General features: G+C 36.4%; 5 protein-coding genes across 7 annotated transcripts; 2 read left to right on the top strand and 3 right to left on the bottom strand.

Moving 5' to 3' along the window:
* Window positions 1-30,621: 30,621 nt before the first annotated feature.
* On the top strand, window positions 30,622-53,537 carry LOC149954568 (uncharacterized). Its single transcript, XM_090169962.1, has 8 exons — window positions 30,622-30,692; window positions 33,571-33,648; window positions 34,556-34,635; window positions 35,774-35,840; window positions 45,354-45,524; window positions 45,660-45,807; window positions 46,553-46,773; window positions 53,217-53,537. Exons 2-8 carry the CDS (start codon window positions 33,607-33,609, stop codon window positions 53,535-53,537), a joined length of 1,050 nt encoding a protein of 349 aa, XP_090026088.1. The 5' UTR covers window positions 30,622-30,692; window positions 33,571-33,606.
* Window positions 39,508-44,382, bottom strand: LOC149954569 (macrophage mannose receptor 1-like). Its single transcript, XM_090169120.1, has 12 exons — window positions 44,346-44,382; window positions 43,661-43,729; window positions 43,472-43,600; window positions 43,227-43,390; window positions 43,045-43,153; window positions 41,124-41,377; window positions 40,885-41,059; window positions 40,679-40,819; window positions 40,489-40,605; window positions 40,262-40,435; window positions 40,012-40,197; window positions 39,508-39,707 (listed from the first exon to the last, which is right to left on the bottom strand). Exons 1-12 carry the CDS (start codon window positions 44,380-44,382, stop codon window positions 39,508-39,510), a joined length of 1,755 nt encoding a protein of 584 aa, XP_090025246.1.
* A 32,778-nt stretch (window positions 53,538-86,315) lies between the features above and the next one.
* Window positions 86,316-87,717, bottom strand: LOC149954567 (uncharacterized). Of its 3 annotated transcripts, none has more exons than XR_016479794.1 (7): window positions 87,531-87,717; window positions 87,356-87,460; window positions 87,050-87,252; window positions 86,847-86,990; window positions 86,667-86,767; window positions 86,447-86,602; window positions 86,316-86,384 (listed from the first exon to the last, which is right to left on the bottom strand). XR_016479794.1 is itself a non-coding variant. In XM_090167639.1 (7 exons), exons 3-6 carry the CDS (start codon window positions 87,225-87,227, stop codon window positions 86,522-86,524), a joined length of 504 nt encoding a protein of 167 aa, XP_090023765.1. In that variant the 5' UTR covers window positions 87,228-87,252; window positions 87,356-87,460; window positions 87,531-87,717; the 3' UTR covers window positions 86,338-86,384; window positions 86,479-86,521. The 3 variants fall into 3 exon arrangements, 2 of the variants coding, with proteins under 2 accessions (XP_090023765.1, XP_090023764.1); XM_090167639.1 differs by having other exon boundaries at window positions 86,338-86,384; window positions 86,479-86,602; XM_090167638.1 differs by lacking the exon at window positions 86,316-86,384 and having other exon boundaries at window positions 86,436-86,602.
* Window positions 87,718-88,969: 1,252 nt separating this feature from the next.
* On the bottom strand, window positions 88,970-115,708 carry SMC5 (structural maintenance of chromosomes 5). Its single transcript, XM_090169140.1, has 21 exons — window positions 115,454-115,708; window positions 113,961-114,155; window positions 113,715-113,814; window positions 113,266-113,391; window positions 108,850-109,062; window positions 107,775-108,149; window positions 105,516-105,633; window positions 103,011-103,165; window positions 101,914-102,122; window positions 100,528-100,708; window positions 100,015-100,076; window positions 99,878-99,944; window positions 99,458-99,559; window positions 97,815-98,006; window positions 97,180-97,302; window positions 96,689-96,814; window positions 94,973-95,068; window positions 94,119-94,346; window positions 91,277-91,456; window positions 91,117-91,209; window positions 88,970-89,147 (listed from the first exon to the last, which is right to left on the bottom strand). Exons 1-21 carry the CDS (start codon window positions 115,549-115,551, stop codon window positions 89,016-89,018), a joined length of 3,171 nt encoding a protein of 1,056 aa, XP_090025266.1. The 5' UTR covers window positions 115,552-115,708; the 3' UTR covers window positions 88,970-89,015.
* An 8,153-nt stretch (window positions 115,709-123,861) lies between these two features.
* LOC149954565 (uncharacterized) lies at window positions 123,862-124,968 on the top strand. The gene is made up of 2 exons (XM_090169961.1): window positions 123,862-124,502; window positions 124,562-124,968. Exons 1-2 carry the CDS (start codon window positions 124,061-124,063, stop codon window positions 124,966-124,968), a joined length of 849 nt encoding a protein of 282 aa, XP_090026087.1. The 5' UTR covers window positions 123,862-124,060.
* Window positions 124,969-144,179: the final 19,211 nt, after the last annotated feature.

Raw genomic sequence — 144,179 nt, 5'->3', positions numbered from 1 at the left:
TATTAGAATGGCCTCCGATAAGTGTCACACTTATTTGTTACATCAGGTCATATTAGAATGGCCTCCGATAAGTGTCACACTTATTTGTTACATCAGGTCATATTAGAATGGCATCCGATAAGTGTCACACTTAATTGTTACACAGGTCATACTAGGACGGCCTTGGAAAATGTCAGAGAGAAATTCACGACCTCCGATAAGTGTCACACTTAATTGTTACTTCAGCTCATTCGTTGTAAGCATCGCTTATTACTCCGATAAGTGTCACACTTATTTGTTACTTTCGGTCATACATTGTAAGCATCGCCTATTACTTCGATAAGTGTCACACTTATTTATCACTTTCGGTCATATTAGAACGGCCTCCGATAAGTGTCACACTTATTTACTTATTGGTTACTTCAGCTCATACGTTGTAAGCATCTCCTATTACTCCGATAAGTGTCACACTTATTTGTTACTTTTGGTCATGTTAGAATTGCCTCCGGTAAGTTTCACACCTATTTGTTACTTTTGGTCATATTAGAATGGCCTCCGATAAGTGTCACAGTTATTTGTTACATTAGGTCATATTAGAATGGCCTCCGATAAGTGTCACACTTATTTTTTACATCAGGTCATATTAGAATGGCCTCCGATAAGTGTCACACTTATTTGTTACTTTTGGTCATATTGGAATGGCCTCCGATAAGTGTCACACTTATTTGTTACATCAGGTCATATTAGAATGGCCTCCGATAAGTGTCACACTTATTTCTTACTTTTGGTCATATTAGAATTGCGTCCGATAAGTGTCACACTTATTTGTTACTTTTGGTCATATTAGAATGGCCTCCGATAAGTGTCACAGTTATTTGTTACATCAGGTCATATTAGAATGGCATCCGATAAGTGTCACACTTATTTGTTACACAGGTCATACTAGGACGGCCTTGGAAAATGTCAGAGAGAAATTCACGACCTCCGATAAGTGTCACACTTAATTGTTACTTCAGCTCATTCGTTGTAAGCATCGCTTATTACTCCGATAAGTGTCACACTTATTTGTTACTTTCGGTCATACATTTTAAGCATCGCCTATTACTCCGATAAGTGTCACACTTATTAGTTACTTTCAATCATATTAAAGCGGACTCCGATAAGTGTCACACTTATTTGTTACTTTTGGTCATATTGGAATGGCCTCCGATAAGTGTCACACTTATTTGTTACTTTCAATCATATTAGAACGGCCTCCGATAAGTGTCACACTTATTAGTTACTTTCAATAATATTAGAACGGCCTCCGATAAGTGTCACACTTATTTGTTACTTTTGGTCATATTGGAATGGCTTCCGATAAGTGTCACACTTATTTGTTACATCAGGTCATATTAGAATGGCCTCCGATAAGTGTCACACTTATTTGTTACATCAGGTCATATTAGAATGGCCTCCGATAAGTGTCACAATTATTTGTTACATCAGGTCATATTAGAATGGCATCCGATAAGTGTCACACTTATTTGTTACACAGGTCATACTAGGACGGCCTTGGAAAATTACAGAGAGAAATTCACGACCTCCGATAAGTGTCACACTTAATTGTTACTTCAGCTCATTCGTTGTAAGCATCGCCTATTACTTCGATAGGTGTCACACTTATTTATCACTTTCGGTCATATTAGAACGGCCTCCGATAAGTGTCACACTTATTTACTTATTGGTTACTTCAGCTCATACCTTGTAAGCATCGCCTATTACTCCGATAAGTGTCACACTTATTTGTTACTTTCGGTCATATTAGAACGGCCTCCGATAAGTGTCATACTTATTTAATTTTTTGTTACTTCAGCTCATACGTTGTAAGCATCGCCTATTACTCCGATAAGTGTCACACTTATTAGTTACTTTCAATCATATTAAAGCGGACTCCGATAAGTGCACACTTATTTGTAACTTTAGGTCATACGTTGTAAACATCGCCTCTACTCCGATAAGTGTCACACTTATTTGTTACTTTCAATCATATTAGAACGGCCTCCGATAAGTGCACACTTATTTGTTACTTCAGGTCATTCGTTGTAAGCATCGCCTATTACTCCGACAAGTGTTACACTTATTTGTTACTTTTGGTCATATTGGAATGGCCTCCGATAAGTGTCACACTTATTTGTTACATCGGGTCATATTAGAATGGCCTCCGATAAGTGTCACACTTATTTGTTACTTTTGGTCATATTAGAATGGCCTCCGATAAGTGTCACACTTATTTGTTACTTTTGGTCATATTAGAATGGCCTCCGATAAGTGTCACACTTATTTGTTACTTTTGGTCATATTGGAATGGCCTCCGATAAGTGTCACACTTATTTGTTACATCAGGTCATATTAGAATGGCCTCCGATAAGTGTCACACTTATCTGTTACTTTTGGTCATAATAGAATTGCCTCCGATAAGTGTCACACTTATTTGTTACTTTTGGTCATATTAGAATGGCCTCCGATAAGTGTCACAGTTATTTGTTACATTAGGTCATATTAGAATGGCCTCCGATAAGTGTCACACTTATTTGTTACATCAGGTCATATTAGAATGGCCTCCGATAAGTGTCACACTTATTTGTTACATCAGGTCATATTAGAATGGCCTCCGATAAGTGTCACACTTATTTGTTACATCAGGTCATATTAGAATGGCATCCGATAAGTGTCACACTTATTTGTTACATCAGGTCATATTAGAATGGCATCCGATAAGTGTCACACTTATTTGTTACACAGGTCATACTAGGACGGCCTTGGAAAATGTCAGAGAGAAATTCACGACCTCCGATAAGTGTCACACTTAATTGTTACTTCAGCTCATTCGTTGTAAGCATCGCTTATTACTCCGATAAGTGTCACACTTATTTGTTACTTTTGGTCATATTAGAATTGCCTCCGATAAGTGTCATACTTATTTGTTACTTTTGGTCATATTAGAATGGCCTCCGATAAGTGTCACGGTTATTTGTTACATTAGGTCATATTAGAATGGCCTCCGATAAGTGTCACACTTATTTGTTACATCAGGTCATATTAGAATGGCCTCCGATAAGTGTCACACTTATTTGTTACATCAGGTCATATTAGAATGGCCTCCGATAAGTGTCACACTTATTTGTTACTTTTGGTTATATTAGAATGGCCTCCGATACGTGTCACAGTTATTTGTTACATCAGGTCATATTATAATGGCATCCGATAAGTGTCACACTTATTTGTTACACAGGTCATACTAGGACGGCCTAGGAAAATGTCAGAGAGAAATTCACGACCTCCGATTAGTGTCACACTTAATTGTTACTTCAGCTCATTCGTTGTAAGCATCGCTTATTACTCCCATAAGTGTCACACTTATTTGTTACTTTCGGTCATACATTGTAAGCATCGCCTATTACTCCGATAAGTGTCACACTTATTAGTTACTTTCAATCATATTAAAGCGGACTCCGATAAGTGTCACACTTATTTGTTACTTTCAATCATATTAGAACGGCCTCCGATAAGTGTCACACTTATTTGTTACTTTTGGTCATATTGGAATGGCCTCCGATAAGTGTCACACTTATTTGTTACTTCAGCTCATTCGTTGTAAGCATCGCCTATTACTCCGATAAGTGTCACACTTATTTGTTACTTTTGGTCATATTGGAATGGCCTCCGATAAGTGTCACACTTATTTGTTACATCGGGTCATATTAGAATGGCCTCCGATAAAAGTCACACTTATTTGTTACATCAGGTCATATTAGAATGGCCTCCGATAAGTGTCACACTTATTTGTTACTTTTGGTCATATTAGAATGGCCTCCGATAAGTGTCACACTTATTTGTTACTTTTTGTCATATTGGAATGGCCTCCGATAAGTGTCACAGTTATTTGTTACATTAGGTCATATTAGAATGGCCTCCGATAAGTGTCACACTTATTTGTTACATCAGGTCATATTAGAATGGCCTCCGATAAGTGTCACACTTATTTGTTACATCAGGTCATATTAGAATGGCCTCCGATAAGTGTCACACTTATTTGTTACATCAGGTCATATTAGAATGGCATCCGATAAGTGTCACACTTAATTGTTACACAGGTCATACTAGGACGGCCTTGGAAAATGTCAGAGAGAAATTCACGACCTCCGATAAGTGTCACACTTAATTGTTACTTCAGCTCATTCGTTGTAAGCATCGCTTATTACTCCGATAAGTGTCACACTTATTTGTTACTTTCGGTCATACATTGTAAGCATCGCCTATTACTTCGATGAGTGTCACACTTATTTATCACTTTCGGTCATATTAGAACGGCCTCCGATAAGTGTCACACTTATTTACTTATTGGTTACTTCAGCTCATACGTTGTAAGCATCTCCTATTACTCCGATAAGTGTCACACTTATTTGTTACTTTTGGTCATGTTAGAATTGCCTCCGGTAAGTTTCACACCTATTTGTTACTTTTGGTCATATTAGAATGGCCTCCGATAAGTGTCACAGTTATTTGTTACATTAGGTCATATTAGAATGGCCTCCGATAAGTGTCACACTTATTTTTTACATCAGGTCATATTAGAATGGCCTCCGATAAGTGTCACACTTATTTGTTACTTTTGGTCATATTGGAATGGCCTCCGATAAGTGTCACAGTTATTTGTTACATCAGGTCATATTAGAATGGCATCCGATAAGTGTCACACTTATTTGTTACACAGGTCATACTAGGACGGCCTTGGAAAATGTCAGAGAGAAATTCACGACCTCCGATAAGTGTCACACTTAATTGTTACTTCAGCTCATTCGTTGTAAGCATCGCTTATTACTCCGATAAGTGTCACACTTATTTGTTACTTTCGGTCATACATTTTAAGCATCGCCTATTACTCCGATAAGTGTCACACTTATTAGTTACTTTCAATCATATTAAAGCGGACTCCGATAAGTGTCACACTTATTTGTTACTTTTGGTCATATTGGAATGGCCTCCGATAAGTGTCACACTTATTTGTTACTTTCAATCATATTAGAACGGCCTCCGATAAGTGTCACACTTATTTGTTACTTTCAATCATATTAGAACGGCCTCCGATAAGTGTCACACTTATTAGTTACTTTCAATAATATTAGAACGGCCTCCGATAAGTGTCACACTTATTAGTTACTTTCAATAATATTAGAACGGCCTCCGATAAGTGTCACACTTATTTGTTACTTTTGGTCATATTGGAATGGCTTCCGATAAGTGTCACACTTATTTGTTACATCAGGTCATATTAGAATGGCCTCCGATAAGTGTCACACTTATTTGTTACATCAGGTCATATTAGAATGGCCTCCGATAAGTGTCACAATTATTTGTTACAACAGGTCATATTAGAATGGCATCCGATAAGTGTCACACTTATTTGTTACACAGGTCATACTAGGACGGCCTTGGAAAATTACAGAGAGAAATTCACGACCTCCGATAAGTGTCACACTTAATTGTTACTTCAGCTCATTCGTTGTAAGCATCGCTTATTACTCCGATAAGTGTCACTTATTTGTTACTTTCGGTCATACATTGTAAGCATCGCCTATTACTTCGATAGGTGTCACACTTATTTATCACTTTCGGTCATATTAGAACGGCCTCCGATAAGTGTCACACTTATTTACTTATTGGTTACTTCAGCTCATACCTTGTAAGCATCGCCTATTACTCCGATAAGTGTCACACTTATTTGTTACTTTCGGTCATATTAGAACGGTCTCCGATAAGTGTCATACTTATTTAATTTTTTGTTACTTCAGCTCATACGTTGTAAGCATCGCCTATTACTCCGATAAGTGTCACACTTATTAGTTACTTTCAATCATATTAAAGCGGACTCCGATAAGTGCACACTTATTTGTTACTTTAGGTCATACGTTGTAAGCATCGCCTCTACTCCGATAAGTGTCACACTTATTTGTTACTTTCAATCATATTAGAACGGCCTCCGATAAGTGCACACTTATTTGTTACTTCAGGTCATTCGTTGTAAGCATCGCCTATTACTCCGACAAGTGTTACACTTATTTGTTACTTTTGGTCATATTGGAATGGCCTCCGATAAGTGTCACACTTATTTGTTACATTGGGTCATATTAGAATGGCCTCCGATAAGTGTCACACTTATTTGTTACTTTTGGTCATATTAGAATGGCCTCCGATAAGTGTCACACTTATTTGTTACTTTTGGTCATATTAGAATGGCCTCCGATAAGTGTCACACTTATTTGTTACTTTTGGTCATATTGGAATGGCCTCCGATAAGTGTCACACTTATTTGTTACATCAGGTCATATTAGAATGGCCTCCGATAAGTGTCACACTTATTTTTTACTTTTGGTCATATTAGAATTGCCTCCGATAAGTGTCACACTTATTTGTTACTTTTGGTCATATTAGAATGGCCTCCGATAAGTGTCACAGTTATTTGTTACATTAGGTCATATTAGAATGGCCTCCGATAAGTGTCACACTTATTTGTTACATCAGGTCATATTAGAATGGCCTCCGATAAGTGTCACACTTATTTGTTACATCAGGTCATATTAGAATGGCCTCCGATAAGTGTCACACTTATTTGTTACATCAGGTCATATTAGAATGGCATCCGATAAGTGTCACACTTATTTGTTACATCAGGTCATATTAGAATGGCATCCGATAAGTGTCACACTTATTTGTTACACAGGTCATACTAGGACGGCCTTGGAAAATGTCAGAGAGAAATTCACGACCTCCGATAAGTGTCACACTTAATTGTTACTTCAGCTCATTCGTTGTAAGCATCGCTTATTACTCCGATAAGTGTCACACTTATTTGTTACTTTTGGTCATATTAGAATTGCCTCCGATAAGTGTCATACTTATTTGTTACTTTTGGTCATATTAGAATGGCCTCCGATAAGTGTCACAGTTATTTGTTACATTAGGTCATATTAGAATGGCCTCCGATAAGTGTCACACTTATTTGTTACATCAGGTCATATTAGAATGGCCTCCGATAAGTGTCACACTTATTTGTTACATCAGGTCATATTAGAATGGCCTCCGATAAGTGTCACACTTATTTGTTACATCAGGTCATATTAGAATGGCATCCGATAAGTGTCACACTTATTTGTTACATCAGGTCATATTAGAATGGCATCCGATAAGTGTCACACTTATTTGTTACATCAGGTCATATTAGAATGGCATCCGATAAGTGTCACACTTATTTGTTACACAGGTCATACTAGGACGGCCTTGGAAAATGTCAGAGAGAAATTCACGACCTCCGATAAGTGTCACACTTAATTGTTACTTCAGCTCATTCGTTGTAAGCATCGCTTATTACTCCGATAAGTGTCACACTTATTTGTTACTTTTGGTCATATTAGAATTGCCTCCGATAAGTGTCATACTTATTTGTTACTTTTGGTCATATTAGAATGGCCTCCGATAAGTGTCACAGTTATTTGTTACATTAGGTCATATTAGAATGGCCTCCGATAAGTGTCACACTTATTTGTTACATCAGGTCATATTAGAATGGCCTCCGATAAGTGTCACACTTATTTGTTACATCAGGTCATATTAGAATGGCCTCCGATAAGTGTCACACTTATTTGTTACATCAGGTCATACTAGGACGGCCTCCGATAAGTGTCACACTTATGTGTTACTTTTGGTCATATTAGAATTGCCTCCGATACGTGTCACAGTTATTTGTTACATTAGGTCATATTAGAATGGCCTCCGATAAGTGTTACACTTATTTGTTACATCAGGTCATATTAGAATGGTCTCCGATAAGTGTCACACTTATTTGTTACATCAGGTCATATTAGAATGGCCTCCGATAAGTGTCACACTTATTTGTTACTTTTGGTTATATTAGAATGGCCTCCGATACGTGTCACAGTTATTTGTTACATCAGGTCATATTATAATGGCATCCGATAAGTGTCACACTTATTTATTACACAGGTCATACTAGGACGGCCTTGGAAAATGTCAGAGAGAAATTCACGACCTCCGATAAGTGTCACACTTAATTGTTACTTCAGCTCATTCGTTGTAAGCATCGCTTATTACTCCCATAAGTGTCACACTTATTTGTTACTTTCGGTCATACATTGTAAGCATCGCCTATTACTCCGATAAGTGTCACACTTATTAGTTACTTTCAATCATATTAAAGCGGACTCCGATAAGTGTCACACTTATTTGTTACTTTCAATCATATTAGAACGGCCTCCGATAAGTGTCACACTTATTTGTTACTTTTGGACATATTGGAATGGCCTCCGATAAGTGTCACACTTATTTGTTACACAGGTCATACTAGGACAGCCTTGGAAAATTACAGAGAGAAATTCACGACCTCCGATAAGTGTCACACTTAATTGTTACTTCAGCTCATTCGTTGTAAGCATCGCTTATTACTCCGATAAGTGTCACTTATTTGTTACTTTCGGTCATACATTGTAAGCATCGCCTATTACTTTGATAGGTGTCACACTTATTTATCACTTTCGGTCATATTAGAACAGCCTCCGATAAGTGTCACACTTATTTACTTATTGGTTACTTCAGCTCATACCTTGTAAGCATCGCCTATTACTCCGATAAGTGTCACACTTATTTGTTACTTTCGGTCATATTAGAACGGCCTCCGATAAGTGTCATACTTATTTACTTTTTTGTTACTTCAGCTCATACGTTGTAAGCATCGCCTATTACTCCGATAAGTGTCACACTTATTAGTTACTTTCAACCATATTAAAGCGGACTCCGATAACTGCACACTTATTTGTTACTTCAGGTCATACGTTGTAAGCATCGCCTCTACTCCGATAAGTGTCACACTTATTTGTTACTTTCAATCATATTAGAACGGCCTCTGATAAGTGCACACTTATTTGTTACTTCAGGTCATTCGTTGTAAGCATCGCCTATTACTCCGATAAGTGTCACACTTATTTGTTACTTTTGGTCATATTGGAATGGCCTCCGATAAGTGTCACACTTATTTGTTACATCGGGTCATATTAGAATGGCCTGCGATAAGTGTCACACTTATTTGTTACATCAGGTCATATTAGAATGGCCTCCGATAAGTGTCACACTTATTTGTTACTTTTGGTCATATTAGAATGGCCTCCGATAAGTGTCACACTTATTTGTTACTTTTTGTCATATTGGAATGGCCTCCGATAAGTGTCACAGTTATTTGTTACATTAGGTCATATAAGAATGGCCTCCGATAAGTGTCACACTTATTTGTTACATCAGGTCATATTAGAATGGCCTCCGATAAGTGTCACACTTATTTGTTACATCAGGTCATATTAGAATGGCCTCCGATAAGTGTCACACTTATTTGTTACATCAGGTCATATTAGAATGGCATCCGATAAGTGTCACACTTAATTGTTACACAGGTCATACTAGGACGGCCTTGGAAAATGTCAGAGAGAAATTCACGACCTCCGATAAGTGTCACACTTAATTGTTACTTCAGCTCATTCGTTGTAAGCATCGCTTATTACTCCGATAAGTGTCACACTTATTTGTTACTTTCGGTCATACATTGTAAGCATCGCCTATTACTTCGATAAGTGTCACACTTATTTATCACTTTCGGTCATATTAGAACGGCCTCCGATAAGTGTCACACTTATTTACTTATTGGTTACTTCAGCTCATACGTTGTAAGCATCTCCTATTACTCCGATAAGTGTCACACTTATTTGTTACTTTTGGTCATGTTAGAATTGCCTCCGGTAAGTTTCACACCTATTTGTTACTTTTGGTCATATTAGAATGGCCTCCGATAAGTGTCACAGTTATTTGTTACATTAGGTCATATTAGAATGGCCTCCGATAAGTGTCACAGTTATTTGTTACATTAGGTCATATTAGAATGGCCTCCGATAAGTGTCACACTTATTTTTTACATCAGGTCATATTAGAATGGCCTCCGATAAGTGTCACACTTATTTGTTACTTTTGGTCATATTGGAATGGCCTCCGATAAGTGTCACACTTATTTGTTACATCAGGTCATATTAGAATGGCCTCCGATAAGTGTCACACTTATTTCTTACTTTTGGTCATATTAGAATTGCGTCCGATAAGTGTCACACTTATTTGTTACTTTTGGTCATATTAGAATGGCCTCCGATAAGTGTCACAGTTATTTGTTACATCAGGTCATATTAGAATGGCATCCGATAAGTGTCACACTTATTTGTTACACAGGTCATACTAGGACGGCCTTGGAAAATGTCAGAGAGAAATTCACGACCTCCGATAAGTGTCACACTTAATTGTTACTTCAGCTCATTCGTTGTAAGCATCGCTTATTACTCCGATAAGTGTCACACTTATTTGTTACTTTCGGTCATACATTTTAAGCATCGCCTATTACTCCGATAAGTGTCACACTTATTAGTTACTTTCAATCATATTAAAGCGGACTCCGATAAGTGTCACACTTATTTGTTACTTTTGGTCATATTGGAATGGCCTCCGATAAGTGTCACACTTATTTGTTACTTTCAATCATATTAGAACGGCCTCCGATAAGTGTCACACTTATTAGTTACTTTCAATAATATTAGAACGGCCTCCGATAAGTGTCACACTTATTTGTTACTTTTGGTCATATTGGAATGGCTTCCGATAAGTGTCACACTTATTTGTTACATCAGGTCATATTAGAATGGCCTCCGATAAGTGTCACACTTATTTGTTACATCAGGTCATATTAGAATGGCCTCCGATAAGTGTCACAATTATTTGTTACATCAGGTCATATTAGAATGGCATCCGATAAGTGTCACACTTATTTGTTACACAGGTCATACTAGGACGGCCTTGGAAAATTACAGAGAGAAATTCACGACCTCCGATAAGTGTCACACTTAATTGTTACTTCAGCTCATTCGTTGTAAGCATCGCTTATTACTCCGATAAGTGTCACTTATTTGTTACTTTCGGTCATACATTGTAAGCATCGCCTATTACTTCGATAGGTGTCACACTTATTTATCACTTTCGGTCATATTAGAACGGCCTCCGATAAGTGTCACACTTATTTACTTATTGGTTACTTCAGCTCATACCTTGTAAGCATCGCCTATTACTCCGATAAGTGTCACACTTATTTGTTACTTTCGGTCATATTAGAACGGCCTCCGATAAGTGTCATACTTATTTAATTTTTTGTTACTTCAGCTCATACGTTGTAAGCATCGCCTATTACTCCGATAAGTGTCACACTTATTAGTTACTTTCAATCATATTAAAGCGGACTTCGATAAGTGCACACTTATTTGTTACTTTAGGTCATACGTTGTAAACATCGCCTCTACTCCGATAAGTGTCACACTTATTTGTTACTTTCAATCATATTAGAACGGCCTCCGATAAGTGCACACTTATTTGTTACTTCAGGTCATTCGTTGTAAGCATCGCCTATTACTCCGACAAGTGTTACACTTATTTGTTACTTTTGGTCATATTGGAATGGCCTCCGATAAGTGTCACACTTATTTGTTACATCGGGTCATATTAGAATGGCCTCCGATAAGTGTCACACTTATTTGTTACTTTTGGTCATATTAGAATGGCCTCCGATAAGTGTCACACTTATTTGTTACTTTTGGTCATATTAGAATGGCCTCCGATAAGTGTCACACTTATTTGTTACTTTTGGTCATATTGGAATGGCCTCCGATAAGTGTCACACTTATTTGTTACATCAGGTCATATTAGAATGGCCTCCGATAAGTGTCACACTTATCTGTTACTTTTGGTCATATTAGAATTGCCTCCGATAAGTGTCACACTTATTTGTTACTTTTGGTCATATTAGAATGGCCTCCGATAAGTGTCACAGTTATTTGTTACATTAGGTCATATTAGAATGGCCTCCGATAAGTGTCACACTTATTTGTTACATCAGGTCATATTAGAATGGCCTCCGATAAGTGTCACACTTATTTGTTACATCAGGTCATATTAGAATGGCCTCCGATAAGTGTCACACTTATTTGTTACATCAGGTCATATTAGAATGGCATCCGATAAGTGTCACACTTATTTGTTACATCAGGTCATATTAGAATGGCATCCGATAAGTGTCACACTTATTTGTTACACAGGTCATACTAGGACGGCCTTGGAAAATGTCAGAGAGAAATTCACGACCTCCGATAAGTGTCACACTTAATTGTTACTTCAGCTCATTCGTTGTAAGCATCGCTTATTACTCCGATAAGTGTCACACTTATTTGTTACTTTTGGTCATATTAGAATTGCCTCCGATAAGTGTCATTCTTATTTGTTACTTTTGGTCATATTAGAATGGCCTCCGATAAGTGTCACGGTTATTTGTTACATTAGGTCATATTAGAATGGCCTCCGATAAGTGTCACACTTATTTGTTACATCAGGTCATATTAGAATGGCCTCCGATAAGTGTCACACTTATTTGTTACATCAGGTCATATTAGAATGGCCTCCGATAAGTGTCACACTTATTTGTTACTTTTGGTTATATTAGAATGGCCTCCGATACGTGTCACAGTTATTTGTTACATCAGGTCATATTATAATGGCATCCGATAAGTGTCACACTTATTTGTTACACAGGTCATACTAGGACGGCCTTGGAAAATGTCAGAGAGAAATTCACGACCTCCGATTAGTGTCACACTTAATTGTTACTTCAGCTCATTCGTTGTAAGCATCGCTTATTACTCCCATAAGTGTCACACTTATTTGTTACTTTCGGTCATACATTGTAAGCATCGCCTATTACTCCGATAAGTGTCAAACTTATTAGTTACTTTCAATCATATTAAAGCGGACTCCGATAAGTGTCACACTTATTTGTTACTTTCAATCATATTAGAACGGCCTCCGATAAGTGTCACACTTATTTGTTACTTTTGGTCATATTGGAATGGCCTCCGATAAGTGTCACACTTATTTGTTACACAGGTCATACTAGGACGGCCTTGGAAAATGTCAGAGAGAAATTCACGACCTCCGATAAGTGTCACACTTAATTGTTACTTCAGCTCATTCGTTGTAAGCATCGCTTATTACTCCGATAAGTGTCACACTTATTTGTTACTTTCGGTCATACATTGTAAGCATCGCCTATTACTTCGATGAGTGTCACACTTATTTATCACTTTCGGTCATATTAGAACGGCCTCCGATAAGTGTCACACTTATTTACTTATTGGTTACTTCAGCTCATACGTTGTAAAAATCTCCTATTACTCCGATAAGTGTCACACTTATTTGTTACTTTTGGTCATGTTAGAATTGCCTCCGGTAAGTTTCACACCTATTTGTTACTTTTGGTCATATTAGAATGGCCTCCGATAAGTGTCACAGTTATTTGTTACATTAGGTCATATTAGAATGGCCTCCGATAAGTGTCACACTTATTTTTTACATCAGGTCATATTAGAATGGCCTCCGATAAGTGTCACACTTATTTGTTACTTTTGGTCATATTGGAATGGCCTCCGATAAGTGTCACACTTATTTGTTACATCAGGTCATATTAGAATGGCCTCCGATAAGTGTCACACTTATTTCTTACTTTTGGTCATATTAGAATTGCGTCCGATAAGTGTCACACTTATTTGTTACTTTTGGTCATATTAGAATGGCCTCCGTTAAGTGTCACAGTTATTTGTTACATCAGGTCATATTAGAATGGCATCCGATAAGTGTCACACTTATTTGTTACACAGGTCATACTAGGACGGCCTTGGAAAATGTCAGAGAGAAATTCACGACCTCCGATAAGTGTCACACTTAATTGTTACTTCAGCTCATTCGTTGTAAGCATCGCTTATTACTCCGATAAGTGTCACACTTACTTGTTACTTTCGGTCATACATTTTAAGCATCGCCTATTACTCCGATAAGTGTCACACTTATTAGTTACTTTCAATCATATTAAAGCGGACTCCGATAAGTGTCACACGTATTTGTTACTTTTGGTCATATTGGAATGGCCTCCGATAAGTGTCACACTAATTTGTTACTTTCAATCATATTAGAACGGCCTCCGATAAGTGTCACACTTATTAGTTACTTTCAATAATATTAGAACGGCCTCCGATAAGTGTCACACTTATTTGTTACTTTTGGTCATATTGGAATGGCTTCCGATAAGTGTCACACTTATTTGTTACATCAGGTCATATTAGAATGGCCTCCGATAAGTGTCACAATTATTTGTTACAACAGGTCATATGAGAATGGCATCCGATAAGTGTCACACTTATTTGTTACACAGGTCATACTAGGACGGCCTTGGAAAATTACAGAGAGAAATTCACGACCTCCGATAAGTGTCACACTTAATTGTTACTTCAGCTCATTCGTTGTAAGCATCGCTTATTACTCCGATAAGTGTCACTTATTTGTTACTTTCGGTCATACATTGTAAGCATCGCCTATTACTTCGATAGGTGTCACACTTATTTATCACTTTCGGTCATATTAGAACGGCCTCCGATAAGTGTCACACTTATTTACTTATTGGTTACTTCAGCTCATACCTTGTAAGCATCGCCTATTACTCCGATAAGTGTCACACTTATTTGTTACTTTCGGTCATATTAGAACGGTCTCCGATAAGTGTCATACTTATTTAATTTTTTGTTACTTCAGCTCATACGTTGTAAGCATCGCCTATTACTCCGATAAGTGTCACACTTATTAGTTACTTTCAATCATATTAAAGCGGACTCCGATAAGTGCACACTTATTTGTTACTTTAGGTCATACGTTGTAAGCATCGCCTCTACTCCGATAAGTGTCACACTTATTTGTTACTTTCAATCATATTAGAACGGCCTCCGATAAGTGCACACTTATTTGTTACTTCAGGTCATTCGTTGTAAGCATCGCCTATTACTCCGACAAGTGTTACACTTATTTGTTACTTTTGGTCATATTGGAATGGCCTCCGATAAGTGTCACACTTATTTGTTACATTGGGTCATATTAGAATGGCCTCCGATAAGTGTCACACTTATTTGTTACTTTTGGTCATATTAGAATGGCCTCCGATAAGTGTCACACTTATTTGTTACTTTTGGTCATATTAGAATGGCCTCCGATAAGTGTCACACTTATTTGTTACTTTTGGTCATATTGGAATGGCCTCCGATAAGTGTCACACTTATTTGTTACATCAGGTCATATTAGAATGGCCTCCGATAAGTGTCACACTTATTTTTTACTTTTGGTCATATTAGAATTGCCTCCGATAAGTGTCACACTTATTTGTTACTTTTGGTCATATTAGAATGGCCTCCGATAAGTGTCACAGTTATTTGTTACATTAGGTCATATTAGAATGGCCTCCGATAAGTGTCACACTTATTTGTTACATCAGGTCATATTAGAATGGCCTCCGATAAGTGTCACACTTATTTGTTACATCAGGTCATATTAGAATGGCCTCCGATAAGTGTCACACTTATTTGTTACATCAGGTCATATTAGAATGGCATCCGATAAGTGTCACACTTATTTGTTACATCAGGTCATATTAGAATGGCATCCGATAAGTGTCACACTTATTTGTTACACAGGTCATACTAGGACGGCCTTGGAAAATGTCAGAGAGAAATTCACGACCTCCGATAAGTGTCACACTTAATTGTTACTTCAGCTCATTCGTTGTAAGCATCGCTTATTACTCCGATAAGTGTCACACTTATTTGTTACTTTTGGTCATATTAGAATTGCCTCCGATAATTGTCATACTTATTTGTTACTTTTGGTCATATTAGAATGGCCTCCGATAAGTGTCACAGTTATTTGTTACATTAGGTCATATTAGAATGGCCTCCGATAAGTGTCACACTTATTTGTTACATCAGGTCATATTAGAATGGCCTCCGATAAGTGTCACACTTATTTGTTACATCAGGTCATATTAGAATGGCATCCGATAAGTGTCACACTTATTTGTTACATCAGGTCATATTAGAATGGCATCCGATAAGTGTCACACTTATTTGTTACATCAGGTCATATTAGAATGGCATCCGATAAGTGTCACACTTATTTGTTACACAGGTCATACTAGGACGGCCTTGGAAAATGTCAGAGAGAAATTCACGACCTCCGATAAGTGTCACACTTAATTGTTACTTCAGCTCATTCGTTGTAAGCATCGCTTATTACTCCGATAAGTGTCACACTTATTTGTTACTTTTGGTCATATTAGAATTGCCTCCGATAAGTGTCATACTTATTTGTTACTTTTGGTCATATTAGAATGGCCTCCGATAAGTGTCACAGTTATTTGTTACATTAGGTCATATTAGAATGGCCTCCGATAAGTGTCACACTTATTTGTTACATCAGGTCATATTAGAATGGCCTCCGATAAGTGTCACACTTATTTGTTACATCAGGTCATATTAGAATGGCCTCCGATAAGTGTCACACTTATTTGTTACTTTTTGTCATATTGGAATGGCCTCCGATAAGTGTCACAGTTATTTGTTACATTAGGTCATATTAGAATGGCCTCCGATAAGTGTCACACTTATTTGTTACATCAGGTCATATTAGAATGGCCTCCGATAAGTGTCACACTTATTTGTTACATCAGGTCATATTAGAATGGCCTCCGATAAGTGTCACACTTATTTGTTACATCAGGTCATATTAGAATGGCATCCGATAAGTGTCACACTTAATTGTTACACAGGTCATACTAGGACGGCCTTGGAAAATGTCAGAGAGAAATTCACGACCTCCGATAAGTGTCACACTTAATTGTTACTTCAGCTCATTCGTTGTAAGCATCGCTTATTACTCCGATAAGTGTCACACTTATTTGTTACTTTCGGTCATACATTGTAAGCATCGCCTATTACTTCGATGAGTGTCACACTTATTTATCACTATCGGTCATATTAGAACGGCCTCCGATAAGTGTCACACTTATTTACTTATTGGTTACTTCAGCTCATACGTTGTAAGCATCTCCTATTACTCCGATAAGTGTCACACTTATTTGTTACTTTTGGTCATGTTAGAATTGCCTCCGGTAAGTTTCACACCTATTTGTTACTTTTGGTCATATTAGAATGGCCTCCGATAAGTGTCACAGTTATTTGTTACATTAGGTCATATTAGAATGGCCTCCGATAAGTGTCACACTTATTTTTTACATCAAGTCATATTAGAATGGCCTCCGATAAGTGTCACACTTATTTGTTACTTTTGGTCATATTGGAATGGCCTCCGATAAGTGTCACACTTATTTGTTACATCAGGTCATATTAGAATGGCCTCCGATAAGTGTCACACTTATTTCTTACTTTTGGTCATATTAGAATTGCGTCCGATAAGTGTCACACTTATTTGTTACTTTTGGTCATATTAGAATGGCCTCCGTTAAGTGTCACAGTTATTTGTTACATCAGGTCATATTAGAATGGCATCCGATAAGTGTCACACTTATTTGTTACACAGGTCATACTAGGACGGCCTTGGAAAATGTCAGAGAGAAATTCACGACCTCCGATAAGTGTCACACTTAATTGTTACTTCAGCTCATTCGTTGTAAGCATCGCTTATTACTCCGATAAGTGTCACACTTATTTGTTACTTTCGGTCATACATTTTAAGCATCGCCTATTACTCCGATAAGTGTCACACTTATTAGTTACTTTCAATCATATTAAAGCGGACTCCGATAAGTGTCACACGTATTTGTTACTTTTGGTCATATTGGAATGGCCTCCGATAAGTGTCACACTAATTTGTTACTTTCAATCATATTAGAACGGCCTCCGATAAGTGTCACACTTATTAGTTACTTTCAATAATATTAGAACGGCCTCCGATAAGTGTCACACTTATTTGTTACTTTTGGTCATATTGGAATGGCTTCCGATAAGTGTCACACTTATTTGTTACATCAGGTCATATTAGAATGGCCTCCGATAAGTGTCACACTTATTTGTTACATCAGGTCATATTAGAATGGCCTCCGATAAGTGTCACAATTATTTGTTACAACAGGTCATATTAGAATGGCATCCGATAAGTGTCACACTTATTTGTTACACAGGTCATACTATGACGGCCTTGGAAAATTACAGAGAGAAATTCACGACCTCCGATAAGTGTCACACTTAATTGTTACTTCAGCTCATTCGTTGTAAGCATCGCTTATTACTCCGATAAGTGTCACTTATTTGTTACTTTCGGTCATACATTGTAAGCATCGCCTATTACTTCGATAGGTGTCACACTTATTTATCACTTTCGGTCATATTAGAACGGCCTCCGATAAGTGTCACACTTATTTACTTATTGGTTACTTCAGCTCATACCTTGTAAGCATCGCCTATTACTCCGATAAGTGTCACACTTATTTGTTACTTTCGGTCATATTAGAACGGTCTCCGATAAGTGTCATACTTATTTAATTTTTTGTTACTTCAGCTCATACGTTGTAAGCATCGCCTATTACTCCGATAAGTGTCACACTTATTAGTTACTTTCAATCATATTAAAGCGGACTCCGATAAGTGCACACTTATTTGTTACTTTAGGTCATACGTTGTAAGCATCGCCTCTACTCCGATAAGTGTCACACTTATTTGTTACTTTCAATCATATTAGAACGGCCTCCGATAAGTGCACACTTATTTGTTACTTCAGGTCATTCGTTGTAAGCATCGCCTATTACTCCGACAAGTGTTACACTTATTTGTTACTTTTGGTCATATTGGAATGGCCTCCGATAAGTGTCACACTTATTTGTTACATTGGGTCATATTAGAATGGCCTCCGATAAGTGTCACACTTATTTGTTACTTTTGGTCATATTAGAATGGCCTCCGATAAGTGTCACACTTATTTGTTACTTTTGGTCATATTAGAATGGCCTCCGATAAGTGTCACACTTATTTGTTACTTTTGGTCATATTGGAATGGCCTCCGATAAGTGTCACACTTATTTGTTACATCAGGTCATATTAGAATGGCCTCCGATAAGTGTCACACTTATTTTTTACTTTTGGTCATATTAGAATTGCCTCCGATAAGTGTCACACTTATTTGTTACTTTTGGTCATATTAGAATGGCCTCCGATAAGTGTCACAGTTATTTGTTACATTAGGTCATATTAGAATGGCCTCCGATAAGTGTCACACTTATTTGTTACATCAGGTCATATTAGAATGGCCTCCGATAAGTGTCACACTTATTTGTTACATCAGGTCATATTAGAATGGCATCCGATAAGTGTCACACTTATTTGTTACATCAGGTCATATTAGAATGGCATCCGATAAGTGTCACACTTATTTGTTACACAGGTCATACTAGGACGGCCTTGGAAAATGTCAGAGAGAAATTCACGACCTCCGATAAGTGTCACACTTAATTGTTACTTCAGCTCATTCGTTGTAAGCATCGCTTATTACTCCGATAAGTGTCACACTTATTTGTTACTTTTGGTCATATTAGAATTGCCTCCGATAAGTGTCATACTTATTTGTTACTTTTGGTCATATTAGAATGGCCTCCGATAAGTGTCACAGTTATTTGTTACATTAGGTCATATTAGAATGGCCTCCGATAAGTGTCACACTTATTTGTTACACAGGTCATACTAGGACAGCCTTGGAAAATTACAGAGAGAAATTCACGACCTCCGATAAGTGTCACACTTAATTGTTACTTCAGCTCATTCGTTGTAAGCATCGCCTATTACTCCGATAAGTGTCACACTTATTTGTTACTTTTGGTCATATTGGAATGGCCTCCGATAAGTGTCACACTTATTTGTTACATCGGGTCATATTAGAATGGCCTCCGATAAAAGTCACACTTATTTGTTACATCAGGTCATATTAGAATGGCCTCCGATAAGTGTCACACTTATTTGTTACTTTTGGTCATATTAGAATGGCCTCCGATAAGTGTCACACTTATTTGTTACTTTTTGTCATATTGGAATGGCATCCGATAAGTGTCACAGTTATTTGTTACATTAGGTCATATTAGAATGGCCTCCGATAAGTGTCACACTTATTTGTTACATCAGGTCATATTAGAATGGCCTCCGATAAGTGTCACACTTATTTGTTACATCAGGTCATATTAGAATGGCCTCCGATAAGTGTCACACTTATTTGTTACATCAGGTCATATTAGAATGGCATCCGATAAGTGTCACACTTAATTGTTACACAGGTCATACTAGGACGGCCTTGGAAAATGTCAGAGAGAAATTCACGACCTCCGATAAGTGTCACACTTAATTGTTACTTCAGCTCATTCGTTGTAAGCATCGCTTATTACTCCGATAAGTGTCACACTTATTTGTTACTTTCGGTCATACATTGTAAGCATCGCCTATTACTTCGATGAGTGTCACACTTATTTATCACTTTCGGTCATATTAGAACGGCCTCCGATAAGTGTCACACTTATTTACTTATTGGTTACTTCAGCTCATACGTTGTAAGCATCTCCTATTACTCCGATAAGTGTCACACTTATTTGTTACTTTTGGTCATGTTAGAATTGCCTCCGGTAAGTTTCACACCTATTTGTTACTTTTGGTCATATTAGAATGGCCTCCGATAAGTGTCACAGTTATTTGTTACATTAGGTCATATTAGAATGGCCTCCGATAAGTGTCACACTTATTTTTTACATCAGGTCATATTAGAATGGCCTCCGATAAGTGTCACACTTATTTGTTACTTTTGGTCATATTGGAATGGCCTCCGATAAGTGTCACACTTATTTGTTACATCAGGTCATATTAGAATGGCCTCCGATAAGTGTCACACTTATTTCTTACTTTTGGTCATATTAGAATTGCGTCCGATAAGTGTCACACTTATTTGTTACTTTTGGTCATATTAGAATGGCCTCCGTTAAGTGTCACAGTTATTTGTTACATCAGGTCATATTAGAATGGCATCCGATAAGTGTCACACTTATTTGTTACACAGGTCATACTAGGACGGCCTTGGAAAATGTCAGAGAGAAATTCACGACCTCCGATAAGTGTCACACTTAATTGTTACTTCAGCTCATTCGTTGTAAGCATCGCTTATTACTCCGATAAGTGTCACACTTATTTGTTACTTTCGGTCATACATTTTAAGCATCGCCTATTACTCCGATAAGTGTCACACTTATTAGTTACTTTCAATCATATTAAAGCGGACTCCGATAAGTGTCACACTTATTTGTTACTTTTGGTCATATTGGAATGGCCTCCGATAAGTGTCACACTTATTTGTTACTTTCAATCATATTAGAACGGCCTCCGATAAGTGTCACACTTATTAGTTACTTTCAATAATATTAGAACGGCCTCCGATAAGTGTCACACTTATTTGTTACTTTTGGTCATATTGGAATGGCTTCCGATAAGTGTCACACTTATTTGTTACATCAGGTCATATTAGAATGGCCTCCGATAAGTGTCACACTTATTTGTTACATCAGGTCATATTAGAATGGCCTCCGATAAGTGTCACAATTATTTGTTACAACAGGTCATATTAGAATGGCATCCGATAAGTGTCACACTTATTTGTTACACAGGTCATACTAGGACGGCCTTGGAAAATTACAGAGAGAAATTCACGACCTCCGATAAGTGTCACACTTAATTGTTACTTCAGCTCATTCGTTGTAAGCATCGCTTATTACTCCGATAAGTGTCACTTATTTGTTACTTTCGGTCATACATTGTAAGCATCGCCTATTACTTCGATAGGTGTCACACTTATTTATCACTTTCGGTCATATTAGAACGGCCTCCGATAAGTGTCACACTTATTTACTTATTGGTTACTTCAGCTCATACCTTGTAAGCATCGCCTATTACTCCGATAAGTGTCACACTTATTTGTTACTTTCGGTCATATTAGAACGGTCTCCGATAAGTGTCATACTTATTTAATTTTTTGTTACTTCAGCTCATACGTTGTAAGCATCGCCTATTACTCCGATAAGTGTCACACTTATTAGTTACTTTCAATCATATTAAAGCGGACTCCGATAAGTGCACACTTATTTGTTACTTTAGGTCATACGTTGTAAGCATCGCCTCTACTCCGATAAGTGTCACACTTATTTGTTACTTTCAATCATATTAGAACGGCCTCCGATAAGTGCACACTTATTTGTTACTTCAGGTCATTCGTTGTAAGCATCGCCTATTACTCCGACAAGTGTTACACTTATTTGTTACTTTTGGTCATATTGGAATGGCCTCCGATAAGTGTCACACTTATTTGTTACATTGGGTCATATTAGAATGGCCTCCGATAAGTGCCACACTTATTTGTTACTTTTGGTCATATTAGAATGGCCTCCGATAAGTGTCACACTTATTTGTTACTTTTGGTCATATTAGAATGGCCTCCGATAAGTGTCACACTTATTTGTTACTTTTGGTCATATTGGAATGGCCTCCGATAAGTGTCACACTTATTTGTTACATCAGGTCATATTAGAATGGCCTCCGATAAGTGTCACACTTATTTTTTACTTTTGGTCATATTAGAATTGCCTCCGATAAGTGTCACACTTATTTGTTACTTTTGGTCATATTAGAATGGCCTCCGATAAGTGTCACAGTTATTTGTTACATTAGGTCATATTAGAATGGCCTCCGATAAGTGTCACACTTATTTGTTACATCAGGTCATATTAGAATGGCCTCCGATAAGTGTCACACTTATTTGTTACATCAGGTCATATTAGAATGGCCTCCGATAAGTGTCACACTTATTTGTTACATCAGGTCATATTAGAATGGCCTCCGATAAGTGTCACACTTATTTGTTACATCAGGTCATATTAGAATGGCCTCCGATAAGTGTCACACTTATTTGTTACATCAGGTCATATTAGAATGGCATCCGATAAGTGTCACACTTATTTGTTACATCAGGTCATATTAGAATGGCATCCGATAAGTGTCACACTTATTTGTTACACAGGTCATACTAGGACGGCCTTGGAAAATGTCAGAGAGAAATTCACGACCTCCGATAAGTGTCACACTTAATTGTTACTTCAGCTCATTCGTTGTAAGCATCGCTTATTACTCCGATAAGTGTCACACTTATTTGTTACTTTTGGTCATATTAGAATTGCCTCCGATAAGTGTCATACTTATTTGTTACTTTTGGTCATATTAGAATGGCCTCCGATAAGTGTCACAGTTATTTGTTACATTAGGTCATATTAGAATGGCCTCCGATAAGTGTCACACTTATTTGTTACATCAGGTCATATTAGAATGGCCTCCGATAAGTGTCACACTTATTTGTTACATCAGGTCATATTAGAATGGCCTCCGATAAGTGTCACACTTATTTGTTACATCAGGTCATATTAGAATGGCATCCGATAAGTGTCACACTTATTTGTTACATCAGGTCATATTAGAATGGCATCCGATAAGTGTCACACTTATTTGTTACACAGGTCATACTAGGACGGCCTTGGAAAATGTCAGAGAGAAATTCACGACCTCCGATAAGTGTCACACTTAATTGTTACTTCAGCTCATTCGTTGTAAGCATCGCTTATTACTCCGATAAGTGTCACTCTTATTTGTTACTTTTGGTCATATTAGAATTGCCTCCGATAAGTGACATACTTATTTGTTACTTTTGGTCATATTAGAATGGCCTCCGATAAGTGTCACAGTTATTTGTTACATTAGGTCATATTAGAATGGCCTCCGATAAGTGTCACACTTATTTGTTACATCAGGTCATATTAGAATGGCCTCCGATAAGTGTCACACTTATTTGTTACATCAGGTCATATTAGAATGGCCTCCGATAAGTGTCACACTTATTTGTTACATCAGGTCATATTAGAATGGCATCCGATAAGTGTCACACTTATTTGTTACATCAGGTCATATTAGAATGGCATCCGATAAGTGTCACACTTATTTGTTACACAGGTCATACTAGGACAGCCTTGGAAAATGTCAGAGAGAAATTCACGACCTCCGATAAGTGTCACACTTAATTGTTACTTCAGCTCATTCGTTGTAAGCATCGCTTATTACTCCGATAAGTGTCACACTTATTTGTTACTTTTGGTCATATTAGAATTGCCTCCGATAAGTGTCATACTTATTTGTTACTTTTGGTCATATTAGAATGGCCTCCGATAAGTGTCACAGTTATTTGTTACATTAGGTCATATTAGAATGGCCTCCGATAAGTGTCACACTTATTTGTTACATCAGGTCATATTAGAATGGCCTCCGATAAGTGTCACACTTATTTGTTACATCAGGTCATATTAGAATGGCCTCCGATAAGTGTCACACTTATTTGTTACATCAGGTCATATTAGAATGGCATCCGATAAGTGTCACACTTATTTGTTACATCAGGTCATATTAGAATGGCATCCGATAAGTGTCACACTTATTTGTTACACAGGTCATACTAGGACGGCCTTGGAAAATGTCAGAGAGAAATTCACGACCTCCGATAAGTGTCACACTTAATTGTTACTTCAGCTCATTCGTTGTAAGCATCGCTTATTACTCCGATAAGTGTCACACTTATTTGTTACTTTTGGTCATATTAGAATTGCCTCCGATAAGTGTCATAGTTATTTGTTACTTTTGGTCATATTAGAATGGCCTCCGATAAGTGTCACAGTTATTTGTTACATTAGGTCATATTAGAATGGCCTCCGATAAGTGTCACACTTATTTGTTACATCAGGTCATATTAGAATGGCCTCCGATAAGTGTCACACTTATTTGTTACATCAGGTCATATTAGAATGGCCTCCGATAAGTGTCACACTTATTTGTTACATCAGGTCATATTAGAATGGCATCCGATAAGTGTCACACTTATTTGTTACATCAGGTCATATTAGAATGGCATCCGATAAGTGTCACACTTATTTGTTACGTAGGTCATACTACGACGGCCTTGGAAAATGTCAGAGAGAAATTCACGACCTCCGATAAGTGTCACACTTAATTGTTACTTCAGCTCATTCGTTGTAAGCATCGCTTATTACTCCGATAAGTGTCACACTTATATGTTACTTTCGGTCATACATTGTAAGCATCGCCTATTACTTCGATAAGTGTCACACTTATTTATCACTTTCGGTCATATTAGAACGGCCTCCGATAAGTGTCACACTTATTTACTTATCGGTTACTTCAGCTCATACGTTGTAAGCATCGCCTATTACTCCGATAAGTGTCACACTTATTTGTTTCTTTCGGTCATATTAGAACGGCCTCCGATAAGTGTCATACTTATTTACTTTTTTGTTACTTCAGCTCATACGTTGTAAGCATCGCCTATTACTCCGATAAGTGTCACACTTATTAGTTACTTTCAATCACATTAAAGTGGAATCCGATAAGTGTCACACTTATTTGTTACTTTCAATCATATTAGAACGGCCTCCGATAAGTGCACACTTATTTGTTACTTTAGGTCATACGTTGTAAGCATCGCACCGAAGGGATAATTCAACTTAATCCTTACCTATCCAATTATATCTTTTTTAACGTTACCGGACTTAATTTTTAATAAAATATCTACCACACAAATCCAAACTCCATAAAACGGTTAGTTGGGCCAATGCACAAACCGTTCCCCCTTCACCAGGCTCTCCCCTCTTCTAGTTGTCAGATTGGGCCCGGGCAGTTGCGATAAGCGCTTCTACAAACCTTGGGGCAGCTGCACTATTGTATGCGGCGCTATACGCCTTTTGATCCTTATCTCCCCTTCTTCTATTCTATATCGGGGGAAACATTTCCACGAATACTTATCTTTCTTGTGCAAGCCGACCAAAAATATTTTGTCCCTTCCGCGTGGTCTGTGCACCTGGCAGCGAAAGCCAAAGGCGAGAAAGGGGGTTAACACAAATAGTCCCGACCCGTCGCGTTACACTCTGCCCCGCCCCCTTCCCCACACTTTACGTTAAAAAACGTTCCGATAAATTGAATTTGATTTTTTATTATAAGCTAAAATTTTGATTTCCATTTTACAAAATTTTCATAAAACACTTAACCGTATTGTAGATGGAAATGATTTTGGGTGGCGGGGGCCCGTAGAAAATTATGGGTAGGCTGTAGCCTACCTTGCCTACCCCTAGATCTGTCCATTCTTATGAGGAATAAATTCCTCTTCTAATTCGAAATAACCTAAAGCAAACGCGAGTTTTTTTTGCGGCACATATCGTTCGTAGTTTTATACATTACATAAACATTTTTCACGATATATATACAATATTTACTATAATGTATATAAAAAGTTTTAAAATCAACTAAAGTCATTGAAGTAAATCACTGAAAATATACAGGGTGTCTTAATTTGCTCGATCAGGCCATTTTTCTCAAAATGTATTTATGCTAGGGTTCTGAAATTTCCAGGGTTTATTTGTTAGGTATGGAAGGCTTTGGTTACTAAATTTCAGAAAAATCGAACGATTTTGTGCCGTTTTGGAAATTTTTTTTTTCACCGGTAGGTGTCACGCAAATTGTTTCAAGAAAAAAGTTGTAGGGCATAGTCGAAAGTGTAAAAATAATTTTGGGTTCGGTTGAAAAAGACCTATTTTTCACTGAGTTTGGAGGTCGGGGGAAAAACAAGGTGTACTAGCAGGCAATAGCCTTTAACGTAAACAATCGTACATAATCACAACACACATGTACTTTTATTTTAGGGAACTTATGCTTTCAGCTATGTAGTTAATAATCAGATCTGCAAAAAGTTATTGTTAAAGAAAATTATTACGTTCAACACCTAATTAGACAAAGTAGACAAAGACCGCGTCTTCCATTTCGACGTGGTTATGAGTAAGATCATCAAACAAAGATTTGTAGACCGAAAATTACGCTTATTTTTCTGTTGTTGTTTTTTAACGTGAAATATCAATTGTCCGAGTAGTATTTAAAGCGTTTACATTTCAAAGTTAAAACATTATCTCAGCTGGGCCGATTGTTGTCCAGTTTGCCTCTTTACACTCGAGATCAGCGCGCTCATATGCTAGAATTATTTTACGGAGAAGGTCGTCGTAATGCTACTCTAGTAAGTCAGTTATTTAGACCTAAGACCATTTACCCCTGGATTGCAATGAAGATAGGCGTTGTTGTTAAGCTAGTGTCGCCGCTACCCCAACTCCACCATCGTTATTTAGAGGCAACTCTCGTTCACAAGGGAATTCGGACTGAAAAAACTCGTTCACTTCGCGCTCCTTTCGTTCATAGCGTCGCCCTCCTCTCCCGACATTTAACTCGGTCGCCCCGCGAGTCGTGACCAATTTTTGCCCGTTATTTACGGCGTCAAGGCTTAAAACACATGGTAAAGTTTATTGAAATTCCACCTGAAACGTTTTGGGAACTTATTGAAGGTATGTTTAATTATGAATTTTCGAATTTTTTAAGGAAATGTTTTTTAATCATTTTTATCATGGTGTTAGATTAGAGCTCGGCGAAACAGATAAATTAACCGCTAAAGTTATGATTAACCATAAAAATCACGGTTAACTGTTTATCCATGGATATTATCCACGGCTATATAGCAATTTAATAATTAACGATAATTTTCGTTTGTGGATAAAAATAAATAAAGTGATTATTTCTTATCCAAACGCCGAGCTCTGTGTTAGATACTCGTCCACCAGCTAGAAAAGAAGAGGAGCCCCGTCCCGAGTTCGAGAAAAACAGCGGAAGAGAGCGCGAATCGTGCGCCTCCTAAAGAAGGGGGATAAAAAAAGGGGGGTTGCTGCATGTTTGTGGAATACTTTCGCGGATTTTCTCCACTTGGTGGTGTTTTGTAGCGGACACTCTGAAATCGGAGTTATAACGTTGGCATTGTAGTCCAGGGGTAAATGGTCTTAGTTTAGACGAAGATTTCCCAATTGCAGACCAAGTCATACGACGGTTCTTAGAGTGGTCCGCGACTTTGACAACTGGGGTAATATCAATCCGAGTCATTAAAAAACATTTGTCACTTGGGCTAATTATTATTTGTTTATTTTTCGAAATCTTATATGCATGTTACCTACAATTCGTTAAAGGCTATTGCCTGCTAGTACAACTTGTTTTTTCCCCCGACCTCCAAACTCAGTGAAAAATAGGTCTTTTTCAACCGAACCAAAATTATTTTTACACATTCGATTATGCCCTACAACTTTTCTATTGAAACATTTTGCGTGACACCTACCGGTGAAAAAATAAATTTTCCAAAACGGCAAAACATCGTTCGATTTTTCTGAAATTTAGTAGCCTAAGCCTTCCGTACCTAACAAATAAACCCTGAAAATTTCAGAACCCTAGCATAAATAAATTTGGAGAAAAATGGCCTGATCGAGCAAATTGAGACACCCTGTATACACTATTTAAAATGGTATCATTTTTAACAAAATTAAAGCCAAGTCCTTCAACGAATTCGAAAAATTTATTGACGTTTTAATAGTTTAGAAGGCAAATTATACCGAAATGCGTTTTGGACTGTGTAAGGGAGAAGTAGCCCAATCCGGACGGAAATAATGTAATGTAAAAAACATTAATAAATGGTACGAATGAATAAATCGAAATTTAGCTGATATTCAAGAAATTGTGTTTCTTTCAATGACCCTAGTTTCAATAGATAGGCTGATAGTTATTATTTTATAATAATTAATGTAATTACTATTATCTAAGAAATGTTTATAAATTAATACAAAAATAAACCAAAGCATAAGTAAATAGTCGTATTTACGCACGTAGTAAATAACTCGTAGCCTTTCATTTCATTTGGGTAAATTTAGGTCTAGAAAACGGAAACAACATGCACTATACTTTAAATATGCAAATTAAATTATTTTTAAATAGTAAATAGGCATTTTTTTAAATTTCAAACGTTTAATAGTGCAAAACATCAAAATCTTGTAATTTTATGGCAACCTCTCAACTTCCATTGGCACGGTTTCCACCAATTGTATACGGCATTCGTCTTAGTATCATTTAGCGATAGCATCGGGCGGGATTTGAACCCGAGACCTCCTGCTTGACAGGCGGACGTTCTACTACAGAACCACCGACACTTGTTACGTTTCATTGAAAATTAGACCTTCGGCTTTATCGCAAGCGTATTTAATAGAGTACGAAATTTTGGTTTAATTGAAATAGAATTGAAATTGAAATTTAGAGTTTTCTCTATTGATTAAAAACAAATGCGCCACCCAGGTTTCGAACCCAGGCCATTCGGCTTGGCAGTTGAGCGCTCTGTCACAGAACCACCGATAGCTGCGTAGTTTTCACTGAAAATAAGACACTCATCGTAAGCATAATAGGTAATAAAGTCTTGATTTTTTTATGAATGAATTTATGAAGGCCTAATCTGGTTTTTTTACGAAAACAATTATGTTGATTTAATCTTGTTTAAGTTTATTTTCTTTTTCCCGCAAAATCGTCCAGTCTTAGAGGAACCTTTAAGAGCGTAAGTCATGCCCAATAGCTTATCCGGTTTCATTATAATAACGTGAAAAATCATATTTGTGAATGGTAAGGTGTTGCGCTTCTTGATATTATATTTTCTATTGCTTGATTTCTAGGTATTTGAACTCATTTATTGCTTGACTGGGTTGTAATATTTTTCTATGAGTTTTGTTTCTGAAGGGTTGTTATTGTGTATTTTTCTATTCGTTATTTTTATTTTTTGATTCTCTAATATTTTAAACTGGATATAGTATAACGTTACTTCTGCGTATTTTATTTCGTTTTTTCAGTCGTATATTTTTATCGAGTTGTATACATCGTGCGCTTACACTTATGTTGGTCTGGTTTTTAACTGGGTCGTCATTACTTCGTAATTTACTTTAAACGTTTTCTCGACTGTTAAGATGTTTAATTTGAAATAAAATGAGCATTAAAGATGCGGCAAGTATTTCGTAAGCGAGAAAAATACAAATACCCTCTGTAGATATTTCTTTCATTAAAATTGGCTTCGTATTATATTTAACTGATAAACTTGTACCGTAAATAACGTTAAATTCAATTGTGCATTGTTTTAGTACGTCTAACTCGCTGTTGTAACTACTTAATTTATAATATTCTGAATAAATTATACTCGGTTGTTTCGTCTCAATTATAATTAAAATTTTATACTGGGCGGGATTAAACCGGGATTACGTTTTTAGTAAATAACTGGGAATTGCGGAGATATATCTTTAAGAGTCATCTCGAAAAATTAATACAGCTAGGGACAATTCTTCCGAGGAGAGGTATATTTTGGCTTGCCAACTTGTTAGTTTATCCATTCGGAGTAAGCAGATTGGCGAGTAACGTACGCAGCCGAAAGAACTCTGTGGCCCGGGCAAAGGTGTCTGCGTGACAAAGATAGAGAGGGAGGGGGGTTGAGAAAAGAGAACGAAAGCAAGCGAAAAGGGTCGAAGGCCGTGCCATGCAGCAGCTAAGTGAGGCAAACAGAGAGATATAAATTCCCGTGTCTCTTTTTTGACAGCGCCTGAATGCCAGAGTCTCTTGACAGCGCGAGCTCAGGGGTTTCGGTATTGCGGTCACCGGTTATTGGTCCCGTGGTCAAAAACTACGAAGGTGAGCAATCTCAAAACGCCTCTAAAACCTGACGGCAGGGGCCACAATACCATAGGCCAAATTTCGTGCGAATCGGACAATTATCTTGGGCGTGCATGGAAGAAAACCAATATATACAGGGTGTTACGGATAAGAGTACCGAAACTTTTGTAATGTGTTCTATGGGTCAATACGAGTTGAAAATGTCTCATGAATCATGGCCCTAAATTGTACCGTTTAGGAGATACAAGCTTTCAAAATTTGACGTAAAAAACACCGAAATTCACGCAAATGTGAAATCCTTATTATGCCTTGATCACAATTGTTGTCTTAAAATTATCGGTTGTTTTTTAGAGATAAAGTGATAAAAGGATCGCCGAATATCAAAAGATCATTACAATTATTATCGATGCATGTGAGACAATTCGAAACACACCAGACATCTGGGAAAACGTTCGTCAATCATTTGTTCGACGTTGTCGTTTGTGCATTAGAGTTCAAGGTGGGCATTTCGAACAACTCTTGTAAATAATGTGAACGGTGCGTGTAACAATGTCAATAATTGTTCTGTTTTGATAAATAAGAACATACCATTAATTATGTGCTGCTGGTTTTTGTACTATCAAACACGACTAGGTTACAGTTAAACGTCGAAAATTATTACAAGTCTTGTTTTTAAAGCTTCTTCGTAAATTCACAATCTGGAGGTGCATACTTCCGGACGATATTGTAATGATCTTTTGATATTCGGCGATCCTTTTATCACTTTATCTCTAAAAAACAAACGATCATTTTAAGAAAACAATTGTGATCAAGGCATAATAAGGATTTCACATTTGCGTGAATTTCGGTGTTTTTTAGGTCAAATTTTGAAAGCTTGTATTTCCTAAACGGTACATTTTAGGACCATGGTTCATTAGACATTTTCAACTCGTATTGACCCATAGAACACATTATAAAAGTTTCGGTACTCTTATCCGTAACACCCTGTATACAAACATCAGTTTTTAAAAATATAGATTTAGAATCGTCTTCTCGTTTTTCCCGTTTTATTCCTTGAGAAATAACCGGGCGGAAAATCCCTACCTGCCCAGATGATACCGTTGCTAATAAGCTATCCTGTCGTTTTTACACGTTTGGTTATATTTTTGCGACAATATATAATTGTAGTGTGGATGACACTGAGAAAAAGTTGCCAATTTCCCAAAGATTCCCAAAAAAATACCTTAAGATTTTTGTAGAGATTTTCCCATTACGTTTTACTAACCATTCTTAAGAAATCTTTGTAAGGGACAATTAAGTTTCAAATAGATAACAACACAGAGTGTACTGTACCTTGGACTTTCGTGGAATTTCGCTTCAAAAAAATTATTGCTTTTACACAATCCGTAATTCAAACGAACGCGGTTAAGTAAAATTATTAAGACATTAATCAACTTTATAGTTTTTGTTAAAATCATATCTTGTCGACAGAGACATTACAATTGAATAAGCAAAAAAGAAAATTTCATATTGATTTACAATTTTATTTACAAACGCAAAAGCGGTAAAAGCTAAACAACGTTTTTAATCATTTGCTTGACCTCTAAGTTTTAATACCCCTTGTTTCAAACATTACATTTTGCGCTTAATTTCACTTATACAGTATACTTAGGATACTACGCCATCACCAAAAACTGTAAGACAAATTTCCTGCACAAACTAAAGCCACACGCGCTAATTAAAAAAACTTTACAACTATAAGAATTTGAAAGACAGTGACCAAATTAAGTTTACAAAAATATGAGTAGCCTACGAGTAGTGCATAGCAAATTGGTCTAAGTCTGAGAATCAAAATATACTAAGCGAACGCGAAGCTAGCAGAGTGGTCTCAGTCTGCTTTGATAACATGAAACAAGAGTGAACACGTATACACACGGATAGGGTCACGAATAGAAAACGTTGTAGACATGATATAATATAAAATATTTACTCGAAGTCACGAGACGAAGTTTTTCTTTTCGAACATTTTTGGATCCACAATTTGCAAGCGCATAGAATTCCCAAGTCCAGTTCTTTTATTTTCATTGTGGTTCACGGCCCAACAGCAAAGACAGCTATTTTTGCTAACAGTGAAAGCTATAGATCATTTACCTTTACGTAGTAGCAACTGAGCTTAGACTAATAGATAAATCATTAAAATTCCCATTAGGTAGAGAAAAATAAAAACAAGGCGCATATTAAAAGAGAGACACGACCAAATTACTATTTACGTGAGAAACGTATAACGTGTCCTGCTACGATATTACTTTTGAAAATTAGTTGTTCAAAACAAACGTGTTCGAAAATGAACTAATTGTCTTTTCAGAGTATAATATGTATATGGCTATATAGCAGGCGAGCGTTTCTAGTTTGACGTAGTGGTATTATGAACACAGTACACGTTATAAATCTAGCGTACACGGAACTGGCTATTGAAAAGGCGTAAGGTTGAAATGCTTTTCAAATAATATAAGCTGCTCAAAATTGGTAGGCTAGTAGAAAATTGCCTGTAAAATATTTAATGCTGACACGCTAAATTACTCTAACCTGTTCCAAATTCATGCCATTGCAATGGCATTTATAAATAGACAATTAATGTGACTTAACAAATAACGCAAATTTCTTTGATAAAAAATTCATAGTGCTAGACTCGTTTGCTCAGATGTCGAAAAACTCTAGAAATGTACAAAAACACCGGAGCTACAATTTAAGCTTTTGTACAATGATATATTAAGCGATGCATTTAAGAGGTGAGTGCGCAGAAGTTTAATTATTTAAGGCTAACTCAGCTAGAAGCCAGTGAGTAGTTCACATGTACACACGTGAAGAATTAATAATTAAAAATGACGGTCCCTTTAAGTTCTTGTCATTGTTCCAGGGTGCTCGTTCAAATCTGTGCAGACTTTTGAAAGATATGAGGGAGGATAAGCGAACTATAAGGGTAGCGGTGATCGAAGTAAGCATATACTGAGTATTTTTATATATTATACATGTATACTATTACATATATATATGTATATATATATACTCCTATCGATTACGGTTTATATGTATACACGGGTGTAAAATATACACACGTAAACGCTCATTAACACTATCCAACTTTAGTCAGCTGACAAGCTGCCTGATTTTTGTCTGACCGACAAGTCCGGTAATGTGAATGCTTCACCTGATAAGATTTTTGTCGGGGAAGCTTCCGACTTTGAATCGGGAAGAGAGGCGATTAAAATCAGGCAGACTAGCTAGTCAGGTGGCAGCAGCCAATAGAAACCGAGAAAAAGTGACTTCAATGCGGTCACGTGTGAAATCGCAGTGAGCGGACGACGTTCAATTTAGGTTTTTTTTATAAACTTTTCGACGTATTGATCCTTGTGTGGAGAAAGTTTGATAGTAAAATAAACCGTAAGTTTTATAACTATTTCTTTCCCTTTTTAATTATAACAGAATTAATCTAATTGTTCGTTCTTTTTTCACCCTTTGTTTATTTACGATCAAAACAATACCCAATAAAGCAATTTTCTTTTTTTGATCAGACTCCATATTTACAATCACTCAAAACAATAAATTTAACCAGCCACAAAATTGAGCCAAAGCCAACATTCCCAAATAAGAAAAACAATCAGACAGCTTCTACCTAAATTTCCTTTATCTGATTGGTTAATGATATATAAACGACCTCATGCGTCTAACGTTCGAACTAAACTACCCGACAAAACGCATCCAACAACAAGCTGACGAGTTGGATAGTATGAACGCGAAAGCTGACCTGACTAGTCGGGCTGACTAGTCAGACCGACATAGTCAGGTGACTAAAGTTGGATAGTGTGAATGCGGCTTAAGACGTACAATCCTTATTTTTGAAGGAAGCGTACACAATCCTGACTGCTGAAGCAAAACTTTACGAAGAGCTACAGAAATACTTGGAATCTCTTTTCATGTTGACGTAAGTAACTCGAAATACCCATTTATAAATCTTAAATTCCATTCTTTTTATGACCTTTTCATGTTTTTATTAAATTAGTACAAAAATATCTATCTGCTGTTTGATACGGTCAGGGTAACAGATAATATGTGGCCGCAGCTTAAGCTTCTGTGTTCATGTTAACCTGAATGCTTTCTTAGATATAATAGTCTAGTGTCTCAAAATGGTAATCTTAACCCTGAGGTCATAAGCCATGGATCATTTACATTTTGCATTTTAGAATATCAAAAGGTTAACTTCCTTTAACGTTGGATGTGTCGTTCGTGTTTGTTATCACCTGGTTTAAAGTCCTTCATTCTATTGTGGTTTTACTTTTAAGTTGTGGGAAAGAAAATAAAGCTTTGGCTTTTTGTCCCTTTGACCGAAGTGGGCTGAAACAATTTCACTGCTTTAGTTATTTATTGACAATAATGTTGTAATTAAAAAGGGTACTTCCACACGCTTGGAAGCTTAAGACATTTTATATTCGATTTACATTGTTTTCCATAAATACATAATTTTAAATTACTTTCTACAAAGCATTAAAGTAACTTTTGGGTATAATATTGGGCTACGACCAGTTTTTCAAGGGATTTGAGGAAGTTTTAAATGGGGGATGAGCTTAAATGGCTTTGGGGTTATCGGTAGCCAGGCTAGCCACAACTGCCCCACACGATCTAAATTCCAAGGTTGCGCTTTTTAAAGGACCGCAGAGCTGATTATTATTTAACCAGTCGTAGACCTACTTCACATTGAGCGCCATATGACAATTAAAATAAGTATATATTTATTTCATTAAATTTTTTAGTTTTAGTAAAACGTATGTCAGTAGTGAATACATTTCTTAGCATCATACTTTGATGTATATGGGCAATTATTAAATTTACATTTTAATTTTAACTTATTCTTATTATGTTGGTGAAGAAAATCAACATTGAAGCTATACTCCCCAAAATCTTAACTTTCCTTCGCTTCTGTGGCCATTTCATATTTATTTCTAATTGTTTAATTTCTTATGAAATTGCACTCCTCAGAAATGTCTTGGCATACAAAGGTGTGATTTTTTTAAATTTTTGATTAAATTAATTAATTATTAAAATGTTATTTTTACGTATTTCAGAGTAGAAATTGAACCACACTCTTCGGTTGATTTCAATGAAATTGAAGTTTTTGATGAAGTTCCCTGGGTAAGTAGACCGAACTTTGTCCTGGGTATTAAAAATAGCCAGACTCCTTTCCACAAGTTTTGGTTCCAAGTGTAAATTTGTTCGTTAAGCGAGGGACAAAGAACGACAGTAGAATCGGTAAACTATTTAATTTTTTAAGCCTTTTTTAATTACACGTCACCAATCTTTCAAAACTCAATTCGAACTAACTTCTCTTTTTAAAAAACTCTTCACGCGCTTCTCCAATCATTTCAAATCGCACCTATTTCAAGTAACAACATTTCACGCGCTATCCGATATTTATTCACTTTACATTCTTTTAACTTTAACTAAATAAAGACATGCCAAATATATTACACAAGCAACCAAATCTGACTCTCTCACTGGCTTCAAAACTTGTGAAACTACAGATTGTCGCTAATAGCTTAAAGAAAAAGGTCGTTGAATGATACCACAAAGCGAGCTATTGAAGCTTTTAAACTAATGGAAATTTTCTAAGAACTAATCATCTTTCAATTCATCAGCTACGACAGTCAAGGAGGTATGAGATAACTAACTTACAAGTTAGTTAGGCTTTGTCAAACGCTTCGATTTAATTATTGGCCTTGTGCGAAATTGCTTTTTTTTTAAAGACAACTGACAAGGAGACGACCCGAGGTGGTTCTCACCGATTTTGTTCAAAGTTGGGGGATTGTTAGACCTAGATGTAACATGAAACCCGTTAAAGGGAAAAGTTACGCTGGGCTTCCGTTTTGCCATGGCAACCAAAAATGTTTTTGACAACATAAAATGAGAAAAAGTCTATGTAAAATAACATGCGAAAATTACAAATTCTAAAATCCCCCCTGTGCAAAACTCCAATAATTCAAAAAAAAATTATTTTTAAAAAAATTGTAAATTTTACATTTTTGGATTACTTTGGAAAAATAGGGGGGAATAAAAACCATTTTGGGTGAACTCGAGCTAATTTGAATAAAAAGGTCGAAATTTTAGGTATAATACAAAATATTTGTAAAACTTATGCCGTGATAACTGCCATATATTTTCGCCGATAAATCTTAAAATTTCTACATTACATTATCTGAACGATGTAAACAGATTTTTAGATTTCGATAGAAAAACGACGCCATTTTATAAAATGGCGGATACAAATATAAATCATGGTGCAATAAGTTAGGTAATTTGTATCCGATTAACCTGAGATTTGCTACGTTACATTATCTGCCCGAATGAATTTGTACTATAGATTTCTAAAGAAATCCGACACCATTTTGGAAAATGGCGGATATCAATAATAATCATCGTGCGATAAGTTCCGTAAATATTCGTCGAATAATCAGAACTTTTCTACGTTTCATTATCTGCCCGAGTTAATTAGACCTATGGGTTTTCCAATAATAATCCGACGCCATTTTGAAAAATGGTGGATATAAATGTAACTTATGATGCGATAACTGCCGAAATTATTTGCCAATTTACGTGAAATTTTCTACATTACATTGTCTGATCGAATAAATAAGCCCCTTACACTGTGATAGAAATATGACGCCATTTTAGAAAATGGCAGATATCATAATGCGATAACTGCCGAAATTATTTGTCCAATTACTTGAAATTTTCTACTTTACATTACCTATTAAAGATAATTAATCCTATTAATTTTCATAAAATTCGAGGCCATTTTGAAAAATGGCGGATGTCAAAATGTCTCACGGTTATATAAGTTCCGTAATTATTCGACGATAAATCTGAATTTTTCTGTTTCATTAAATGATCGAATAAATAAGTCCTTTCTATTTTGAAAGAATTCCGGAGCCATTTTGCAAAATGGCGCATGTCTGAGAAGTTTCGTAATTATTCGCCAACTATTCTGAAATTTTCTATTTCTGAGCGAGTAAATTAATCCTATTTCTTTTGAGAGAAATACGCCGTTTTTCAAAATATCAATGTATCTTTTGGTGCGATAAATTCCGTATTGTTATTGTTATAAAAAAAATTATAGGAAACTTCATATATAATGTGTAAATTTTAATACATTTCCACAAAATCAAATAATATTGGGTAAGTTCTTATATATTCTTGACATATTGGCATATAATCTCCCGAGTTACCAATAATTTCTCGAGTTTCCAATCATTTCTCGAGTTTCCAATCATTTCTCGAGTTACCAATAATTTTCAGAATAACCAATAGTTTTCAGAATTACTAATAATTTCCAGAATTACCAATAATTTCCAGAATAACAAATTATTTCCCAAAATACCAATAATTTCCCAAATTACCAAAAATTTCCTGAATTACAACCATTTTCTGATTTACCAAAAATTTCCCGAATTACCAATAATTCTACAATGCCAATTGAACTAATTTAATAATATTTAAATTTATCCAAATTATACCTAAATGATTAATTTAACCATAATTATTTTCGATTAATCCAATGATATAAGAACTTACCCAATATTATTTTATTTTACGGAATTTATAGCACCAAAAGATACATTGATATTTTAAAAAACGGCGTATTTCTCTCAAAAGAAATAGGACTAATTTACTCGCTCAGATATAGAAAATTTCAGAATAGTTGGCGAATAATTACGAAACGTCTCAGACATGCGCCATTTTGCAAAATGGCTTCGGAATTCTTTCAAAGTAGAAAGGACTTATTTATTCGATCATTTAATGAAACAGAAAAATTCAGATTTATCGTCGAATAATTACGGAACTTATATAACCGTGAGACATTTTGACATCCGCCATTTTTCAAAATGGCCTCGAATTTTATGAAAATTAATAGGATTAATTATCTTTAATAGGTAATGTAAAGTAGAAAATTTCAAGTAATTGGACAAATAATTTCGGCAGTTATCGCATTATGATATCTGCCATTTTCTAAAATGGCGTCATATTTCTATCACAGTGTAAGGGGCTTATTTATTCGATCAGACAATGTAATGTAGAAAATTTCACGTAAATTGGCAAATAATTTCGGCAGTTATCGCATCATAAGTTACATTTATATCCACCATTTTTCAAAATGGCGTCGGATTATTATTGGAAAACCCATAGGTCTAATTAACTCGGGCAGATAATGAAACGTAGAAAATTTCTGATTAATCGACGAATATTTACGGAACTTATCGCACGATGATTATTATTGATATCCGCCATTTTCCAAAATGGTGTCGGATTTCTTTAGAAATCTATAGTACGAATTCATTCGGGCAGATAATGTAACGTAAAAAAGCTCAGCTTAATCGGATACAAATTACCTAACTTATTGCACCATGATTTATATTTGTATCCGCCATTTTATAAAATGGCGTCGTTTTTCTATCGAAATCTAAAAATATGTTTACATCGTTCAGATAATGTAATGTAGAAATTTTAAGATTTATCGGCGAAAATATATGGCAGTTATCACGGCATAAGTTTTACAAATATTTTGTATTATACCTAAAATTTCGACCTTTTTATTCAAATTAGCTCGAGTTCACCCAAAATGGTTTTATTCCCCCCTATTGGTCCAAAGTAATCCAAAAATGTACAATTCACAATATTTTTAAAAATAACTTTTCCCTTTACCGGGTTTCATCTTATATCTAGGTCTAACAACCCCCCAACTTTTAACAAAATCGGTGAGAACCACCTCGGATCGTCTCCTCGTGAGTAAACCTTTTAAAATGTTTTATTCCGTTTCGTTCTGAAATTTTACAATTCTTGACTCATTCAATTTCTTGTAAAATATTCTTTTATAAGCCATGTAAATGGTTGCAATCAGTGCCAAGGAAACAAGAACAACCCCGACTGCGATCCAAATCGTGCCCTCTCGACTGACCCCGGACACTTCACTTTCTTCGGTATCGGACACACGATGACCAGCATCAGCTGGAACGATAAAAACATATTGTGGTTAGAAAAACTTATAGCCGATATATAATGAATGAGTCACGCCATAAGTTCAAGCTAGATTTTGACATATTTCAATAAACGATGAGCCTGTGCCACAGTAATTTATAAAAAATATTAAAGTCAGTTAAAAGGTAAATTAGCATATAGTCACTACAAAATCGCCGCTTCTCCCTATAATTAAAACTTTCGCGGTGCCAGATTTATTGCCATCTTCCATATCGAATATCACATTTAATTACATAAATAAATAATACATAAAGTAAGATAATTATGTTTTTACCTCTGTTTCCTTTATTAATTTTAGAGCTTTTAATTAGAGTTGAATTTCTTAAAAATGCCATTCGAGTAGCATTGATGCTAGTCTGATAGGATTCAGTAATATGATCATTTGTTGTGGGGGTGGACACAGTCGGTGTGCCCCTTTGACCTCTAGTGGCGTCTCCGGGAAAAAAAGTGTGTGTAATATCTAGAAAAGGAAATTTGAGACTTGCGTTATTTTAAACTTTACTTGTTATATTAGTTTCATATACCTTTGTTAGTTTGGCATATATAATGCTTCTTGCTTAAGCAAGGAATGTTGTTGTACTTAAGAGTACGTGAATCTAGCTCTACGCATTTTTCATACATTAAATTGTTCGGTTCCCCTACTGCCCAGGGTAAATATGTTGCGGCATTGCCGTTGACGAAATTAAACACGAATAAATCTGTATTTAACAGAGGGTTAGAACCGATAAAAAATTATTTTTCTTTTACTTACTGCTTATTGATTGTCTGATTCCTACTATGAACTCCTGGCTGGTGAATTTCCGAAGATAAGGTCCCAGGAGAAGAAGGTCATGTTCGGATTTGAACATAGCAAGCTTTCCATTTTCTGCTGTTAATTCATTAAAAGAGAAAAAAGATGTTTAAAAAAATCTAATATTGAAAATTAATATAATTGTTTTTACCTTTATTCAAACATTCGGTAGTCGCTCTCTCAAAATGTTTAGTTTCATTGCTTACTATGTAATAGCAGTGGAGATTGCTTACATCAATCCAGCCATCGGGACACACTCCGACGTGGATCTCTCGACTATTTCCGTTTTCCTCTAAGATAAATGGTCAGTTAACAACGTTTCAATGCTACATTCCTTTGAATAAAATTACGAATTACGTAATGGTTTGGCACACACGAAACTACGTTTTGTGGCGCAATCATCAATAGACCATCCAGCTGCATTCGGCGTGGAAATAGCGCACCTATCATCTGAAGTTTCAAAAGGTTGTCCTTCATTCCAATTGGTATGATACACAGGACTGCCATCTATCCAAGCAAATATGCCTTTATTCTGTACTGGTAGAGGATTAGTATCAAAACACGTGTTTCGTTGAAACGTTTTGTATCGCCGTTACCAGCTCGTTGTTGTGGTCTGAGAACCCAATCCAAACGCTGGCGTCCAGATCCACGGACAATGTGGCCAGAAAAGCTTCGTCGTACGTATCTCTAACTGAAGCTAAATGAGCCCCGAATTCTGTTTCACATTTATCTTCGGCGGACCAAAAATCTGTTTCGTCTTTCACAAGACGAAAGCAAACTTCTTTATAGCTTATGAATTCTTTCGGGCAATCTTTATTGGACTGAACAACGTCACCTTTTCCACCATTTACTGTAAAAGACGTTTCAAAATTAACTAGAATTAATTTTAAAGAAAGAACAGTTCTTCAACGCGGATTAGTAACTGCAGATCTCAATATATCAAAGCTCGGATTTTTTAATAGAGTTGTTGCAACTCACCCTTAATTCTATTGAAGTAATTTCTTCAATTTTTATTTCTAATTAGCTTTCTACGAAGGTATTAATTGAAATATTTAAAGGAAGTTTAACATCAATTTTTTAGGAAAACGTAATTATATTGCAGTTTGTTCTAGCTTATATCCTTTATGCAGTGGTGGCGCAGTATATTAGACTCATATTTTCTTCAAATATGTACCCCGTCTATATACAAACAAATTCACCTAAAATGCTAAAACACTTAAGACTGTGAAAATAACTTTATTATAATAATACTCTCTTTACCATCTTTCACTTTTAAAAGAAAAATACAGTTATTTGAAACATAGAGGAATAGCCCTGGAGTGGTATTGATAGTTCTGATTGGGCTAAGCACTGACATTCCTCTTCAGAAATCGCGTTAAGGGGGATGTAGAAACGGGGGGTATGTCGAGGTAGACTTTTATCTATGCATACATTCCAACAAAGGCAGCGCGATCATGGCGCCATCTACCGGTTAGGGTTTGAATTCTTTTAAAAGTCTACCTCGACTTTCCCCCCCCCCCCGCCTCGAACTGGCACTACGCTGTCGGATTTAGCGCCTTCTTTCCTTTCCCCTCCTCTACTATTCCTCCATGTTTGAAACGAAAATCTCGTCTGTAAGCCACGCCCGTTTCAATGAGAATCATCAAGACCTTCTTTTCCCGTAACATTTTTTCTAGACTGGCCATAAACAAATGCTATAATCAGGAATTTATTTAGTTTTGTGTTGCAGTTAACTCAGTATAGTTAGCAGTGGTGGGCACTCTCCACTCATTCTGAGATAGTGAGAGCAATTGAAACTAGATGGGCTGCTCGAAACTGCACAATTTTGGGAAGAGGACAAATTTTATTTTCTCACAAACGGAAAAGAGCACGATACGATATAATATTTTTCGCAAGAACAGAATTGGAGTGTAACGTTTATTGGCTTAATTCTCGGACATGGTTGCCACAATATTTGGAGATTCCCTTCTCTCTTTGACCATTTCTATAGATATCCATGACCTTTTACACGCCAAAATTATTCAATATTTTTCAAACTTCATTTTACTTTTACTAAAAGCTATGGACATTTCAATACTGTTTAAATTATTTGTAGGATGTACAGAAGTTTATCTCAGAGCCCACGTGAGAAGCTAATACACTTTTCGTTTTCCGCGTTGGTCGCTACGTGCCTCAATGTAAACTAAGTAGGCTAATTGATCACGGAACTAAAGTTAAATAACAGTTAAATCACATTCAACGAGGTTTCTGGATAAATATAAAATTTCCAGACTGTTAACAAATTCTTCAAATTCCCCGACGTTTCCTTGACTTATATCTCTGACCTAAGAGGTGAGCTGTCTACGTGGGCAGGTGGTCAGAATCCCACGGGCCCACTCAATTTGATTTGCGGGCCACTCAGCTACGACAGCCTTGGCGCCCCTACGGTTTCTAAATCCATTTGATTACCACACTATACGACACTAGATATTTAAATTCTTAGATATATTTATTGGTAAAAACGTAGAGTCAGCTTACTTCTACTAATTTGACAAATGAAACCTTTTCGTACGGAGCAAGGAACATCGTTCCACTTGCCGATTATATTTCGTTTAGTGTCCATGTTGAAACAATTTTCGACGGAGTCCTGTTAAATTTGACATATCATTTTAGGCATTCTAGGCATTCGAATATATGATTTGGTTTTTGAAAAGACTCACCCCATTTGGTTCCCCTGGTGCAAAGTTTCTATAGAGACGATCGACCGATTTGTCTATCCAATTGCCTCGTTCCCAAGCGGCACCCCGAGATGAAGTTGATTTTTGCAGACCTATCCATACTTGGGATTTCACGTATGTTTCTCCCAAATAAGCCGTTAAGAAATCTATTAAGAAATATCAATGGTTTTTGAATTAAATTAATTCGCTCACATTATTTAAATGGATCAACTCTTGAGGCAACTTACTTTGTTCTTCGACAGAGTGTATTGACGCTAGTGTGCCTAGTTTCGATGAACAATACTCTTTGGCGTAGTTAAAAGTCTGGTCAGTCACTCCATCCACGGAATTGGCGAAGATTTTGTAACATTTAGTTCCTGTAAATAAAGCTTTTAAGTATTTACGCGAAATTCAGAAATACGTGAATTTTTACTAACGAAATGGTCTCCATCCTTCTGGGCAACCAGTAGACGACGTTGTCTCCTCGCAATTCGCAGATGGAAGTACTATTTTAATTCAATTGTAAATCAGAAGAAAATTAATAGGAATTCTAGCTTTGACAAGGAATTAAAATGTATATAAGAATCTAAAACGGGTTACTTCCACTTAAAATATATAAGTCATTCCCCTATACGACTAATAGTTGAAGTTGCTCTTTCAGTACTATATTTTCTATGGAAAATATGACTAATATGACGCCAGTTTATTGTTCAAAAGGGCAGCTCAAAAGTAACGTTATGCAAAAAATCACCTTTTTGATCCTCTCTCGTAGCGAAGAGTAACTATTGGAAAGACCCTCATCTCCTAAATTACGTCACAAATACTCAAACACCCTCAAATAAAATAGCGCAATAACCCCTAAAATGTATAAATTTGTTTCAAAATAAACAAATTTATGTATTGTTTTACCTCTAGAAACTAATCATACTATTATAAATTATAAATACAAGTTTTAAATTGCAAATGTTCCTTAAAATAATTGATAATTTAGGTTCTGGTATAAAGCTTTTAGTTAACGTAATAGTAATAACAATAATAGTTTAACATAAATTAATGATTGTACAACACCGCTCCCCTCTTTTATTGCATTACGTAATGCTCGAGCGGTTCTATACATCTTACCAAAAAGCAGCGTAATAGACAAAAGTTGTACTTCCATGTTTTTCTCACTTCTTCAAGACTCGAAGTCACTCGAAGAAAATGGCGCGTATTTCAGTAACGTCCGTGTTTGTTTTATGAAGAAGCGTATCTATAGATGATAATTAGTCACATATATAAATTTTTGTCGAGATAAAATATTTCCGTTTTCAAATTCGCTTTAGTGAAGTCACTAAACGGAACAGGATCTTTAAATCGGGGTTTTGTTTGGGGAAAACCGGATAGTATGTGCATTAAACATATCTGTACAGCTTTGTGTACTAATTGTCGAAGCCATTATCAACAACCATTCAGTTCATTTGTCATTTTAATTCGCAAAATTGAGTATTTCCGAGAGTAGATTAATTACAACTAAACTTTTATAAATCGACCCTCTTAAAACATTTCAAATTTAGATACCAATTTTAAACTTAACGAAATTTCCGCTTATATTTATTTCTGGGAAAAAAATAATATATATAGGTAGATAATGTTTAATTTGTATTTACTTTTTTCGCATGTACGTTTTTAATTTATTATTTTTCATAGCAATGATAAGTCGAAAGTTTAACGTTAAAGATTTTGAATGATACGTTACTTACCAACCATAAAAATTCATAAATATTACAAACTGTCAGAGATTTTATTTAAAACTATGTTCTTAAAATAGGATAACTTAACTCAGTAGAAAATTAACCTTTAGGCTGAGTAGACTTGACCCTAAGGGCCCGAAACATTTGCCGAAAGGTAGAGGGAACCGAGACGGTGATAAAACCAAGTTAGAGAGTGACCAGAAAAGATCTCAAGCCTATGGACCAAGGTAGTTGTTAATCCGCCACTGACTTTGTTGTTAGATTTAGTCAAGCTTATTTTCCCAAACCATTTGATTACTTTTTAACTTAAAAAGTAGGCTGTTAGTGAGCCTACTATAGTCTAGACTATTGTCACTGAGACCAGCGGGACCTTATTCGATATTTTCGTTTGATATTCCAGGGTGCGGACATCCTTGTATTGGACACGCAACTAAGTGTCTTTGAGAATTTCGCAAAACCCAAAAAAGCAATGCCTTCCTATGTCTGGGACTTCAGCTCTTCGGTAATCTTCAGTGCTGAGCCTGAGGAAATCTCTAAAGCTTGCGATAATTTATTCAAAATAGATCTGGAGGTGAGAAACTGCGCGTAAAATTAACTAAGTTCCATAAAGTGCTTAACATTAAAAGCTAGTGTTTTTTCGGTTTCTATATTTATCGTCGTTTCTTTGCACGAAATGTTTAAAAAACTCTATATTCCCTATCGCCAGGTTTTATTTATCTTCGTGGTCTCGATTCTAGTCGTTGCATCTTTAACCACACTCATATTGGTTTTAACGGCTAAAAAGAAAAACATTTCATTGCTGGGAACCTTGTTCGCCAATCTTTGGGAAGCATTTTTCTTTTTCTTTCTCCAAGGTAAAATGTTTTAAATGCTATTTTATGTATGCAGCCGAGAATTGACGTTACCTTAAAGGGAATGTAAACTGCAAAGCAATCTTAATGGAAGACCCCCTAAATTTTTTAATTACCCTGTACAGTGGCGCCATACATTTCTAAAGCCAAAGGCAAGAACGACCAAAGCTGCAAACGTTGGTGTTCTACACCAAATACCCGAGGTTATATTCCCTTTAAAGATATAGTTTCAGCTTGGATATATTTCGAATTTTGTGATTTATGGCACTTAAACAAGTATTTATTTATGTTAATACCCATGGTTGACGTCATAAATTGTGGGGGCGAGAAAGAAATTAAGAAGATTTCCTACCTAATTCGTACCGTACTAGTTTTTCTTAGGGTTAAATACGTGAGTAAAATTTTGTTGATTCTTTGGGTGCGTGCTCCAAATATTTTAGAGGGATGTAACCTTGCTCACGTTATTTTGCGCTACAAAACAAAGGGTGATCAGCAGGACAAAAGTACCTCAGGTTAATAATGGCTGTTGGGTAGACACATCCAAAACCATGCATTTACGGAAAATTGGATTGTGTGCACCACAGAAAATCTACTGAGCCGGAAGGCAGTCACAAAGCTTTTTGAAACCTGACTTGTCTAAAACGACTTTCAATATTTTGTGGACAAATTAGTGCGATCTTATACATGTATTAAATATAAAATCTCTGGTTCTGCAATTTATTTGGTTTTCTTTTTTTTCTTTTTTCAGCTGGCAAAACACTACCCACAGTTTTGTCGCACAGAACTCTTCTCCTTGTTTGGTTAGTTTCTGTGAAGTTTCTCTCAATTACTCTGAGTAGCGCATTGAACTCTGAATTTTCGTTCGTCACTTACGATATCATCAACTCGTTGAGCGACTTGATATCTCATCCGGATATTATTCCAAGGATTCCAACTCCATCGTTCGAAAAATTCATTTTTCGGTCAAGAGTTAGTGGGGTCTTATTTATTTTCTAATTGAAATACTAAAAATTTAACTGATTTTTTTCACTGGCGCTCAAAGACAATCTGATTAAGTGCAATAACATTGCTTTACATACGAATTTCTAATCGAAATTCATAATGCATACTCTACGGGAATGTACGTCCACGGGTATTATAAATTTCTTCTCGGACTTTTCAATAATATCAAAGTGTAGAAATTGCTTTGATGGTAATTAAATAAGTAATATATAATCAGCTAAGTGAATACCCAAGGAACCACACAGTTCAAAATCATCTATACCCGAAATCACTTACCTTCGACAAGTACCAAAGGCGGCGATTTTAATAGATAAAATGATCTATGTAAAATGAAATTAGATTAAAGTTATGTTAAATTTATTGTCTGCCACTAATATGAAGTAAGAGCTCTAAAGGGCTTAAAAATTTAATATTATGTAAGTACCTCAACTGCCGTCATTCTTAATAACATCCGCTTTTACATTAAAAAGTTCACAGTACCCTATTTTAAAATATTACAACGCGTATAAGGGTCGTGGGAATCCCTTCATGCCAGACGGCCAACAGCTTCGTACTCTTACTATTACCTTAAGCCCCAGCAAGTTTTTATGGAAAGCCGAAACCGACGAGGTCTAGGGAAAAGCACTTTAATCCCTATTGAGCGAGTAAAATTGGAATGTGCCTGAAGATAAACAACTAAAACATACTGAAAGAAAATTTTGTAATTATTAAAAACAGAAAAGCAGCATTATGCATACACTGAAGTTGGTATTATTATGCATTAATTGTTTACGTTTTCAAATAGAGCTAACTCGAACCCATTGATCCGATATTTTTGAAGATATAGTTACTCCAATGAAGTAAATGGCAAGAGATAACCAAGTTAATCTTTCTCATTAGTCTTTGTATAAGCCCAATGAATGAATCGATATATTTGAAGTTATTTTTTTACTGAGGCACCTACTAATAATTGTCGGATTTAAAGGGTTGATGACCATATTTTGCCAAAACAATGACTTTCCAATGATGTACAGGGTGTTTGATTTTGATAGCCCGAGGCATTTTGCTCAAAAAATATAGCATCTAGAAATGTGAAATTTTCAGGATGTAGTCACTTTCAGAAAAATCTTGACATTTTTCACGGTTTTGGAATTTTTATTTTTTAAAGCGAGGTGACAATGAACACGTTGTAGAGAATACTCTAAATTCTTAAACAAAATTGGTCTAGTCGCAATAGTTCGATTTTTCACTGAGATATTAGGTAATGGAAAATAAAAAGTTGGTAGTAGGTGGTCTTAGCCTTTTCACAACTAATTTAAAAACAAATCTGTCTAATTGTTTGTATGGCTGCTAAAAATGAACGTTCTTTAAACTAATTTTTTATTGGTAATTAATTTTGAGAGAAAAAACCGTGAAGGAGCTGACGCGTGCACGATAGACCCTGTAGGAAACCATGCTGAGAGGCCGGGATAACCGAATTGTCTTCCAGGTATTTATTTAGCTTATCGTAAATAATCGACTCCAGTAATTTGCCAACAACGGAGGTCAGAGATATCGGGCGGTAGTTGGATATCTCATTTCGCTCGCCAGATCCCTTGTAAACTGGAACGACGTTAGCCAGTTTCCAGGCCGAAGGAAGGGATGAAGTTGAGAGAGACAAATTGAATAAATTGACCAGCGGGTCAATTATAGCAGGACACATTATCTGTAAAAGCCTGGGAGTACTACCATCAGGTCCGCAGGCGGATCCGGTTTTCAAACGTTTCAAGGCAGATGCAACATCCAAATAGTCAATAGTGCCAATTGAGAAACTATCCGTACTCGGCCCAAGACTAGGGAGAGTCAAATCAAGGTCCGGCTTAGTAAAGCTTCGATAGAAGAAATCGCCAAAAGCCGTCGCAATGGCCAGCGGACACGAAAGTAGTCTGTCCAGAACTTTAAAAGACGACGGAGGAGGAAGCTCTGATTTTGACCGAACGAAACTCCAAAATCGTTTCGGATACGTGGCAATAGTGTCGTGAAGGTGCGACACAAAGTGGTCATAAGCTTCTCTGGACTTTCTTCGTAGGGTGTTGCTAAAGTTCCTGTACCGCAGCCAATCAGAATCTCTTTGTGTTTTCTTAGCTTTCGTGAAGAGCGATTTTTTAACGTGGCTTTCATGAACCAGCTCACCCGTAATACAGGGCGAACGTTTCTTCCCGCGAATGGCAACAGAAGGTATAGTGTCCTTGACACACGCCCAAAAGATGTCGAGCCAAAGTTCCCAAGTTTCATCAATATCGTTCGAGGAAAACGCAATGTCCCATGGAGCGTGAGGATAGTGCGATTAATTTTCTGCACAAATGGCCGCGGGAAGTTTAAGGTCCCAGAGACCGCAAAGTGATCACATCCTGGCAGATTGTCTCTTGTGTGAACGTCATTGATAAATCGCAGGTCGTTAATGAAAACCAGGTCAAGTAAATTAACGCCTTGAGTCGGCGTAGTCACTGTTTTTTTAAGACAAAGGCCCAACACAGTATCGGTAAATAGTTGCTCCTGGGCCGTACGAGGGTTGGAATTCGACCAGTCAACACGGAGATTGAAATCTCCCAATAAGATGAAAACGTCGTGGGGAGGAAGTGTCTCATGCAGGTAGCCCAGGAGGTCACACAGCACGGCCATGTAAGTGACGGAAGCTCGAGGTGGACAATAAACGCAGCCGGCAACAGCAGTACGTGTGCCACATGTAAACGTTGATAAAACCGCCTCAATATGAATGCCATCGTCAGTCGTTAGCAACGTGGCGGGAATTTCGACTGGAAGAGGATGCAGCGAGTCATGAATGGCAAGCAGAACACCACCTCCACGCGTAGGGCGGTCGTTACGAAAGGTAACGTAGTCGTGAGGGAAGATTTCCGAGTCAAGTACCGAGGAGTCGAGCCAAGTTTCAGTGAGACCAAATGCGTCAAAATGTTCATCATTGAAGACTGTCAAGTCTTTGATCTTATTGCGTAAGCTTCGGACGTTTGATAGCAAAAAATTCACATTACGAGATCGCTTGGGTGTTGTAAGCGACGGCGAATCATCCTCTCTCGCCGAAGACGAAAGTGGAGAGTCAGTTACAGTGAAAAACGAATCACTAAACGCAGGTAAGGCACACGTCGGACAAACAAATTCAAGGTTCGCGGAACATATACGCTGATATTCATGGCGTTCCATATTCAAGCACTTGACATGATACCACTTTTGGCAATGAGGTCCAAAACAGAAAAGTCCCATTTGATTCCTGACCACAGGCTTCGCACAATGTCCACAAGGTCGCTTAACGTTTAAAACAGGTCCCGGATTACTTTCGACATCCCCACAACAGGAAAGGTTGTTGAACCGAACAGCAATCAACGGCGTAGTCGTATAAACAGCAATTAAAAGCATCGAAGACGGAATCGGGCAAAGACGGCGACAATGTCCGGGATGAAAGTCTGGTCGAACCGGGGAGCAATCGAGCATCGAAACGTAGCAATGAGTCGCATCAAAAACAGGTAAACCAGAGCAACCAGTAGCAGCACCAGAGATAACGGCGACGTAAACAAACGCCAAACCCAGAAACAGTTAAAAGATTCGAATGGGAGAACCTAACCTAGTACTGGACGTTGTCGCCACTAAGTCCCCAAATGGAGGCTGCATTTCCAAAAATCCAGACCACTCAGCTTATTTAGAAAAATTTAACAAAAAAACAAAATAATTCACTAACCAAGAAAATTTTCAGCGAAAATACAAATTTAGTTAAGCCTAACAACAAAACTTTCGTTAGAATTAAAAAAACATAAGAGAAAAAAATTATGCGACTTTTCGCAAAGTCTCGCGATAACTGTGTCTTCTATATTTATGTCCGCGCAATTTGGGATTCACGTGGCCATCATCTTCAAAGTCACGTACAGCACGGATAATATTGTGGTGATCTGGTTGACTGTCAGTATAGAACATTTGAAATAACTGACTTAATAGACGTACGTTTTGATGACCACTACCATAGTATAACTTTACCATTTTGGACTTCTGTTCACGGCTATATTGAGGTATACTCATTTACTGAAGAACGTTGAGATAACGATTTTAATATTTGTGACTCCGCCTTTTAAATACTTAAAAGAAAACCTACATTTAAACGAAGTGCAAATACAAAAAAAATTAGAAATTCAGTTGGCATAAATTAAACATTTTTGTAGACTTCTTAAATCGCCTTTTTAAAATTGGGTAATACTTTCGGAAAATGTTTTATTTCCTCTAAAAATTAATTACCAATAACGAAATTGGTTTAAAAACCATTCATTTTAAGCAGTCATACAAACAATAAAATTCAGATAGGTTACTTTCTATATTAGTTGTGAAAAGGCTAAGGCTACCTACTACCAACTGGTTATTTTTACTGGCCTAATATCTCAGTGTTAAATTAACCTATTTCAACCAAACCAATTTCATTAAAGGTTTTCGAGTATGCTCTACGACTTTTTTATTGACAGTTTTCGTCTCCCACCTAGCGTTAAAGAAATTCCAAAACCTTGAATAATTTTGCTGCTTTTTACAAATAACAATGACTTTCCTCGATAGTGAACATCCTGAAAATTTCACTTTTCTAGGTAATATAATTTTTGAAAGAAATGCCTGGGCCGATCTTATAAAACACCCTGTTTATTAAACTTTGGACAAGAAATTGTCTCGTCCGAATTTAAAAAAAACCCTTTTTAATTAAATAATTAATTTTATCGAATAACTTGCTTGATATTAGTATACAGCCTACATCTTGCCGGGCTTCTTAGTTTAAATTTTTATCTAGGTGTCATGTAACTCATAGAGCACGCATATTTCGAATTATTTAAAAATATTTTCATTAGAAATTCTTATTTGAAATGAATGGAGCCTTCAATAATCTAAAAGAAAAAGTTTTGGAAATTTCAGAGCTAGAAAACTTGAAGGGAAAGAGTGTATAGACCGCTTTGTTTCATACACTCAGCTACAAATTCCCCGTTCACGTTTTCGAGGAGTGGCTTAACTTGTCTAGTTATGATCATCGAAACGCCTCCTTTTTATCAGCTCTCAATTCCGAAAGAAATATATGTTGTAAGAATTTCTAACCACATTACTTTAAATACTTTATTAAAAAAGTTTTAAAGTTATACAGGATTTACTCTAACGGGGCATTTTTATCAAAAACTGTTTAGCCTAGAATGTTGAAATTTTCATGATTTATTTAGTAAACGGGGAAAGGTTGAAGTTACGAATTTCAAAAACATTTTACAGGATTTCACGGTTTTTGAAAAAGTTAGGTACCAACTGGTTTTTGCTTCATGCTCTCATATCTTAGTAAAATACGGCTTTTCAACCAAACTAATTTTATTTTTACTTTTTTGGTTTGGTCCACCTGCTAGTGGGGAAAGAAAATTATTTTTGAAAATAACCAAATCTTATAAATTTTTGCTGAAATTTTAGCACTGTAGAACGTAGAAGAAATTCCTGCTTCGAGCGTATATGTCCCTAGAATAGTTCTATACACTTCGCGTAAAAATGGAATTTTCTACTATAGTGAGTTGCAGGCTAAGAAAGACAAAATATATAGTACAATCGGCGCAAGGATGCCTCAGATCGTTTCCGGTCATTCCACCGCGCGAAATTTGAATTTGGCCATTTTACGGTCAAATTCGAATTTTGCTCTTTTTGTCGTCTTTTAGCGCCATCTAGAGACCGAAATTGGAATCTTTATTTTTTAATTTCATAATTGTGGTGGCGAGCAAAATTAAAAGATAAGGCATTCCTATCATTCTTAAATTTAAAATAGTATGTATAATTATTTAATTTTGTAAATTTATTTCTACGTCTTACCAGTTAAATCGGCAGTTTCTTTTAAAATAGTTACCACGCTTTCTTGGGGGTAACGTTGTCTTAATGAGCTATAGACGTTTAAAATTATATTTTTAACTTACCTGTTAACAATAAACCTTTATCATGCTTTTTATAGAAACCTCTTGGGCTATTTAAAATATTTTGAGCTTCAATTATCGAACCTTCTTTAGCTGCATTCAGTAATGAAACTCATGACAACATGAAATTAAAAAATAGATTCCTATTTCGGTTCCTAGATGGCGCGAAAAAACGATGAAACTCACGAAATTTGAAATTGACCGTAAAGTGGTCAAATTTAAATTACGCGCGGTCGACTGGCCGGAAATGGTCTGAGGTATCCTTGCGCCGACTGTACTATAGATTTGGTCTTTCTTAGCCTGCAACTGACTATACCGCCTAGACTTCTTTTAACACTTAAGCTTCCAGGGTCGCCTGCAAGTATGACCTAACCACTTTGTAAAAACTACCATGAGATTTCATTGATTTGATTAATTTTTGCTGCATATTTCGCTTTTGTTACCATGATTCGTTTAATTTATATTTTCTCAAAATAGGCTCCAATACGAGCAGATTATCAATACGTGCAAAATAAAATTGACCACGCTGAAGAAGACAAAGGCTACTTAGAAGTAGCGGAGCTCTTCGATTCCAGTTTCTACAATTTCCCGAAGGACGAAGTTTTCATTTTTAATTACTTGTTCTTGGAATGTGTCGCCGGAGAGATCATGAGGGACTCGTACAAAGAGAACAGAAAAATTCACATTTCGAACCCCGTTATTCAAGAATACATGATGTTGCCGCTCAGTTACAACTTTGCGAGAAACAAGTCTTTTGTGGACATAATGAATAAAGCGTCAGTTATACTTAACTCTTGATCGGCTCATGCTATTTATCCACAACAGTTCAGATAAAACAGACTCGAGCTATTTCAAATACCACTTCATGTGACCGTATAAAAAGCACTTTAATAACCGTGCTAGATCCAAACATGTACAAGTACTATCGCTGGGAAAACCGTCATTTGAAAATTGTTTTGTCTATATTGAGCTAAAGCTAATTTCTCATCAATGCATGCACGCGTTGCCGTTTGGGTTTTCTTGGGTTTTCATTGAGTTTTAGATTCAACCCCCATGATTATATCGAGTACAAGCGCAAGTTAAAGGTGGGACATTCAGTTTTAAATTAAGAAAATAGATTAATCTGATGGGAAAAAATATTATTGGTGAAAGAAAAAAATTTGTGGATAAGCAAATATTTTTAGGGAAAAACCGTAGCTTTTTCATTTGGTTGGTTTCGCCTCCATTTCCTCTTGTCTCCAACCCATGTAACCACCACCGAGGAGACCTGGATAACCTTTCTAAAAATCACACAGTGGGAAGAATTTTCCACGTATAAATTTTTTTTCCCCTTCAAGATTTTCTCTATCAAGAATTGTTTTCCACCAAAAATATTTCTTTTCGACGAAAAATATTTATTTTCCATCTTTAACATTTATTTTCCAACGTAAAAATTTATTTTTAAACGTTAATATTTATTATCCAACGTAAACATTTATTTTTCGAGGTTAATATTTATTTTCCAACGTAAACATTTATTTTCCAACGTACATATTTATTTTCCAACGTTAATATTCATTTTTCAACGTTAATATTTATTTTCCAACGTAGATATTTATTTTACAACGTAAATATTTATTTTCCAAGGTAAAAATTTATTTTCAACGTTAGTATTTATTTTCCAACGTAAACATTTATTTTCCAACGTACAAATTTATTTTCCAACGTAAACATTTATTTTCCAACGTACAAATTTATTTTCCAACCTACATATTTATTTTTTAACGTAAATATTTATTTTTTAACATAAATATTTATTTCTTAACGTACATATTTATTTCTTAACGTACATGTTTATTTTTTAACGTACATATTTTTTTCAACGTTAATATTTATTTTCCAACGTAAATATTTATTTTCCAACGTACATATTTATTTTCCAATGGTTGTCCAATGGAAAAGACGTTGGGATGAGCACCTGAAGGGCCGATGCTCAATTTTCCAGCGAGATAATTTGATTTTGCAAACATCTCTCTGGCATGCGCAGGGGAATCCTAGATTTAAAATTGTTATCCTGAACTTAGGGATACTTATGGTTGTCCACGAAAAATTTCACTTAAGATGAAATCGGAAATACGATATTTCGGAGATCTAGGTGAGCTTATGAGTAGAATTATATCCTTATTGTTGTTATTGGTAAGAGAAGCTCTCATTGTGATTTATTTGCTATGATGTGATAAGGAAACATGTTTTAAATTTTAAAGATTCCATTTTTAATTTTAGATTGATGAATATATTTGAAACGAAATGGCTTACACCACTTCGAAGAGTTCCTCGCAGAGTCATCAACGGAATGACCTGGACACCAAGAGAAAAAGCTTTCAATGATATTACCTTCAAAGGACTCATTGGTATATTCTCGTGGTATTCTCGTTTAACAATTCTCTCTTTAATTCTGTTAGTTATTGAAGTGGTTGCAAATTACATACTTCTAAAACATTCTGGCAAAAATAGAATTAGAATTTCAAAAACTAAATTCGGCAACGGAAAAGGCGTTTTAAAGAGACGAAAACAGGTTAAAGTCGTGGAACACATAAAACCAGATCACAAATCGATTTATATTTGAAGGGGTGGAAGAAATTTCTTAAAAGCGCGAGTTGCTTGAAAAATCTCCTTATTTTAGAAATATATGCCTTGTACGTTTAACTAACTCGCTTTCCCGCCATAAACATTTAGAAAAAACTGATAATTTTTGAATATTTAATTTGAATTCAGGATAAATAAAATAAAATAAATTACTTGCTCATTTCTTAATTGCTTTTAACAACAAAAAAGGTTTTAAATTTAAAGTTAATTTTAAATTATTTAAGCCTTTTGTGATAATTAATAGGAAACATTAGAAAATTGAATGCATGAAATAATGAGAAAAAATGATTTTAAAATAACGGGTTTTACCTGAAGTGTTCAGTGGGATCAGATGTACGGATTTGATTTAGGAACGAATGGATTATAGTCGAGTTATGCATTTATATTTCATATAAACATATCATAGCGTTGTTGAAGCTTTTAAAACAATGAAAGTTTCCTGAGAACTAAAATATTATCATTATTTAGCAAAAGCTAGAAAACAGTATAGTACCATTAAAACAACGCCATACTACGTTTTCAGGAGGGAGGAGAAATTGCGCCTTGATAACTGCTTCGTTTTTATTATTCTGAAAATTAAAAATTAATAATAATCAGCTAGGCTAATAACCAAGGCTAATATCCTAAGTCAGAAAGCGACTTTTAAAGCCATTAATTCAGGTGGGAGGGTGGTGGAAAGCCCTTCCCGCCAAGCGAGCCAACAGCTCCCTATACTTACTATTACCGTTAACCTGAGTAGATTTAATCATAAAATGGTCTTCTTTAAACGATGTAAATTGTTGCAATTAAAGCCAAGGCAACAAGAACGAACACTGAATATCAATACTAATCTTGCAAGAACTACTCCGGCTTTAGTTCCGGTGAAAGCCGGATCTGGAGCCACGGCTCCGGCTCCAAGTGTTTTAAACCGGCTCCGAATTAAAGGAGCCGGCTCCAATACTTTTATGGTAATTTCTTATGTCTAAGTTTTTAGAGCGTCCATAAATTACGTGAGGCATTTAGGGGAGGGAGGGGATCGAGCTGAATCTCACCCAATCTCACGTGGAGGAGAGGGGGGGGGGGGTTTCGGAAAATATCACGTCATTTTTTCTGCAATAAACAGTATAAAATTGCGATAAAACTGGGTTAAATTAAGTAAATCAACCCTTGCACACCTTCATCAGCATGCCCTATAACCTCTATTGCCCAAGTGTACGTGGTGATCAGAAAAAGAGATGCTGCAATACATGCGGTATCTACTTTTCATCCCTCACAAGAGCTGCAGAGCACCGGCGTGCGGTCCACAGAGAACCAGCGCAAAGTTACTGAGCTTCTGTGTGCAAGCGACAACGGTTTAAAGTGGCTAAATCAGAGCGAGGTTGAAGGAGCAGATGATTTTACTGAAAATCACATGGACATGTTGGTTCCAGTAGTCACTCTTGAGACCACACATGAGTCCCAGTGGACTGAATTAGAATGAATATTCTTTTACGAATTTCAATAGTTCCTTAATACTTAAAATTTAAGTATTTTATTGTTCGATTTTCTCACTGTGATTCTAGACTACGTTCTGTCTATAATACTAGTCTTAACTAGCCTTAAATATAAATAATTAAGCAAATTATGTTTTTTTTTAAATAAATCCAACGCAATCAAACACAGATTAACGTATTTACACTAATAATACGCTTTTTGAAAAATCTCAGGTGATATTAGGAGGGAGGGAGGGGGGCGAGCCAAATCTCACGACATCTCACCAAGGGGGGGAGGGGGTCGAAAAATCACCAAAATCGCCTCCCGTAATTAATGGACTCTCCCGTTTTTGTTATGAATTTACGAGTCCTAGCAGTAGCAGACTCCACTGATAATTTGGTAAATACTAATTATTTAAGTCCTAGCAGTAGCAGTGGTACACTCCACTGGTAATTTGGTTTTCTATCTTCTGTAAAAATAAAATAAAATATTATTATTAGTATTGATGAATGATGCCTATGTTGGTGTGTTGGAATGTATGAAAACATGGTGGAATCATACATGGGCAAAACTCCGGAGGGAAACTCCAATTTCGGAGCGAACAGGAGGGAACGTGGAGGAACACATTTTTCCCTCTACACTCCATTCTCACCCCTCCGGAGTGAAAACATTAACTCCGTTAGCCCTCCACGGCATAAATCTCCCACTCCGCTACTTTCCCTCCAATCTCCGAAACATAAATCCCTCCTCCACACTTTATCCCTCCACACTCCGGAGTAAAGATATCTTCTGGCTTACGTCCCTCCAGAGGTATGCAAAACTCCGGAGAAAACCTTCAATATCGGAGTGAGCCGGAGGGAACGTGGAGGTACACATTTTTCCCTCTACCCTCTTTCGTCAGCCCTCCGGAGTGAAAAAATTAACTCCGTTAGCCCTCCACGGCATAAATGTCCCACTCCGCTGTATTCCCTCCAATCTCCGAAACATAACTGCCTCGTCCACGCTTTATCCCTCCACACTCCGGAGTGAAAATATCTTCCGGTTTACGTCCCGCCAGAGGTATGCAAGATTCCGGAGATAAACTTCAAGATCCGGAGAGAATGGGATAGGGTGTTTGTGAAAATGTTTTCCCTCCACCCTCTGTATGAAACAATTTACTCCGTCGGCCCTCCAAAGCATAAATGTATCCCTCCGCTCTATGCACTCCCATCTCCGAAACAAGTTGTACTAGGAGGCAGAGCCATTAACGTAGACAATCGTTACTAATCACAACATACATGTACATTTATTGTAGGGAACTTACGCTTTAAGTTATGTACTGAATATTCAGATCTGCCAAAAGTAATTGTTAAAGAAAATGATTACGTCCAACACCTAGTTAGACAAAGTAGACAAAAAAATGCGTCTTCCATTTCAACGTGGTTACGAGTAAGATCCTAAAACGAAGATTTGTTGCCCAAATTTACGCTTATTTTTTGTTTTTTTCTACAACTGGGGTAATATCAATCCGAGGTTTCGTGGTCGTGCTCTCCAGGACATCGCCATTGAAAACACCATCCTTGCCTACTACGTCGCCTCTTCTCGAGAGAGCGTCAGGACCATAGAAATCTCATAGGTAACTAGAATGCTGCCGCCTACGGCCGAGCTTGACGCCAGTTCGCCTTGAATCTTCAGCCAATGAGAGGCCGTAGAGTGGTTCCGCCAAGGAGGATAATAATCCTCCTTGGATCCGCTACTATAGCGGGAGATAGGTGACGTCATTCTCTCTGGTTACATTAAATTCTTGGCAGAACCACTCTTTGAGCTCTGATTGGCTGAGATCTGGCTATCGTCTGCCACGGCGTTTGGCCCATTTGCCAGTTACACGGCAGCATTCTAGTTACCTATGAGATTTCTATGGTCAGGACTGCCAGCTTCAACTTAGGGTTGGATCGAATTGTTCTTTGTTTATTTTCGAAAACCTATAACTGAAATGCACATGTTTCCTACAATTTCTTAAAGGCTATTGCCTCATAGTACAACTCGTTTTTTTCACGGCCTCTAAACTCACAAGCCAGTGATAAATAGGTCTTTTTCGACGAACGAAATATATTGTTAAATTTTCATTTATACTCTACAACTTTTCCATTGGAACATGTTGCGTGACACTAACCGGTGAAAAACTAATTTTTCCAAAACCGCGAAAAATATGAAATTAAGAAAATATACCCTTAAAATTTCAGAAACCTAGGATAAAAACCTTTAGAGAAAAATGGCCTGATCTATCAAATTGAGACACCCTGTATAGTATTATTATTACCATATATATAGTACCTTATTATTATATTATATTTATAATATAAGTAATATTTTACTCAGAGTGTTCTAAGGTACATGTATCAAGCAGTGGCGTAGCTACAAATCTCGCGCGCTTAGACAGGCGAATCTAGTGTTCAAATAATTGTAGCCGAAAGATAAGTGTAAGCCACGGTCACACGATCGCTCGAATCCTGGTTTCAAGGCGAGATTTTCTCAATTTCATTGGTCAAAACTGGCAACGAAACCGACTTAAACGGACTTCTACGGCCTGGTGTGACAGTGGCTTTAGATTTGTTCTGTACACCCTAAACCTGGCATTAGTGAGAAGTTAGAAGAACTTCCATCGTCACGGATTAACGACTGCTACAATTGACATTATTTATTTGCGGACTACGAAGTTTGAGTTTAAAAAAGAAAACTAAATCATTATAAAACCACTGAAAACGTAGATAGGAAATTTGTAGCTCTGTAGAAGTAACTTTGTTTTAACGAAAAAAACCAAATCTGATAAAAAAACATTACACAAAATATTTGAGGTTTCATTTGAGACTTTCCACCAAACTTGTCAAATCTGAAACGGTTTCACATAATGTTAATTTTTTGACTATTTTAAAGTTTATATTGCACCGAAACAGTGTAATGGACTTAGAAAAATTATCACTTTAATATTCGATTTCGTAAGTAAAATAACTATGTCTCGAGTATAAACCATATTTTTGATATACGGAAATCAGAGCCCAGGATTATCGAAGGGTGATGTTGATCACCTTCCCCCCCCAAGGCGATATTTCACAATTGTTATTGTAGCCAATGGGTTCTAACACATACAATTTTCTACTTACGCCTACCTAAAACCATGCAGATACTCCAGAGATAAGTGAGTCTGTATACCGATAAGGGGGCACCTGCGGGCGGGGGAAACGGGGGTGAAACGGGCCCCTATAGGGGCCCCATTTTGCGTACATTTTCGGCGGGGTCAAAAGGTTAGCTGTTTTACGAGGTTGATTTACGATGTTAGGTCAATAGGTTATCTGCCCCTATGGACACGATGCAAACAGCCGTTAAATAAGGGTGAAACAGGCCCCTGTAGGGTCCCCCATTTTGCGTACATTTTCGGCAGGTCAATAGGTTTGCTGATTTACGATGTTAGGTCAATAGGTTATCTGCCCCTATGGTGGTGACACGATGTTATGCAAGCAGCCGGCCCGTCATAGTTAATAGCTGGAGGCACCCCCATTTTAGGTCAAAAGGTTAGATGATTTACGATGTTATAACCCATAAAACCCAGGTGCTAACCCATTATAGGTCAATAGGTTATCTGCCCCTATGGCGGTGACACGATGTTATGCAAACAGCCTACCCGTCATAGTGAATGTCACCCCCCCCCCCTGTCTTTCGAGTTGGTTTTCGCCGACAAACACTTTCGGGCCCCTAAGCGTACCGTAAAATAGCGGGCGGTCATCGGTAAAAGTGTTTTGGGAAAAAAGAGAAGAGTGTATACAAATTATAAGGTTTTATTTAGATATTCAAAGTTACAGTACATTAAGCGGATGAAAACGCTTAAAGATAAAACAATTTAGTTTTAATATATTTATGGTGTGTAGATACCATAGTAAACAAATTGTAAAAGTTAAATACACAAAACATATTTTGGTTGGCCACTGTTTCTTTAAAATCGTCAATAATTTTAAATGCTGTTACGTAATTGGACGCATAGCGGACAACGGTATCATACCTTTCATGTTCATCCGATAGAAATAAATTGTTGGGTGCACATGGTTCTTTATACAATATTTCGTAAATTTTACGATAATTATCGGTTATAACGTAACCCATTAATTCAAAGAGTTTTTGGTTCACTTTAAGGAGTTGAATGTGCGAATTAATGAAATATTTGAGTCTGTCCAATTCTCGAGTTTCCGGCGCTTTGATTACGACCGACGCTTCGGATATCGTACTTTGCAAGGTTAATTCTTTTTGGTCAGACATGGCGGCGGTCACTAGCGCGTCTGATAACGGGAACGGTGATCGAAAGGGCAGCCTTTGTGGATCATTTATTTGTTCCCAGTGGCCGTATAAATCATCCCAGGCGCCCGAAGACATTTCAAAGACCTGGTGTGTGATTTTATTGCATAGAGCTACAGATATATCGAGCTCAGACGTAAAACCCGTAGTAACGAAAAGCTCGGATGAAAGTGAATACCGAGGGTTATTTTTCCGCTGAGTCGGATCAAATTTAGACATTTTAGTGGGCCCAGGAACGTTATCTACACAGCTTCGTTTAGACATGATGCTCGAGAAACGGTTTGTAGTGTACTGCCGATGGATGACGGGGGTGAATGTCTTATATATAGCGATAATAATTTGATGACGTAATCAGGATGACGTAGTGGGTTGACTCAATGACTCACGCGATTAGTCAAATTTTGCGGTGTTATGTGTATAGCGACGGCCATATTGGTAAACCAAAGAGATAGAAATTCTACAAGTCCCATTAAAAGTAAAATCAACGCGATTAGTAATGCGTTTTTAGGATTGTTCGCGATAAGCTGACTAACGGGAGAGGCGGGGATAGAACCTTCCATACCGGAAGTTATCGTTAAACTAAATTTATCAATAAACCAAAAAAGGGATTTAAACTTTATATATTTTATAAAAAACCAAATGACATACAAAGTATTAAAATAAACAAATAACTAAAATAAACAAATGACTAAAATATACAAAAAGAAATATTGACAAATAACTAATATATAGAAAGGAATTATTTACAAATGAAAAATACAAACGAGAAATGAAAAAAATATATACAATAATTAAGAGGATCTATTCCACATAGTTTATGGGGCTCCATAAAATTCTACGCGCAACAACATTCATTTATAACCATTTTTCGACAAAACGTTTGTCCCCAAAAAATATCTAACAGTTTGAAACGTCTTTTTTTAAAAAGTTTTTGAGTATATAACTCTTTCACCATGACCATCCTTCACGGCTAAAAACAGCTGTAAAAACAATAGCTTTTTATAAACATTTCGGTGCACACTATTTTAACAATACCCGATTTGACGCGTCAAGTTAAATTCAGGAGTCGAGCGTAGGTCAAACTTAATTTGCATCGTAAAAAAGGTTAGGGTTGACACAAAAAAAGAGCCCCTAAACAATTTTCCCTTCAAAGAAAAAGACCGTAGGGGCCTACATTGTACAATTAAGACTCGAGCGGCGTGGCCCCAAAGGATTCCACCCTAAGGGTTTGGTGTCTAATAAAACAGCGGCTCGTAAAAAAAATTGGCCGCTCGGAGAACAAGAAGGGCACAGTCAAAAAGTTTTTTTTCGTATATTCACCCCAGATTTCTCAAAATAGTCAAAAGAGTTTTCTGCGGCTCTTTTGAAAAACAACATGTGTCAGCGATAAAAGGATGAACCGCCACCATATTTATGGGGCTATCATTAAAGTAGCCCTTGATCCATCCTTAAATTTAATAGGCTTAAAAAACAGTGGGTCCATCTTTTAGAAAACAATCGAGTTTTATATAATAGAGTTTCGAATTAACGACGTGATATTATTTTTATACAGCCTCAAAAGATACGTATAAATAGAGCCCGATCGGTCAAAGAAACTTCACTAATCAGCGGAATTCTCAAGTTGGAAGTCGTTTTCTTAGCACCTAGAAAAAATGGATAGCGAAAGCTTATGTTGGTTTCTAGACGATTTGGAGGTAAATAGACCCTGGTCCGTACCGCAACTACTGCAATTTTATTACGGAATATGTTTATTTTTAAATTTAGAGCCGGGGTTTGCACCAAATAAGTTACCCGCAATCCTTAGCCGTCTGAGTTTTAAATTAATTTTGACGGTTATTGAAATTTTTGAAACTGTTCAAGCTATCCCCCACGTTCCAGAAGCGTGCCAAACGGTAGCCGAACTCCGATTATTTAATCAAGCATTACCGCCTCGGTTAGGCGAAATTATTGAAGCTAGATATAATAAGCGGGAAAAAGAATTACTCGAACTCGAGTGGGATGCTATGTTGGGCCCCGAATATGACGAACCTGTGTTGGACTACCTGAAGAGTAAGTTTTTTTCTCGTACCGCGTATGAAAAATATATAAGAAATTAAAAAATATATATTTATTTTTTATAGACGCCCCTGAAATTGTCACGGTCGATGATGCTGAACCGCGTGAATCCGTTGAAATGGTGGACGAATATTTCAACGAACTACTTAACCAAAGCGGTTACGGGGAGGCGGAGGGAGATTTCCCAATTGTGGGGTATATTGAATTTGAGGACCCGAATTGCGTAATTTTGGGTCAGAATGAAAAACAGTTCCCGAACTTCAATATGACGGGAATTGAATTGGAAGCTGAAATATCGGGTAATATAGCGGAAGGGCTTGCCAGGGTCACTGAACGGGTATTACGCGACGTAAACCCCGCTGACATGGTACAACTAGTAATCCGTAGTTCGGCGCTGGGTGCGGCGCATCCCGATATAACCATTTCATTTAGGAGACGTGACCAAATTGATATCGAGGCCCTTCTCGACGAGATTTCAGAATCTATATATTCAGATGAGGAAGAAGCGTTTTTCCTGGCACCCGTTAATTTAACTTTTTCCATTGTCCGGTTACCCCAAGGCGGTGGCTGTGCGAAACGGAAACGACTAGAGACCTTTGCCCTGTTTTCTAGAAATAGACGAGCAATTGTCCGTATTGCGAACAGCGACTCAATCTGTCTCGCTAGGGCTCTTTGCGTCGGTGTGGCACTGTGTAAATATCAGAATGAACCCGAAAACAAAAAACTAAAAACGGTCTATGAAACTTTGTCGCATACCAAAGAAAACAATCTGGCTCAGCGAGCCGAGGCGCTCCTCCTATGCTCCAAATCGGGTGTCCGACCGAATAAAGAATGCGCGTCGCCCGAATCGATTAGAAAATTTAGAACGTATCTGAAAGAATACGATATTTTAATCTATCAAATTAAAAACAGCTGGCCGACCTTGGTGTACGATTCTAGAGTACGGGCAGGTATGGACAAAAACGTATTGTACTTTTAAACGAGGGGGCGCATTTCAATCTAGTTAAAAAGCTGGCTGCCTTATTCGGGAAAGAAAAGTTTTGTTCAAAGTGTCTAGAGGGCTACAGACAAGATAGCACCCACGCGTGTTCAGACTATTGTTTCGCGTGTTGCAGGGCCATAAAATGTACCGGAGATATAATAAAATGTACCGACTGCTGCATTCTTGTACCGAACAGTATTGTACAGTTTGTCGTAAGTTTTCCCCCTCTGGACATCAATGTTACATCCAAGTAATAAAAGACCCGCGACACCCCCCACCACGTTTCGATTCCAACGGTCAGCCTACGCAAATGTGGATATTTTACGATTTTGAAACTATCCAAACCAAACGGCACCCCGATAAGAAAAACTGTTATATTCATCAACCCATTTTATGCGTGTCGGAAACTTATTGTGTCGCGTGCGTGGATACCCCCGACGTAGCCTGTAAATTTTGCGGCGTTCGCCAAAGACAATTTCTGGGTTCAGATTCCGCGCGAAACTTTTTCAAATATTTAAGAACACTGGCTCGGATAAGAAGAGTGACCGCGCTGGGACATAATGCCAGTAATTATGATACGCAACTCCTATTACAAGTTATAATGGAGAGTGCCGACTCGTTTGAGCCCGATCCGATAATAAATGGAACTCGCATCTTGCAACTGAAACTACACAATTTAACTCTATCGGATTCGTATAATTATATACCCATTCCTCTGTCGAAATTCGCGGATACGTTCGAGCTGGGCCGCGAATATACGAAAGATTTTTTCCCCCATTTTCTATTCAACGTCGTTGATAATAATTTTGACATTTACAAACCCGAACAAACAAACTACGTCTCGGGGAACTCGCTGCCCCCCTTGGAAGCTTACGGGGCCCAATATTTCACGGCGAAAGACCGCGAAAGTTTTAACAAATGGTACGCTCTCGAAACCGAAAACAGTTCGGGATTTAATTACCTCGAAACGTTAAAACTCTATTGTTCTAGAGATACCCACATATTAGCTAAGGGTTGTTTAAAGTTTATGAAACTATTTCAAGACTTGTGCGAAGTTAATCCGTTTAGCGTGGGCGTAACTATCGCGTCAGTGTGTAGTTACGTGCTAAGGAAAAAAATTTTGGAGCCAGAAACGATTGGCATAATACCGGCTAATTTGTATCGGTTATCCGAGCCTCAATCCACCGAGGCTTTAGAATAGCTGGCTTGGGAAGCGCATGTCCGGAATGTTACCATCGTGTCAACGCTGAATGGGCGAGAACCGCGTGCTGGAAAAATTAAAATTGATGGTCTAATCGGTGAGAAAAACGCTCTACAATATCAGGGCTGTTGGTAAGTATTATTTTAAAAAGTTCGAAGAGACAAAATATAAACAGGTTTTTTTTCATTAAAGGTTTCACGGCTGTAGGACTTGCTTCGGGGACTCTGTAAATAGGAACCAGCCATTATACGCTAACGCGAGCGATACCCTTAATACACGATTTTCCAACACGATGCGGACAACCAATAAACTTAAAGAAATGGGTTATACCGTCATTCAACAATGGGGGTGCGATTGGATTTTGGAAAAACAACAAAATCCAGCCATAAATGAATTTTTAAAAAATTCTAATTTTTCGGAAACTTTAACGGAACGTTTAGACCCGCGAGCCGCTTTTTTCGGGGGCAGAGTATCAGCCTTACGAACGTACTGTAACGTTGAAGGGACCGACGATAAAATTTTCTACGTGGACATTTGCAGCCTGTACCCTTTTATAAACAAACGGTATTATATCGAAAAATATATATAACGAAAACCAATATTTAAGTGTTTTTTCCCTTTTATAGTGGCAAAGTCCCCGTTGGTCATCCGACAATTCTGCTCGGTAGCGATATTCCAGCCATTGACGATTTTGAGGGATTATTGTTATGTAACGTGCTCCCGCCAACCAATTTATTCCATCCTATTCTTCCGTATCGGACCGCTAACAAGAAGTTAACGTTTACCCTATGCCGGACGTGTGCCGATTTACGGTACCAGGGTGACTGCGACCATTCTGACGACGAAAGAATGCTTAAAGGCGTTTGGGTAATCGACGAATTAAGATGGGCGGTAAATCGCGGATACAAAATTACAAACAAAATCGAGGCGTGGTCATACACGGTGACGCAATACGATCCTGCAACGGACAGCGGTGGGATTTTTCGAGATTACGTTGACTGTTTCCTAAAAACCAAGGTGGAGGCGAGCGGCTGGCCGTCAGATTGTCAGACCCCCGAAGCCCGGACCGAATACATTGCGGCTTTCGAACGTCATGAAGGGGTCAAATTGGACCCTACCAAAGTCTCCAAAAACGAAGGACTTCGAGCCATCTCGAAATTAATGCTGAATTCCATGTGGGGGTCTGTATGGATTTTATTCCCCCCCCCCCCCATTGGGGTTATAAATCATATTAGGTAGCGTGATAGATATTAAAACGAGATTTTTTTTCCAGAAAACTCGGTCAGCGATCCATTGTGACCAAAACTGAAATCGTTCGCGAACCCAAAGTGTTCTTTGAACTGCTATCAAATCCGGAAATCAACGTAAAATCGGTTTTGACAGTCAACGATACGACTCTTCTAGTGAAATCAGCCCCCATCAAGGAAGCGGAAATCCCTCTAAAACATACAAATTGCGTGATTGCCGCTTATACAACCTGTCAAGCGAGATTAGTTTTATTAAAATATCTTGAAATAGTCGGAGAGAACGCGTTATATTTGGACACTGACGCCCTCCAGTACGTCTCGAAACAACCCCTTATAACTACGGGCCATTATTTGGGCGATATGGTCAGCGAGTTATCCGTTTATGGAAAAAATTCGTTTATTTACGAAGCCGCGTATGGCGGGCCAAAAAATTACTCGTTTTGGGTGAAGAATCCGGATACGGGCGAAAAATTTAACGATACGAAAGTGAAAGGATTTCGAATTAATGTCGGTAATCAGCATATCATTAACGGCGAAAATTTAAAAACTATGCTAGGAGTGACTGACGAAGAAACTGAAATACCGGCGGCGTTTGCCGTGCCTCTGCCCAAACAAATACGTCGACTTGGAAAAAGCGTATCGGCCCGTAATGGATAAAGTTCGGGTTTTATCGAATTACCGAACAGTTCCATTCGGATATAAAATACGCGCTTAAAAAAAAACCTTCGCTCTTATGCGGGCGAACCGCGGGTCCAGAGGCGCCGGTCGCCGCGGGTCGTGAGTCGCCGTCTCCGCGTACGAGAGAGAGAGGCTCGCGCGCGTTCTCTCTCTCGATCCGCTATCCGCGCGCGTCGGTGGTCACGAGGGGGGGGTGTGTCTCTAGCGCGCCGGCCGCTTTCCACGTGGCAGGGGGGTGTGTCACGGGAAAACGTGTTTTGTTATTGTCAAAAATAAAAAATATTATATATAAAAACAAAATGTCCATTTTATTTCATTCTGGTTTCAGCTACGCGGTGATAATGTACCCTTTTTATCACAGTTGTAACATCATACTTTGCGGGCCTAGCCAAAGTGGTAAGACATATTTCGTAGAAAAACTGATTAAACATTTAAAACAAATGTTTGAACCTCAAATTGAAGAAATCCACTGGTTTTACGGCGAGGATCAGCCAGGATACGATAAACTTAAAAAATATAACGTTATATTTCATAAGGGTTTACCCGACCCTGACTTATTTGACGGCTCGAAACGGATACTGGCCGTTTTAGACGATTTAATGGGGGCGGGTCAAAAAGGAGAAGTTGCCCAATTGTTCACCAAAGTCTCGCATCATCGTAATGTTAGCTTTATCTACATAAGTCAAAATTTATTTCATCAGGGTCGCGGGTGTCGCGAAATTTCCCTCAATGCGCACTACATACTTTTAACGAAAAATGTACGGGACAAAACACAGATTAATTGCTTGGCGCGCCAAATGGCCCCTGATAACTCCAACTTTGTTATCGAAGCGATTTCTGACGCGACTAGAGACCCAAACTCTTACGTATTGATCGACCTTCAGAAAGATTGCCCCGATTCACATCGGATCAGAACTAATATTTTCCCCGGCGAGCAAGTCTCGGTATACATTCCGAAATAATACTTTTCCGAGGGTGGTTAGTTACCACCCCCCCCCCCCCCCAGCGGGTCGAATTCTTTCGATGTACAATGTCTCGACGAGTCAGGTCGCAAAAACAACTGCTCGAATCGATCGGCAAATTAAAGGGCGTTAAGAGACGTAATATTTTAATTAACGCCAATAAAGAGTTGATCGAAGCGATATCTGATTGCGTGTATAATACTCTTATCGGGAATATACGTCTAACCACGAGGCAAAAACTACGATTAAAAATACACCGTAAAACGTTACGCAAAATTGCGCAGAAAAAATTGGGGTGGCAAACTAAAAAACGAATATTATTAAATCAAAAAGGTGCCGGATTTTTCTCGTTTCTTCTGCCTATTGTGTCGTCGCTCGTGGGAGCCCTAACAGGTTGAACATAAAAAATGTTAAGGTACTCGAAAAAGATGACTTTAGCGCCGATTACGCCACCCCATCAACAACTCAAACCGGATATTGACACGGAAATGGCGGATATTTTAAAAAGCGAAGCGCTCGATGACAGGACCAAGTGGAAGATATACGAAGAGATGCTACTAAAAAAGCACGCTCGAAATAAACCGATTGAAAATAACGATACGCCCAGTTTCGATACATTAGTCAATCTGTTCCCGCTAGGATACAAAGCGAGCGCCCGAGCTATATTTAATCATTTGATTTCGGACAGCGGTCGACTGCGGTGGGACAGCCAGGGGCAGATTTTATTAGACGGTGAAATACAAACGGATTCTGATATTGTTGATTTAGTATATTATCTAATAAGTCTCCACGCGCCGAGACCCCAGAGTTGGTCAAAATTTAATAACCTGGTGGGTAAACTACGGAAAATCACCCCTCAAGCCCTCCCCACCACCACACCATTACCGTCTACTTCGTTCGTAACAGCTTCCGCCCCCCCGGGCCCCCATCTTTCGCTCGCATCCTCCAAACGAAAGAAAACTTTGGTCGCCTACTATTAAGAACCGTTTACGTAAAAAAAAACGCCGAGTGCCAAAATTTTGAAATGGGAGAGTTACCGATAAACGTTACGACTAGACTCGAAAAAATATATTTCGATTCTCGTAATCCAGCTAGCTACGGGGGTGTTGAAAAATTATACGATTCTGTCAAAGAGCTCGGAATATCTCGGGAGAATGTTGAAACGTTTTTGCAAACTCACGACACCTATACGTTACATAGATCAGTTATTCGAAAATTCCAACGACGAAAGATTCGTGTAGGAAACAGACTAGACCTCTATCAGACTGATTTGGCAGATATGCGGTCTTTAGCGAGCGACAATTCCGGATACACATTTATTCTTACTTGTATAGATTGCTTTTCGAGAGTGGCATTTGCCGTCCCCCTAAAACGTAAGACCGGCGCGGAGGTTGCCCGAGCCCTGAAAATAATTTTTAAAGAGCGGGGCAAGCCCCGCGCTATACAGTTCGACCGTGGGTTGGAGTACGTTAATTCGACTGTTTTAAAACTCCTAAAAGAGGAGGGCATTAGACATTACCATTCCGAAAATAGCGATGTTAAAGCCGCGATGGTAGAGCGTTTTAATTGGACCCTGAAACAGCGCATGTATCGTTTTTTTACTCATAAAAACACGCGACGCTATCTCGACGAGCTGCCCAATTTAATTCATTCGTATAACGCCAGTTATCATACTGCAATTAAAATGGCTCCCTTCGATGTAAACGACAAAAATATTCTTCAAGTTTATAGAAATATTTACAAACCAGGGCAGTCTCAGCCAGCCGCCCTCAAGCCCCGAAAATGCCGTATCAAAGTCGGCGATTACGTAAGGATTACCCGAACTGCCAGACCGTTTTTAAAAGGGTACAGCGATCAAAATTGGAGCGCCGAAATATTTAAAGTTATTTTCAAGAATACTAAAAGACCTCTTCAATTTAAGCTCGTTGATTTGGCTGACGAACCCATCACGGGATATTTTTATTTCAAAGAAATTCAACGAGTTATAAAACCGGAAGAATATACAATTGACAAAGTATTAAAGAAGCGACGCTCAAAGGGTAAAGTCGAATATTTCGTTTCTTGGTTAGGGTATCCGGCTACATTCAATTCTTGGGTTTCTGCTAAAGATGTCCGAAGCCTTTTACCTAACGATACCCAGTAATTCAAATCTCGAGATATTTCCGAATAATACGGTAGCCTGTTTCACGATAAAATTACCCGAACCTATCGAATTAAAGGGGGGGTGGGAAGTTGCGTTGGTGGAAATATTGTATCCCTTTTCGTTTTACAACGTGTTGCCCTATGACAATTACGTCTATTTCCGCGTTAATCCCGCCCAACATGGGGGACAGGCTGACCCTAAAATGGTCGGGACAATGCGAGAAATCCCTCCGGGGCATTACTTGAGTATAGACCATTTACTTAAAGTAGTAAACGACACCGCGCTATGCACCGCCGCTAATGTGTGTCTTACCCACGATCCGCTGAACGGACACGTGGCGCTGGTTGGAAAAAATATTACCCCCTATGGCGTATTTATGAGTGACGGACTGAGCAACACGCTAGGATTTGAAAGAACTAAAACTATCGCGGGCAGAAGCGAGAACCCGGCTCGCTTAAATTTCCACATTCCGCCCCAAATCTTCGTTTATTCCGATATCGTCGCTGATCAAGTGGTGGGCTCGTCGCTCGTCAAATTGTTAAGAATAATAGCGGTTGACGAATCAGCCCGATTTGGTACTCATATCGAGAAAACATACATTTCGCCGCATTACGTGCCCATTGAGAAGAAATACTTTGATACTATCCAAATAGATCTACGCGATGTTTATGGGAAACCAGCTCCTTTTGAGTTTGGCAATCTAACAGTATAACTTCATTTGCGTCCAAGATGCCCTTAAGACACGTTCTTGAAAAAAGACGCTGCGTAGCGTGCCCGTACGCTCAATATTATGCCACTCAGGCGGGTGGCGCTATTCCCGACGTATACGTGGGATCGCCGTATCAGCGGGGGCACGGGCAATTCGGAAGCGGGTTTGGGAGTTTCTTCTCAGGCTTGTACAAGCTAGCGAAACCGTTTCTTTTACGGGGGGCGAAATTTTTGGGGGGCCAAGCCCTCTCCACGGGAAAACAAGTTTTGGCTGATGTCTCGACGGGGTCATCCATACGTGAAGCTACCAAACGGAGGCTTACAGAAAAGTACGATGATCTCAAACAACAATACGGGACTGGGAAACGTAAACGCAAAACTAAAACAATTAAGAAAAGACCAAAACGCGGTGGAAAAAAATCATTAGTAGGCAGGAAACGAGCTAGAAAGGTCGTTGATATTTTCTCCTAAAATTATGGGTCATTGCGAAGCGTTAAAAAGTGAACTTGATATTTTTCAAACCGCGCCTATCCAAACGTCAATTGAGGGAGGAAAATGGACAACCTTCAAACCCATCTCGTCGCTGCGAGGCGATACCGTCGAGTTTAATATTCCTGGAAGCGGGCACGAGTACATTGATTTACCGCTTACGTACCTACTTGTTAAAGCTAAAATCGTCGCCGATGACTCGGGCAAAAGTTTATTACCGTCGGATGTTGTAGGGGGGTGTAACAATTTTTTGCACACGCTATTTAATCACGCGGAAGTTTACCTTAACGGAACCTTACTGTCTCCGTCAGCTTGTTCGTACGCTTATCGGGCGTACATTGAAACTTTGTTAAATTTTGACAAGGGTGCCAAAGCGTCCCATTTAACAGGCGCGCTGTGGTACAAGGATACCCCCGGCGAAATGAATTCGGTCACTGCCAACGAGGGTTTTAAACAGCGGAAAGGATTCACGGATCAGTCGAAAGAAATAGATTTAATTGGTCCGCTGTTTCTTGACGCGCTCAATGTCGAAAAATATTTAATTAATGGCGTAGATTTACGTATTAAACTATCGCGAAGTAAAGCGAGTTTTGCGTTAATGGGTACGCCGAAGCCCGGGGTTGACTATAAAATTATCATTAAGGACGCGAGCTTGTTGGTACGTCGAGTACAAATTGCACCCAAAATACTTATCGCTCACGAAAACGCCTTGTCACGAGCAGCAGCAAAGTACGCTTTTACACGCACCGAAACTAAGATATTCACCATCAACTCGAATATCCGAAACACCGTTATTCCCAACGTATATTTGGGTACCCTCCCGGTTCGCTTGATTGTCGCGCTGGTGGATCACGAAGCCTACAATGGAACCCTGGCAAAAAACCCGTACGCTTTCGAACATCAAGATTTATCGAGTTTAGCTCTTTACGTGGATTCTGACGGTGTGGATTCGAAACCTATTACGCCAAACTACGACGCGGGACAATATATTCAAGCCTATCATACTTTATTCACGGGTAGCGGAATTCATTATAGAAACACCGGGATCGATATTTCCCGGGGAGATTATGCCGGGGGCTACGCTTTTTACGTCTTCGACATTTCAAACGACCATAGCGCGGGTGAGAGTCATTATTGGAACCCCTCCAGACAGGGACAGATGCGTTTGGAGCTTTCGTTCGCTAAACCAGTCCCGCAAACGTTAAGCTGCGTAGTTTTCGCCGAATTTCAAGCCAGCTTTAGCGTAGACAAAGATCGTAACGTTTCTATTGAAAACGTGTAATTATGCGCGGATCCGAGATTTTAAACATTTTGAGACGTACGCGCAATTTTATGGGCGTATTCGCTTCGGATTGTCTACCCGATAAGATTAATAGTTTTCCAGCGTCACTGGTTGTAAATCTGGACCCCCACGATGAACCTGGCAGCCATTGGGTCGCGATTTACCTTGATAAATTAAAACGGGCTTGGTATTTTGACTCTTTGGCGCTACGGCCCATTTTGCCAGCCATTAAACTTTTTTTAAAACAAAATTCGAGAAAAATCACGCCCACCAAGCGGCGACTTCAATCGACAACGAGCGTCATTTGCGGACATTATTGCGTGATTTATATACGTCACCGATCAAAACGTAGAAGTCACCAAAGCTTCTTTAAGGGTTTTTCACGAAGAGACGTCAACAATGATATAATGGCCACTAGAAAATTTAACAACCTGTTACGTCATCATAAACGGAGTATAAATTCCCGTCGCGCGACTATACCCCGTTTTATTCATAACTAAACCCTCAGTATCGTGTCGGTGGTATGGCGAGAATGGCCTTTGTCGACTTTGACTTCCCCCCCCCCCCACCAGTGAATTGGCTATTCCGACATCACACTCTAAACACCCGACAACCGTGTTCTTTGGAACGAAGTCTACTTTTCGCCGACTGGATTACCCAGAACCGCGCTGAAATAGACAGCCAAATACGATGTCCATTTTAATTTTTTTGTATCACACTATAATATTTTTTTGACTCGTAAAAGAAAAATAATTTTTGTAATATATCATCTTATAAAATAAATATTTTTTATTATCTTATAAATCCGACTCGTTATTTCTCATTGCTCGCGTCATTTTTTAGATTACGTAATTAATAGTTCATTGCGTCCATTCATTCGCCCACGTTGGAAAAATATTATAAACGTATTTAAAAAATATTAAGTGTCAATTTATCGATGTAAAATTTACTTTATACGGTCACCTTTAAAAATAACAATGTATTCAATATAAAAACGTTTATTCACATTTTCTTTACAGCGGTTTTAATATTATGAATTTGATTAGTTTTACAATATTCTTGAAAATAAATCAGAGCAGCCATTTCCTTTTCAGTCGGCATTTTTAATTCGGCTGGCTGGTTAGATGTAGTTGGTTCGGTTGATTCCATTGTGGCACCGCGCTTTTTACATGTCCCAATAAGTTCGTTAAGATAATCGATAATTTTATCATCTGACATTTCCTCGGCCTCCGTGTAATGGAGCGATTCACTCTCATCACAATCACACGCCAGATCCGAATCTTCTTTCATTGTATTACACGATAAATGTGTCATTAAATGTTGTTTGAAACCTCTCACGGACCGGTATATTTCCGAGCATATCCCGCATTTCTTTGGTAGCCTAAGCGGAGACATCTTCCTCTTTCCCATAGCGGCTGGCTTATGAAAACCACAACGCATCTACGTAATCTTTACGTTTCATGGTGTAGATTACGTCATCTTTAGTGAGTCATTTTTATAGATTACGTCATTTTTATAGATTACGTCATTTTGGGGTTTAGACCCAGAAATATTATTCCGTAGCTCAAAGAGAATCGGGATGGCTAGTCACGAGGATCTCACCACCGTAACCGGTCGGCTAGAAACGTTCAAGCAATGGGACAACGTACACGTGAACAAGGAAGACTTGGCCCACGCAGGACTTTTCGCCGTAGACTCGGACGGCATAGTCGAATGCTACCTCTGCCACGGACAGTTAGGCAGTTGGGAAACCGGCGACGTACCCCAAACGGAACACGACAAATTTTATCCCAACTGTCCGTCACCCGCCGCTTTGGAGGGCCAAGATATCCCGCCATCCGAAAAATACATCTCCGGCGGACCCACAACCACCCCCGAGGGACCCGGCGACAACGTAACTCTTACCATCAAACGCCTCGAGGTAGAACATTTAATGAAAATGCTCGTAAAAACGCTAATTTCAGATGGTTCGATTCAACCCTTTGAGTGAACTTTGGTATATACCCTACGAAGATCGACGTAATTACCATGATATAAATAAAATACATTTCCAAAGACGTATTTTCAATGTAAATCGTATTATACAGCCTGTACTCGAAAAATATCTTAATAAAACCTTATAATTTGTATACACTCTTCTCTTTTTTTCCCAAAACACTTTTACCGATGACCGCCCGCTATTTTACGCTACCCTTAGGGGGCCGAAAGTGTTTGTCGGCGAAAACCAACTCGAATTGTGCCCGACATTAACTATGACGGGTAGGCTGTTTGCATAACATCGTGTCACCGCCATAGGGGCAGATAACCTATTGACCTATAATGGGTTAGCACCTGGGTTTTATGGGTTATAACATCGTAAATCATCTAACCTTTTGACCTAAAATGGGGGTGCCTCCAGCTATTAACTATGACGGGCCGGCTGTTTGCATAACATCGTGTCACCACCATAGGGGCAGATAACCTATTGACCTAACATCGTAAATCAGCTAACCTATTGACCTGCCGAAAATGTACGCAAAATGGGGGACCCTACAGGGGCCTGTTTCACCCTTATTTAACGGCTGTTTGCATCGTGTCCATAGGGGCAGATAACCTATTGACCTAACATCGTAAATCAACCTCGTAAAACAGCTAACCTTTTGACCCCGCCGAAAATGTACGCAAAATGGGGCCCCTATAGGGGCCCGTTTCACCCCCGTTTCCCCCGCCCGCAGGTGCCCCCTTATCGGTATACAGACTCACTTATCTCTTACTCCTATCAATTAACATACATACATACACACGCACATACATACCTTCCTACATACATACATACATTTACACAAATACCTGCAAAAAAATGCAAATTAAACAACCGTACCTTTTCGTTACTCTCAACACACCTATCGTCATCCCTCCACACCCGTACCTACCCACCTACGTATAGACATATTTACACACAAATTCATTGAATATTCTGGAACGTGATAGCGTGTTTCACACCATTCCCCATACATTTAGTACTTAACACTACCTCATTTATAACCCAATCTTAACGTGAGATAATTGAGTCTAGAACAAGCACGCGTTTTCAGAATTGGGAGTTAGACCTATAAAAGATAGCTACAGTCTAAACTTTCAAATTACCAACCACTGCTATATGTAACAGGGCGAGCTAAACGCCCGTTATGAAAAAAACTCCAATACAGCACACAAATATCAAATTACTGAACTAAACCACAAATCATTATAATATTTTATTAAAATTTTAAATAATAATTGTACAATATTTCTATATAACCATGATCTTTGTGTTACTTGTGCAAGTTTATGAATTCGTTTGATTGGCTAAAAAATGATAACATTTCCATAATTACATAAAATAAAATGTCATGTATTATAGGAAGGCGTTATTTCATTAAACACATTATTTGTTAGACGTAGAGAGTCCTGAATAAAACTCCGGAGTTCTGGAGGGAATCTTAAAAACCTCCAGCACTTCTCCCTCCAGTCATAGTGGCAGTCTTTTTCCCTCCGCCTGAAGAGTATCGCACTAGCATTTTCCCTCCGTCCCTCCGCCTGAAGATTATCGCTCCAACACTTTCCCCTCCGTCCCTCCACCCTCCAATCGTAGTGGTATTGTTTTTCCCTCCGTCCCTCCGTCTGAAGACTATCGTTCCAACACTTTTCCCTCCGTCCCTCCACCCTCCAATCGTAGTGGTATTGTTTTTCCCTCCGTCCCTCCGTCTGAAGACTATCGCTCCAACACTTTTCCCTCCGTCCCTCCACCCTCCAATCGTAGTGGTATTGTTTTTCCCTCCGTCCCTCCGTCTGAAGACTATCGTTCCAACACTTTTCCCTCCGTCCCTCCACCCTCCAATCGTAGTGGTATTGTTTTTCCCTCCGTCCCTCCGTCTGAAGACTATCGCTCCAACACTTTTCCCTCCGTCCCTCCACCCTCCAATCGTAGTGGTATTGTTTTTCCCTCCGTCCCTCCGTCTGAAGACTATCGTTCCAACACTTTTCCCTCCGTCCCTCCACCCTCCAATCGTAGTGGTATTGTTTTTCCCTCCGTCCCTCCGTCTGAAGACTATCGCTCCAACACTTTTCCCTCCGTCCCTCCACCCTCCAATCGTAGTGGTATTGTTTTTCCCTCCGTCCCTCCGTCTGAAGACTATCGTTCCAACACTTTTCCCTCCGTCCCTCCACCCTCCAATCGTAGTGGTATTGTTTTTCCCTCCGTCCCTCCGTCTGAAGACTATCGCTCCAACACTTTTCCCTCCGTCCCTCCACCCTCCAATCGTACTGGTATTGTTTTTCCCTCCGTCCCTCCGTCTGAAGACTATCGTTCCAACACTTTTCCCTCCGTCCCTCCACCCTCCAATCGTAGTGGTATTGTTTTTCCCTCCGTCCCTCCGTCTGAAGACTATCGTTCCAACACTTTTCCCTCCGTCCCTCCACCCTCCAATCGTAGTGGTATTGTTTTTCCCTCCGTCCCTCCGTCTGAAGACTATCGTTCCAACACTTTTCCCTCCGTCCCTCCACCCTCCAATCGTAGTGGTATTGTTTTTCCCTCCATCCCTCCGTCTGAAGACTATCGTTCCAACACTTTTCCCTCCGTCCCTCCACCCTCCAATCGTAGTGGTATTGTTTTTCCCTCCATCCCTCCGGAGTAATCGTTCACTCCTCTAATAAATCCCTTGTGACTCTGCTAAATTGGAGGTATTTATCAGGCTCTCCGAACTTATGGAAGTTCTCTCCGGAGTTGCGGAGTTTTTTGGCGTTCCCTCCGGAACTCCGGAGTGAAACTCCGGAGTTTTGCCCATCTATGGGTGGAATAGATAAAAGTCTACCTCGACATACCCCCCGTTTCTACATCCCCCTTAATTTCCGCGATTTAGCCCATTCAAAACTATCAATACCACTCCTGGGCTATTCCTCTATGGCCGCACCAAATGTTTAAACTAAAGCGATCTTGGTGTGATCTCACACTAGTGGCGTGTGGATTCACTTGTCGCCACTGATTAGAATTGGGGATCCTGAATTACTCTAGGCAAAATCCACAGACAAAGGACTTTATGAAATAAGTTAAAAACACCTTACGCTAGTGAATTAAAAATACAATATAAGTAAAAACACGATAATATTGCGTAAGTAAACGGTTTATTAGGCCTTTTAAGTTTCGGCACAACTTTGTGCCATTATCAAAACGAAAGAAGAGCGACATTAAACATGGTATATATATATACAAGATAAAAATAAAAAACAATAATAACAAAAAATAACAATAAAAAACAATAATAACAAAAAATAACAATAAAAAACAATAATAACAAAAAATAACAATAAAAAACAATAATAACAAAAAATAACAATAAAAAACAACAATAAAAATCGTACAATTTAAAATATACAATTTTTTAGAACCATACATACGATCCGTTGGAAACAAGGTAAAGACTTTATGTCTGGGATTATCTGCTTGGTTACGAGCCTAAACCATTTGCACATGATAAGGTTGATATTGATGACTACGAAGAACTCGCTAAACCATTACTTGGTTAACACCTAACTGGCCTCTAGCTTGCCTAGTGCATACTCCAGGTTCATCATCGAAAATAGTAAGTCGTTGTTTTTCAATGTCTATTACCACATCTTGCGTTCTGTCTCAAGATTTCGCTAGTTGAATTCGTCCACCTTCACTTCAGCGTCTGTCAATAGCCTCAAACGTTTGCCGACTTCTTTGTTGTCTTTGAAGAAACTGCTCTTGTTACAATCGCCAAGGTAGCGAAGCATCCTCTGAGTATGTCTGTACCTACTTAAGATGCACATCGGCATATTCAAAAATTCCATTACCAATTGTTATTTACAAATGGGTAGTGTACAAAATAATGTAATAAGCTAAATTAGCACGATTATTTAAAAACAAAAGTGTGCACACTACAAAACTATCTCCGAATGATGTGGTTTCTAAAATCTTTTCAGAATTAAAAAACTAAGTTGAGCCGCAAATATGAAAGCTTCGTTCCAATGCACTCTTTTTCGCGGTATTTTCCTGGGTGCGTCCATGTTTGGTTTTCCCCCTTTCAGCCCCATCCTCCATTACGGAATACCCAAAGAGTGGATGCTAGACTCCCCGCTGAGGGCAGAGGTAAGGGCCGACGAGCGGGAGGCAAGTAATAGGGGTAAAATAAATGCGCGAAAAAGAGTGTATAAATCACACAGTTGAGAAGTTACTTCGAATAGGCTCTGCCGCGGCTAAAATATTTTTAAAATGAAAAATGTTTTCAAATAAGATTATTTTATCTCTTTTATTGATGCTCATTATGTGTATTCTTTCAAGAACCAGCTGAGCCGTCAGTCAGCTTGTCCACGCTGTCACTCCTCAAGAAATCGATAAGTTCAGGATACATGAGGGTCAAATTTAGCACAATAGAAAATCGAACCTCGGTTCTCGGCCTTTAATGCACCGCTGTCTTCAAAATAGAAAATAAGGATAATTCAAGGGAGGTTAGACTTAAGTGACAATTAATTTGGAAATGGTCGTAATTTTAATTCTACTTTCAATTTAAAAATGAAGTAAAATTCGGTGAGGTGGTAGATTTAATTCTAGTCGATTTCTTATGGACTGACCCATTTATTCTTACAATAAATACACAGTTTGATATCACTATATATGTTTGTCGGGTTTCGAGTCGGGTAGGTTTCAGATTTTTCTCACTGATCGGGTGAGGGAAAGACCCTTTTCCTGTAGGGTTGTGTTCGAGTTTCAAGGAATACGACCTGACCTCACAGCAAGCCTAACTAAAATTAATAATATTATAATAATATTTTAATAACAGTAAATAATAATAATCAGCTAGTCTAATACCCTTGGCACCACCTTAGGCCTTAAGATGGATGCACACATAGCCTTCGCGCGCGAAATTTCGCTGGCAAATCGCGTCGCGTCGCGTCGCGTGACGTAAATAGAATTTAAGTCATGGCGCGTGCGCGAAAATTCGCAGGCCATTAATTCAGGTGGTTAGAATGCGTAGGTGGGTGGTGACCATAGAAATCAGATAACAAACTAGAACGATTTTTGAAATTTTGTCGCGGGTTCCGATTAGAACTTTTAAAAAGCCCTGCCTTGGCCCATGCTTTTCGTTTGGCTGGCAACGAAAGTTACGCCATCGGTGCCAAACTGGTGAACTAACTCTATTTCGCCTAAAATTAAATGGCCGACTTTAGCTCGACGCTAACGCGGTTTTTTTTACATCTTTAAAGTAACTTATGTTTAATTAAAGTTGAAGAATGGCTCAAAACTGCGTAATCAAATCGTGTAAGAGTACATACTCAAAAGAAAACATCTTTTCACAGGTTAGTGTTAGAAATAGTTTTCTTTTTACCATAATTTCCAATCGCTAAGAACGCACTTGAAAACGCGTTTCTTTCAAATCATAGAAAGATAGTTTTTTAAATAAAAAATGAAGAATGGTTCAAAATTCCGTAATTAAATATTTAAGGAGTAATTACTCAAACAAAAACATATCTTTTCACAGGTTACTGTTAGAAATAGTTGTTTTACGAGCAATGGTTATGGGGAAAACCGGTGCACAGAAATGGCTTATCGCGAATATCTACGTTAGTATTGTATGTACGGCTATAAACCCAAGTATGAACATTAGGGTCCGGCTATTTCCTACAAAAAATGTTCTATGAACATTTTACATACGAGCAATCGTTGTGTCGTAATCGCGGTTTTAACTTTGTACCTGAAACGCGTCTTACAATTTTGCGCCTTAGTTGACTTAAAACGCATCCGCCGCTCTTCATGTAACCGCGTTTAAAATTTACCGCCCAGCTAACTCTTGTTATTTTTGCAATAAATCGCTTGAAAATGAAGCTATTGTGAAGGATGTGTGAGACAAAATGATGGGAAAGTCGGAATAATGGGTCACTTCAATTTAAGTTCATATTGACTGCCGTAAGGAATAAATCCAAAAAACCAGTATCAACAAATGTTTGAAAAGAAAACACGACACCGATGAGACTGTTCGACATGTAGAACGCGAGCGAATCAACCTACCAAATGATATAAGAAATATTCAACATACAAATTTTCCCGTTTATATGAACTTAAATGTAATATAAAATCGTCTTGAAAAACCGTTTATTGCTTTATAACATTCAAAAATAATATTAAAATTATTAACATTAATAATATAATAAGTTTGCGTTGTCAACGCGCGTATTTTGAAACGGAAAAACCCGATTACTATTGTTAAATCTTGGATTAATAATATGATATTTTTAATACGAAACAACGAAATACGTGGAATTTTTGGCGTTAAATAAGCTTAGAACGTATTTCGTTATTTGTTTCTTATTACAAGGAGCGTTCGCCATCATTTAACTAAGATTTAACGATAGTAATCGGTTTTTTCCGTTTCAAAATACGCAGTAGATTAAACCGAGGCTTAAGACTGGGCAAGATTCCGCGCCTTAAAATTTTCGTCTACTTTAAAGATACATTCGAAGTTTCAACCTACTTTCTAAAATCTCATTTTTCTTTCTAATACGCGCGTTGACAACACAAACTTTACCTAGACGAGCAGATGCTCGGTTATTTACATGGTGCGGGAAAAATATTATTTTTGAATGTTATAAAGCGATAAACGATTTTTCAAGGCTATTTTATATTACATTTAAGTTCATATAAACGGGAAAAATTGTCAGTGGAATATTTCTTATATCATTTGGTAGGTTAATTAACGTTTAATTATCGCCAACTTTACATTAATTTCAATGGGGTGGGGGAAAACTTTTAACCAAGTTACGCGCGAGCGCGCCTCTTTAGGCAGCGCAGATGGCGTTACTGTCGTTTTAGCCAAGAATCTAATCGGTACCTTGTCAGCCATTCGATTAAGCGTTCTAGTTTGTTATCCGATTTCTATGGTGGTGACAAGCCCTTCATGCCAGACGAGGCATGATATTCCACTCTCCGGAGAGATAAATTATTTCCTTTAAAATTAATTAGTAAGTTAAATTTAATGAATAGTATCAGGTGCGACAATTATGTTATTTATTGGCAGGATGCCAACTCAGCTTGTAAAGCAGCTTTCTTCTGGTGTATTATTTTTCCAACAAGGTACGAATCAAGTATTTTTATGGTTATATGAATGACAATAAGGATGGTTCGCGTAACACCACCGACTGACACGGCGCAAACCAAAGCCCAGAACATAGATCTTAAAAAACTGGAAAAAAAAGGAAAAATTGCAGCCTAGCACCAACGGCACAGCTTAAGGAGAAACACATCAGCTGAACCCAAAAGAGTGGGGTATGCTCTACCATGCCTGATACGTAGAGCCACCACCACGCAGCGGGAAAATAAATGTCACAAGATGGTGAAAGGATCGCGATCGTTAACTAAGATGTCGCATTCGAAATTAATGGTGTCGCATAACGTCGCATTTCGAAAAAGGGTGTTTCGAGGCCTCGACTGATATAGGGCGGGCTGGCGTTAAGTTAGCCCCCATTTACGATAGCGATTATCTCGTTAACTAAGATGTCGCATTGAGGTCGCATTCGAATAAGGGTGTTTCGAGGGCTCGACTGATATGGGGGGGGGGGGCAGCGATAAGTTAGCCCCCCACTTACGATAGCGATTATCTCGTTAACTAAGATGTCGCATTCAAAATTAATGGTGTCGCATGACGTCGCATTGAGGTCGCATTCGAATAAGGGTGTTTCGAGGCCTCGACTGATATAGGGGGGAGGGCTGGCGATAAGTTAGCATTCTATTGGTTGTCTTTCCGCGTTGATAGTTGAAAGTGAGGGGGCTGTCATTAAGTTAGCCCCCTTTGGTTTTAATTATTCCAACTTAACAGTTATGTCGCAACTCATTTTGTTGGTTTCGCATATTGTCGCATCGAGGTCGCATTCGATCGCAAATGAAATTTCTAAGATTTATTGAGAGGGGGGGCTAACTTCATCTGACGACCGCTTAAAGTGTAGCCAACAAACCCGCATAGAATTGCTAATGTTTCTACCAATTTTTGTTGCCATTGAAATCTAAGCGTTTTGTTCTTGGGAAATATGTGCATTGACAATCCTGGTATGCATTTCTTTTTGGAGAAATTGCTTGATTTCAAAATTACGTTTTAGCGCGTGACAAGTACCTTTACATTATGAGGTATAGCAGGCTTATTCCTGCTTTATACCCTGACATGGCACCGTATTTTCACGCGCAAAATGAATTTTAAGATCCCCCAATTTCATTAAGGCACACAACAAAAAGGAGCCATAAAAACGTACTAGTCGTCCGAAATGATCTCCCTTGTGATAGTAATGATAATTGACCGATAGATGCAGCACCGTAACCAGGATTTGATTTCAGGGTGGGGGGGGGGGCACGCAATGGAAACAAAAAAATATAATTGTACATACAACCATACGTTTCCGGGGGGCACGGCCCGACCCCCCCCCCTGGTTACGGCCCTGGATAGATGGCAAGACGAATTTGGCAGTTGCAAATAATAAAATGGTCTTTTAACATTTCTTGGTAGAGTAAAAATCAGAATATTTTAAACTTGGAACATTACTACAACCTTTTCTAAACAAGTTAACATGCCAAGCATTTAATGAAAATGGGCTCTTATGGTGTTCTAGAGATATTTCAGTGGGGCAGAAAGGGTGATCAAATTTGTCGGCTGCTTATATATGGCCAGCTTCGATCTGGTAAAGGTCGGCAGTACTTGACATATAAAAAAGGAGTTTACGGTCCCCAGGATGGGAAATAAGGATTTCTAGTGTATTCGAATTGGAGTGTACAAACATGCCACAGCCGCCGTTACACAGACCTTCAGGTACAATTATAGTATAAAGTATCCGTCGCCATTTTCTTTTTTAATCAATTTTTTTTTAAACAATCAATGGACAAACCAATTTTATTTAAAATAAACCCCCGCTTTTCAAGAAACATTGAGAATTTAGGTTAGGTTGATGTACGCGCGCCGAAGGCGCGTAGGCACCGTAGGTTAGGTTAGGTTGAGTTAGGTTGATGCACGCGCGCCGTAGGCGCGTAAGCACTGTTGTATACGAGGGGTCCGACACTCGGTTAATAACTAAAACTACCCAAAAATAAGCTAAAACGTACCCGAAAATAAAATAAAAAATACGTCTTTTCCAAAATATTGCTAGTTAATTTTAATTTAGTTAGTCGTATTGCCCACGGCACTAAGAATTTTGGAAATTTCGTAATATAGGTGCTTATTTATGATTTTCTACTATTTCTGCGACGTTTCGTCGGCCAATAAAAATGAGGTGCTTTACTCCGGCTATCGTCAAGTCCAAAATGGCTCTTTATATTCTACCTTTATTGGATAGAATAACGTAATTTATGATTTTGAAAATATACCATAAATTCTCAATGTTTCTCGAAAAGCGGGGGTTTATTTGAAAAAAAAATGTATTGTCCATTGATTGTTTAAAAAAAAATAATTAAAAAACAAAATGGCGACGGATACCTTATACTACCGACCTTCAAATCCAAAGACTAATAATATAACATTTGGACCTACCAATTAAAAAATATTCAAGCAGAATCACTTAAAAAATTAAAACACCTTGAATAAATTAAGTGGTCCAATAGAACACTAAATACCCTCCGATTTAATTAATAAACTGGTCCGGGCAATTTTTAAACTGGTCATTTGCCCACTGCCACCGCCTTATTTCCCACGCCACGGCCACTTTGATCACGCTCTGTTCGCGAGAGATCAAAGTTCGCCGTGCCCACGCTGACGGTCACCATTTTGGCGGGTTATTTCGCTGAATTCGCTCGTATTTATGTATTAACTTAACTACTAAAACCTGCTAAAGCGAAAACGACTTAATTTTTGTTGAAATATGAAAGTGGCAAAACAGTTATCATCTTACTTTGAAAATTTAAGTGAGAACTAGTCCAAACATACCTGAGCAAAAATGTCTCGGGACATATTTTTACTTCAAAGGAGCTAAGCCTTAAGCTTGTTTTCCACTAGCGCGCGCAACGACGCGTTTCTCAGCTTTGAAACGTTAAAACGTTTTTACGCGCGTAAAGAAAATAACATTATGACGCGCGCTAGTGGAAAACAAGCATTAGCTTTATTAACCAGAGCCTTCGCCTCTCGGAAGATAATTCTGCCGTTTTTTCGTCTTGGTGTTTTATAACGGATGGTATTTTAAAAAACCCTAAAACATCACGAATTTTAGCACCTTTTCTTTCGCCCTCGCAATTAATAACGTAACACCTTCGATGTTTACTCATTTTTAATAGTAAAATGTCGAGTGTACACACCATGGATATAGGAAACGTATATAAAGGATTAAAGGTCTACATAAAATACAAAGACTATAGAAGCTTACGCTACATAGACTGGAATCTTAATGTTCCAGAAAGGTTGACGAAATAACTGGTAGCGCCGCGTAGTTGTGGTGGAAGGAACTAAAAAAAATTATCCGTCCTGCCATCTATCTTTAGTTTAGAGAAACAAAAAAGGGCGGGATATTTGAATTTGTTTATTGAAAATCGCTATTAGAGGCTATACAACTTCGATTTGATCTGTTTTTTCACTTATTTGTGAAAAAGATGAATCAATAATATAGTTTCCGGTTACAACATATTAATCGTTTATGTTATTGACCTTATTTTAAAGTGATTAAAGTCTGCTGAAAAAAGGTGTGTAGTAACTACCACATGTAATGTTTAAAATCTTTGAAAAATTTTATTTGTTTGAATTTGTACTTTGTAGGTTTTGCTTTGACATAAAATAGCAATGACAAAAATAACGATTATCACAAATTATGCTGAAACCGACCACAAAAAACCAAAACTTGGAAGTTTGTTTATTGAAAATTTGTACTTTTGATATTAGAATGAATTTTGACTCTTCTGAAAATTTTGATGAAGAACATTTAAGATGAAATAAAAAAATAAAATGAGTCTGTTATTTCAGATACTTTTTATTTTTTTAACATGCAAGATGTGATACTTTCAACAATTTTGAATCACGTTTTCTATCTTTAGCCATTTTGTTCTTTTTCCTATTTTTTTCTCGCTCCTCGGCAATCTCCCAATTTAAAAATATAACGGCATAGTATATTCTCATTCTTAAATATACTTTAATTATTTTTTCTTTAAAACCAGGACATATGTCATTTCCCTTAATGTTTTTAGTTTCACTTATTAGCTTTGTTAAGATGCCAGGTTCGTGCATCTTTTCGTTGAATGTTTTAATAAAAACTTTTTCAATTTGAAGCATAAACGCTGTCACAAAATCCGAGGGAAAAACCAAACCCCCAAAATCTCCCTTTTTAGAGGAATATGCCTTTAGGTGTATGAATGTTTGACTTTGATCTTCGAGACATTCCAATTCCGTGAAAAAGCGACAAATAGTTGTATCGCTTTCGCAATGATGTGAATACCTAACTTTTCTGATGACACTTCCTGTTACATAAGATAAAGCATTCATGTCAACAGTGTTTCCGAAAGCCTCTGCAACAGTTTTTTCATCAATTTCTATCAGACCAGAAACCCTATAAATTAAAATATAATACATGTTAATGTATTCTAACAGTAATGAAATTACAGTTCTCAGTGTCTTGTTCGTCCTGTTTGAGATTTGGATAGTTTTACAAATAATATTCAATTATATCAATCAGCAAAGGTGGACGGCCCTCCATGCTGTCGAGTTTTAACCAAGAATTATAGTCCTCAGATAATGGAAATGAAATGCCAGTGATTTGTTTAGACACTGATTTTTTTTAATGTTCTTACTTGGTCCTCATCAATGAAGTATTTTACCGTGATAAAAAGGCCATTCTTTACTAAATACTCCTCAACTAAGCTTTTAGATAAGTTTAATATGTCAATTGTATCTTACGGAGAAAAAATACACAAACAATAATTTTCTTTGAAAAATTGAATGTCAGAAGATATTGATTAATATTTTATTACCTATGTTGTGTAATTTTGGAGAATCTTTTCTGTTGACTGAATACAGTGAATTAGTATTTTCCAGTTTCCTTCGAATTTGCGGGGAGTATTCTGTTAATGAGTCTCTCTCAAAACTGCGTTTGCCACTAGGTGAATTATGTACTCCTAAAGCATTTTTTTATATTAATTTAGTTTAGTTTGTTTTTCCTTTTTCTCAAAGTTACCTGTCTTAATGGGTGTTGAAAAGATAGTGTTACTACCGGAAACTTCAACTGTGGCCACTTGAACTACTGTTGAATCCAGACCCGTGTTTATTATCGGCATTAAAGAATTAGGAATATCCTTGTTAACAACATTCGTTGCTAATTCAATACTTTTATTCAAAGGAGTTGAAGAGATCATATTGTTGCTACAGCAGTGGCCTTATCTTTAATAAATAAATTAAACTTACCATTACAATACAGTGACTTTATTAGTAAATAAATAAATAAATAAATAGTAATCAAATTAATTTAGGATTAGTTAGCTACCAAAAAAATTGTCTACTTCCTCGTTAACAACATTCGCTGCTAGTTCAGGAGTTAAAGATATTACATTTCCCCTACAGGAAATTTTGGCAGTGGTCTCTTGTAGTACTGTTGGTTCATTAATAATAAAATTAATTCAGAATTTACTAGTTAGCCACCGAAAAGTTAGTTACTTCACCTTTTGAATCCAAAGTCTTTGGAGGAGTAGTAGGCGTAGTGTTTACTAGCCGTGGTAATGAATTGAAAATTGGCTGTGTAACTAATTCTGTTACTTTTATGGTTGGAACAGCATTCCAAACAAGCCTCTTTTTCAACTTATTCATAAAACACCAGTCTTCAAAATGGTTAGAACAAATTGTGTACGAGCTATTTAAGGATTCAACGGGTATTCCTAACAGGTCATCACGATCAGCATTAGTTGCCCACAATTTACTCCTTAAAATTAACACGACATTAATAAATAAAACAAACAAGAAACAAATTAAAAAATTACAAGCTTACCTTTCCTTGTCTTTTGGGAACCTAAAAAAAGTTAATGTTTTGGTTTTCTTTCTACCATTTTGGCATTTACGAAATGCACAAAATGAACTACTAATAGTTTCTAAAGGTTTTTCGCGATCCATTTCAAGACAGAAGGGAGGGAAAAAAGAAAACTTAAAAATTATCATTCACACGTGGCTTTGTCCATCATCTTGGCGAAGAGAAGACCCGCGTCCTGTGGATCAGCTGCTGGCGTGGCCTTATTTTATTAATGAATAGTTACTTCCACCACTACTTGGGGCGCTGATGCTTGAAAAAAAATGGTCAACCTTTTCTCAGTAGCACAAACCAGTCTATGTAGCGTAAGCTTCTATAGTCTTTGATAAAATATTTCAAAGGGAGTGAATACGGAGGTGACAGCTAGCAGAATCGCGTTATTTCTGCAGGCTATCCTTATAAGGCGCTATCTATCGGTAAGAAAGCTCGTGCTATCGTCGCGAGAGCCATTCAGCAGCGGCCCCAGCAAGTTTTTCTGGTGATGCGAGATCTCATTTCGAGGTCAGGCGTTTCGGTCTTGCGGTCAAAAGTTATTGGTCCCGTCGTCCAGATCCCGTTTCGGCTCCCCCACCTATGACAGCGCCCGGTGCGGTCGCACCGTTCGCACCACCCTGGGGCCGGCGCTGGAGCCATTGTCTCCTGCTTAAAAATTATACTAGAAGTCACCAACAGATGGTGTCTAAAGACTACGGCACTTAGTACTAAAATGCTAAGCGTGCTCGCGCTCTTGGTCACGTGCCTTCCTCGGTGTCTGCTAGGTGTCAATTCCGTATTTTATGTTAGGCTTAGACGCCCCGAAATTTATCTAGACCTTTATATACATTTCTTATATCTATAGCACACGCACAATATGGCGGGCCTTGGCGGCACCAAAATAAATAATATAAATTCCCTAGATGGCAGCAGTATAGATTTTTACCCCCTTAAAAATTGTCAATCCCTTCCCAATATGACGTTTTAAAAATCCGCGTTGTAATTATCTTTAAATCAAAAAACATACTAGAAACCAGATTTATTAAAATGTACATTTTATAAAACCTTTTTATTTACAATAAAATTTTACATTTAAAAATAAGCCTCTCAACTTTTAAAAATATTTATTTTTAAAGACTCAAGCATTATAAAACTACATGTTCAATTTTTGAATTCTCTTAATAAAGCCTTTTACATCCCATGAATTACTCTTCATGTGAACTTCCTTACCATTGGCAATGACATGAATTTTCATTTGACTTGAGTAAGCCAAATCAGGAAGTAGCTGTTAAATGACAAAACAATTTTAAATTAGATACGCATTTCAAATTTAAATTTATAACCTAATTTATTAAATATCTTAAACAATCTAGATATATTAGTCATTCAATGCGGATACTAATATAGCATTTCATACTTTTCTGTGCTTATAAAACTTAAGTTTGGAAGATTTGCAAGTTAAAATATTAATAAATAAATTTTTGGTAAGATTTTGAAACAAGCCCCATAGACAAATATTTGAAGCTCCGGATGAAAATAAACTAATGGCTTATCAAGTTATTCTCACAAAAATCACCCACAATGTTAAGTAAAGTGTAACATATCTCACACGTGTATTTTTGTGCCTATCTTGTTTTGTACCTATATAACAAAATATTTAATATTTTGTTAGTTCGTCCCAAGCAGTGGCGTAGCCAGAAATTTGTCAAGGGGGGGGGGTCAATGTATGTGAATGTTAAGATGGGGTTCGAGAATGGGGTGGAAATTTAGTACAGTCAAAGGTAGGACCAAGGGGGGGGGGCTCAAGACCCGGAGCCCTCCCCCCTTGTCTACGCCACTGGTCCCAAGATATGGTGCATAAGGTTGAGTGATCTTACTTAAAAATATTTTGGGATTTTTCATATGCCCAAATATGTATTTTTCAACTGATATATCTTTGGTTTCTGGCAATTGAAATTTTTAAAAATGCACATTTATTTTACCAGAAATACATGAACCAAAATTATCAGCGACCTATCCCGCTTATACTAAAGGCGTTTTCCCCGTCTCCCCCTCTCTTTACTCGGTTGTAGTCCCCCCCTCCGCGGAATGCAATCCTCTACGGGTCCGTGGTACAGATTTGAATACTCACCCTGGTGGCCGCCGTGAGAAAAAACACGGACTAAAAAAATACTTAAAAAGTACCTTTTTCAGTCAGTGTAAAGAATTACAGCTACCATTATATCAGATATCAATTTAGTTAAAAAAAACCTGCTTTCTTGACGCAACAAACGGGCGGTTAAGGTTTTTTAAATATCCTATCAATTTATCACGTATTCTTAAGTTTTCTTCCATTATTTAAAAAGTTAAACTACTTTCCGACTGCATACTAAATGATACTACAACTTCACAATCTATCTATCTATCTATATATAGGTTCCTTGGGCTAATATACGTATATTAGCGTATATTAGCTAGCTGGTGTTGGCGTCGAAACGACCGTAGCTGTGTTTTTTAATAAAACCTTTTAATTATACAACAGTGGTTTTTAATTATTTTAATCTCTTAATTATGTACAAGAACTGTCCTTTTATTAGTTTAGTTTAATTCAAACATGTAAAAACTTCATACACCAGAAACTACCCAGAAAGATCTCTTTCAGGATTCAAAAAATGTAATTTTTTTAATTTATTCAGGTCTAAATGAATATAAGGTATTTGCCCTATCTGCATCACAACTTGGGAAATACATTTTTGGAACAATAGTTGTTACCATAAACTACCTGTGAATGTCAAATGTATGGGGGCAAGACACTTGGGGAGGAGTTAAGAAGTATTACACCTGTTCCTCAATTTGGACTTGAGTAGACTGGGCATTGTTAATTTCACCTAGAATGCCTTTAAGTTAAAGGTTAGTATCTATCTAAGTTAAAACAAAATGTCATGGTTTTCAAATATCTTTACAGGACTGTCTCAAACTTTTTCTCAAATTTGAGACTTCCCTGTGCAGCTATTCTTAAGTGACTCAAACTTATATCCTCTTCTTTTATTGTACCACCTCTCCCAAGTGATTACTCTGTTGCAATTGTTTATGGGGTCTTTATTTGAAAGTATCAAAAGTGGAGTTTATGTAAACTACAATGGCACACAGTGACACATGTGAATTTGCCAACAAATTCAACATTGTTGAACATGGGAGATTTAAAAGCCTATTGAAATCCCTGGCTACGGATTTGTATACTATTAAAGGGTAAAATTTTGGTTCTTTAAACTTACTTTTGGAGTTAACAAAAAATATTGTGAGGTGGTACGACAAGCAGTTTCCACAATAAATTCAAAAACTTTCCTCTCATTTTTAGAATCCATACCCTAAAAAAATTGTGAAAAATAGTTTTATAACGAAATTCTCCATCTTTGCAATCCATGAGACTCCCACCTGGTTTATTTCATCTACACATCTAAAAGGTACAGTTGTGAGCTCTTGTAAGGCCATCATGTAAAGTACTGTTGAAACGCTTTTCTCTCCTCCACTTTGATGAGATGCAGTTAACTCGTGTAGAGCTTCATTATCCCGAAATTTCACTTTAATGCATACACCATACTTATCAAAATCCAACTACATAATAAAATACAAAAATTAAAAGTAACACTTCTATCCAAATGTGGGTGAAGTGCACTACAGCGGCCTCATCGAATTTTATATTAATTTTGGTTGCGCCTGATAGACCTTGTCACGTAGATGACGAGGGTATTTTTTATTTTGGTCGCAAATGATTATTTAATTTTTTAATTTAATTTTTTTCATTTTAAAAATTTCTCATTTTCATTGAATTTTATATTAATTTTGGTTGCGCCTGATAGACCTTGTCACGTAGATGCCGAGGGTATTTTTTATTTTGGCCGCAAATGAGTATTTAATTGTTTAATTTAATTTTTTTAATTTTAAAAATTTCTCATTTTCATTGAATTTTATATTAATTTTGGTTGCGCCTGATAGACCTTGTCACGTAGATGCCGAGGGTATTTTTTATTTTGGCCGCAAATGAGTATTTAATTGTTTAATTTAATTTTTTTAATTTTAAAAATTTCTCATTTTCATTGAATTTTATATTAATTTTGGTTGCGCCTGATAGACCTTGTCACGTAGATGCCGAGGGTTATTTTCATTTTGGCCGCAAATGATTATTTAATTTTTTAATGTAATTTTAAATTTCTAATTTTTGGGCATTTTCACGTGTTTCGTTGTACTTATTTCCGTCGTGTGTTCGCCGACACCACAGTTTCGGTGTGCTAATGAATTCCACGTGATATTCCCTTTTTCTATAAAATCAATTACAGTTTTTGTTCATTTTCTCGGTGTTTTGTATTTTTGGGCCACAAAGTGATATTCCCGTACTTTATCAAATCTATTAGTTTTTGTTCATTTTCTAGGTGTTTTCTATTTTTGAGCCACTTTTTTTCTGGTTGAGATTAAAAGTATATACTTGATGCGTAAGGCTAGGTCGCTTTATAGATGGCCCATCGCTTTTTTTAGTATGGGGTTGGGGAGGCGCTGCGCGCCCCCAGCGCTTGAGCGAAGTGAGTGCGCGGCGCCGCCAGGCGCCAATACGGGGAATCTCAAAGTGCGTCAGGCGCCAATACGGGGAGTTTAGTAACGTCTTTTACGTGTTTTGGAAGTAATTATCTTCGTCGGATTGGTGCTGTCAAAAAAGTGGTGTAGACGGATACACAACGAAATATTTTTTTATAAAAACGTTACTAAACTCTTAAAATGACGGCTTTTTTAAAAGTTAAGTTGATTAAAAAATTATCATTTGCGGCCGCAAAAAAAATGGTTTAGTAATCTACGCGTCAAGTGCTACATTCTCCGCCACAAAAATACAAAAACACGGTAATTCCCTTAAATTACTAAATTTTTAAAATTAAGTTATTTAATTTAGTTATCATTTGCGGCCCAAAAAATAGTTTCGTAATCTACGCGTCAAGTGCTACATTCTCCACCAAAAAAAAAATACGAAATTACATGAGGCCGCTGTAGTGCAATTTTGCTCAAATCTATTACAGTTTTTGTTCATTTTCTAGGTGTTTTCTATTTTTGGGCCACTTTTTTTCTGGTTGAGATTTAAAGTATATACTTTATGCGTAAGGCTTGGTACTGTCCTCTAGGTCGCGTTATAGATGGCCCATCGCTTTTTTTAGTATGGGGTTGGGGAGGCGCGGCGCGCCCCCAGCGCTTGAGCGAAGTGAGTGTGCGGCGCCGTCAGTGTTCCTAAAATGTCACTTTTTTCGAATATAGGCCATGTCACTGGTAAATAGTGACAAATAATGGCATATAGTGACAATTAATGGCATTTAATGACAAATAGGGGAAAAAAATATTTTTTTACTCTTAGAACACTTTATTTGCTAGAACTTTTAGCAAAGAACAAAATAAAAGGTTTAACTTTTTTTTTAAATGTTTCAATCATCTCATTAATCATCTGCCAAACATTTTATATATTTATGCGAAAAATATACAAAATAGCCCAATTATTGGCAACCCCGCATACTATAATTACAAAAATAGCTTAAAAATGTTTTTATGGTATTTCATATGAAAAATTTATTAGTATTTTTACTTTTTCTATTATTTGCCAGTATATGTCAATTTGTCACTAAAAATCATTATTTGCCATGACACTTTTTGCCACAATAAATGTCAGGTGGTATTTACCACCCCGGAACACTGGGCGCCGTCAGGCGCCAATACGGGGAATCTCAAAGTGCGTCAGGCGCCAATACGGGGAGTTTAGTAACGTCTTTTACGTGTTTTGGAAGTAATTATCTTTGTCGGAATGGGGCTGGGGCGTGTCAAAAAAGTGGTGTCGACGGATACACGAAGAAAATATTTTTTAGAAAAACGTTACTAAACTCCTAAAATGACGCCTTTTTTAAAAGTTAAGTTGATTAAAAAAGTTATCATTTGCGGCCCAAAAAAATTGTTTCGTAATCTACGCGTCAAGTGCTACTTTCTCCACCAAAAAAAAAACGAACTTACATGAGGCCGCTGTAGTGCAATTTTGCCCAAAATGTTATCAGCTCTTAAAACACTATGAAATACAACATGATACATCCAAGCACAGAAAAAAATATTCCAAAATGCCATCTGATTTCATTTACTAAATTTCTTCTTGTGTCTCCCCCCTCCCCCAGCAGATAGAAAATATTTGTACTAACCAACATATTTATAACGGATGACACCATTACTCTTCAATAGATTAAAGGATAAAGAAACTAACCATGTTATCAGCTTTTTTCAAAGACACTTCTCCTACACATTGTAGTCTTGAAAAAAACAAGGAAAAATTGGTGTTGATGTCTGTGAGCAATCCTTCAATTTCAGGAATCCATTCTTGACTAATTGCTTCTATTTCTTCCTGATATTTCTGCAGTGATCCCTCAATTTTGCCAAAACTACTTTTCATGTTCTCAATTCTCTTTTTACGACTTTCATATTCTTCTACAACCTATTCAAAACATGACAAACAAAAAAGTACAGATTAATATATTTCAAACTGGTAATGATAACTTAACCTACTTTGTTGATGGGAAATAATTAAGTTAAAAAAACTACCTATTTTCATTATTTTTAATCAGTTGAACTCAATTTTTAACTACTCAACAATAGGCTTAGCTGCTCAATGAAGTTTGGGCATGAAAAAACTTACATCAGCAATGAATCAATACTGTTTCAAATTAATAATAAAAATTTACTTTCATCGAATAATAACTGCCCTTACCAAAAAATAGGTTGTCTAGGAACTACTTAAAGTTGGTTTTAAGTTTGTATTTGAGACAAATACCAACTAAATATTAACTAAAAACCAAATAATTACCAATTTAAAGAAAAAAGTATTTTCCCACCAACTTAATAACAACTTATTATCCCTTTAACTTGTTTATTGAAATATGCTGATTACTTGAACCTACTTAAAACCAACTTAATATCAACTAAAATGTGTATACCAACTAAATTCAAACTAAAATCAAACTTATTTTTTGGTATGGGTGTGACCATAATTTTTGTGCTTACTATTTATCTATCAATTGATTAGAAGTATTATCCCTTAAAATAAACTACTGTACTACTTACAGCAGCATCAACAGGAAACATAAGATCAACTCTTGCTTGTTCTTGTTGAATTTTGCCATCAATGTCCTCCAAAGAATTGGGAAGAACTCCAAATTTCTAATAAAATATTAAAATTTAAGCAATGTTTTGTGTTAATTTAAACTTTATGGGTTAGTATAAAAGGAGAATCAGTAGTTTAAGCAAGAGTCTGATAAGACTTCGTACAAAAAGTCTAACTAGGGATGAGGCGAGAACCGTTTTACTTTCAACGGTTCATCATACATCACGTAGGGAAGTATCACCGGATGATCTCTGTAAAGCGGCAGCTAAAATCACGTGCCTTGCTCACCACTTCACTAAATTTTTATAGAAAATGTGGCTATGCTCAACAAAACAGTTCTTCCAAATTTCGCGTTTAATCCAAGGATCGAACCGAGCCTCGGCCATTTGGAAAACCCTCAGCCTCAGTCCGAGGGTCGTCTAAATATAGCCGAGGAACCGAGGATTTTTTCTCTGTTATTAAAAACATGAATAACTGAAATTTTGGCCCATTTTCTACCATAAAATTTATATCTAAGGAGAATGAATATGTGGAGACGATCGTCCGGCTACCGGCACCTTGAACGCTTTTTCCCATGCCTTGCGCGGAGGAGTCAATACTTGAAAGTTTTAGTTTTAGTTTTGTAACTTTGGTTTTAGGTTCTTTTCGTGGGAACCGTCGAAAAGCGAAACGTGAGGGGGTAGGGCTGTTTGGAGGGACGAAACATCTACAATATTTGATATTAAATCTTTTATTTGGAAGCTTTATTTATCCATTTGACCATTTAACCGTTGCCTCAGCCTCTGCCCGAGGCAGTTTTTCGACCCTTGTTCGATCCTTGGTTTAATCAATATAATATTAAAACTAATGTAATAAAACAATAAGGAAATGAGATTAATAAGGTTATTTGTAAATAAAGAAAACGACATAATGGAATTTTTATTTAGAAAATGAAAATGTTTAAAAATCTAACATACTGAGAATAGGCAACTGAAAAAAGGTGTAAAATAGTGCAAGTTAAGAATGTGGCATTAATAGTAGTAATTAAGGAACTTTAATGTCAACTAATTATAAACTAAAGATATTTAACCAAAATATGCTAATCAACTGTTGCTTTCACTAAAAATAACATAATAATACTGACTATTTTATTTCACAAAATAAATAGTATATTTCATTTCAGATGTATAAGTTTACCCTTACCAAAAAATAAGTTGGCTAAAAACCACTTAGGACAACTTGTATTTCAACTTGGTTTTCAGTTTGTATTTGGGACAAATGCTTACTTAAAAATAACTTAAATCCTCTTTCTTAATCAACTTATTTCCAACTAAACCAGAATCAACATTTACATTTAACTACTTAAAAGCAACTTAAATCCTACTAGGGAAACATCTAAAAACCAACTTAAAAATATTATGTAATTTCCTGACTACTAAAAACCAACTAATTATAAACTTAGCAAAAGCAGTATTTTCCTACCAACTGAATAACAACTTATTAACCCTTTAATAGTAACTTGAAATATGCTGACAACTTGAGCCTACTTAATACTAACTCAATATCAACTATTAATGTGTATACAAACTAAATACAAACTGAAATCCAACTTATTTTTTGGTAAGGGTAGCCTTCTCGAAATTTAATCATGTATTGTTGGTTCCAAACAAAGATTGTAAAACCATAGTTATACTTACATCTTTAATAACTTGGGATAAATTCTGATTTACTCCAATACCAGTTGCTTGTTTGGCAAGGTCTAGTAGTTTTTTAGCTTGTGATTTCAGGTCCGAAGACACCTTTTGCAAATAAGTCAATTGCTCCTGCAGATAATTTATTAATTAGGTTTTCTATTTCTTTTGCCGGTTTCAAAAATAAACCTATATTTGTGTACATTATCTAAAAATCATAATTTTTCCTTAAAACTAAGACCTCCTTGTGTATCACAGTCTAACATAATAGTTACAAACTACTCAAATTGTGCCACCCTCAATACACAATAAATTTTTCACTAACACAATGCAATACCATTAAATAAAAAGAAATAGTACAAACAATTCCTTAACATGCCTTGCTTCTGGCGATCCCACATTTTTACCTTATATCCAAATTCAATCGTGCATAATCGGTTTGCGTGGTATGATTGAATTGAACCAATGGTTATTAAGTGTAAATAATATTATACTACCTTAAGTCTAGTAGTTTCCAAGGCAATTGCTTCATATTCTTCTTTCGATTTATCCTTTAGTTGTGTAGCCAAGAAAACTTTAAAACCGATTTCAACATTACTCTTTGATAAATCAACAATTTCCTAAAAATGGGAATAACCACACTTTACAAATCCAATAAACAAAATGTATATCAACAAAAAGTGATAAGCAAATATTCAGATTAATTTGGGGCTATGAACACTTACCAAGGGAAATGGTAAAAGTTAAAGCATACTCAAAGTCTAATCGAAAATTTAACAACACAACAGGTATATTTTTTTCCACAATTATTTAAAAATCAGCAAAAAGTCTTTAGGAAATAGTAAATATTCCAATTTCCATTCCACTTAAAATTTTCTAAAATTTGTCACTCAATGTGTAGTTTAACAAATAAATATATTATTAACTATACAAATAGCAGTACCAGTCTCAGAAAAACAGGGATTTAGTTTAAAAAAATATTTTAACAAAACTAGGCACTTAATATATCAATTCGAACATGCTTGATTTTCATTAACGCCGAAAGGTTACATAAAAATACCAAAACCACATCATGCCAGTTTTACCAAAACTCTCAAAAATTCGAGATTTGCTAATAGTAAAATAAACTTACCCGCAAAAATGATTTGTATTTTTTAAGTTCTGTATGTCTTGTAGAGTTGATTTTTCTTATTTTTAATCCAGTTTTCCGGGATTCTTCTTCCAAATTTATAGCATTTTTATTCAATCCCTCAATAGATACTTTTTTCTGGTTAATCTGTGTTGTGAGATTTTTGCGAAAATCCCTCGCTGATTGAAGTTTTCTCTACAAAAAAAAACATTACAATTTACTATAAGTCATATTTCGGCAGGGAGCCACCAAAAAAACTTTGTTTTCGAGCCAGATAAACTTGTAGCTAACTTTAAATGTCACTTGTAAATAAGGAGGTGGTTACTCACATTCAATCCTTTATTATACTCTTTTATTGGAACCTGGAGGGGTTCTCCTTAACACAAAAAAAGGGCAAGACCACCAAAACTCTGACTAACTTCCCAATACAAATGGCCCCCGATATAGAGTAGGCCGCCTATATACCAACTGCAGCATAGCGTCGAACTCGAACATAACACATTTAGTTTTGGCAGGAAACTCCCATACAATTGCCCCCTGAAAACAACTCCATGTCCCATTTTTTTTCAAACACGCAAACACAGTAGTATACACTTAGTGTTAATATTATTAGTAGGTTGGGTTAGGCGCAACCAAGCACTTCGAACAGCCTTTTAGACCTGGAAAAGCCCAGCTCAGAAACGAAGTGCAAGATTTACTTCGCCGAGATATTGGAAAGGTCTCTCATGCATACCAAGATGCTCAAACCTTTGAGCTGCATAAAAATCACAGACACAAAGGACATGAGAGGTAGTTTCCTCTTTCGCAAAGCCAACCAGATGCAGATGCCATTTTAGCTGGCCCGTAACCAACCTGATACAGCTCAGAGAGCGAGGGCAACTCAGTTGCTCTTCACTTAGAAGGACCAGGGATAAGCTCCTTGCCCTGCCTCTGACCATACATCTCAAGCCGAAGCTTGACCTGTCCCTCAACCATCAATGGGTATTGGAATAGCAGGTTCAGCGCGAAAGATCTTAGCTTCCACACCTTCATGGCCAGAGTTGTTGGCCCTTTCATTACCATGATGCCACCTATGACCAGGCACCCAATAGAGTTGAATCCTATTATGGGTTCCCAGTCCTGAAAGGAGATCCAAACAGCTAAGAATGAGCTTAGAAGTAATAATTAACTGATTAAGGGCAGCCTCACGGTCCGAGACAATCTGAACAGTTTAGACCAGATACTTTTTAAATAAGACAGAAGTCAAAAAAGGGCAAGAACACCAAAACAAATAGCTAGGCACATCTGACTCCCCCAACCTAGAGTAGGCTAGCTAAATACCAACTGCACCCTAGCGTCAAACTATAACATGATGCATAGTTAGTTCTGGTGGGAAACTTATTTAACTCAGTGATATTTTCAAAATCAAGTATTTCACAGATGAAGTAAATTTTTTATGAACATCATATTAGTTTAACAAACAATTCTCTTTTGCATTGAGCAACTATGTCCAGTATTAAACCAGTTGCTCTTATTTTGAAAGAGACCTGGCACATAATTTTCTCTATTTTTTTAAGCTAATGAAAATTTATAAATATAGAATACTCCTTCTGTTACACAACTGCACAGAACTTTTCGAAAAGTGTTAAAAAAAACCTAGAACTTGCCTTATTTTCCCGTAGCTCTTCCAGAGATTTCTTTCTCTCGTTTTCAGTTTCTCGAAGCTGTTCAAGTTCATGTTGTAACAAATTAATCCTTTCTTCATTAGACTAAAATAAATTATTTGGCATCCTTAAATTATATTTTAGTAACATTTGCCGGTGGTGGTTTAAAAATATTACCAAGAATCCATAAATGTACCAATTATCAGAATTTATGTTTAGCTTAAGCCTTTTTTTATATAAAAGTCGTTAATTACAAACTAAATTACTTAAAAACAAATTTAAACCACTAATAATAGAAAAAATAAAATAAAATTCATATTTTGAGTAAACGCACAGCACATTTTCCCGAATGTAGAATGCATTCTATGTTTCAATAATGGATTCCAGATACTATAGTAAATTTCACATTTTAGTTATATTAACCTTAATTTTAGCCCGCAACTCCTCAATCAACTTCTTGTTCATTGAAATTGTAAGAAGGCTTGGTTGTCTGAAGAATTAAATTCAGGCATTAAAAAACTTTCAAACAAAAAATCCAAGACTGAAAATTTTAAACTCACCCTAGTTCATATGACATTGTTGATTTGACTCTATTTCCATGTTTGGATTGTCTTACTTGAAACTTTAAAAAAAAATTGAAAATGGTTATAATTTGTGCAAGAGATGACACTTTCAAAAGGTAAACAGGCTTGCAGCAAGTAACTATGACAAATATTTTACTCAAAGACAAATTAAAACTAAAGATGCATTATGTAAATTTAGGTTTAAATGACATTATGGATATAATCAATGGATTTAAATTAAAAATACGTAACATTTTTAATAAATTTTTTACATTTAAGCCATTTTTTAATGCAAAAGGGGTTCAATTCAAAAATGATTACCAGGCGCTGCATTAATCAATATTTTGGTTTTTTTTCTATATTCTAAGAATTTATGAGTAGTTATTGCAAATAACTTAATTTATCAGGGGTGTCTCCTATTGTCAATATTTTTACTACTAACTTACACAACATAGATTAAACCATAGATATGCAAATAAGCTATAAGCAATGTACTGCAAAATTTCTTACCCTTCGATCAGGAGTGTAAAAAAGAGAAAACTTTGTGTCACTCAAAACTTTCTCAATGCAATTTGTCGTAACTTTACTTCCAACAGGAACTCTATGTAGCGAATAAAATTTGCACAAATAACGCAACACACCATCTGGGGCTGTGAAGAGGTCAATCAAGTAGTGGTTAAAACCCCAACGACTAGAATAAGAAAAATATAACTTTAAAAAAATATATACATAAACGAAAAACAATGGCATTACATAGCGTACCCATTGTAGCATTTACTATGCATTCAATAGTTATAACAGAACATAACTAACTATCCTGATTGGTTACAAATTACCAAATTTTCAGCCCGGCTTAGAAAATCGTACATAATTTCTTCAAAAATGAAAAACACATATGTGAATGGAAATAGAAAAATGTTTAAAATAATCTAAATATAAAGCCATCTATACAACTATCATGATGGAGAGTTCATTTCAAATGCTTAGTTCTTTAATTTAATAACGAAGTTTCAATCCCAAGCTAAATCAATTAAGAACTGTTTGGGTGAAGACCGACCGTGAAGTTAACTACAGCGGCCTCATTGAATTTTGTATTCATTTTGGTTGTGCCTGATAGACCTTGTCACGTAGATGCCGAGGGTATTTTTTATTCTGGCCGCAAATGATTATGCAATTTTTTAATTTAATTTAAAAAATTTCAAATTTTTGTGCATTTTCACGTGTTTCTTGTTTTTATTTCCGTCGTGTGTTCGCCGACACCACAGATTCGGTGTCCTAATAATTTCCACATGATATTCTGGTAGTTTATAAAATCATTTAAAGTTTTTGTTCATTTTCTAGGTGTTTTGTATTTTTGGGCCACAAACGCTTATTTCAGGTTTTAATTTAATTGAAAAGCTGGCACTTTTTTGGGCCTTTTCACGTTTTTGGTTGTTGATAATTTAAAATTAAATACTTGATACGTAAGGCTTGGTACTGTTCTCTAGGTTGCGTTATAGATGGCCCATCGCTTTTTTTAGCTACTTTTTTAAAATTAAGTTTATTAAAAAAATTATCATTTGCGGCCCAAAAAAAATCACTTCGTAATCTACGCGTCAAGTACTGCTACATTATCTCACAAAATAAATTTCAATATTAACATTTTGCTAAAATTTACATCAAATGTTAGCAATTTTTCCTTTATTGTAATGGTTTCTATGCGAGTTTTGTAAATCATTGCATAAAATTCTAAAAAGGATACCTCAATAATGAGCTTTAATTATGGTTAAATTATGAAATAGTGGTATAACATCAGAATGTATAGCAATAAAGCAGTAGTGAGTAACAATAATAATTTTACAAGATGTGAAAAGTTTCAGAATTTATATTTTATTGAAAATGATAAAAATCAATTACCTATAGTGAGCAATCGGAGATTCTGGTATAAATGATTCCATAGTTTGGTTTGGAACTAGCCCTGTATTTACTTTAAGTTTCTTTTCATCAGAAATAATTTTCATAAATATTTCTAAGTCGTTCGCATTTTCAAACAGAAACATATACAGATCCCGGTTAGCAATTTGACTCTCCACAAATTTCGCATTCTTTGGGTCATGCATGTCAATCTAAAAAAAAACCATAACAGATTTTTAAATGATTAATTCAAGCGAAGTGGTTATATACCCATACCAAAAAAAAAAGTTGTCTAGGAACTTGGTTTTAAGTTTGCATTTGTGACAAATACAAAATAAATATTAACTAAGACCATACCTTAAAAAAAACTTTACACCAACTAATTACAAACTTAAAAAAAAGTATATTCCTGCCAACCTCCCCATACCAAAAAATAAGTTGGATTTCAGTTTGTATTTAGTTTGTATACACATTATTAGTTGATATTGAGTTGGTATTAAGTAGGCTCAAGTTGTCAGCATATTTCAAGTTACTATTGAAGTTGTTGTTATTCAGTTGGTAGGAAAATACTGCTTTTGCTAAGCTTATAATTAGTTGGTTTTAAGTAGTCAGGAAATTACATAATATTTTTAAGTTGGTTTTTAGATGTTTCCCTAGTAGGATTTAAGTTGCTTTTAAGTAGTTAAATGTAAATGTTGATTCTGGTTTAGTTGGAAATAAGTTGATTAATAAAGAGGATTTAAGTTATTTTTAAGTAGGCATTTGTCCCAAATACAAACTGAAAACCAAGTTGAAATACAAGTTGTCCTAAGTGGTTTTTAGCCAACTTATTTTTTGGTAAGGGTATATAGGAAGTCATTTAAAATATAGGAAATATAGGAAGTCTGGTCACCCTGCCAAAGTTTAACTTTTGAATCTATAGCAACTAGCTATCCTGCAGTCACGGGATCACGTTTGCAAAGTTGTTAGAAAATAAATGAAACTTTCTGGCTAATTATTTCAATAACTATTGACTCTAAAACTCTTAAATAAGTGTTTTAAATTTGCTCCATAGAATTACTGCAGTGCTTTAATTTAAAACGAGATTTAAAAATACTTACATTCATCATGATTGGTTCATAAACTTCAGCACTGAACCTATCTCTATTCTTACGAAGCCAGATAGTTGCCTGGTATGCATTATTATCTCTGCGCCTTAAAATTTCCAATTTCTTATCCAATGTATTACTTTCCTCTCTCAAAATATTTTGAGAAGCTAAAAACAATACAAAATCAGTTTAGACAATGTATTCATTTAAACTTAAGGATTAAGACTGTTGAGAAGATCATGGTCCAGTTTTCCCCTGTTACGAGAGGCAGAAGTAAGTTTCAGGGAATTACCAATGAGATACCGAGCTGATTTTTTTTAAAATGAAGGGGCTTACTGTTCAAGTGTGGAAGATTTCAAGCCATTCTAAAAATTGTCTCCTTAATAGGGGTATACGAAAAAGGAGGGGAAAAGTATTTGGTATTTTCAAATAGTTTGCAAACTGGTTGAATAACCGCGGGTCTATTTCTAAATTGGCTAACACAGAAACAACTATAGGCAAAATTGCACTACAGCGGCCTCATGTAATTTTGGTTTTTTTTTTGGGGGGGAGAATGTAGCACTTGACGCGTAGATACGTGACAAGGTCTATCAGGCGCAACCAAAATTAATATAAAATTCAATGAAAATGATAAATTTTTAAAATGAAAAAAATTAAGTTAAACAATTAAATAATCATTTGCGGCCAAAATAAAAAATACCCTCGGCATCTAAGTGACAAGGTCTATCAGGCGCAACCAAAATTAATATAAAATTCAATGAGGCCGCTGTAGTGCACTTCACCCCAACTATATCTGAGAAATATGATATTTATGCATAAAGTATAAAAAAACCAGTGCCCAGAATATCTTTTTGACTCTTTTAAAACCCTCTAAAGTCTATAAACACCAAACACGCGGTTCTAAATTAGACTTTTATACTGATCATCTTAAAACATCTTTACGTAATAAAAGCTCAAAAACATTGCGGAATAAGTTTATGGAATAACATGAAAAATGAATTAAAGCAAATAGATCATTTTAAACAATTCAGGGAAGAAGTCACAAAATACATCGTGAGCGCAGATATATAAATGTGTTTTCTTAACTTCCTTATATTTGAAATTAATATGCGGGACCTCTTTGAAAATCAGATCGACTCGTCTGAAAGGGATATCCAATAAAGCTTTTTATAATTTATTATTATTAATTAGTTGAGTTTCAAGGCCATCATAGGAGAGCGCAATGAAAATTCCAAAGTAGTCCATATTTCTGACAATCTTTAGGCCACAGGGGCAAGGACCATATAAAGAGTTACCTTGGGTGTCCATACTCTGTGTATTAAATTTTTTTTTGCGAAAGGCAGAAGCTGTTTAATTATTTATTCTCTTAATGGCTAAATTATTGGAGTGCACATTTTTCTGTTTTGGTTAAGAAGCCCATATTTTTAGCCAAAGGCCCAAATTAAATTTTCTCCTTATTTTGCTATTTGCAACTAAAATGTCCAATGATTTTTTTAATTTTTTTTTTTAAATATGCAAACTATTTTATTATTTGAAAACCAAATATGTAAAATTTTTTGATATTCTAAATTCTGTTTGGTATTTGATCAGTTAACTGGCTTGGATTTTGGACCTAAAAATATTCTACCAAATTGTTTGACATTTTAAATATTCAATTTGCTTTTTTACGTGCCGTGAAATAAATATTTGATATTCGATTCATTCCGAAAAAATGACATTTATTAAAATTTAAACAGTATGTGTGTTTGTTTTCGTATCCTAATGGTTAAGTGAATTGTTTCTTAATCTGAGAATAAGCTTGATACAGCCTCAAGCATCAGTTTTGTGTATTAAATTTAATACACAAAACTGATGCTTGAGGCTGTCAATTTGTGTAGATCAATGCAGTAATTACTGCATTGATCTACACAAATTGACTTCTGGATTTATTTAAAATTCCATGACATTGGAAAAAAATTTAAGAGTGTCTTAAACTTTAGTGCATATTTATGATTTAGATATGCTTCACCTCCCCAAGGACAGCAGTAGAAAAAACTTTAAGAATTCTCAAAGAAATTATGAAAAGCTACCCATACCAAAAAATAAGTTAGATTTTAGTTTGTATTTAGTTAGTATAAACATTATTAGTTAATATTAACTTAGTGTTAAGTAGGCTCAAGTTGTCAGCATATTTCAAGTTACTAGTTAAAGGGGGTAATAAGTTGTTATTCAGTTGGTAGGAAAATACTTATTTTTTTAAGTTTGAAATTAGTTGGTTTTTAGTAGTCAGAAGATTATATGTTGGTTTAAAGTTTGATTTTAATTAATATTTAGTTTGTATTTGTCCCAAAAGTAGTTCCTAGACAACTTATTTTTTGGGTAAGGGTATCCAAACACAAAGTTGGCAACACACACAATTTAAACTCGGATATTGTTTTTCTATTTCTTTGAATAAAAAAAAATATTAGATAATATTCGCTTGGTTAGAAAATTGTTATTGTCAAGGTTTGTATTTTCAACCACACCTTCATATCTTACCATTTGTATCACGTTTAAGCGCCTCAATCTCAACTTTTGCGTTGCCCATCTCATTTTCTAATGTTGTGATCTCTTGTGTTAGAGCTGACAGTGTCTTTTGCAAATTATGTAACTCAACCTGAAAGACAAAAAAAAAATTGAAAAAGAATAGTGTAACAAATGCAATGGGGTTGTGAAACCGATTTAGGTAAAAGGGTACGTCTCTACAAAACACAAATGAAATGAAAATGTTTTTGGTATATTAAGCTGCAATGAGCAAGCAACAACCATTTAACATTTTCCTTTCACAGAATATTTTATCCAAAATAATTTCATCCAATTCGAAATAAAAATTTAACATAAAAACGCTAAGAAATTACAATCATTGTAATATTAATATTTAAAGACAAACAAACACTTTGATACATTCATGTATTTTGAAACATTAGCATTTTTCCTTAATCGATCTTATGGGACAGGGTGCAGTAGAAAACGCGACGGACGTATTCAGACGCAAAAAGTGTGCAAACCATACTAAGCTTTCAGGGGACAATAGTTTGACTTTAGTAGAACTCGTGAAGATAAAATCATGTTTCAATTATATTATTTGGACTAGACTAAAATAAAATGGAATTATTTTCTAATATTGTGGACATTTTTTGACAAATCATTTTCGAGTTCTTCCAACATACTTCGGGATCTGGGGAAAAAGTGGGGCTTTGGGTGGGGACAATATATGATCGTATAAAATATTGAAATTTAGTTGGCCTCCCAAACAGGAATTTTGTCAAGGAAATTTCCTAGTAGAGAGGCCATTGATTTGGAAAAGGTGAATCAATTGGCCTCCCAAGTAGGAATTTTGTAAAGGAAATTTCCTAGTAGAGAGGCCATTGATGGGGAAAAGGGGAATGAATTGGCCTCCCAAATAGGAATTTTGTAAAGGAAATTTCCTAGTAGAGAAGCCATTGATTGAGACGCCCAGTGTGCAAACAACACTAACGTAACCTTAACCTTAACCTAACCCAACCCAACCCAACCCCTCGCCCAACCCAACCCAACCCAACCTTAACCTTAGGGTAATTTCCTAGTCCGAGATAACCAATTGGCCTTCCAAGTACGAATGTTTTAAAGGGTAATCAATATTCCTCCCAAGTAGGAATTTTGTAAAGGAAATTTCCTAGTAGAGAGGCCATTGATGGGGAGAAGGGTAATCAATGGCCTCTCTACTAGGAAATTTCCTTTACAAAATTCCTACTTGGGAGGCCAATTCATTAACATTTTCCCCATTAATGGCCTCTCTACTAGGAAATTTCCTTTACAAAATTCCTATTTGGGAGGCCAATTGATTAACATTTTCCCCATCAATGGCCTCTCTACTAGGAAATTTCCTTTACAAAATTCCTATTTGGGAGGCCAATTGATTCACCTTTTCCAAATCAATGGCCTCTCTACTAGGAAATTTCCTTTACAAAATTCCTATTTGGGAGGCCAATTGATTCACCTTTTCCAAATCAATGGCCTCTCTACTAGGAAATTTCCTTGACAAAATTCCTATTTGGGAGGCCAACTAAATTTCAATATTTTATACGATCATATAGCCCCACTTTTTCCTCAGATCCCGAAGTATGTTGGAAGAACTCGAAAATGATTTGTCAAAAAACGTCCACAATATTAGAAAATAATTCCATTTTATTGTAGTCTAGTCCAAAGGAAATAATTGAAATTTGATTTCATCTTCACGAGTTCTACTACAGTCGAATTATTGTCCCCTGAAAGCTTAGTATGGTTTGCACTCTTTTTGCGTCTGAATACGTCCGTCGCGTGTTCTACTGCACCCTGTCCCTGAAAGTAAAATTTACCCAATATTAGTATTGAAAATTTTTGATTCAGCGCACGCTTTATTAAATTACAATTGTAATTTAATAAAGCGTGCTGAATCAAAAATTTAAGTTTAATTTAAGTTCCTACAAATGAAGATGTGTTTTATTTGAATTAAATCAACTGACTAAACATATTATGTTCTGAACCAGTTATAATTTTGAACTTATACACTCTTTTTACTGCCTTTCGCTACCCCCCTTTTTGGACACCACTTACTTGCCCTCAGGTGGTAGAATGTGGGTTAAAGTGGCCAGAGAAACAAAACATGGATACAATCAGCAAAATGTCACATAAAAGAGTGCACATGTAAAAACCAGGATTGCTAATTGTTCATTGGTACAGCTGCCTGTTTATTCTCTGGGATTAACAATAGGAAAGCTTCATATTAAAAATACTTACTTGAACATTTTCATTATCTAAAGGTAATTTTTCAAGTTGTGAATACAATAGCCTAAGCTGATTTTCATAATCCTGAACTCTTTTCAACCTATTGTTCTCATCGGCTTTTTTGTCATATAAATCCTGTTCAACTTGCGCCAATTTAACTCCTACGGTTTCAATACTCGTTCTCTGATCCTTTATTTTTTTTATCAAACTGGAGTAATTGGAATTGGCTTTTTGTTGTTCATTCTTAGCTTTTAACTCCTTAGCTTCACATTCTTGAAGTCTTTGACGGTAGGGTTTATCATTATCTTGACTAGCTTTCAGAAGGTTTTCAGCCGTGGTAAGTTCTTCTTTCTTAGCATTAAATTCATCCCTTTTCAAACTATATTCCTAGAAAAATTCGAAAAATTATGCCACACAAAATTATTTGTAAATGTCTAAACTATCTCCAATTTTTAGTTGATTTAATATGTATTGATAACACAAATAATTATTAGAAAAGGTCTGAATTCTCATCAATTTTTTCAGTAGATTTACATATTTTATGAAGCTTTTAAATTTAGAGAACCATGTAACAGTCAACAAGACAATTCTACACTGCTGGTTATTATAAACTTCACATGTTGGCTGCTAAGTGGCTCCATGTAAATTGAAATGAGATTTTGGTTAGGGTTGGCCAGGGACAAAAAAAAAACAAAAAAAAAGGTTCTGGTGATTGTTTAAAATAATATAAAAAGCAGACGTTGAGTATTTTCTACCAAACTTTGGAACTTAGAAGTAGAATAAAGTTACAATAGAATTCATGTATTTTGTTGCTGAGGAACTGAATGGGAAATGAGGTTGTATTTCCCAAATTTAAAATTTACTAATATGATTTTAACCAGTTCTTCAGTTGGATGAAAAAATAATGTCAAAAGTGCTTTATACACTCATGCAAAACCCATTTTTTAAACCAGACTCAAAATTATACCAGCCCCACCCAGTCCCATGGAGACTTTCCAGGTAAAGTTATTGTTCCCCAAAGCAATAACCAATAATAAAGCAGTAAATTAACACAAATTAAAAATAAACTAAAATCTAAATTACTTACAATCCATTTCCTTTTCTTTTTTAACAAATCAATGGTTTCAAGAAATGATTCTCTCTCAACATAGTTCCTCACATCATTTTCCAATTGATCATTTCTTTCCACTTCTTTTCTCAATTGCTCTTCATCAGTACGACCTTCAGCCTCCAGTTCACGGTGTTTTAGCCGTAATTCCTTAAGATCGGTAAACTTCTCAAACATCTCGATGTTTCCCACCTAAAAATTTATTAAATTAAACATACATTTTTAAATGTTACTTTCCTAAGACGATTTATAGCGAAAGTTAAAAACTTAATTTGCAGATCATGCCATGTGGTTTGAGATATGTTTTTGCGGATGGTCAACAAAATGGCATAGCAAGTGAATCCCCCAAAATTAGTTCATAGCAATGTTAAGCTCAAATGTCTTGTGTTAAGCTAATATTATAAATCATTAAAATAAAAATGGAAATCTGTGATATGCTACATGTCTTGCTTCCTAAAAATATTTAAAAGTTGACATTGTTAAGTCAATTTCTAGTAAATAGTGGGTAACCTATAATAAATGGTGTGAAATTTTTGTGATAAGTGGGTAAAGATATGCAGATATAAACAGGTTTATTAAAACTTATTAGTGTTAGATTAAACACGAAAAATTGGGAAAGACCTCATTACAAGGCTAGAGTTATCGGAAGTTTTAGGGACCCTTACCAAAAATAAGTTGGATTTCAGTTTGTATTTAGTTTGTATACACATTATTAGTTGATATTGAGTTGGTATTAAGTAGGCTCAAGTTGTCAGCATATTTCAAGTTACTATTAAAGGGGTAATAAGTTGTTATTCAGTTGGTAGGAAAATACTGCTTTTGCTAAGTTTATAATTAGTTGGTTTTAAGTAGTCAGGAAATTACATAATATTTTTAAGTTGGTTTTTAGATGTTTCCCTAGTAGGATTTAAGTTGCTTTTAAGTAGTTAAATGTAAATGTTGATTCTGGTTTAGTTGGAAATAAGTTGGTTAATAAAGAGGATTTAAGTTATTTTTAAGTAGGCATTTGTCCCAAATACAAACTGAAAACCAAGTTGAAATACAAGTTGTCCTAAGTGGTTTTTAGCCAACTTATTTTTTGGTAAGGGCGAACCAACCAATACGTTTCAGGAACTTTCCCATTGGCTTCTTCTTCCTCCAAATCTCAAGAGGTACTTGGTTTCCCAACTTTGCATGTTGAGTGTGGCTGCTTGAATTAATTCGGCTCATAGATGATAATGTAATTTGGTATCTTCCATAAGGGCACAAACAGTATTTAGAAGTGTAAGATTTACATGCTCGGCAGTTCCATTCATCTGAGGTGTGCAAGTATTTGTGTACTCATGTTTGACGCCAGCCACTATACAATAACTTGAAAAATTATCAGCTACATACTCCAATCCATTGTCAGTTCGGAGTAATTTAATTCTACGGCCTATTTGGTTTTCCACCTTAGCTTTATGCTCCTTAAAATAGTCAAACACTTCACTGTTGTGTTTCATCATATACACCTTCATACATCTACTCTGCAGGTCATCCAAACTTCTGAATGAACAAGTACTTCGTATATTCTGGAGATGGATGTGTACTTACGAGTACTCTTTGCTTATCTGCAGGGAATACAAACTTCCAATCCTCTAAGCAAGTTATAGGTCGCCATATAACTGAGATCTGCTTCGTTGATATGTCCTAGGCATTGAGGAGCATTCTTTTTCTATTATTGACTATATCCAGCAGGGTCTATAATAACTTTATTGACTATATCCAGCTTCGTCTATAATATTATTATTATTGACTATACCCAGCTTGGTCTATAATACGACCAGATATATGATTTTGGCACATACCAGGTGAAAGCAGTCCTTGTAACTTGAATGTATTTCCATTTATCTTCACCCAAATTTTCTCCACAACCAACAACGGCAGATTTGCCTTCATCCATGGTAGCTTTCAGGTTTTGCGTTATTTAGGTATAAAACCATTCTCGCCAATGACAGAAATGGTGAGTTGCTGCTGTGTCAATGACCTATTCATCTGCCTTTGTTGTACTTGTAGCTGAAGTGATAAGCGCATTGCTGAATGGCTTCTTATCCCCTGACTTGTCTACTTTCTTAATATTATTATCTTTATCTTGAAGTTTCTTCCTATAATCTACAGCACAATGTCCCCAAACATGATCATTATTATGTAACGGACTAAATCTGTTATGGCAAAAATTATATGCAACCCAGGGTAGATGGCGCTAGTAGTGGGTCAGGATAGGTTAAGATAATGGGTTAGGCTTCTATATCAATTTTTGTGGTTTTAACTTATTGTTATAAAATGAAGTTAGTTGTTTTATTAAACATACTAAGTATAAATTTGAATAAGTCTGCTTCATTTCCACACCGAAACTGTCACTTCTTCGCTGGCCCGCCCTTACCAAAAAATAAGTTGGCTAAAAACCACTTAGGACAACTTGTATTTCAACTTGGTTTTCAGTTTGTATTTGGGACAAATGCCTACTTAAAAATAACTTAAATCCTTTATTAATCTACTTATTTCCAACTAAACCAGAATCAACATTTACATTTAACTACTTAAAAGCAACTTAAAAATATTATGTAATTTCCTGACTACTAAAAACCAACTAATTATAAACTTAGCAAAAGCAGTATTTTCCTACCAACTGAATAACAACTTATTACCCATTTAATAGTAACTTGAAATATGCTGACAACTTGAGCCTACTTAATACCAACTCAATATCAACTAATAATGTGTATACAAACTGAAATCCAACTTATTTTTTGGTAAGGGAGGCCTGCTTCCAAGAACTCATTCGCTACAATTACAAAGGCCTTGAAAGCATTGACTTTGAGCATTTGAGTTTGCATTGTGTCTGACTGAGTTGCAAAATTAAATTGATACTATTACATAGACTAGAATTTACCATATTATTGTATAATTATTGTATTACAATATGTAATTGGTGGTTAAGGAAAATGCATTTTCTTTCAGAATTTACCATATTACTAATTTAAACTTATTACAAAAGTTAATATTATATTTTTTTTTTAAAAGTGTATTTTTTTTTTACAAATTTGCCAATTATTTGGTTTTTCAACTAATATTTGAAAACCAAATACATTAAATTATTTGGTGTTCGAAATACTATTCAGTATATGATTGGTTAACTGTCCCTATTTTAGTCATCGGAAATATTCGATCAAACTATTCAACGTTTTAAGTATTCCGTTTGTAATTTGATTCGATCCCCGAAATATGGGCTGCGTTCAGTAAATCTAAAAAAAGCTCAGCGCTTAGCTCAATGGTCAGCGGTTTTTAACTGAATGGGTTTTTTGACTCCTGAATTTGACATCACGTTGCCCGTCCGTTGAGCAACGAAGTCATTGGCTGTCGAGCAAGTTTTTCCGTAACGTATTCTCCATATGACGTATTTTGTAGTTGTAGGAAAGACAAGATGGTAGGCATGTGCGAGCACTCAATTTCGGTCGAGTACTAGTTCAAGTTTAGAGTTGAAATCCATTAGAAGAGAAACTCGAAACAATTTCGAGTTTGAAATTGAAGCCAAGGCTTATTTTTCGAGTACTCGAGAAGCTTATTTTAAACAAGTCCCAACTCGCGAGTTTTCAGAATAAACTGGAAAAATAGTTTATTTAGAAAAAGGTATAAAACTACCAATATAAAATTTTGCAACGCCCAAGCTATTCTATTGGTGTAAGATAAAATGTAGATTCTTCCTGATTGGAGAGAATTTCAAAGTGTGTACATGTACAAAACGAAAATAAAACTAAAACCATAATGTAGACTGCCCTGTACTTTTAGATGTGGTTAACTTCTTCAGTCGGTTTAGTTCAGTAATAAATTTAGGCCTTTTTTTCGATTTTCAATTATTGCAAAATGACTTCAAAGAAACGTAACCGCCATGATTCTTTTCACGAGGAAATTTCGGGGGCCAGTGATATCGAAAAATTATTTTATTTTGTTTACTTTGAGTAAAAAGTCTCAATAAAAGAATTTTGATAGTGTAGAGAATCGAGTACTTGAAAGTAAGACTAAATTTTCGAGCACTCGAAACCTAAGCCTAAATCATCAAGTACTCGAAACCCCCTTAACTCGATATTAAAAATTTTTGAAACTCGAACTAGACTTGAAAACCAAAAATGCGGACTCGCACATGCCTACAAGATGGTTATATTTTTAAAACTAGAAACCATCTACTAGCCAGATTTTCTGCACTAGTTAAGGAGTGAAGACAATTTAATAAGTAATCAAAGTGGTTGCGGTTTTTTATCAGCGATGTCTAAAAAATATCTCGGTGTAAAAAAAATGGTTAATATCTATGCTAAAAAGAATTAAATATGATGCAAAATATATTATTATCATTATAAAAATGGTTCTGCTAATACTTACAGCTTTTTGTGTATTAGCAAGTAACTCCTGTGGAGTCATTTTGACAAAATCTGCAACTCTATCCTGAGGTAAAAATTGACACAAATTGTCAACTTGAATATTCAATTGCTTCACAGTAGCTTCCACCTGTTAACAAATATTTCACATTTTAATGGGTCTTCTTTCTACAAACTACAATGTTTGGACATAGAGATTTCCACAGTTTACTTCCACTTTTAATTTTATCAAGAACAACTCTTGCTAAATGTACATAAAATCTGTAACCCTAGTTTAGCCTGTCATGGAGACCCCAATACCATTTTTGCTATTCTTACCCGCTTTCTCTGCAACTGAAGACTTAAAATTTTTCCTTTATAACGTTTCACTAAATTCTAACATTTTTATTTTTATTATTAAATAGTCCAGGCCTGTAGAGGAAAGTTAAGTACAGATTGTAATACAATACTCACAGTTTTTTGTGAAGTTGCTTTACAATTGAGAGACCATTGGGAAGTTCCGGATTTGTTAATTTCCCTAGTAATTCTAACTATTTCACTTGAGCTATGGAACCTAAAATAGATGGGAAATTACCATATTTAAAATTGGAGTATTAAATGCAAATTAAATGGGCGGGAAAATAAATTAATTTGTGTAATTTGTAAGTGCTAAAATGCTAATAACATATACCCCTCTTACAAGTACATTGGTAGACTTACAGATCTATCTCAATTACAGCTTTTTCTTGTTCATATTGAATGTATTCCTCAACATTTCCAGCTCGTCCAAGTACACTTGGTTTTCCTCCCAAGCCTAAACAAATGGCACAGACAATGGTAGATTTGCCAGTACCATTTGGTCCAATTATCAAATTTAAATTTGGTCCAGGTTTCAGCTCCATTTCAGTGTAAGTTCTAAAACAGAGATGTAAAAAAATTGAAATTGAAATAGCATTGTGGAAAATAGTCTAATGGACTAAAATAATCTGTTTACGTCATTTTAGGGGAGGGTGTGTTGTTTAGAGAGTTAAATAATTTCTTCCAAAAAAAATTAGTTTATTCAAAATACTATTTGGGTTAATAATCTCTTAAACAGCGTTCATTACGGCTAAGAAGTCTAAGCTTCGCATCTGATCCTCAAAATTATCATCCAAAATGGTAATTTAAAAATTTGAAATTTGTTAAAGATCACTTTTGAACCCTTTTAATAAAATATCCAATGGATACCATATTTTATGAATACACCCAAAAAGGGTAAATGATGATGTCACGACATGCTAAGCGGTTAGGTGGTACACGGTTCAAGTTATTAGCACAAAAACATTTGTTAGTTGATTTCAGAAACATATAAAACTAGCTCAAACTTATTCCAGGCCCCAGCTAGATGAGTTCATCGTATAATTCTCAAGCAGATAGTGTAAGACAGAATTCAAATTCACAAGTCAGTTTAATCCCACAAGTATAAAGAAACTTAGACAATCTACAAGCGTAAGACATTAAGATTAAGAAACAATATCCAAGCTTAAGCCACTAATATAAAATCTGAAAGTTGATGATAATTTGAATAATGGTTCAAGCATACATATTAGCTCGTCACATGCCCTTTTGATGGTTACTAACATACATCTCCATGGTTATTAATTTCTTCAATCATATCATAATTCAATATAGTGATATGGGGCAGAGAGGGTACTATATAATAACAACTTTTTAATATGGGTTGGTTCAAAAGCATTTTCATTCAAAAATTTCTGAGGTGGCTCTAGAGATCAGTGAAATGACTGCTCACCCATGCACAATAATCTCCAAATATAATTGCTCAAGTGCCAAATTTTAACTACACCAGTCCCAAGACAAACTCAAAAGTGAGCTTTATCACTCTTCTAACTGCTCGTTTTTGCATCCTACAATTTCCTTTTTATAATGTCACTCTGTGAATAGCTCTCGATACAATATTGCCCAAAAGGGCTAGCCTGAGGAAAATATTACAAAATTGGAGTTAAAGATTGCACCGTCCAGACCTGATGTGATTTAATTAACTCCTGTAATGTCAGCCCTCATGGGAAACCAAAAGTGAAACCCTTATCTCACTTTAATAAAAACTTCCTACTGAATTGTCAGCACATGCAAATGACCCAATCAAAACTTTATACTGAATACTGAAGTCTAATATGAAGAATTTCAAATGTGGAAGTTGAAAAACATGTACTTACAAGAAGTTCTTAACTTTGAGCCGTGTTATAGCTCCAGCCGAGAAGATCGTACGCCGTTTTTGACTATTTTGACTGTAATTTTCCTTGTTGCTCAACATTTTACGAAGATCATACAGTTAGTAATAGCAATAATAAGGCAAAAGTACTATGCTAAAATTTATATAAGACTAAGAATTCGTACGACGTCAATTTCTTTCTTTTATTCCATTTCTTTCTCTAATTTCTTCCCGCTAAAACTTGAGAAAGGAACATTCGCCAGGGCTGCCAAAAACGAAATAGAATAAATTTTCCACAAAAAACTTGTAGCTTTTTGGTAATAAGTTACAACCGTCAATTTGCCAGGAAAAAAAGGGGGAAAGCGGTAAAAGACGTTTTCTACTTATTCTCTGGGTAACGCTGGACTCCCACAGAACGAAATATAAAAATATTCAAACCGAAAGTCGAAACTAAACATATATGTTATAAAATCGACAAATCAACGTTTTTACTTAGAAATTTAAATATCAATAATTAATTTTTATTTTTATAAATTAAATATAAAATATTCAAACCAAAAAACGAAACAAAACATTATATATATTATAATACGACAAAAGCTTGCAAGCGTTTTTAAAAATAACTTTTATTTTTACATTATTGTAATTAATTTTGTTTAATTATTTTATATTTTATGAAATTTTCTTCTCCTAGCATAACGATTTCCGCTATAATAATACGCGTACAGAACTGACTAGAAATTTTGAATGGTACAACTAAGCTTACTCTTAGAAATGATATCGAGCTTGACGAAACAGAATGAATTTGCAGTTATTACATAACCGCCCCTTTATAGCGCCATAACCGCGCATAGAACCAACCTGATACTGAAATTACTTACACAACTATTTGTACCCTTTAGAATGTTACCTTGTTTGTCGAGTTACTTCGCATGGTTTTCATGAAAAATGATTTTTTGCGTTATTACATAAGCGCGTTTAATAACCATATTACAAATTGAAGGGAGGGATCAAAAATCATTTGCCCATTCAAAGCGCCCTTACCGCACATTTAAACGACCTGAAATTAAAACGACTTACACTACTATTTGTACGCTTTAGAATGTTACCTTGTTTGTCGAGTTACCTCGCATGGTTTTCATGAAAAATGATTTTTAGCGTTATTACATAAGCGCGTTTACTAACCATATTACAAATTGAAGGGAGGCCTGGGTTCAAATTTGGCCCTTTATAGCGCCATAACCGCACATAGAACCGACCTGATATTGAAATTATAACACAACTATTTGTACCCTTTAGAATGTTACCTTAGAACATAAAATGAATCGCTGTTTTTGTTATAGGGTTTTTATTTTATATGATTTGGCTTAAGTAATAATAATTTTATAAAATCTATAATTAAGAAATGGTTTTTATTTAATTTTTGTATTACAAAGTATTTCAAAATTTATTTTGTGATCGCGGTTTTGGACTTGTTTTTAACGTCTTGTATGGCGTTTTTTCATTGATCGCATTTCGAAATTTTAATTTCTCGTTTAAATTCTTTATACATTCATTAAAATTGAGGAAGGTTCTTCTTAAAAATGTTAAGATTTTCGGAGTTTCAAAAATTTCAAATTTGCAATTCTTACTAACAAATATATCGCGGCATATTGGAGCAATAAGATAAAAAAAATCCACAGGATCGTAATTTTGCCCAAGCTAGTAATGAACACTCATGTTTAATTTATTACAAGAAATTTTTTCAATATATTTTAAAATTCGTAAAACTTCAGTAGTTGATACGCTATACTTCGATGTCTCTTTAAATGCTGAGACCAAAGGTTTAAGTGTTGCGTCAGAAATTGGACAGTTTTGAAACGAAATAAGTTGCAACAAACTTTGCAAAAGTGACGAAAACCAACAATTCTGGTACGCATTCTCAATCCCGCGTCTCATAGCTTTTAAAAGACACGTATAGCAACTAAAGTTTTTGTCCCCCTTGATACGGTTTTCAGTATTTGGGCTTATTATGAAGCCAGGCTTTGCAGGATGTGCATTTGAAATACATATTTCCAGCATTTGGTTTGTCACAAATACATTATTTTTGATTTCCATTTATTTTAATCCCATATTGAAAGTCTTTGTCAAAATTTGGTTTAATTTTTCTTGTGGTACGACGTTTGTTAGATTGCAAAATTTGATTTGATTGTAAAGACAAAACGCCATTTAACACTGGTACGTGAGAAAATTGTAACTCATTAATGGGCCTACTAAAATTTGGTTTATCGACTACTATGATAACTTTGTTATCAATAATAGATGGTTCATTGATATTTAAAGTATCATCAAAGCTTCGCAAAATCTCAGAATCATTATCAGCAATCAATAAATCGTTATTATATTGCGTTTTAGTTCTAGAAAACCAAGTTTCAGCTTCTAGATTATTAAAGTTATTGTTTGGAGAATGGATAGGACCCTTTTTAAGCATTTCCTTAAAATAAGCTTTATTCCACATTTATTTTGATGGTATTTTTTTGAGTAAAAAATGGCAGCGCGCAATTAGGCTTCTTTTACTAACGTTGAGATTATAGAAGCCACTCGTACCCATTTTGAGTGGCATTTTAAATCAAATTCCGCACCCCGGCTTCGTTCGTAATTGATCACCTCAAGCATTGCATTTGCCAATTCACAATTAGTTATCATTGAATAAAGTATCTGGAACATCATTTTGATGTACCTAAAACTAATTTTTTATATGTTCTTAACAGAAAAAGGGTGTGAAAAAAACTAATCTGTAGTTTCAATCTGTTTTTAAGGGACCATGAGAAAAACAAGCGTACACCCCTTCTCTCGACGTGATTTTCCAATTAATATTAGTCAATTTAGATACGAAATTTATCCATAAACTGATCAAATTTAAAAGACTGTTGTGGACTACTGTATGGCGCAACTGTATCTTTCATTTATGGATATATTTAACACAGAACCCAAGACGAAAGTCTTTTTGAAGTTAACAGGGCCGGACTTAGAGTTCCTGGGCCCATAGGCAGATAAGGAGTCTGGGTCCCCTTTTCACGCGCTGCATTTACTCTTATCCCTGGAACTAGGCTGTGCCTGAATTTCCCTGATTCAGCGTAGAAGTCTGAGCTCTACGGTTATATTACTAAATAAAAGCTCTTAACAATCGTCGACTAAATATGCGATAATTACGCAACATTGCGATTTAAGGCTGCGTCCTTAAACTGAAAGGCAGACATTTTGGTAATTTTAAAACAAAATCTTCTACCTAGGAATTTCTCCAATATAAATTACGATTGATATTATAGATTTAGGCCTTCGAATACAGTAATTACGGTCACTGGAGGGCCCCTTCCAAGGATGGGCCCCTAGGCCACGGCCTAGATAGTTTAATTCAATATTTGTATGTCAATGGTCAATAATCTTTGTATAAAATAAGTTAATTGGTTTTAATTTCATCTTAGACCCTTTTGTAAGGCAGTGTAACACTGAAAAGGATATCTAAATAAAAAGCTTATATTATTATTATGGTTATTAATCGATGAGGAAAGACTCGTGTGGTTAGATATTCCGCAACATCACGACGTGCTGTCACAGTCATACAATCCTTTTGGAACCAAATTCGTCTGTATTCAACCAAACTTAATACGTGGCGTCGAATATCTTCGCTATTTCCTTTTAAAGAAAAGTCATTCTGCCAATATAGATTAAAGATGGGGTCCATAAAGCAATCATCAACATTGGTTTTTTTGACGAGATAGTCGCCAGAGTGGATGCTACGCCACTGCCCCCCCCCCCCCGGGTCAATATGACCGAAATTAACGTTAGTCACTTAAATAAAATCAACAAAAAACAAGTTTTTTAAAAATAAATATTAAAAAATTATTTAATTAAACCGAATGTAGGCTAATATTTAAATTATAGTAAAATATTTTATTAAAGATTCAAATTTTTTTACGGTGTTTATTATTTATAAAATAATGAAACAAAAACCAAGAACTTCCGCTAGAAGCTGCCAGCTATAGGAGCAACAAACGCAGCATTCCACACAAGGAGAACGCAACCCGTCAAAAGTAGTGCATTTTTTGTGTACATTTATCATTGGTTCGCCTCTTTAGTGCCTGCTGCCGTCGGAAGGGAAAAATTCGGAAATTGGCTTCCCCCTTTCCGTAAAACGTTCAGCGTAAAGGCTCGTCCAATGAAATTTGTACACAACACTGCTTTAGCATGTTTAAAGGCTAGCTGCGTTCTCCTTATGTTTGTTACTCCTAGCTGTCAGAAACATAGTATTGTTGCGTAATACTTGAAACACATGTAAATAAATTATTAAAAAAAGTGGAAAGAAGATTCACTGTAAATATTTAATTTTAACATTTTAAATTAAATCATACTAAGTTAAAATATATTATAAGCGCAATAAATTCAAATTTTAGGTCTTTTTAAACCTAGATTAAGATTGTCTATTTAGTAAAACCTAGAATGATATTGTCTATTTAGTAAGGGTTTTTTAATTTTATCTGACTGAAAATGTAAAAACCGGAACAGAAATCATCCTCCTAGAAATGCAGACTGCAGACCTTCTGGGTATATTTTGTTACAAAATCATCTCGACTTATGTTTTTTAACCATAAACTTCTAAAGCTTTCTTCGCTAGGAAACTCTTGAAAAGATAGGTCTTTCCTATTTACCTGGTTTGATGTACAATATGGTATGCAACACGAAGGAATTGTGATGAATATTTCTTTTACCTAAGTATCTTTAAAAGCGAAAAATAGATTAAAAGTAAAATAAAGCCGCGTTATAAAAATCTGATTTAAACCAAAATATCCTGGTTTAAAAAAAACGGGTTTTGGGTTTTTATTAGTGTTGCAAGTCGGAAAATTTTCCGTGTTTTTCCGAAAAAAATTAAAAAGGTTTCATTCAATGATTAGTTTAATATATGTTTGCAAATTTAAATAAAGATTTTTTTTCGAATCTAAAAGTAAAATTAAATCTTGATCTACACTAGTTGAAACTGATTAACAAGGTAACACTATTTATGTTTTGTACTATGCTTACTGAATTTATACATTTTATATCGTTAAAAAGTTAAAAACCTTAAAAACCTTTAAAAAGTAATAATGTTTAAATTTTTTATTTTTCCAGAAAATTAACAACACTAGTTTTTATTAAAAAAAATGATTTTTTTTTCTCTAACCCTGTTTAAAATAAAAAATACGATGAATACGGATGAAACAGAACTCTCGTGCATTACCGTGTAGGACGCCTGGCTGAATGGCTCGTTCGTGTTAATTTGGGAAAAAAAATACGATTACGCTATTTTGAGATTTTTAGTTCGATCTCACCGAAAGCTGATCGCTCAGGGCCCCGAGTCGCTAAAAACCACAATAGAACTTATTTTTCTTTAGAATACAGATATGAACTGTAGTACCTGAAACCATGACACGTAAAATGTATTAGCAAAAGCAGGCGCTTGCTTTATTTGAACTGTTGATCTATATTTATTGAAGACTGAAGCTTAAAATATATCTGTTACAAGAGAAGTATTCACTTAGGCTATTAAAATAAAACATGTAACTTCACCGGTTCGAAGCTGATTACGTACATCGCATCACGGTTCACAATTTACAGTCTATTACTTCGCTTAAAAACGTAAAATGTGAAAATTACACTGCTTTACTTTTACTAGGAAATCAACATATGACGGTCTTCGCCACGCAATTTTTTCTTCCCAAATATTTACGTTTCAAGCGAATAACTTAAGCAATATGGATAAATTAATTCTTATCTCTACTTTCCTGGTGACTTCCTATTTTCTGTTAATACCCAGAAACTAAGTCTGAAAATCGTGGACTGCGCTTAAATGGTAAACGGTAGTAGAAAGGCAACTGTAGCAATAAAACATGAACAAATATTCCCTAAGTCTAGCGTGTAGGGCTGTGCGAGTACTTGAACATCATCGAGTACTCGGCCTTTTTTGTGGTCGATTACTACTCGAATAAGTAATTGGAGAATACTTGTCGATTACCGAGTACCAAAAAATTGCATATTCGGGTACCCGATTACTCGAATAAGCTGTTCTCTAAACTCGTCGAGGATTGGTTTTTTCTATCCTCGTTGCTTCAAAGTTCAAAGAGAAGTTTTTACAACTTGGGGGGGGGGGGGGGCAATAAACGGTACCTACAGAGTTGTGAAAACAGTGGCTCATTTAAATTAAAGGAATATTTTTCATTTTTTTTAGTTACTCCACTCGAATAAGACAAAGTTTCCCTTTAATCAAGTACTCGATTACTCGATTCGACTTCAATATTACTCAACTCGAATAAGACAAGGTTTCCCGATAATGAGAAATAGGGGGGGGGGGGCATGAAATGCACAGCCATTTTAAAGTTTTGGGTCGTTTCCGGCACATATTTCCGGTAAAGTAAACAGTCCATTCCGGAGTGTATTCGTTAGTCTTTGAAATTTTTAGTTGATTATCACGGCCCTTTAACTTTCGGGAGTGATCATCTTGTTATTTTTCTACTTTTTATCGTTTTTTTCCTCAGAATAGCCATCTAGGGACCACTCATTTATTGTTTTTTGTTTCATTTCGTTTCTCTGGCCTATTCTGGCAGCCCCGTAGCTTTTTTTAGTTATTTACACACCCCGATAAGATAAGGGTCATCTATTTATCTAGTATATAAAGCCAAGTCAGCTTTGGACAAGAAGAGTTTTTCTTTAGTTTTGTTTCAATTGTGTCTTCAAGGTTTTATTGATCAGGATGTGGTATATAGCATCCGGTGACGCGGTTCGACGTGAAGATTAAAGTGCACGGTATTTGTGCGGGTATTTCGCGTCGGATTCGTGGTTTTTCGTGATAATTCTTGGTGAAGAGAATTATGTGCGGTTCGTTCCTTGGTTTAAGGACGGTTACTTGAAGAACGATAAGTACTTTTAAACTATATTGTTTCATTCTTTTGTTATTTATTTTGAAGTGTATTTTGTATAACTTTAACTTAAAGATTCGGCCAACCATAGCCAATCTATTTAATTACTTACCCAACCGAATCTACCCCTGCTATAGTCATTATACACCCCAAAGAGCCCACCATAGCCATTAAGCATTAATCATCTCCAAATAATTACCAATGTTTATATAATTACCATAATTGAATCTGTTGTTACCAAGTCCAATAATAAACGAAGACTTATATTTTTGCATAACTACCATTGATTTCATTTACCTACTCGGTAACAATACCGACTCTAAGGATCCCGAACAAATAAATTCGATACATACGGCACGGGGAAATAAGTATTAAAATTTCCCTCGAGTTTAGTGCGTGGGTCAGATTCTCAAGTTTACAATTGGAACTTTTTGAATATTGCCTCCCTTCCAATCTCCACGACTCCCCTAAAACCCCCTGAAAGTTATAGTGTCGTATTATGATATAGGAGTAGAGTTCCAGCCGCCCAAAACGCGTATTTCATATTTCTTTAAATTTTGAAAAATAAAAAGATGTCGAGAGTATGTTTTGTTGCGCGATGTCAAGTAAAGTCTAGCTTTGATGAAAACGGCAAAAAAGTAAGTGTTTGCAATTGAAATATGTTAAGTTTTGGTGTGAAAACGATATGTTTATCTTAAGCCTTGGTTTTGTAGGTTTCATTTCACTGTTTGCCCAAAGAGGAACACCTAAGGGCAAAGTGGTTGAGAAATATTCATCGTGATACTAAATATTGTAAAATAACAAAATCTTCGAAAGTTTGTTCACGACATTTCAAGCCTTCCGATTTCCTATCGTTAGAGTCTGACAGATCACGATTGAAAGCAAGTGCTATACCGACAGTTTTTGATTGGGATAGTTCGATTAATGTTTCGCATATCAGTTTAGTGGCTAGTTTAGATTCCCAAGCCTCAGGTAGTAACTTGGTATCAGATTTTGAATCTGTTACCCACGTAAATTCTAAAACCTCAAATGATAGCGGAAATAATTATAATGATAACGAAACAAGTGATATAATTTTTGATGAAGATAAAATTAATGCAAGTTTAAATACAACTTGTTCTGAAAGTGATACTAGCTTCAAATTAACCTCAACACCTATTACGTCGTTAAAGTGCAAATCTAGGGTTAACGGAAATAAGTTAAATTCCAGTGAGCGTAATACCTCTGGTGAACGTAACCCCTCCGTTGATATCTCTACAACTGAAAAAGCCAACCCAGATACTGTAAAATGTGGTAAATGCCAATCACTCGAAGATAAAGTAAAGGCTCTTTCACTAGAAAACACTCTACTTAAAAAAGAAGTTAATTTAAAACAAGAGGAGATCAACGCTTTTATTAAAACAATTGAAGTGAAAAAGCCAAAAATTTACATCTCTCTGTGGAGTTGAACAATAAAGTTTTGAATGTAACTTCTATAAAAGACAGTGACAAGGATATCTATTTCTATACTGGTTTACCAAACTATGGTCGATTTCAAAGCTTGTTAACATTCCTATATAAATCCTGGAGACGATGGAGAAAACATAAAGTTGTGGTATGCGAGTAAGAGGAATAAACAAACTGAAAGTGGCTGCGGAAGACCGCGAAAATTATCCGCTGAAAATCAATTATTTTTAGTCCTGATGCGGTTAAGGCTCGGACTATTCACAAGAGATCTTGCTCATCGATTTGGCATTTCTGCCAACACTGTGTCCAGAATAACTATTACATGGGTTAGTTACATGTACCTACAGTTGGGCCAGTTATCTATTTGGACTCCTAGAGAAGTTATTCAACGTAATATGCCCTGTGATTTCAAAATCCATTATCCAAATACAAGGGTAATTCTAGACGCATCTGAAATCAAGTGTGAAGCATCAAAATCTTTGTACCTACAATCAGGGACCTATTCAAATTACAAGTCAACCACTACTTTCAAAGGGTTAATCGGAATCAGTCCCGATGGTTTGGTAACTTTTGTATCCGCACTATATACAGGTTGCATATCAGATAGGGAATTAACAGTGAGAAGTGGGCTGCTCAAGTTACCGTTCGACCCCACAAATGCCATAATGGCTGATAAAGGTAATGTAGTTTCAACTTAGATATTATTAAGTTAATTAATTCTTTAATTATTTTTTCAGGATTCACTATAAACGACATGTTGAAAGAAAAGGGAATATCTCTTAACATCCCAGCGTTCCTCCGCAATAAAGATCAGCTAGAAGAAAACGAAGTTGAAGAAACACAGAAGATTGCCTCCTTGCGGATCCATGTTGAGAGAAGGATTAAACGAGTAAAAGGTTTCCATATTTTTGGCAGGGCCATACCGCATACATTATCCCCAGTTATTAACGAAATTTGGACTGTGTGCGCGATATTAACTAATTATCAAGACCCTTTAGTGAAAAGCAGTGATAATGGTAGCAGCGACAATGATTTAGAGGAAATAAGTGTGCCTATTGATATGCCTGTGAATTGCGATGAAATGTCGCAGTCTATGGATGAAACCATGAGTGATAGCAGCTTAGAAGAGTGCGATTTTCTTTAATTTAAAAAGACTAATGTATCTTCTATATGTCATCAATTTATTTTTTTACAATGAAAGGTAGCATTTCTTCGAAATAAAATCTATCTAATTTAATTTTCATTTGTTTCCAATCTAATTCATTGAAACGGATCCTCTCTACTATTAAACCATTTGGAATATATACAACGAAGTCACACCACTGCAAATTTGCTGCTGCCATCTGTCCAAGCACTTGACAATAATATATATGTTTATTTTTTAGCTGAGGTTTTCCGCTTATTTCTTCCATATAAAAATCTTTATCTGATAAAGCTTCTTCAACAGTTTGCCCTCGAAAGGAATATGAACACTTGATCTCCATTAATCCTACATTTGGTGTTTCAGCTGGTTCGTAAACGATTCGATCGGGTGAAGCTCCCAAGTGTGAAAATTTTGGATTTATAATAAACCCACATGTTTCTACTACCACTTCATGACCAATGTTTCGCATGCATGTTACGTATTTCTCCGCAGCTATGGGCTCATTTGTCACTCCATATCGCACGCTAGCTATCCTACTTAGATCTTTAGAGACAACAATATTCACCACACTTTTGTCAGACCACGCTTGGATTCTCTTAAAAACTACTCCGAATCTTGAAGCGCTAAGCCTGTTACTTCTGTATTGGGACCATTGTGGACACGCACTTTGACTCCTGGTGTTTTTTTCAATAGTAACAGCTTTTAACCCATTAACTTCATTTGCCTGAAATTAAATCAAAGCTTTATGTCAGAAAGGTTACGTTCATTAACTAGGTTACTAGGTAAAGTCAACGCTGAGCATCAGCAACTTTGAACCCTCCAACGCTGACAATTGGCTCTGTTTCCTAGTTACGTGAACGTGCTCAAAATAAAAAATTATTTCAATTTGCCATAATTATTTTGTACTGCTCTTCTGGGAGTGGAAAAAAATTACTTGTCAAATCCCAATCCGAGTTGTTGTTCTGACTAGGTATAGTGAAATGGATATTTGCCTTGTGAAAGTTATTCAGATTAATTTCCATTGAGTATTGAAACGCAAAGCCATATTCAACCAATGGCACTTGTAAATTTAACGTTGACGAGCTTGGAGCCCTACCAAACTGTGTTGAGTCCCATTGTATCGTAGTGTAATTTTGCTAGTAAAAGAACTATTTCCACTAGCGCATAAATCAGCTTGGAGTTTTTTCACCGCATCGTTTAATTCAGATTCAGATCTTTCCCCATACCTGCGAGCTTCATAGAGTCTGCTAGTTACGTTGGGTGCCGAACCATGCTCTTTAGGAGCTCCCCAGTTGATATTGTGTAATTTGAGTGGTTTTACGCTCTTTCCTCTTGGACGATTCCACTGCTGCGGTAACTCAGTACACGATAGCGCAGGTGGTGCAATGTTATACCCATTTTCTTTCAAATGAGACAACACCCTTAGCAAAGCTAAAACTTGATTACACGTGCCCAGCTTTACACTCACAAGCTCCATCAGTTATGTTGAAAGGCTGAGTTTTTATTGCAACCATTGGAGTGTATGGCTCGAGTCGTTTCCTTTGGCTACGGAAGCACTTCGCTTTTACGTAGACTACCTTTGTCACACTAAAATTAAAGAAATTTAATTAAAGTTCAGAAACTATAATAAATTTTAGAAAAGAATATACATACCTGTTGAATTAGGTTTCAACTGATCCACTGCTTATATAGCTTTCGGTAGCGAACTTGTAGCTTCTTTCAAACTGGCGTTTGGCTTTCGATTTTTTTTGGTAAAAAGCTAAAATGTTATCTAAACTAAATTTTGGTACATTTTCTACAGATTTAGTGTAGCCCAAAATAGGGAAAATTAACCTGTTTTTTATAGAGCCAGGAACTTGTTCATTTAAAATACTAGTTAAGCCTTGTGTAGCCCTCGACGTTAAGCTCGCGTTTTCGTTCGCCGCCATCATTCTTTGAAACACCGGATGTGAAGTTTGCCAGGCAAATTTTGCAAGACGCAAGTCGTTCAAAACTTTAAGATGGCGGTCATAAATTTCGAGCCCCATTTTCTCATTCGTGTATTACTCGACTCGAATACACAATAAAAAAATTGATACTCGAGTATCAATTTTTTTTCCGATCGATAACCAACTCGATTGCACAGCCCAACTAGCGTGACATTTTCCGTCCATGAATTTATATTTTCATAAAATCTTCCTCATACGCATCTAAACAAAGAGTAACTACTTAAAATCCGTTGTTTGATATTTTCCTGTGAAATTAACATTGTTATGTTTTCCAAAATATAAAAGAATTCACAATGCCATTGAGTTATAAAATTTTCCCAATAGAAGAATCCAATTTCTTTCACGTTAATAACCATATTTGGTTACGGCATATATTTTAACCTACACTCTCCAATGCGCCACCACCATGATTGATCGTCCAGCCACTAAACAGCGTGATTATTTCTCCGTATCGCTTCTTTTCAATCCATCATAATACCCACCGAATAAACCGTTTCAAAAGAAATATTGACAGATGTACTGAAAGTGGGAGCCGCCGTACGTGTTTGTAAATTCTGCGAGAGCCTTGAATAACATTTTTTTAAACTAAAATATACTGCTTATCTTTGTCGTTGCTTAAAATTTTTAAGCCTCTGTCATTTTTACGCAAACCTTTAGTATCGCCGCCTGAAATTTTCATCAAGTAGGCACTTCGTGATGAAGGGGCCCCTAGTGATAGTTAACTTAATTTGACGGGGAGGAGTGATTAAAAGTATCGCTTTCAGCTCCCTTTTCTTAACCTTAGCACCGGCTCGTGTTATGATTTATTAATAAACACAACTTAAACCACACGTCCACCCTCCTGCAAATTAAATTAAAATTTAATTGGAATTTCGCAAAAAAATGTATAAAATTGATAACTTTGAAGCATCTGAAATCTGCTTTCATTCTATCTGTCGGTTTACAATGAATTTAGGTTAGATTCGGGTTGAACTATTGTAGAGGTGAGTGGGCGCACCACTTTTAGCGGGCTCGGACGCCCGCGGGCAGAGTCCCTATGGGCACAATCCCTGTTAATGATGTTTGAAAAACCCGAAACGGGTCATATTTGGCTACGGGCTCCTGCCCGTTTACGATATCGGGCTTCCTCCCTAAAGGAAAGTGTTTTATCAAATGCAGGCCCCTAATGGCGTCCGTAAGAATACATTTTGCAGGCAGATTGGCGTTATTGTGTTTGAAATGTTTTTTAAGTGAAACAACGGGCTTATTATGGTGAATTTTATTAATTGCAGGTGCTTGTAAGGTCATACATGTATAATTTTGTATATCAAATCAAATTAAAAAATTGAGGGCTGACGCATGTGTTTCGTAATGCAGCACGGTTTGTATCCGCGATAATAAAATCCTATGGCTGAAGCCCGCGATAATAAAATACATATTACTGAGGCTCGCGATAGTAAAATACGCATTACCAAATACCGTGATACTAAAATACTATTACCGAACCGCCAAAAAAATACTTATACTGAAGATCTTTATAGTGAAATCGAAGTACTGAAGCCCCAGATAATTAAGTCCTGTTACAAAAGCGCATAATAAACAACTATAATTTGCAAAGCCCGTGATCTTACAAGATAATGGTAAGACAAGTATAAAATTTGAACAGGTAATATTGCAGATAAATAGAGGTGCACGTTTGCAACGAAGCCCTCCTATAAAGTTGTAAACTGGTACGAAAGTCGGTTTTGGCTCCTTATCCGAACATTTTAGGAGCTGGATCTGCCAAGCACTAGTTTTTCATGCCCAAAAACTTAAATTTTGAAGCCCCAATTTCGCCGCTAGTGGACGCAGCTTCAGAGTGGCGCACCCAGCCATTTTAAATGAAATAAATATGTAATTTTTAGTTTCATCTAACCATTATTTAATTTTAACGAAAAAATGTATTGCGCGTCATAACGTCGTCTGGTCTGTCGTCTTCCGCCCTCCCTCTCCCGACGAAGGGAAAGCGAGTCTCCACTGACTTTCGGAATCAAGCTATTTTAACTTTTATTCTCAAATGAAGGTAACTATAATTTTAAAGTGAGTGTTACCTAAGCAAGGAAGGTCCGCTACGACGACTGCGGCGCTGATTTACAACTTAATCTTCTACGCTAGTGTCTCTCACTCGCGGGGAAAGAGTTCGTTTTACCCCCCAATTCCGATAAAGGTTATAATCTCTTTAAGTTTGTAAATAAGTTATTTTCGGCACTATTATCCTGCTAAGCTGCATCTTTAAAGTAGGAAGATTGCCATTAAAGGAAGATAAACACGTATCTTCCAGATATAAATTATATACTTCTGGCGCAGCTTATTTTGTTTATGAGTGAAGCGACGGCGAATAAATGGTTCTTAACGTGATTGACAGATTCAGGACACTAATGTAAATTTGCAATTTGTACACGATGGAAGCCAGGCTCTAGGGCTGTAATTTAGCAAACTCTATTTATGAAATCTTAGTAAAATCGCACTGTGAAACGGTCTATTCGTAGCATATTCGTAGAACCAAGGTCATTACAGTATACCAAAGTGACCCCCGAGGTTTTTTTTTGTATTCATAATATAGTAAAAATCAGTTTGAACAGACAGACTAATCGTTCAAGGTGAATTTGACTATAATTAAATAAGTATATGATAGCTGCCAGGGGCATAACAATTTTTAACTTTCGTATCAGACTAAAGACTTGCTAATTATTAATTTGAATGTCAGTAAGTACCAACTTAGAAATAAACACCTTGGGGTGGCGCTAGCAAATTCAGTTACATGTTTCTTTTATACTATAAGAGGTGAACTGGCCACGAGGGTAAGTAACGTGGACTGACGACAAATGGTAAAACGTCCTTCAAAAAAGAGTACATTAGGCTAAACCCTAACAAATGTGATAACATTATAAAACGATACGCGAACCAATCGAGGGGTAAGACAGTCTCAGATAACCTGTACACCGAGTTCGTGCATTTACCACTGTTAAAGGTACATATTTTCAAGAGTTCGCGAGTTCCATTTAGCACTGTCAAAGGTACGGCAGTGTACACCGAGTTCGCAGAGTGTCTTACCCCTCGGAAACAATAGGTCTTCGTGCTAAAAATTAATGCGCGAAACTCCGACGACATAGCCCTTAATGGGAGTCAAAAATATAAAAAAAACACTTTAAATAGCCAGAAATTCCAACAGTATTTTTGACTCGAAGACCTATGTGGTCCGAGTTTTGCACATTTTTTTGCTCGAAAGCCTATCGGTCATTAACAAAGTTAATGAAACGTGCTTATTATATGTCAAACTGGGTTCAATACGCGGTACAATATGGTTGTCACTGTTACAATTACTTTTGGTCGGTTATGACATGAACAATTGAAATTACGAGGCTAGTGGTTTCAGTTGGACAGTAAAGTTCGCAAGAGACTAATCGGGGTTGAGAGATGTATTAAGACTACGCCCATCGGTGGGATACCAAAGGAAGTATGACCACCTCATTTGACCCCATGAGACCCTTAAATCCCCTCCCTCCCTAAATGCATGGGATTGCCGTCTACGCGGCGCTCGCTACCTGATATCAAGAATCAAGCATGTCGAGATACGTTACTTTTGAAATTATTTCGAAATAAGAATCCTCAAATGAGTTTACATAAGAATGACTCAATACGTCACTTTTAATATCAATTTAAACCATCTTTTTGTACCCATCCATTATAAGATTATCATTGTTATTATTCTAGATTTTAAATTTAAAACTCGTTTCTCTCAAATAAAGGTATTAGGGAGTCCGCCCGTCCGTTTTTTCAAAACGCAAGGTTTTTTAAATATCCGCCTGCGTAAGCAACGGGCCGACCTTATTCGACCCGCGGGCTTTGACGGATTTCGGGTGGTCCGCTCATCTCTAAACTATTGGTTTTGCATTTGGACTTTTATCAACTGATCTAATAATATCTGAGCGTCAAAGCAGATTATCTGATATTTGATGTATCGCAAATATTTACTCGGTTCAGATAACGCCACTGTCAACTGAGAATTGATTGAGGGCACTAGCTCATGATGACTTGGAAAATGAATTTCACACAAATATAATTTATTTTTTTGAAATATTGTATAGTATTAAATGTTAGCAATCGATTACCAAAGAAATTCATCGTTGTGTCAGACATAAAGAGATTAAGTGGGCTATAAGATTTTACACACAATCCTATAGGGATTTGTTCTAGGAATATTACAAAATACGCGAATAAGTAGAAAAGTTCATAATGAAAAAGGATGAAAAAGCTAAATCCTAAACAAATTTGAAGAAATTAAACAATTTACAAATAGATCGTACCAATAGGTCTTCGACGCGAATCTCGGACAAAACGGATCTTACAATTAAATAAAATAGTCAGAAATTCTAATGGTAGACCGGTTTCGTCCTATTTGAAACTCATCAGTACCGTGCGGGAAATCTGGCCTTCGAATATTGCTTCGAAAAGGTAAATTAAGCCTAAAAATTACAAATTACAGCACGCTTTGCGTAGCAACGGAAAGCCGAATGCAGTCCATAGGTGGTTTCTTTTAACCTAGGAAGATGAAGGCTACGATTCCTGGAATATAAAATTGTATTCCACCAATAAGGACTTTTTTTTTTTAGAAGCTCGTTATGAGCGATTGTAACGGGTGGGACAATTCAGTCCGCTCGTCCATTTGATTAATCAGGTGCGAGATATGTGTTGCGCCCACCCCAACGGGGAGGATACTTGGGGATAGGGTTGGGACACCCGTGGCGGAAGTATGACAACCACCCGTTGGGGGATTAGTGGTCGTCCTCACACGGCCATCCACAAACTCTGCCTCCCGGACGCCTGGAATTACACTAGTGAGCCACTGCTCCCGGCTCCCAATAAGGACTTCCCGATCTCTCTAAAGTTACTCAAACCTTTGGACACACGATTTTTAGCGCCATGCCATAGCAGCCACTGCAAACTACTTTTTTTTGGAATTTCGTCTGCTAGCTGTTTTAAACTTTGGAATTTTTAATTTATCAGGCAGCAACGGATTTTAGTCGCGAAAAAACTCCGAAAGGATTTTAATAGTGGAAACAAATTAAATATGAGTGTTTAAATATTTTAAGTAGAACGTGTTTTTGTGGGAGTTAAATAATGTAGAAAAACTTCTGCTTTGATAATTGCAATATAGTGATTATAAGAATATAAAGTTTTACCAAATTCCAAAACCTGGTAGGAATAAGAAGCAATTAAGTGTAACCCAAACATAGCTTGAAATTATTAACCTTGTGACTATTACTGTGGTTATTGCATCATTACGTTTCCAATTTGCATTTCGTAGATGGCAAAGGACTAACTACGGAAAATACTTTTCCTCCGCGACTGCCCAATGAAGTAGCGTGGGACTCATTATTTCCATTAAACATTAATAAGATGGGTCGTAAAAACAATTCAAAACAGAAACTATAGTTTTGTTCTTTAAGTAACTCTTCCAATAATATTTTATATTGGCATTCATGCTGCACCCCGATTTGCACTCCAGAAGTCCTCTTTCATCCTTTAGATTTATTAGTACTATTTTAAAAGGGTACGTAACTGCCGTCGCCGTCAGTGTTTGAGCGATTACTCTCAAAGCGTTTGTAGTAAATCTGGACAAAAACATTAATGTTAACATTTTTTTGGTCCTCGGCGTTAAAATAAATTTGTCGTCCGCCTAATCACTAAAAAGGAGACGACCCGAGGTGATAATCACCCATTTGGTTCAAAGTCGGGTATAATGTACACCTCCATGTAACTTGAAAAACCTGCAAGGGAAAAGTTGCGACGGGCTTTCGTTTTCCCATGGCAACCGAAAACGTTTTTGACAACATGATTTGGAATTATTTCCATTGAAAATAACATGGGAATCTGAAGGATTTTAAGGCCCTAGATGCATACTTATCTCGTAAGAGACATATTATAAACGTCTAGTGAAGTGTATTTTCGGATATGTTGATCGTTTCGTTAATAAATGTTTTTAATTTGAAGGAAATTTGTGCTGAAGGTGGCGAAAATGATCAAGAATTAGACACCGTTTGAACCGGGCTTGGATATTCAGATGGCAATTATGGCAATCATTGCCGAAACTTCTTTCGGGTAAAAGCCACTTAATTTTTGGACAATTATGAAGATGTATTAATTACTGACTAACGGGAATCGTTGGATAGAGATAATCAGAGAAATAATATTATGTATTTTAGTTCCCATTGCCCTCGCTTTTGTTCTTTTAAACTGTTATTGAGATAATATTTCTCCCTCGTCTGTCCACATGTCAAGTTCGTCCATTTTTTAAGATCTGTTGTTTAGGACTGGCGCCGTCTTACCGTCGTTAGCAAAGTGATCCCTCGTTTTCGTAAAAGTATTCCAAATTAGCTAAAATTAGAAGATTACATTTGCTGGAAAACGTCATGTTTATGTTAAAATTAGGGTGGGACTCGTATGGCTTATGAACCACTAAAACTGATGGAGCTCCGTCGAAACGTGTAAGAAATGTTGAAAGCAGCATTCAACAGCACGTTAAAGATCCGTATCTGCAAGGGCTGGTTTCAATTCTCTCATACGGGCTAGTTGGCTTAGACCTCATCGGAGTACCCTCTTGTCGGGTCTGCAATTTGAATTCTTCTACAATAATGTATCTGCTACTTGATTTATCTACCAATTTTCGTTAATTGGATGATCATTAATCACATAACATTCAAACGGGTTTCTAGCTAGTTGCGTCGATTGTATAACTGTTACAATCCGCAAGATTAAGATACAAAACCAAAGAGTACATCCACAAGTTTAATAATAAGTGTAGGGAGCTGTTGACTCGCGTGGCACGAAGGGCTTGCCACCACCCTCCTACTCATTGTAACCCGGCCAACTTTTTAAAGGCATTTAAAAGTCCCTCGATGACTTTGGCCTAAAGTGGTGCCTTGCTGATTATGATTATTTTTAAAATTAGCGAATCTTTGAAATTTAATACACTGAGACGCAAAGTTAAGAAACAAACTGCAATACCGAAAGTAACGCTTCAAGATCGGCATGCGCTAAAGAAATATTGTTTAATTTATTTTGTATTATCATGCAATAAATCTCAGGGGTGCGCGGAACGGTTTTGTTGGGAGAGTTTACATACATGTATAAAAAGAGAAATTTTCTTCTTTTTGTAAACTGATGACAATTGTGCAGATATTTAGCACTCTAAGACAAAGAGTGTGGACGACTGAAACGAGACGGACATTCGGAATTATATAATCGAAGAAAATTAAAATAATTAGCTATAAAATACCAAAATGAATATAAGTAATTTGATATATGTTAAAAACATATTTAATTTAATTTACTAAACGAAAAAATTAATTTTTTAAAAACCATTGCCATACTGAGTATTCTACATTTTGTTCTATATACAGCAGCACTGGTTTGGTTATGCTGTAGAGATCACATCCATTTTCCCCGGCTATACCGCTCTCCCAAAAGTATCTTGCTGGTCGGAGATACTGGTACGAAGTCTGCGCGAGTTGTGCCCTACAATCGTTCCCACTCTTTTTCATTACCTTTTTCGTCTAGTATAGCATAATGTAAGAAAATTTGATGAAATATGTTTAGGGAATAAGAAGCGGGGGGGGGGGGGGGGGACTTTTTTCCCGAATTTACGACTTATTTGAAAAAGGCTGTTAAAATCACTCTAGGTTTATTTTAGAGTCAGTTATCAGCTTAACTTCTCAAAATTTCCAAAAGCCAAAAATTTTAAATCTTAGACGTTTTGACTCTCAAAAAAAGTTGCCCCTCAATCTCAGGGATTGAGTGACCTTTGCTCTCTGCAACTTCTTCCTCGCCCTGAAGTATATCTTACTGAGCTTTAAAGCCCCCTTACAGAGCAAAGAATTTAACTTCAAAGGAGCTTCAAGAACTGACAAGTTTTTCTTTTAAATGAATCAAAAGTGGTCAGGAAATACGCCCTGAAGACTTATATTTAACCTCAGCTCGTTCTAGCCGATAATGTGACAACGCACTATGACATGTTAGTTGAAAACCCATCTGTTTCCATTACTGTGAAGCCCTAATTGAAATAAAATGTTACCAGCTTTCTTGGCGCTATCTATTGTTTAATGTTAAAACAAAATGTTTGTTTTACTAAATTTATGCTTTAATAAATGTAAAAGCCTGGCGGCGAATGAAAATTTTAAATCAAATTGACATAAAAAAAATTTCATTTAACTGCCGTTAAAGTCCGAGAGAAGAGACTCCATTTTCGAGTGCGCGAAAATTAACCGCCACACTCCGCTGCACTTCTCGACTTTTTGAGGAGTGACTGCTTGACCGACTGCTCAAAATGATCTTGAGTAGAATAAACGAATCATATCTAAATGAAAGAAGTCAGGTACAATGGCCAGAGCACTCAGAGCCGTCACTCAAGATCTTTGAGCTGCTCAAGCTGTGACTCGTTAAAAAATCAAGAGTACAGCAGAAGATGGGTGGAAAATTGGAAATTCATTCTGTTCTATAGCTCTATCGCACCCCGTTTTTTCCCTAAAACGAGTCTATAACCTATAGTCAGTGGCGTAGCTAGCATGGGCGGATATCATGGTGTGCTACCTACTAGTCTCTAGTTTGTGCAAGTTTTTATTTTTATCCCGGTCGGGTGTCACCCCCAAATCACCCCCAGCTACGCCACTGCCTATAGTGCTCCTCTCTCCTCAGATTGGATAGAGAAAGTCAGATATCCGTTAGAGTTAAATTTGATTCATTTAATTGAGAGTTTAAAAATTTACGAGAATATGGCCGTATTGTAGATGCACTCGTACAGTAATACTACTAATTATGCTCACAACACGTGTTTTAATTGAACAGTACATATTGTGTATTGGTAACAAAGAAACAAACAACACTTTTACATTTATATGTACTGCTGCACAATTTCTTTTTATTGAGTGGCTTAAAAGGATTCGACGCAAAGACGCCATTTGAGTGGGGCAAGGGGGGGGGGGCATTGTCCCCCTGAATTTTTATGACCTAAAAAATTCAAAAAAGGCCGTACAAAACGTTGTCTATTATCTTGCATTATGCAATAACTATTTCGATTTTAAAACCAAAAATATTAAATTTGACGCGTTTTTCTCCATATAAACGAACCTGTTTTCCCAGATCCCTGGACATTCAAGTTCTGTTCCCTCATGAAAAATCGTGAAATTACGTCCCTGATTCGACGAAAGAATTCCACCGACGTGGACTAGGTAGCCCTATTTGCGGTTATTTGTTTCGAAATTTTTATTTAATAAATGGTTTATTACAAAAAAATTTTAATTATATTTTTATTTGCTGTTCTTTTTGTTCTTATTTACATATTTTATAAATTCTTAAATTCTTATTTTGAATTTAGAATACTTGTAATTTGGGTTTGGAAATTCTTGGTAACCACCCCGAATAGCTTTTGCAAGCAATGCTTTTTCTATGCGAAATAAATATGATTATTATTGAATAACTCGTATTAGTCGGTACTCTCTATTAGGTCTTCTTATGTTCCCTCTTGAAATCGCTAACGAGAACCTTCATTTTTTTATCCCTCAATGCGTACAGTAAAACAACAGTTCGAAGAAAAGAACAACGAAAGACAGTATGTGTCCAACTGCGTACAGAATCAACGGAAAATAACTGTCTTCTATAGATATGTATAGGTCTTCATCCGACGTTGGCGTTTTCCAAGTGTGAGCCCATAAATATGTTTCACATATTTGCAAAATTTGATCGAAGGTTTTACTTTGGTACATGTAGGACATCCTACGAATGACAAAATTTGGTGAAGCACTTAGACCAACAAATAAGGGGCAGTACAATCAATGGGGAGATAAGTTAGCCTAGGTAAACGCTGGACGCCAGGGCTAAAGTGCTTGTTTTAGACAACTTGTGTAGACATTCCAAAGAAACTTCTTGATAAATCTTCAAAGTATGAAGTTTGAGAGTCAATCCCTTTAAATTTAACGTATTAATACAACGAGTAAATAACCTTAATTTAAAAACTTCAACTTTATATCTTTATAAAATTCTATAATGTTTCTAATTTCACTTACAGGATATTATAGCTCTTTATTTAGGCATCATGTGAAACATGCGTAGATATATTTCACAGCTATTCAACGAGAGGGTGCTTGCGACGAGTTGCCATTTCTAAGAGCGGGTTTAACATTCAGTGTGCCGTTCTTTATTTATTGTTCTAAAGTACGCTTTATGTAATAACTGGTTTAAAAAAAGTCAGCTAGGCTAGGCTAATACCCAAGGCACCACCTTAGACCTAAGTCGTCAAGCGACTTTTGAAGCCATTAATTCAGGTGGCCGGGTTAAGATACAGGGTGTTAAAGTTACGTATATCAAAAATTCAGGGGCGTGTTTTATGGGTCTCAATGAGTAAAAAATGTCTAATGAACATGGATCCTAAAGTGCTTTATTTCAGAGATATGTGCCGTCAAACACTACCCAAAAAACCCGTACACTGCCTTAAAACTGACTAATTTTAATCTTCCTTTAACCAAATTTTTTGTATAAAATCATTAGTTGTTTTTATGATTATTGCACTTTTAGTTTAATATAGCGTGTATGCCTTGTCAGACTTATCTTGCTTCTTAACGCAAAATCATGAACCATTGCCAATTGTTATAAATTTTATAGCTTCACTGATCAAAAAACAACTCATCATTTTATGAAAAAAATTTGGTTCAGAGAAAACAGGTTGGCCAGTTTTAAGGCTGTGTACTCGTCTTTTACGAGCCCTTACCTCTAAGCAGAAGCACTTTAGGCCCCATATTCATTAGACATTTACATAAACATCGTACCCTAGATTCGAAATAACTGCCTCACGCGTAGTCCATATCATTTAACCACTTCCTGCCGGAACCGGGAACACCGAAACCTTAAGCTCCATAGTTAACATGGTAACCAACTATAGATAAGACCATGGCCAACTTTGCTGTGATAGGACAATACAGCGACCAATGGAGGCCGATTTGTCGGATGTCACGTGTCGGAAGTGGATAAATGCTTTGTTACAAAACCGTCAGTTAGAAAGCTCTCAGAATTCGAATCTAGGTGAGCTCTATATAATGTTTGTTTAAACTTACTTGCTATTTATAATTTCCTCCACTTCTGCCGTGACATTTTGGCTTATGAGAAAGCTTTGAAGGATTTGCTTGAGGCCAGGAGAGATGTGGTATCGGAATCCTTCGTCTGTTTCCATGCACATCGAAGCTAATACCTTCAGTAATAATGTATTGGCGAGGACGGCGTAACTTTGTTGACTGATGGCTTCCCGAAAGTTTTCGTTCACCACCAGGTCGCTGAAAGTGTAGTATTGGTTGTGTTCAACGATGTCTCGCTTCACTTTACGGGCGAACTGGTCTTTTTCAGCCTTTTAAAACATGGAAATGCATTGATTATGTATTTTGTTTTAAACAGTCCGAGGTACCTTTTCAGTTTCCAACCAAGCACCCATCAGCGGTCGAAGCGAATTTGTTAAATATTCGTCTACAAGTCTTTTTTAACGTAGAAGTGGCAGAATATCAACTAGATTCTCTTAGGCCGGTAGCTTCTTGCGAAAAATTACATTTCGTCAAAAAATCTCCCGGGCGTTTTGTTACAGAAATGCTTCGATTTTGATTTAATTAGTTTTATATTGGGTCTATTGACTTGTTATGAGTAAAAAAGACGAAATTCGAATAAACTGATTTCACCCTAGGTTGTTAATTATATACTAGTGATTCAAACAATTGGAAATTTCTTTCATAGAAGACAAAATTTTGTAGTACCAACTCTGGTTTCGTTTCTGATTCACTATTTAGCAGTTGACAGTTTATAGAATGCTGCCAAACATTAACCAATAATAATTCTGAAAATAATCTATAATGGCCCCAACGACTTGCCAAAATAATTGCCAATTGCATTCACATTGTTTATGAGACCTAACTAAGGTTATATTAATATTAAAGTCACATAAATCATAAACACTATCTTGACAAACGCTCTGTTTTGGAGATAAGTGTTTCTCATTTTATTGTAAATTAGGAAATACCAAATAGAGTCAAAATAAAAGTCAATAAAGCATGAAACAAATTTGATGCCATATCAGTATTGGTTGCACGATATTTTAGCTATGGATAATCAATGATTCATTAGAAAGAGCAAACATTTTATAGCAAGTAGAGAAAATTTGATCAAAATCGGTTCAGTGGTCTAAAATTATCATTGGCTGTAAAACATTTATTTACTTCTGGGACTAAAAGGAGGTTGATTTAACACCCAGATAACAAATCCTACTAAGTATTAATAGCATAAAAACGTCGTGTCGCGAAGCGCGCACGTAATTATTTTTTATTTCGATAATAAGCCTAAAATTATTAGGGATGCACCGATATATCGGTAACCGATATATCGGCCGATATATCGGCTAATTTTGCAAATATCGGTATCGCCAATATCGGCTTAAGCGAGGCCGATATTAGCCGATATTTCTGGTATTAGAAAAACATTGTCTGGTGTTTCTTTTTGATCGCTGTTGTAGGAAATAATTATTCGCGTCCAAAACGGTCAGGAATCATAAGTGGTTTTTAGACTTCAAAAGCCTTAGATCATATCATTTTTTAACAGGTGGTTACGAGAGTAAACAAAAAAGCATAATATTGTGATAGGTAACTTTGTTAATATCGGCCGATATATCGGCTATCCTAGGCCGATAAAATCGGCCGATATATCGGCCGGCCGATATATCGGCTGTACCCATATCGGTGCATCCCTAAAAATTATGATTAAAAATCTCGGGTTTGAAAACTCCTACAAGTAAACAGAATACCTCCTTTTCAGTTCCTTCTACTTTAGGAATAAAACTACAGCTTCGATAGGCTCGTGCCACCTAGGAGCAACAAACACAGCACCCCACACAAGGAGAACGCAACCCGTTAAAAGTCATGGATTTTCTTGTGTACAGATTTAATGATTGGTAAGACGATTTAGCTCCTGCTGCCGTTGGTCGTCGGAAGGGGAAAATTTTGAAATTGTCTTCCCCCTTTCCGTAAAAATTAAGTTCAGAATAAAGGTACGTCCAATGAAATTTTACACAACACGATGTTAGGGTGTTTCAAGGCGAGCTACGTTCCCTTGTGTTTGTTGCTCCTAGGTGCTACGGCGGAGATAAATTATCACGAAATTTATGGATTTTGGGGAGCGAAAAAGGTCAGTTTCGGACCCAAACTGTATACACTTAGGCTTGGAAATTTGTTTCGACAATGACATTTTTGGAAAGAAAACTTCCAGGGCCTCAAAACAAGCCCTCTTTCATTTGATTTTATTACTATCGACTTTTCATGCAACACTATTTAGAAAAAAATTTCGATTCCCAGAGAACAAACTAAAGAGGCATTGTACAATTACCGCTAGTGAAAGGAATTTGTCCTCGAAACTATTTTTCGGCACTCTAACAGTTATGTGCGGGTAATGCATGATGTCCGAGAAATCTCTGATCACTAAATAAACCGGAAGAGACATGTTGGTAGTGAAATTACTGTTCTGTTGACTATTGATAACGATTGCCGCTAGAAACCAGACGTACATCAAAATTCGATAGGACGATTTCTTATCGATTTTCCGAATAGCTTGATGAAAAAAACAACATTTAGTCACACTGATAAACCAGAATATTAGCTTTTAAGGCTTACCCGTTAATTAATAATTAAGAAATTAATTAAGATAATTTATTTAGTATTAATTGGATCAAAAACTTAATTATCTACTAAACGATCTACAGCACGCTAAATGTTTTCATACTGAAGTGAAAATAGATCTTTCAAACACAACAAATAATTTATTCTACCCACGCTACAGCTTTCTGTTGTTTAAACTATCTATGATGATTGATTTATCTGAAATTCCCATTGGGGGATACATATGGGGGGCTCCCTCCCTTGACGCTTAAGCTTTGCATATGACTTGATGATTATTTATTACACCCATAGCTCAAGATGTCTTTTAGAGCCCCCCCCCACCCCCCACCTCCTTGAGTTTTTCTGTATCCGCCACTGGAAATGCCTAGTTTTCAAAGTTAACGGTGTAAAGTTTCACGTAGGCTTAAACCTTGTGGACATCTAAACAAATATCAACTTGATTGTTCGCAATTACGTATAACTTTCATGGAACTATGGCGAGGGCTTTTCTTCATTAATTAATTTTTGATTGCGACCAAGGCCTAATAAAACGTTTTCATAAGGAAAATATACCTTTAGTTCGGCAGAAAAGGACCAATTATTGAATCGGAACATAACATTTATTATTATAAACACTCGCTTCGTTTGCAATTTGATATCAACCCGTTACAAAAATTTTGGTGCTGAAATACGGCTTTTGAACAGCAAAATTCCAGAATATTTTTTGAGTACACTTGTTTGTAAGCGAGGGCTATAAGTCGCAAGAAGACTTGGCCCTCCACCATCTATTTTGAACTCAATTTCCAATAATAACATTTGAATTTTGAATTTTAACTGCTTTTCTTCTTAAGAGTAGCTGCAAAATGTCTGTAAACGCGCCAATTCCTGCATGTTTGCAACGAGCTTACAAAAGTAATTGCAGCCAACCCTAACAACCATTTAAAGGCTGCAATGTGTATGCAAAGCAGTTCGTTTTCAGTTTCCTTGCAGCAACGCTTGTGTTCATCTGCTATCACATTTCAGCGTCACTACAACAGTTGTTACAATAAATTTACAGGTGAATTGCAGCTTTTCTACAGTTAGTCACATTGTAGCCATAGTACAGTTATTTAACAATAAAATTACAGCACTTCTACAGTTACAGCCGCATTGTTTCCCAACTTAAGTTATTTTGCAGGTGAATTGCAGCTCTTTTACAATTACAGGCACATTGTAGCCCAACTTAAGTTATTTTGCAGGTGAATTGCAGCTATTTTACAGCTACAGGCACATTGTAGCCCAATTTAAGTTATTTTGCAGGTGAATTGCAGCTCTTTTACAGTTACAGGCACATTGTATCTTACAGAGTGGTTTTGCAGGAACAAAGTAGCATCATTATAGTAAACTTAAGTTTCAGTGGAAACTTATTAGACCTATTACAGTGGTAATAATAATCAGCTGGCACCACCTTAGGCCCAAGTCATCTAGCAACTTATAATGCCTTTAAATATCAGGTGGACGTGTTACAAGGCGTAGGAGGGTGGTGACAGCCCCTTCATGCCAACATCTCCCTACACTTACTACTATCGTAAGTTTTTATGGAAAGGGGAAACCGAAGACAATTTGCAGTCCCGTTGCTGTAACTTTGTACTGTAGAATGTTACGTAGTAACGCTGTATAGTGTTTCCGATATTAGTATCACCATCAGGTAATATTTTATGAATTAACCAGAACCATCAGTTAACTTGGCGAGTAAATTGTATTTTTTAAATTATCTCCAAACATATATTTAACCCTGGTAATTAAAGACTTCCAATTGGTTGATGCTTTTGATAGGATACTAGTTGCTTTTATCTTGAAGGCAGGTGAATTGTGCTTATTTAACTAAAGCTTAATTTTTTTGTTACCATGAGTTACTAAGCGTGCGACTACCGTGGTTCCGACAGTCTGTCAAAATTTATCGAATTCATGAAATAACCTAAATTATTTATATTATTAATATTTTACCTCTAAAAAATTTAATGCTTTAATTAAATTTGAAAGAAATTTTATAATTTTAGTATTATTTGAAAATATATAGTAATTGTAACCGTATGGGTTGAAATAGTTGATTGTGGATTGCTATTAAACGAATAATTTCCAAACACCCATAACCAATTTTGTATAATTAACTGGATTAGTCCAAATAGTTGAATTTCTAACAATTAAATAACAGGACTGCTTTGCTATCCCATAAACAATTAAGCCCTTCTCCTAAACTTATATATGCGCTACTATTGTAAAGTAATCAAGTCGCAAATTTATCTAAATTCTAAAATTACTAATTTTGCATATTTTAATATATAAATGTCTCAATTACAGACAAAATATAGCTGCAGTTGAAAGTGCAATTGTAACTTCATTTCAGCTCAGTCATTTATAAACTTTAAATAATTTAGAAAAGTACTTCTATTGCAACAAACATTCAATCATATTACAGCTCGCATTAAGGCTACAATTGTAGACTAAATGCAGTCACACTACATCTTTTAAAGATATGTTTTTCCAGCTATAATGCAGTCATATTTCAGACTGCAGTCAATAATCTGCAATTGTAGTATTATTCCAGTCACCATAAAAAGGACTACCCTTACAAAAATTAAAGGTCGTAATTTGACTGCAGTTGAGATGCTCTTTGACTGTTGGTCTGTAATTAAGTTACAATTTGGCTAGACTGAGCTGCAATGATTTCAGTTGAATTTCAGTGTCAAACATGACGATTAAGGGCCCGGTGCAGAGACGTTTTTAAGAATTGCCAAATTGCGATTCATCGCCAAATTAACAGAAAGGGGGCGTGGTTTCGGAAAATCGCGAGCTTCGCGCCAAATCGGTGTGCAGAGACATCGCGATCGCAAAATAAACAGAAATACGTTCTGTTTATTTTGCGAGTGGTCTACGGCAATCACTAGCCGCCTCAAAGCTCGCTAAAACAACGGCGGATTGTGGTACGCAAAGAGCTCGGGAAATAAATTGAGAAGTAAACGCTTTTTACCTACTTTAATAAGATAAATAATACAATGCGGTAGGTCAGAATCTTTTAAATTATTAAAAATTGAGTTTTTAGCTCATTATCGCTTTCCGAAAAATGTTTTTGTCAAATTATTGTCAGAGCCAAGGCTTAACCACAATCATGATTTACGAAACAAAAATAAGCCAGCCACTCTTAACAATTTTACAGGTAAGAATAAATTATAATAGGGAATTTTATACATTACTACTTTGGGTGTATTCTAAGCCTTGGTTTATTTATAGATCCTTATTTGCTGGTAGTGTATGCAGTGGGTTTTAACTAATGAGTCAGTAATGACATGGTGAATTTGTTCAGTGTAACAAAGATCTTTAGCTATCAACCAGCGTTTATACCAAATCAACTACCGAGAAGAAACCTTTCCTCAGGTAGACTAGGAGTTGCGATAAAAGATGTATTGGAATATTCAAATTTATTTGGCATGCATCAAGAGCTTACCGAGCCAATTTGATGTATTACCCGAGGGGTCGGACACTTGCCATT

Source organism: Leiobunum rupestre, chromosome 3 (genome assembly GCF_980474605.1).
Source record: "Leiobunum rupestre chromosome 3, qqLeiRupe1.1.hap1, whole genome shotgun sequence".
Lineage (NCBI taxonomy): Eukaryota > Metazoa > Arthropoda > Arachnida > Opiliones > Sclerosomatidae > Leiobunum > Leiobunum rupestre.
Note: the sequence above shows the minus strand (reverse complement) of the source record. Positions and strands in the feature narration are given on the sequence as shown.

Coding starts and splice junctions, on each gene's coding strand:
- LOC149954568 (XM_090169962.1), top strand. CDS start 33,607: ATGAGGGAGGATAAGCGAACTATAAGGGTAGCGGTGATCGAA. Junction 33,649..34,555: donor TAAGGGTAGCGGTGATCGAA/GTAAGCATATAC, acceptor TTATTTTTGAAG/GAAGCGTACACAATCCTGAC. Junction 45,808..46,552: donor TTTCTTTTTCTTTCTCCAAG/GTAAAATGTTTT, acceptor TTCTTTTTTCAG/CTGGCAAAACACTACCCACA.
- LOC149954569 (XM_090169120.1), bottom strand. CDS start 44,382: ATGGAAGTACAACTTTTGTCTATTACGCTGCTTTTTG. Junction 40,436..40,488: donor AATCAGACAATCAATAAGCA/GTAAGTAAAAGA, acceptor TGTTAAATACAG/ATTTATTCGTGTTTAATTTC. Junction 40,198..40,261: donor TATATGCCAAACTAACAAAG/GTATATGAAACT, acceptor TTCCTTTTCTAG/ATATTACACACACTTTTTTT.
- LOC149954567 (XM_090167639.1), bottom strand. CDS start 87,227: ATGATCTCTTCAACTCCTTTGAATAAAAGTATTGAATTAGCAACGAAT. Junction 86,991..87,049: donor TTCAACACCCATTAAGACAG/GTAACTTTGAGA, acceptor AAAATGCTTTAG/GAGTACATAATTCACCTAGT. Junction 86,768..86,846: donor TCCAAAATTACACAACATAG/GTAATAAAATAT, acceptor TTTCTCCGTAAG/ATACAATTGACATATTAAAC.
- SMC5 (XM_090169140.1), bottom strand. CDS start 115,551: ATGTTGAGCAACAAGGAAAATTACAGTCAAAATAGTCAAAAACGGCGT. Junction 103,166..105,515: donor GCTTAAACGTGATACAAATG/GTAAGATATGAA, acceptor TATTGTTTTTAG/CTTCTCAAAATATTTTGAGA. Junction 89,148..91,116: donor ATTTTTTGTTAACTCCAAAA/GTAAGTTTAAAG, acceptor GTCATTTAACAG/CTACTTCCTGATTTGGCTTA.
- LOC149954565 (XM_090169961.1), top strand. CDS start 124,061: ATGCGGTTAAGGCTCGGACTATTCACAAGAGATCTTGCTCATCGATTT. Junction 124,503..124,561: donor TGCCATAATGGCTGATAAAG/GTAATGTAGTTT, acceptor TTATTTTTTCAG/GATTCACTATAAACGACATG.